Source organism: Malania oleifera, chromosome 10 (assembly GCF_029873635.1).
Source record: "Malania oleifera isolate guangnan ecotype guangnan chromosome 10, ASM2987363v1, whole genome shotgun sequence".
NCBI lineage: Eukaryota > Viridiplantae > Streptophyta > Magnoliopsida > Santalales > Ximeniaceae > Malania > Malania oleifera.
Window position 1 is genome coordinate 35164679 of NC_080426.1, and position 144179 is coordinate 35308857.

The 144179-nt window shown below is 37.0% G+C and overlaps 7 protein-coding genes and 1 pseudogene across 19 annotated transcripts in view; 5 read left to right on the forward strand and 3 right to left on the reverse strand.

The window, feature by feature from the left end:
- Positions 1-13586: 13586 nt before the first annotated feature.
- On the forward strand, positions 13587-72976 carry LOC131165246 (transcription termination factor MTEF18, mitochondrial). 7 transcript variants are annotated; one of them, XM_058122861.1, is made up of 3 exons: positions 13603-15844; positions 22373-22465; positions 72893-72976. In XM_058122861.1, exon 1 carries the CDS (start codon positions 13710-13712, stop codon positions 15426-15428), a length of 1719 nt encoding a protein of 572 aa, XP_057978844.1. In that variant the 5' UTR covers positions 13603-13709; the 3' UTR covers positions 15429-15844; positions 22373-22465; positions 72893-72976. The 7 variants fall into 7 exon arrangements, with proteins under 7 accessions (XP_057978842.1, XP_057978846.1, XP_057978844.1 ...); XM_058122860.1 differs by lacking the exon at positions 72893-72976 and adding an exon at positions 43850-44410; XM_058122856.1 differs by lacking the exon at positions 72893-72976 and adding an exon at positions 43896-44404.
- On the forward strand, positions 48001-49236 carry LOC131165247 (transcription factor DUO1-like). The gene is made up of 3 exons (XM_058122864.1): positions 48001-48212; positions 48344-48581; positions 48664-49236. Exons 1-3 carry the CDS (start codon positions 48001-48003, stop codon positions 49183-49185), a joined length of 972 nt encoding a protein of 323 aa, XP_057978847.1. The 3' UTR covers positions 49186-49236.
- LOC131166609 (uncharacterized) lies at positions 50323-56450 on the reverse strand (annotated as a pseudogene).
- Positions 56646-57519, forward strand: LOC131166610 (transcription factor DUO1-like). The gene is made up of 3 exons (XM_058125195.1): positions 56646-56857; positions 57002-57239; positions 57385-57519. Exons 1-3 carry the CDS (start codon positions 56646-56648, stop codon positions 57517-57519), a joined length of 585 nt encoding a protein of 194 aa, XP_057981178.1.
- Positions 72977-79470: 6494 nt separating the features above from the next.
- LOC131165248 (probable mitochondrial import inner membrane translocase subunit TIM21) lies at positions 79471-105075 on the reverse strand. Of its 5 annotated transcripts, none has more exons than XM_058122867.1 (9): positions 104775-105075; positions 100789-100848; positions 100683-100701; positions 98005-98168; positions 89159-89337; positions 88991-89039; positions 86542-86661; positions 85677-85847; positions 79471-79883 (listed from the first exon to the last, which is right to left on the reverse strand). In XM_058122867.1, the coding sequence occupies exons 1-8, from the start codon at positions 104820-104822 to the stop codon at positions 85689-85691; spliced, it is 798 nt and encodes a 265-aa protein (XP_057978850.1). In that variant the 5' UTR covers positions 104823-105075; the 3' UTR covers positions 79471-79883; positions 85677-85688. The 5 variants fall into 5 exon arrangements, 4 of the variants coding, with proteins under 4 accessions (XP_057978850.1, XP_057978849.1, XP_057978848.1 ...); XR_009139523.1 differs by lacking the exon at positions 79471-79883 and adding an exon at positions 85318-85495 and having other exon boundaries at positions 85586-85847; XM_058122866.1 differs by lacking the exon at positions 79471-79883 and adding an exon at positions 85318-85495.
- Positions 79480-83316, forward strand: LOC131165252 (uncharacterized). Its single transcript, XM_058122874.1, has 2 exons — positions 79480-79829; positions 82854-83316. Exons 1-2 carry the CDS (start codon positions 79623-79625, stop codon positions 82926-82928), a joined length of 282 nt encoding a protein of 93 aa, XP_057978857.1. The 5' UTR covers positions 79480-79622; the 3' UTR covers positions 82929-83316.
- Positions 105076-138698: 33623 nt separating the features above from the next.
- LOC131165251 (transcription factor DUO1-like) lies at positions 138699-140517 on the forward strand. Of its 3 annotated transcripts, none has more exons than XM_058122872.1 (4): positions 138699-139032; positions 139279-139369; positions 139520-139747; positions 140097-140517. In XM_058122872.1, the coding sequence occupies exons 3-4, from the start codon at positions 139526-139528 to the stop codon at positions 140349-140351; spliced, it is 477 nt and encodes a 158-aa protein (XP_057978855.1). In that variant the 5' UTR covers positions 138699-139032; positions 139279-139369; positions 139520-139525; the 3' UTR covers positions 140352-140517. The 3 variants fall into 3 exon arrangements, with proteins under 3 accessions (XP_057978855.1, XP_057978853.1, XP_057978856.1); XM_058122870.1 differs by having other exon boundaries at positions 138705-139032; positions 139251-139369; XM_058122873.1 differs by having other exon boundaries at positions 138705-139369; positions 139830-140517.
- Positions 140518-141193: 676 nt separating this feature from the next.
- Positions 141194-144179, reverse strand: part of LOC131165250 (uncharacterized) — a 4104-nt gene continuing 1118 nt past the window's right edge. The window contains exons 2-4 of the mRNA XM_058122869.1: positions 142539-142691; positions 142306-142414; positions 141194-141696 (exon numbers count right to left, since the gene is read on the reverse strand). Of these exons, the coding sequence (XP_057978852.1) occupies positions 141491-141696; positions 142306-142414; positions 142539-142691 (468 nt within the window). The 3' untranslated portion in view covers positions 141194-141490. The remainder of the gene's footprint in view (positions 141697-142305; positions 142415-142538; positions 142692-144179) is intronic.

Genomic DNA, 144179 nt, shown 5'->3' on the forward strand with positions numbered 1-144179 from the left:
GACGTGAGAGCTCTCTTACTGATGCAGGGTGTACCATCGAGAGGTTCGAATGCATGCACCCTCCAACATTTATTGGAGGACCTGATCCGATAGTGGCGGAGGACTGGATTGAGAAGATCGAGAGGATTTTGGGAGTCCTCCACTACACTAAGAAGCATAAGGTCTTGTACACTACCTTCCAGTTGACTAGGGAGGCAGGACGATGGTGGATGGCAGTAGGGGTGAGCAAACGGTCGGTTCGGCCAAATTCGGTTAATTAACCGAATTAACCGAAATTTTTGGTTAATGAATGCTGTTAACCGAACCGACTAAACTGCTGGGCCTCACTGAACCAAACCCGACCGAATTATCTTTTCGGGTAATTCGATTAACCGAATTTAACCGAATTAATTAATTAATTGAAGTTTGGAATAGCAAATAAGTTATATTTTGTCATGTAATTGGAATAGAAAAGAATTCTTAAAATTCATTATCATATGAATCATTGTAAGGAAATAGTTCAAGGCAAGAATACAAAGATGGCATTCATGGCCCTATCCTCTGTCAGAGTTTGATAACAAATTTTGCCCCAGGTGAAACGTCAACAAGAAAAGTACTACAGCAACAGAGCTTGAAGTGGGCAAATGAAGTATCAGTAGAAGAGTTTCAAGTTGGAAGAGTAATTTTGTCGAACAATTGCCAGTCAATGTATCGCTATTATGCGAAAAAGAAAAGAGCTAACAACAAGAAATAGAAGGAAACCAACAGCACAAAAACAAGTGCATGAAGATTACGAATTAGGAGGTGGTGGGTAAATGGGTACTTAACAGATTCTGGTTTACCAATAATCTTGGCAACAACTTTGGAGGCATCTTTGAGAATGTCGGAGGCAACCACAGCGTTTACTGGGATGTTGGTGTAAAGATTCAAAGTGGGCATTATCTTCTTTCCGTTATTTTCAACCGCTCCCCTTCAGTACGCCATTAATGCGATCTCCAGTTTTGAATTTCAATCCGATCCTCTCCTGGCCACCCATATCCCTTACTTTTCGTTACCCAGTTCAGTTTCAGACTTCAAGTTTGTTTCCTTGTCGCACTTCACCAGCAACCACGGAAGGCACAGATCCAAGGAGGAAGGAGCCGCCGCCTATTGCCTTTAACAAATTAATAGATACTAATTTATATTTAAAATTTAATTAATTATTAAATCGGTTAATCGGTTAACCGAATTAACATTTCCTATTCACCGAACCGAAACTCGATTCACCGAACTTTAATGAAACAAAACTGAACCAATCGAATCCATTTTTTTAACCGAACCGAACCAACCAATTTCGGTCGGTTAATTCGGGTTTCCCCGAATTATGCTCACCCCTAGATGGCAGTGAGCCTGCTAGAGAGGCAGAGAGCTGGTCCATCTGATATGATGTGGGGTCGCTTCAAGGAGGTATTTTTTGAGAGACACTTTTCAATCTCCACTCGGGATGCGAAGGCCGATGAGTTTTCGGGCCTGACGCAGGGAACTATGATGGTGTAGAGGTATGCTACCAAAGTTATCGAGTTGTCTCGATTTGAGCCGTACTTGGTTCTGAATGAGCACGAGAAGGCTCGGAGGTTCAAGAGGGGTCTGAGGAAAGGCATCCGCCGTCTTGTGGGGATGTTGCAGATCCTTGAGTTCTCTGTCCTAATGGATAAAGCCACCATAGTTGCGACTGACCTTCAGGGAGATGAGATAGTACAAGTTCAGGGGAAGAGGCCAGCATCTTCTGGTCCTCAAAGTGGTCCTCAGCAGAGTAAGTGGAAGAAGAAGAAGAATTACAACTCTGGTTATCAACAGAACACCGAGCGGTTGAGTTATCAGAGGGATCCATCCTCCGCACCATGCGCCAAATGCCGTAAATGGCACGATGGCGAATGTCAGCCATTCTGGGGTGTCTGCTACAACTGTGGCAAGTCGGGCCATATGGTGAAGAGCTGTCAGGAACAGAGGAGGATTATGCCTGCACAGAGTCAGGATCGTGGGAGTAATCAGATACCTTGGGGGAACCATCAGGCAACCACGGTTCCAGCGAGAGTGTATTCACTTACTCCAGCAGATGCAGAACACGCTGGGAATGTGGTGATAGGTACCATGTTATTGCTTTCGAATAGAGCTGTTGTTTTATTTGATTCGGGGGCAACCCATTCGTTCATATCTGCTAGTTTTGTGAAATTGTGTGGGGCGGAATTTGTTGTGATGAATGAAATATTGTTTGTGACTACGCCTACTGGGAGTGTAACAATTTGTAGTAAAATGTTAGGAAACTGCCTAGTTGTGATTCATGAGAGACTACTACCGGCAAATCTTATGGTATACGACATGTCGAGTTTCGACGTCTTACTAGGAATGGATTGGTTGTTCTCTAGCTATGCGGTGATTGATTGTCGTAAGAAGATAGTAGTATTCAGACCTCCTAGGGAGCAAGAGTATGAATTTGTGGGATCATGTGTGCATTTGATGCCACAGATTCTATCGGCACTACAGGCGAGGAGGTTACTTTTGGATGGTTGTCAGGGGTACCTAGCTTGTGTGAAGGAACCGCCACGGGATGTGTTGAGACTAGAGAACATTCAGGTGGTCAACGAGTTTTTGGATGTATTTCCTAAAGAACTACCCGGTTTACCTCCAGATCAGGAGGTGGAGTTTGCAATAGAGTTGTTGCCTGGTAAGGCACCGATCTTTAAAGCTCCGTACCGGATGACTCCAGCAGAATTTCGAGAGTTGAAGGAGCAATTGCAAGAACTACTGGACCAGGGCTTTATTTGACCAAGTGTTTTGCCCTAGGGAGCTCCAGTATTATTTGTGAAAAAGAATGACAGGTCGATGCAGATGTGCATTGATTACCATGAGATTAACAAGGTAACTATGAAGAATCGTTACCCTTTACCTTGTATAGATGATCTCTTTGACCAATTGGAGGGAACGCATGTATTTTCGAAGATCGACCTACGGTCAGGGTATCATCAGGTGAGGGTTAGGTCTGAGGATATAGCGAAGACTGCTTTCCAAACCAGATATGGTCACTATGAGTTTTTGGTCATGCCTTTTGGATTGACAAATGCTCCAGCGATGTTTATGGATCTGATGAACAGGGTTTTCCATGAGTACCTAGATCGATTTGTAATGGTATTCATCGACGACATTCTGGTATACTCGAGGAGTACGGAAGAGCATGTAGAACATTTGAGATTAGTGTTACAGATTCTGTGGGAGAAGAAGTTGTATGCTAAGCTGAAGAAGTGTGAATTCTAGTTGAATTAGGTCGCGTTCTTAGGCCATATGGTGTCTAGGGGCGGTATCTCAGTTGATCCTAGTAAGATCGAAGCTATGATCGACTGGGCTAGACCAAAGAGTGTGCAAAAGGTTCAAAGTTTTCTAGGACTAACAGGTTACTATCGTCGGTTTGTAGAGGGATTTTCTAAATTATTTGGACCTCTGACACGATTGACGAAGAAGGGGCAAAGTTTTACTGGACTAGTGATTGCGAGCAGTGCTTTCTTGAGTTGAAGCACCAGCTAGTTACTGCTCCAGTATTGACCATTCCTTCGGGGGATGGAAGTTTTGTGATTTATAGCGACGCGTCCCTAAAGGGTTTGGGATGTGTGCTTATGCAACAGGGTAAGGTGGTAGCTTATGCTTCTCGGCAACTTAAGGAGTACGAGAAGAATTACCCTACGCATGACCTAGAGTTAGCTGCTATTGTTCATGCCCTAAAGATCTGGCGACACTACTTATACGGTGTTCAGTGTGAGATTTTCACTAACCACAAAAGCCTCAGGTTTTCACGCAGAAGGAGCTGAATATGAGGCAAAGGCGGTGGCTAGAGTCGATTAAGGACTACGATTACACGATCAGTTATCACCCGAGGTAGGCTAATGTGGTAGCAGATGCGTTGAGTCGGAAGTCAGAACATGCAGCAGTAACTGCAGTTGTAGCTCAGCATCATGTCAGGTAAGATCTGGAAAGCCTTGGCGTAGAGTTGGTGTCTAGTGATCATCAGGCTTTCATTGCTAGCTTAGTAATCCAACCGACCTTGTTTGAGTGTATTAAAGCCGCACAGGCTAGTGATGTAGAGCTAGCTGAGATTGTGGAGAAAGTGCAGCAGAGTTTGGCTGCCGATTTTAACATCTCTGACAGAGGCGTGTTGAGATTTGGGACCAGACTGTGTGTACCAAATGACGATGAGATCAAAAGGACGATTCTAGAGGAAGCATATCATTCTTTGTATACTGTACATCCGGGTAGTACGAAAATGTATCGGGATTTGCGCGAGTCCTTTTGGTGGTGTGGTATGAAGAGGGATATTGCCTGATTTGTGGAGCAGTGTCTGATGTGTCAGCAAGTGAAAGCTAAACATCAGAGACCGACAGAGCCATTGCAGCCTTTGCCTATTCTGGTATGGAAATGGGAGCACATTTCCATGGACTTTGTTACTGGATTGCCATCAGTGCTTCATGGGTAGAATGCTATTTGGGTAATTATGGACAGGTTGACAAAATCTGCTCGCTTTGTACCGACGAAGGTCAGCTACCCTTTGAGTATACTAGCGAACCTATATGTGCATGAGATAGTGAGAATGCACAAAGTTCCGGTGTCCATTGTTTCAGATTGGGATCCGAGGTTTACGTCTCGATTTTGGAAGAGCTAGCAGTAAGCATTGGGGACGAAGCTTACTTTCAGTACAGCGTTTCACCCCCAGACTGATGGATAGTCGGAGAGGACGATACAGATTTTGGAGGACATGTTACAGGCTTGTGTATTGGACTTTGGTGGTAGTTGGATTCAGTTTTTGCCACTAGTGGAGTTTGCCTATAACAATAGCTTCCAAGCTAGTATAGGGATGGCACCGTTCGAGGCTTTGTATGGTCGGAGGTGTCGATCTCCTTTGTATTGGGATAAAGTTGGTGAACGTCAGGTTTTAGGACCTGAACTCGTGCAACAGGAGTCTGAGAAGGTAGGTTTGATCCGAGAGAGGATTAGATCGGCTCAGAGTTGGTAGAAGAGTTATGTGGATGTTCACCGCCGTGAGTTGGAGTTCGAGGTAGGGGGTAAAGTATTCCTTAGAATCGCTCCGATGAAGGGAGTGATGAGATTCGGAAGGAAGGGCAAGTTGAGCCTGAGGTATATCGGACCATGTGAGGTTATTGAGTGAGTGGGTTCTGTAGCCTACAGAGTTGCACTACCCCTATCACTCTCAAGGGTCCACGATGTGTTTCACGTATCCATGCTGCGAAGGTACATGTTGGATCCATCTCATGTTATTAGTTATGATGAGTTGGAAGTTGAGGATACTTTAGCGTATGAGGAGATACCTGTTCAAGTTATGGACCGTAAAGTTCAGAAGCTTCGTACCAAAGAAATACCATTGGTGAAGGTATTGTGGCGAAACCACGAGGTTAAGGAAGCTTCTTGGGAACTAGAAACGGAAATACACCGGAAGTATCCACAGTTGTTCTGAGTAGTACTTGGATAGCAGGGGGGTTTGAGTATGTATGTATGTATGTAAACCTCTGTTACCGTATTGTATTTAGTGGTTAGTCTCTGGGAGAGTCCTGTTATATTGTAAACTCCCGAGACTGTGTATGTATGTAACCATGGTATTCCTCCACCATAAGTAAGGGAATGTATGTATTGTAATGGGGCTGCGTATAAATGGTCGTCGTATTCTTTAGAGTATGTATGTGTGTATCGTGACGGGGCTGCGTATAAATGGCCACCGTTTCACCTCAGAGTATGAATGTATGGATTGTATGGGGCTATGCTGTAATAGCCGCCAGTTTCGCTCTATAGTGGTACATATATGTGATGGTATGTATGAGTATGTGAATGAGAGATGACAAATTTCGAGGACGAAATTTTTGTAAGGAGGGGAGGTTGTAAGAACCCAAACCGTGAGATGTGGTTTTATTATGTAAAAGAGGGGTAAAAATAGAATTCTGTAGACTTCGTCGACGAGGCCATAATTCGTCGACGAAGGTAGAAGGCTTCTCGTCGACGAAATTCAGAGGTTCGTCGACGAGGAAAAGCCGAGAGGCGAAATTTGGAAATATCAGGATTCGTCGACGAAATTTCTGTCTTGTCGATGAAATCCTTGAAGACCTTGTCGACAAGAAACACCAATTCGTCGACGAAATCCTCCCGGGTCAAAGGTCTTTATAAGGATATTTGTAGTTTCTTCTTGGCTAAGTTATGGTTTTCCTCTCTCTCTCTCTCTCTCTCTAGGATTTGAAGCTCTCTCTCTCTTTCCTCGATTGCTTCGCCCTTTGTCACCTGAATTGCAAATTCAAAGTTACTGTTAGGATCAGTGAAGGATTCTCTAAGTTTCTAGCGGATCTGAATCTTGTTTTGGAGGATTTTGGGTTTCGGGCTAAAATTGAGGTAAGGCTCGGTTTTCATTTCTGATTCAGTATATGTGTAGTAGTACGGATTGTAAGTAAGTATTGTATTGTGGTTTGTAGGTTTTGGAGTCTCGATTCGTAGTTTTGGGGACCGTAAAGTTCGTAGTTGGAATTCGGGTTAAGGTAAGGGGATTCTGTTTATATCAGTTCATTTTCGAAATCAGGATCAGTAAGCTTGTAGGCTACGATTGTATGTATGTTTTGGCTATTTATTTAGGAAAATCTATTAGGTAAAAATGCGGGATTTTCGGGTTACAATTTTCGGGAAAAATTGGGGATTTCGGGTAGCATCTCTACTTCGTTTTGGAAACTGTTGGTTATGTTAAAATTGTACTATTGAGGTGACCGTAATCCATATTTGCATAAATTGTATACTTGAAAGTGTAATTGATATGATTTTTCGTAAACTAAATAAGTGTGGTATATATGGGTGTATGTATTTATTCCAAGTATTTGTAAAACAGTTATGTGGCGGCTAATTACCGTACGCTAAAATGTATAGGAACATGAGTTCCAAATTGATTCCAGGGATTTGTAAAACAACCATGTATCGGTTAACTACTGTGGGCGAGAGTGGCCGGCTCTATATCTAGGGTGTGAAATATCACCAGTATGTTCCGGCTGGTCACCGAAGGGTGTGTTCTACACCGTATGTGTAATCACTGTGGGCCTAGGTCATCGCAGCGTAGTTGTGCATGTGGCAATGTAATCGTGGTGAGACTGGGTGACCTTGTGTAGTTGCGTATGTAGCAATGTAATCACTGTGGGCCTGAGTCGTCGCTTCGTAGTTGCATGTGTAGCAATGTAATCACTGTGAGACTAGGTGACCTTGTGTAGTTGCGTATGTAGCAATGCAATCCCTATTGGACCTGAGTCGTCGCATTGTAGTTACGTATGTAGCAATGTAATCGATGTGAGACTAGGTGACCTTGTGTAGTTGTGTATGGAGCAATGTAATTACTATTGGGCCTTGATCGTTGCAGCGTAGTTGCGTATGTGGCAATGTAATCGTTGTGAGACGAGGTGACCTTGTGTAGTTGCGTACTAGTGTGACCACACTAATTGTATGTATGTATGTATGTATCTATGTTTTGGGTATCGTATGTACTGGAATGGTTTTTGTGATAATACTAGAATTGTATGGAACTATATGTATATGTATGAAACTGTACAAATTGTTTCAAATTGTATCGTATTTTATAGTGTTATGAAGTATGTAAAATAACACTGGTATGCCACACACTGATATAACCTATTTTCTTCCTTACTGAAAGGTGTCTCACCCCGAATGTACGTACAATGTTTTTCAAGTCCCTCAAGTAGCCGTAAGTAGCATCCTAGCATCTGGGAGCAAGGGTGTCGTAGCTACTGCTAGTACTTACTAGGTACGAGTTTTGGAATCCAGGTTATCGGGATAGTTTTGTGGACACCTGGGGTATGTGTTGTAATTATGGGAATACACATCCTAGTTTGTATAGAATCTGGTATGATACTAGTTATGTATAAAAGACCGTATTTCGCTGCGTATTTTGGATGAGTATGGATGTTTGTGTGTATGTATGTGGGCATCCGTTCACCCCACGGGGATGGACCCTTTATTTTTATTGTATCATGTACGTTTAAATTGATACAGGGATAGGTTAGGTTACTCAAATTCACCCCCAGGTCCCATTTCCGGGTTCAGGGCGTGACAGATTTGATCAAATCGGGTTTTTGATAATATGTTGGGAATTGAATTTAAATATGGGGAATGGATCACACCCGCGTTTTGTTTAAAATTTAGTGAGTATATATTTAAAGGAATTTCTTAGGTAATTTATGAATTTTTAATTATTATAAATTGTGTGAAATGTGTTTAATTTAGTTAAAGCATAAATAAGCATGTTGGGATTTTTATGATTATTATATAAATCGTGTGGCATGAGAATGACTATTATTGCATAACTAAATCCATTGGTTTCTAAGGTATTATACGATAAAAGATATAGTTTTATAGTGATCTCGAGAATTGTTAAGAGTATTGTGGATTTATGGAATGGTGGGTTTTTATACCTGAGATACGATATGATAGTTTATACTGAGTTCTTGAAATATTGAGAATAATTCATCTTTTATATAGTTACGATGGTGGGAAATCTTTTAGTGGAGTGATATTGAAATGTTACGATATTATATTATTTTATGGAATTGTTAAAAATGAATGCATAATATTGTATATGGTGCTCTGTTGAGTCGCGATCCTGATTATGAGTATGTTTATGGTGCCTAGTTAAGCTACGATCCTGGTTATGTTTACGGTGCTCTGTTGAGTTGCGATCCTGGTTATGATTATGTTTATGGTGCTCTATTGAGCCGCGATCCTGATTATGTTTATGGTGCTCTGTTAAGCCGCGATCCTGATTATATTTATGGTGCTCTGTTGAGCCGCGATCCTAATTATGTTTATGGTGCCCTGTTAAGCTGCAATCCTAATTATATTTATGGTGCTCTGTTGAGCCGCGATCTTGGTTATGATTATGTTTATGGTGCTCTGTTGAACCGCGATCTTGATTATGTTTACGGTGCTTTGTTGAGCCGCAATCTCGGTTATGATTATGTTTATGGTGTTCTATTGAGCCGCGATCCTGGTTATGATTATGTTTATGGTGCTCTGTTGAACCGCGATCCTACTTATGTTTGTGGTGTTCTGTTGAGCCGCAATCCTGGTTATGATTATGTTTATGGTGCTCTGTTGAGCCTCGGTCTTTATTATGTTTATGGTGCTCTGTTAAGTCGTGATCTTGATTATGATTATGCTTATGGTGCTCTGTTGAGTCACGATCCTGAATTAAAGGAAAATATGTATTTTTAAGTATGTAGGCGTGAGTACAATTACAAATGGTTGTTTGTTATACATATGATGAAATTATGTAGTTATGAACGTATGTCAGGCTAAAAAATATGGTTTGTAGGAAATGAATATATATGACAACTAGAGTATGGTTTGTAGAAAATTTCATATTAATACTTATCTTTGGTTCATTGTTATATAGATGTGAGTTTAAAGAATAAGTTATTAAGCTGTTTCATAATAAAACTTACGTTGCTACATGCTAATAATAATTTATTCCGTCTTATTAAGAGGTGTCTCACTTCAATAACTTTAAATATTTCAAGAAATCCAAGAAGTCGTGCTTAGCGAGTTTCGAGGTTGAGGAGACTTAAATATTGTAGTCAGGGTAAGTAGTTGCGAGACAGGGTTATGTTTTGTGTAATTTGGGATATATTATGGATTTTTGGAGGGAATACGTGTTTATTTTGATGGTATTAGAACTATGGTATTGTATTAGGGATTTTTATGTTTCTGCTGCTATGTTTTAAAACATATATGGTATCAGAGATGTATGTATGATATACAATACTCTAGGCCTTCCGAGTTCGGTATGTTACAGTTATGATTTTCGAGCCCTCACGTGATGATGTCATTATTATGTGTATATTGGAATATTATTTTGCGGGCGTGACAACAATATACTTGTACTTCTCAATACTAGTGCTAGTTATTTTTAATTTAAAATATAGAACATAACTAAAAATTATTATTATTGACAATTTTTAATTGGCCACTAAAATGAGTATATGTTGAAATTTTAGTGGTGATTATGATTTGTCATGGACAAATTATTATTATAGAACTTTTCTAGCCACCATTAATAGTGTTTTTCAACATGGAACATATCATTGATCACTAAAAATATATTATTGGTGACAGTTCTAATTGTTACCAGTACTCTTTAGTGATGATTTTGAAAATCCATAACCAATAGTTATTGGTCATAGGTTTATTAATAACAAAATTTTTAACGTCTCTAAAATTGTCAATAATGAGTATTAATGATGATTTTTTATTATTAGAAATGGTTTTATTTGGTTGCTCAAGTTCCTTTAAGCCAACTTAAAATTTTACATGCTCATAGTCATAAAATTGTGAATTGGACATTAACAACATGAATAGAAAAAAAAAAAAAATGACAACTTAGTTTAGTATCTTTTATAAGGATGACTAGTTTGGAGTCATTTATACAAAAATAGAATTGTTTCTTAGAGAATAAGTATGCCAAGCATGGCACTAGATCTATCACACTTTAGAGAAAGTATCATCTATCAAAGATTGTTGCCACTTAAAAATAAATTATTAATCAAGGTGAATGAGGACTAGATAATTTTTTTTTAAAAAATTATCCCACTGGTTTCTAATCTCATGTAGCGAGTCATGGACAACATTGCAATTGGATATATGAATGTCACAAAGCTTTGACAATAATTTCACACCCTCTATTAGTTTTTTGTCATTTGTTAGTTGTGCCCTATATTAGTTTAATTTAGAGGCATTAGTAAATAGAAGGATTTATCACGTGACAACTTGGGTGAAAGAAGTTATATTATAGTTTAGTCTAATTTGGATCATGTTGGATGTCGCTCATGGATAGTGAAAGTCTTATGTATCTAGATAAATAAAGTGAGTTATAATTTAATTGGAAAGATATTTATTTAATATTTTAAGGGACCAATTACATTTGCCTGAAGGGTTACACATGAAAGAAGACAAAGTGCAACTAAGGAAAAAATGAAGAAGAAAAAGATGTTAAACCTAAGAGATTAAAATAAGGAGAATATGTAAAACCCTAATAACAATGATGATTGATATGGGCTACAAGTCATCGCTTGTTGGCCACCCATCTCATGAGAGATTAAAATAAGGAAAAGACGTGAAACCCCTAATAACAGTGATGATTAATAGGAACTACGAGTCATCACTTGTTGGCCACACATCTCTCTCTCTCTCTCTCTCGCGCGCGCGCGCACACACACACACTTGTATCCAAGAAGTGTGTTTGGGAGAATTTCTTGGTCATCATTACTTTATGTTGTAACACTAAGAGATATTGATTTTTGAAATTGAACATGATAAAATATTGATTTTTGTGGAGTATTTATCTCTATTGTGCATATGTTTATATACATGATTTTCTTACAAATATTGGCATTCGTTTATATCTATTATGGATGTTTTTGTATGCATAATTTTCTTACAATTGTTAGTATTATTCACTATTTTTGAAACTAAATGTGTAGAAGTTGCAGGGATGACACGTAGAATAAATGAAAATTGTACCAAAATTTAGGAAAAATTTAGAGGATATAGTTAATTTATTGTGAAATGCATGCTCACAATCACTATTAAGTAATATGCTTAGAGATTGGCATTGTACCTTTTTAAGGGGAAGTCTCATTGCCATACCTACTTAAGGAGAGGTTTCATTGTCGTATTGTTTAAAATTTCACGAAACACAATAATAATAAATTATTAATTGACTATCCAAATATTTAGATATTGATTTATCTCGATATCTTATCCTAGAAAATGTTATTTACTAATTTTTTAAAATTTATACAAAAAATAATAATTTGCTGGGATTTTTTTTACATAAAATCAAAATCTTTGAAAAAATTTGTTGAAGTTTCTCACAATTGTATGTCTAGTTGATTTTATATCTTCTCTTTTTTATTTTGCACAAAAAATATTGCGTTAATCTTTAAAGTCAATCTCTTAAAATCCTTAGCCCACATTTGGTTCACGAAATAACTATTACTTATACTCCCAAAATTTTCATTATATTCTTATTCAAAAAAATAGTTATTTCACAAACCAAACAAGCTATTATACCTTGGACAATGTTTTGGTACATGGACAATCTTATATGCATAGACTTGTAATTGAGCTCCTAACCTTCTCCTGGTGCCTAACCACATGATGTGTTGTTAGGTGAATAATCCCTTCTTCACATGGTTTAATTGACTAGTTTTTTCACTTTGCATTTGTTGGCGAGTGCATGTGATGATATGCAACAATCACCCTTACCCACTAACTACCCATTTTATTATGGACCTTGGATTATTTTTTTGCTCTTCTAGCATGTTGGGTGACCAAACATATAGCCTATGCCTTATTTTTTTTAGGGTGCTTTAAGAAGTCAAAAAAAATCACAAGCTTGTGACTGAGCCCCCTAACTTTCTCCTAATGCCTAATTACATGATGTTGTTGGGAGAACAATTCACTAATTATATAGTTAAAATATTGCCACCATTGGCGAATGTGTGATGATATGCAAACATCTCTCGTGCTTGTTGTCTACGTGATGCATTATGGTCCTTGGTTGTTTTCGCTCGTACTTACTCTCTACTCAATGCATTATGATCCTTGGTTGTTTTCGCTTTGGTAGTGTGTTGGGTAGCCAAACAAATAGCCTACACGTTACCTTTTTGGGGTGCACAAAGACATTAAAAATAGTCATAGGCTTGTGACAGAGCCCTTAACCATCTCATGGTGCCTAATTGGGTAATGTGGATGGGGGAAAAAATCCCTTCTTCGTATGGCTAATTATGTAGTCTTCATTTTGCCTTTGTTGGTGAGTGCATGATGACATGCAACCATCACCCATGCCTACTGTATGCCCATCACATTAAGGTCCTTTGGTTCTTTGTGCTTGCTAGTGTGTTCAACGGCCAAACCTACACATTACTATTTAGAGGGTGCACCAAGATGTCAAAAACAATCATTAGATATTTGTGGAGAACTAATATCAATATCTATGTGTTTGAATTAATAATGTATTGTTACTCTTACATGCATGTAAATTTTCTACAACCACATTATATACATTAAACAATTTAATAATTTCAAAACATTATATTAGTTCATGCATGTACTAATCCAATAGGTTAATCTCATAGTATATACCTACAAGTTTCATATGCTTATTACTAGTGCAACCCCAATTAACATTGTTAATTGCTTAGGTGTAAAAGCCATGTGTCAGTGCACTTAAGTGACATTTTCCAATTTAAAATATTTGAAGTTTAAATTTTCATAAGATGCAAATAGAATAAAGAAATTTGAATATTTGAAAACATTGTGCTTAAATTATTGTTTCCACATGAAGCTTGAAGTAATTTTTGAAAATTATTTTTGTTCAAAAAATTAAAAAATTAAAAAATTAAAAACAGAGTTCAAAATTTTAAATGTGAACGATGCATTGGTTTTTAAAGAATTATTATTATTATTATTATTATTTTCAAATCGAACCTCAAATATAAAAGGTAAAATAAAGGCTTTTAGTTTTAAAACCTGAAAATTCGTGCATTTTGCAATTGCTGGATTCGTCACTACCATTCCGCAATCTCTTATCAGAGAATCCATGGAGGCCGGAAAATCTTCCAGGCCGTTAAAACCCTAAACCCTTTACCGACATAATGCGCTTCCTCTCCTCAACCACTCCCAGCGCCACCTCTCTCTACTCCTCAATTTCTTGCCATTTCAGCTCTGTGCCCAAGCTCCCAAGGCTCCCAAGCCTCCCCTATATCCCCTCCAACTACAGACCCCGAGTCGTGCAGGAGGCTCAGAAAGTCCTCACCGATTACCTCCACACAACCAGGGCCCTGCCGTACGCCTACGCCGAGCACATAGGCACGAACTCCATCTTTTCTCTTCGCAGCACCATCTCCAAGCTCCGATCTTCGGCTTCCACCTTCTCCAAAAACTTTCAGAAGTTTCTCAGGTACCACCCCATTAACGAATTTGAGTTCTTCTTTGAGAGTATAGGCATCCACCCTTTGGAAATTTGTAAATTTTTGCCTGCTAAGAAGTTCTTCTTTTCGGAGGATTCGCGAGCCTTAAATGCAGCCTGCGCGCTTTCGGATTTTGGGTTTCCGTGGAAAATGTTGGGCAAGCTGTATGAGGAGGAGGTCTCCATTTTTTGTACGAGTCCTCAGGATTTAACTGCTAGGCTTTGTGGGTTCAAGGCTTTGGGGTTCAACAGTGTTTCGGTGATTGGTATTTGTTTGGCTTTCCCTTGCGTGTTGAGTGGAGAGCGTGAATTGGGTGGTGAGGTTGATACGTTGTTTGATGATTTTAAAAGGCTTTTTATCGATTTTGATTTGACGAGTTTTGTGCAGGAAAATGTGGATGCTTGGTACGAGGTTTGTCGGAAAATTCGGGTGTTTTACAATTTAGGTTGTGAGAAGGGGAAGACTGGGGAGTTGATGGGTCGGAGTAAACACATTTTTCTCAATTATTCGGAGGAGGTTTTGGTGAAAAAGGCAGAGTTCTTTTCTAGATTAAGTGTTAGGAAGGGGAATGTGGGTTTATTGCTACTTGAGAAGCCAGAGATTTTTATTTTTGATTTGGAGAGTCGCGAGATCTCAGTATTGTGTTTCCTCAAGCATTTTGGATTGAGTGTGGAAAATTTGAAATCTGTTGCTCAAAATCGCCCATATGTTTGGGGCCGAAATAAGATGGCTAATGTGCCTCACGTGATGAGAGCATTGGGTCTTCATGAATGGTTCTTTGATAAGATAAAAAATGGAGATCATAATCTCCTAGCTGATTATAGTATTAGCAGTCTCGATGAGGATACAGATAAAAAGTTTATAGATACCTTGGACAGAATCCGTTCTTCAAGAACTCCACTTCACACCATTGGTAAGTTGAATTTCTTGCATGGAATTGGGTTTGGAGAGAATTATTTGACCATAAAAGTCTTGGAGAACTTGCATGGGACTAGTTGTGAGTTGCAGGAACGGTTTGATTGTCTTCTTCGTACAGGGATTGAATTCCCTAAGCTATGCAGGATGATCTTCTTGTTACCAAAGATCCTAAGCCAAAAGCCAGAAACTCTTGAGCGGAAGGTCGATTTCCTTTGCCAGGAAATTGGAGTCTCTTTGAAGTACCTTGACATTTTTCCAGCGTATTTGATTTTTGACTTAGAGAACCGGATTAAGCCCAGATACAGAATCCATGCATGGCTTACAGAAAAGGGTTTATGTAGGAAACAGTACTCGCCTGCAAGCCTGATAGCAACTAGCGAAAAGCAGTTCATAGCTCGCCTTTACAAAATTCATCCTGCTGCTCCAAAGCACTGGCTGGAGCTATTCTTATGCAAAAACACAGTAGCAGCCAAAAAAAAAAAGTGATGGTTTGAAAGAGATGACAACGGTGTACTCATTGATTGGCTATTTACAAAATGATGAATAACAGAACTGTAATTACTCAGTGCAGTACAAGTCCTGGTGAATTACTTTCTCAATTTGGGAATCTAGATCGACACATTAAGGAGATCGTCAATTTGAAAAGAAAAAAACAGAAGATATGTGTTTTCCACTTGACCACTTTTGAGATTGTTTGCATGCCTATTGGATGACCCATCATTAATAGAATGGCAAACCCATTTGTGATCTCTTGGAGAAAATAGTGATCTTAGATATGAGCAATGGTGCCATGTGCCAGCACTGAGTTCTAGCATTATCATAGTGGTGTGCCTTGGTGCAATCATGGAAACTGGTCACAACCTTAGTGCAGTGTCAAGGATTGATCAGAACATGTGTTAATGGTAAGTTTTTTCTACTTGCTCCAAGCATTTTTGTGCACAACCTGTGCTACTGTTTGTGAGTAATTCTTCTTTCTTGCCGAATGCAAGCACTTCTTGTAAATGAATTATTTTCATGTTCTTGTAGAAGAAAATTTGAAAAACATAGATTCCTTCTCTCAAAAGTTCATCTGCCTCACTGGAGACATGCTGGTCTTTTATGGTTTCTGTTTCAAAGATGGTGAAGAAATAGGGGAAGTGTAGACACCCTGTTCAGAGCTGTTTGATTTCATAGAAGCCACAGATCCGTCAGTTTGAATGGACAAGCTATCCGAGCAAGAAAAATTTGGATGGCTGGAAGTTCTGCATCATCACTTGCAATAACTAGAAGTGCTTTTTTTTTTTTGGATTGGTGATGAAGTGAAAATTCTGGATTGACCCCTAGAAAATTTAAAATTAATTAATTTATTTGGTGGACAAGCTGATCAAGCTTCAAAGGTGCTCAATAATGCTGCTTGGTGCATCACTGTTTTATCTTCATATTCTTTTTCCTTTTTCTATTTCTCAAAAGGAGTTTATTTACTGAAATTTACAATGGGAAGAATTGAAAGATAATTGCACTGTGCTGTTTGAGTATTAATGTTCTGGTTTTTGATTTAAGATTTATATTTCTAATTCATTGCGATGTATTGTCCTCTTAAAAAAAAAAAATTAGAGATTTGTTTGAGGCATATTGTGTTGATTTTTTGATCTTCTTTTCTTCTTTGATTTCCATGTAATGTGAAAACCTTATCGAAATCTTGGATTCTTATTTTTATTCAACTCCTATTTATTTATAAATGATAAATTTTGGGCCTAGTTGGTATCATTTTTGTTTTCTATTTTTGTTTTTGTACAATGAAGAAACAAATTATGGAAACAGGTTGGTTTATGTTGCCAGTTTTCTGTTTTTGTTGTCGATTTTCAGCTATTTGCGAACAAACTGAAAATTAGATTTAATGGTTTTTGTGGATTGACAGCCAGCAGTGCGAACGATGGCCACAGTTGGTGAAGGACGGCCACCTACCATGGTAAGTGAGCCACCGCCACCTACCATGGTGGGTGAGCCACCGCCACCTACCATGAGATCTTGCCACAAGCCAGAGGCTATAAATTGAGACCCCCCACCGAATCTAGACTACACATCTCAACTGCAAGTTGTGTCCTCTTCTGTTTTTCCATATTTTATTCTCTCTGTACATGTTAAATAGGGACCCGAGTATGTAAAGAATACATAATTGAATATACAATTGATTCATTCTCATTCTCTACATGGTATCAGAGCTCAGGTTACTCTAAAACCCTAAGCAATCCATGGCTGCCCAAAAAGGAGACAGCCATGAGTCCAGCTAGTCGGCAACCCCGGAAGAAGAGTTAGAGATAGCCTCCTCCATGGGCTCGGCCGGCGTATTTGAGAATTCCCCACTCCATCTTACTATTGAAAAATTCAATGGTAGAGAATGGACACAGTCAATTAAGCTCATTATCGATGGTAAAGGAAAGCTCAGCTTTCTTACTGACAAGACTCGGTGACCACCTCCTACCGATGCAGTGGCATCCCAGAAATGGCGGTCCGAGAACTCCTTGATAACATCATGCTTGATAAACTCTATGGAGCCAACCATTGGCAAAACGCACATGTTTCTCCCGATGACAAAGGACGTGTGGGATGCGGTGCGTGAGACATACTCCGATGCTGAAAATGCTTCCCAGATTTTCGAGTTGAAGACGCGGCTATGGCAGACAAAGCAAGGAGATCGGGAAGTCACTGATTACTACATCGAGATGCTCGGACTTTGGCAAGAACTCGATCTCAGCTACGAAGAGGAATGGGAATGCACGGTTGACAGTGTACGTTTCAAGAAGAAGATGGAGAACGAGAGAGTATTCGAGTTTCTGGCAGGGCTGAATCGAGAGCTTGATGACGTGAGGAGCAGGATTCTAGGTTGCCGGCCACTGCCCTCCATCCGAGAAGTCTTCTCTGAGGTTCGGCGTGAGGAAAGTAGGAGGAACATGATGTTGAAGGAGCAAACAAGTCTGGGCCTGAGGCATTAGCTGTTATAACCCATGGGCCTTATACTGGATCCAACCCAAAATAGTCTAGAAGGCCCTATTGTGAGCATTGCAAAAAAATGGGCCATACTAAAGGCACCTACTGGACCTTACATGGCAAGCCCGCAAATTGGAAGCCCCAATAGCCCAATAAAGCCCATGGTCATTAGTCCTCCATCGAAACCCAGACAAAAAAAGTACCCACAGAAGCCCATGGCTCGACAGCTTCTAGTGGGAGATTTAATTCCGACCAACTTGCGAAAATATATGAGCTATTTTCCAATTTCCAAGCCTCGGGTCAGTCCGCTAATACTATGTCATCTGGCTTTTTAGCCCACAGAGGTCCTTTTTTGGCAGCCCTTAGTACCACTCCTCATTTTATCCCTTGGATTATTGACTCTGGTGGATCTGACCATATGACCGATGCCTCATCATTTATTTTCAACATACTCACCTTGTGCCGGTAATTTAAAAGTCAAAATTGCAGATGGGACTATCCCCTGTCACTGGAAAATGGAGTATTTGTATTTCTGAATCTATTACTCTTGAATCTGTTCTCAATGTTCCTAATTTATCGTCAAATTTGCTGTCTATTAGTCAATTAACCAAGCAGTCTAATTGCTCAGCTAAATTCCTACCCTCTCATTGTGTCTTTCAGGACCTATCATCGACGAAGACGATTGGCAGTGCTACGGAATGTGACAGACTCTACTACTTTGACAAAGCTAATGTGGATGGACCGCGTCCTCCTGCTGTTTGTAATTCTCGTACTCCTAATAGGACCCATACAAAATGGTTTATTACTTTTATTGTTGATCACACTCGTCTGTGTTGGGTATATTTATTGACTGATAATACTGAGGTTCAATAAGTCTTCATGAAGTTTCACTCTATGATACAAACCCAGTTTCACACAAAAATCCAAATCCTTTGTATTGACAATGGTATTGAGTATTTCAATCACTCCTTGGGCACGTATCTTCAAGAGAATGGTATCATCCATCAAAGCTCTTGTGTTGACACCCCTCAACAAAATGGGGTTGCTGAATGGAAAAATTGACATATCCTTGAAGTTGCTCGTGCCCTGTTGTTTACCTCTCACATGCCAACAAAATTTTGGGGTGACTCAATTTTGACAGCCACATACCTCATTAACTGAATGCCTAGTAGAGTCCTATCCCTTGCAACTCCGCTCCAAAAACTCCAAGAGACTTTTCTCAATTCTAGGCTCGACTCACATCTTCCGCTTCGTGTCTTTGGGTCCACTGTATTTGTCCACATTCATGCTCTCAAGCGAAACAAATTGGATCCCATATCTTTCTTGGTTACTCTCCCACACAAAGGGCTACAAATGCTATGACCCGATCTCCTAGAAACTCTATGTTAGCATGGATGTCACCTTCTTCGAACATACCCCTTCAAGGGGAGTCCTTGAGTAAAGCTCGACCCTCAAACTTAGACTACTTTGATATTGCTGTTTTCGAGACCACTCCATACCCTATATCCGCTCCTTCGCCTAGTACAGAAGGAAACTTGAGCTCAGGGGGAGATGCAGAAATACAAACAAATAGGGAAACACTTGTCTACTCAAGGAGGCAAAAATCGAAGTCCAATGAGACACTCACTTCTGAAGCACCAAAAGAGTTAGAACTGGTGATAGTTCCAACTCCTCATGAGTTTGACTCCAATCTCGACTAGGTAAAACATGACTTACCCATTGCTCTTAGAAAAGAACGTCGTTCATGTACTCTCCACCCTAACTCAAAATTTGTATCTTACAATGCTCTTCCTGCCAAGTGTCGTGCTTTTACTTCTAACCTTGACAAAATCCTGATTCCTAAAAACATTCAAGAAGCCTTGGAGATTCCAGAGTGGAGAGAGGCAATGATGGAAGAGATAAGGGCACTAGAAAAGAATGGAACTTGGGAGGTGATGTCTTTGCCAAGGGGGAAGAAACTAGTAGGCTGTAAGTGGGTGTTCACAGTAAAGTACAAGGTTGATGGCACAGTAGAACGATACAAAGCTCGCGTTGTGGCAAAGGGGTTCACTTAGATATATGGTATTGACTACATTGAGATGTTTGCACCAGTAGCAAAGCTGAACACTATATGGTTCTCTTGTCCTTGGCAGCAAACCTGGACTGGCCACTCCATCAGTTTGACATCAAGATTGCTTTTTTGAATGGTGAGCTAGAAGAAGAAGTGTTCATGAAGCTTCCACTAGGATTTTGCAAGGAGGGAGAAGAAACCAGAGTGTGTAAATTGAAGAAATCCCTGTATGGACTCAAGCAATCACCGTGGGCGTGGTTTGATAGATTTGCGAAGGTGATAAAGAATCAAGGATACCGACATGAGCAGTCAGATAACGCTATGTTCTTCAAACAGTCCAATGAGGGAAGAAGGACCATCCTGATTGTGTACATTGATGACATCATTCTTACTGGAGATAACACAAGAGAGGTGGAGAGATTGAAGAAGATCTTAGCCACAGAGTTTGAGGTAAAAGACCTAGGTCAAATGCGACATTTCTTGGGGATGGAGGTCACCAGATCAAGGAAGGGAATTAGTGTCTCCCAGAGAAAGTATGTACTTGACCTTTTGACCGAGACTGGCATGATTGGTTGTAAACCAAGCGATACTACTATCGAGGCAGGAAAAAGGATGGAAGACGTAGGAAAGCCTGTGGATATAGAGAGATATCAGAGACTAGTAGGTAGATTGATCTACCTCTCTCACACTAGACCTGACATTGCTTTCGCTGTATGCGTGGTCAGTCAACACATGCACTCACCAAAGGAGAGTCACCTAGAAGCAGTATATAAGATTCTCAGATATTTGAAAGGCTCTCCAAGGCGAGGACTATTCTTCAAGAAAGGTGACAGTAAGAAGGTAGAGATCTACACAGATGCGGATTAGGCAAGATCAGTAGAAGACAGAAGGTCTACTACCGGCTACTGTTCCTATGTTTGGGGAAATCTAGTAACATGGAGGAGTAAGAAGCAGAGTGTGGTAGCCAGAAGCAGTGCTAGGGCTGAATTCAGAGCTGTTGCACAAGGGATGTATGAAGGGCTATGGTTACAAAAACTTTTGGAAGAACTACACGTCATAGTAGAGCTCCCCATCAAACTCTATTGCGACAACAAAGCTGCCATTAGTATTTCTTATAATCTTGTTCAGCACGACAAGACTAAACATATAGAAGTGGACAGACATTTTGTAAAGGAGAAAATTGAGAAGGGGACAATATGCATGACCTATATCCCTACAAGAGAACAATTAGCAGATATTTTCACTAAGGGATTACAGAGATCTAGCTTTGAAGAGTTTATTTGCAAGTTGGACATGATCAACATCTATGATCCAACTTGAGGGGGAGTGTGGAATGACGACCAGTAGTGTGAACGAAGGCCACGATTGGTGAATGACGGCCACCTACCATGGTAGGTGAGCCACCGCCACCTACCATGGTGGGTGAGCCACCGCCACCACCACCACCTACCGTGAGATCTTGCCACAAGCTAGAGGCTATAAATTGAGACCCCCCATCGAAGCTAAACTACACATCTCAACTGCAAGTTGTGTCCTCTTCTGTTTTTCCATATTTTATTATCTGTGTACATGTTAAATAGGGACCCAAGTATGTAAAGAATACACAATTGAGCATACAATTGATTCATTCTCATTCTCTACAGTTTTCATTTGTTTTGGCAACTTGCCAGAATATTTCAATATTCAAAATTATTATTTTTAATTAAATTACTCATTTTATACATATTTTTTTAATTAAAATTGAAGTGAAATGATCATATGAGTTTAAAATATAATCAAAATAACAATGTCCCATAAAATTTCAAAAAAATTGAAAAAAAACAATAAAATCCATTTACAAAATATTTTTACCATCTCTCAATTGTCATGTACAATAAGATTGTTATTGCAAAGTGAATTTTGAAATATGATAATTAAGCAAAATAATTATAACAATTTTTTTTTATTATATTATTTTTAATTTGTGTTATTTTAATCATACTTTTTATTTTTATTTGATTCAAGGACAAAATGAGCATTTGTTTAATCAAAATTTTAATTTGTTTTAGTTTTAGAAATATTAATCAAATGGATTACTAGTTTTTGGTTTTCAGTTTTTTCTTTTTATTTATTTTTTCATAATTTTTGACAGTGATACCAAACAGCCCATTACGTTATCATTACTTGTTGTCTTGAACTGGTAGAAGTCTAGACTACCCAAACTAGTTGCCTACTCATTCTATGGGTTCAATTATCCACTTTAATACATTAAGAAAAAATATATCCTCACAAGTTGGTTCTTTCCATAAAATCTTCTGCTTCCTGAGCTAATGATGGTGGGCAAGCATGCTACTACTTGTCCAGGCCTTACCATAATTAACCTCTCAGATTTTTCACAATCTTTGACACTGACATAGAAAATTTTCTCAAGCAGGTTATCAAAACAAAGTACTGTGAAATGTTTGAAAAGTGAGAGGAAGAGGGGTGCAAAATTTCAAGCATTTGAAGGCCCTAAAGTCTCATGGTGGTGAGTTCATTGAACAACCTTTTCCAAGAAATTATTTACTTTCCAAAATTAGAATAATGGATAAGATAGAGCTGACCCTTGGTAGACATCTATTCACTTCTTGACCAGGAAAGTTTTACTACAGTCATTCCTTTGGTCATTCATATTATTTATAATTTGGTGGTATCATGAATTCTTGGAATTATGTTCTGTTTGGATTAGAGGAGGAGGAGGAGAAATAAATGGTTTTGTTAATGTTACACAATGCATGAGGATCACATCCAACATTCTGTCCATCATAGCTGAATATTGGGAAAATGTTAGATTTTACAAACTCTGATCCATTTAGGGCCTGTTTGGAGGAACACTTGAAAATAAGTACTTAATAGTAATTTTGACTTAAATAAGTAGTTTTGATAAATGTAAATACTGTTTGGAATGTTTCAAATAAGTACTTATATTAGAATTGTAAAATGATATTCATTTTACTACTAAATACTTAATTGAGACAATAAGTAGAAGTCAAAAATCTTGACTTCTACTTACATTTTTAAGTGATCAGATGCATTTTTACTTTTATTTACACTAATCTCATATTTTTCTTAAGACTCTCCTGAACAATCCACAATGACCTTCAAGCTCCTTCCCTAGCGCCCCTATACTTCAGATCAATTCTTGAGAAGAACGAAATTTGGAGTTTCATTCAAAGATTGATTTTTGTAGGCTCTTCTCAAATTGATTTTTGAAAGCTTGCATGAGCTTCAGCTACGATTTGACCTTGAGAATGAATAGGACTTCAATATTTCCATCAATTTTTGGTGGCTCTCTTCAATGTCTGATCGTTAATGGCAGCTATGATTTGATTTGCAAATCATCTTTTGTATAGTTCATTGTAAGATCTGATTTCAACTTCAAATTGGTGATTTTTGATTCAGATCTTCACCCTCACATCTGATTTTTGTAGTATTCTCCAATTTTTCTTTCGATGGATGTCTCTTGAAAATCTGATTGCTTATGTTAGATGCTATTTAACTCCTTATAAACGTGAAACAAATCTCCACCTTTATATTAAAATACTTAATGTTTTCTGAAATCATACTTCTATCAGGCCTAAAATTTTGTTTCCCTTAAAACAAATTTTGCATTGCTGCCATTTCTCTGAAATCTAAATTCTTCTTTATGCATCTTCAATTTCTTCTCTGAAATTTGATACTAACTAGCAGATTCATCTCATTGTTGTATTGATTTTGATAAGAACATGAATGACTGTGAATCTTCCATTAGATCCGTGTTGCGTCTCTCTCTCTCTCTCTTCTTCCGTTACTAAATCTCACTTCTCTGCATGCCCTTCTAACATCTGCTGCTGTAACATCGAATGGAAGCTGTAGCTCAAAGGAGCAAAGACTCATGCCTTTGTTCAAGAAATTTCCTAGCATGAAAGTAGTTGAAGCAAACCTATGCCCACATCATCCAAAATGCCTTTATCAAAACCTTCTTTTTGTTGGCTGGAGCATTCTGTTCTGTGTGCTATTTTTGAGTGTGATTCCATGGATTATACCTTTTTGGTGTTTGAAAGAATTCAAAGCCCAAATGAGATTCTCTGGAAAACCAAAGACAAATCAATCTGAGAAAGCTTTTGAGTACTAGAGACTGTTGGGGAAAGGAGGGGTAGCTGATAATTTTACACTCTCTTTCTTGCTCAAGGTTTGTGGGCTCTTGGTGTGAGTTATATTGAGAAAAAAAAAATATACTTTAATTCCCAAGAAACATTTTGTTGTAAAGTTAGAGGTGGAGGCGAGAAGAAGAAAAGAAGAGAAAAAGAGAAGAAAAGAAAAAGAAAGAAAGTGAAAGGAGGAGGTGGCTGTTTCCTGGAGTTATGTTCAGCTCCAGGTAAAGTGCCCTTTTATATATTCATAATAAAAAATCTTGAAAGAAAAAATACCCTGCTTGTATCACATAATTACTAAAATGGCCTCCCTCTTATAACACTCCCCCCAAGCTGGAGGTGTATGAATATCACCTAACCCCAACTTGTTACAACCCCTAGACAAGGCATGCTTAAATAAGGCCTTTGTGAAACATCATCTAACTGATCCATGGATCTACAAATGGAGTGTCCTTACAACTTTCTTCAACGCAGGCAACTTCAATTTGCTTTGCGCTCTCATGGAACACTGATTTTGTAGCAATATAAATGGTAGCTTGATTGTCACAAAACATATCTATGGGCTTCTTAACCAAGAATCCCATCTCAGATATAAGAGACTTCAACCACATAAGCTCACTCACGGTTTGAGCCGTAGCTTGGTATTTTGCTTCAACACTAGATTTAGCTATAGTAGTTTGTTTTTTGCTATGCTGGGAAACAAGATTACCTCCCACAAATGTACAGTTTCCAGTAGTAGACCTTTGATCATCAACTGAGCCAGCCCAATCTGCATTAGAGTACCCCATGATCTCATTGTTTCTATTACATTTATATTTCAAACTTCTACTAGGAGAGCCTTTGAGATACCTTAGAATCTTACAACAGCATCCCAGTGTGGTTGTTTTGGATCTTCCATAAACTGACAACCCCCACAACAAAGGATATGTTAGGTCTAGTGACAGTTAGGTAGATCAACCTGCCAACCAACTACCTATATCGACGTTTATCTCCATGGTCTGGCCCAACATCCCTAGATAGCTTCACTTTGGGATCCAGAGGGGTATGAACTGCTTTAGCTCCCAACATACCATTCTCACTTAGCAAGTCCAAGGTATATTTTTGCGGAGATAGATTATCGTTCAATTTCAATACCAAGAAAGTAACGTTGCTAACACAAATTTCCCAAGTCCTTGATTTGAAAATTTTCTTGAAGCCACTATTTGACATCTGCAATGCCACTTTGGTCATTGTCAATGAGGATGATATCATCAACATAAACTACTAGAAGCACCACACCCATCTTGTTTTGGTGAAAAAAAGACTAAATGATTAGAGCAACATTGAATGGAACCAAATATAAAGGCCACTTCACTAAATTTGTCAAAACAAACTTAAGGAGACTGCTTAAGAGCATAAATGGCCTTATGCAACCTACATATCTTACCACCCTCCCCCTAAGCAACATATACAAGAGGTTGCTCCATGTATACCTCTTCTTGTAGGTCTCCATATAAGAAGGCATTCTTCACATCCAATTGGTATAAGGGCCAAGAAAAATTAACTGTGAACGAGATCAATACATGAACAAAATTGAGTCTAGCAATAGGAGAGAAGATCTCAAAATAATTATTACCATATGTTTGAGTGTACTCCTTGGCAACCAATCAAGCCTTAATCCATTTAATAGGGTTGTTAGGAAGGTTTTGATGTTGTCGACCCAATGACTCCTAACCAACTCCTTACTAGGAGGAAGGTTCACCAAATCCCATGTCCTCGGAATGGTCAAGGCATCCATTCCTACATCCATTGCGTGCTTACACCCAAGGTTAGCAAGTGCTTCAACATTTGAAAGGGATAGAGGCAGAGGTCATTGACATGGCGAAAGAATGCATAGGACTAGGAAGGTGTTGAATTGAAACAAAATGAGTAATAGGATAAGCTATTAATGATTGTTGAGTACATGTTTGAGTACCTTTCCTATATGCAATTGGCAAGTACAAATCACATTGGGATGGATTTCCAAAACTAGAAGTTGAAACAACGAGGATAGAAGAGGCGGCTGCATAGTAGCAATGTGTGTGCTTATTTTATGTCATTCATAAACCCTCAATTGTTTCTCTAGGTCAATAATTGATGGATCTAGAGGAGGATCAAGATTTTTCTTTAGAGGGATAAGGGTATAGATTTGAGGATCAATGCATGAGGGGAAGCCAAAAATCCTTGATGACTCAAAATATATTTCATAATGAGAACCCAACACTAGAGAAATAAGGTGCCCCCTAAAAAAAGTTTGCACTAACATATTTCCAATGAGTATAGGGATTATAACATCGATATCCTTTTTGAGTTCTCTAGTAGCCAACAAAGACACATTTAATAGCGCATGGAGAGAATTTGTCCTAACTCGTATGTGGAACATGAAGAAAACATGTGAACCCAAAGACATGCGGCATAATAGAGAATATGGATTTTTTTGGATCCATGATAGAGAAGGGAATTTGTCCCCCAAGAAAACTAGAAGGCATCCTGTTAAGCAAAAAACAAGCTGTAAAAAGAGCATGGGTCCAAAGGATTTTAGGAACATGCATATGAAAGAGTAAAGATTATGCTATTTCAAGTAAATGTCTATTTTTCTGTTTAGCTACTCCATTTTGTTGAGGGCTATACATGATGTTTGATGAATAATTCCTTTGGCCAAGAAAAAAAATGTTAAACTCATTTTGAACACATTCAAGTACATTATCAGATCGAAAAATTTGAATACTAATGCAGGTCATAGTGATAAATCATCCACAAAAGACACAAAATATTGATGACCAACTCAAATTCTTGACTTTACATGGAACCCAAATATTTGAATTATTAAGAGAAAACAATGATTTACTACGAGACTCAACTATCGATGGGAAAGTTGTATTATGTTTTCCTAATTGACACGTAAAACACTCAAAACGAGAAATAAACTTGAGCATAGGAAAAACTTGTTGCAATTTTTGAACTGATGGATGACCCAAACGAGCATGCCATTGATCTAGAGAAACGCCATGAGTTGAAATTGAAGAAGTTGCATGCAAGAACTGGATCTACCACCACCATCATCAAAATAGTACAAACCGTCCTCTTCAAGCCCTCCACCAATCCTCTTTTTTGTCTGGAGATCCTAAATTACTCAATGAGAAGGAAAGAAGGTCACGTAACAATTTTGTGAACTAGTTAATCGACTAACTGATGACACGTTCAAGGGAAATTTTGGCACATATAACATAGAAGAAAGAGGAATAGAAAGAAATGAAAGAATATTGCCACAACTAGAGACAGATGTAACTGAAATTGGCGAAAGTAACCTTGGAGTGTAAAGTAGTGGGGTTTATGGACTAAATTAGAACTACTTGTCATATTGGGGGTGGCACCAGAGTCAATAACCCATGGTGAGGAGGATGAAGAGGCAAGAAGCCCAGTTGTACCTGAATGGGCCACAGTAGCACTAGATGTAGAATGTTGGATTTGAATTTGTTCAACCATGTGGAGACGATTGTTATACTCTTCTCGGGACACAATAAATGATGTACTCAACTCCCTCGTGGAGTGGCTATGTGCGATAGAAGTTTCATTTGTAGAATCAATCTCGACAAGACACTTATTGGCCCAAGTAGGTTTCCCATGTAGATGTAGACATCAATCAATAGTATGATTTTCCTTGTCACAATATGTGCAAATTCGAGAATTGCCGTGACAAACTTCTTGTCCTGATACACTACTTTTCCCACAATTGCCATCCAAACCACGTCCTTGTCCTCTAACACTTCCCTAACCACGGTTATATGTACTGCTAACCATGGCTGAATTGTCATGTTAAGAAACCTTATAAGAAAATTGAGAGCCATCTTGGGCAATTCTTTGGTTTCTAGCTTATGCTTCATTTATAGATGGAATAGATTCATCAGCAAGAATCTGATTGTGGATGGGTTGAAGCTCTGGGCTCAACCCAGCTAAAAACTTGGCAGCCAAGACCTCTGCCCATTGCCTCTTAATCATCGTAATGTCAGAACTAATTGGTTGATAAATGTTGAGTTCCTCCCACATACCCTTTAGAGTGCTATAATGCTCCGTAACAGGTTTACCTTCTTAATCATATTTGAAAACTTCTCATATAGGTCAAAAACATGAATTGATTTTTATCTTGTAAGAAGCTTTCACAGGGATCATCCCTTACGGCTTTTGCTGTTCTATGAAACATCACGTTCGCAACCAATTTGTGGCTCCATGCTATTCTACAACCATACAAGCAATATGTCATTCTCTTTCTTCCAATGCTCATAATCCTTGAGTCTGGAGGCAGAGGAGAATGCATCAAATATTTTTGGACTTTCCTTTTGCGTAAATATACACATGTACCGCCTGAGGCTGTAACAGGTGGTTGGAGGTTCCAACCAACTTGATGGCTGTGATCTGTAGGTTAACGGTATCAGTCGAAAGCAGTATCTGTGGAGGCCATCAAAACCACCCCCAATATGCTACAATAAGTGCACATCTACTGGGAATAAACAACACAGTGACAATGCAAAATCAGGCAGCACCCAAGCACAGAGCACAACTTCAGAACTTCAAAAGTGCTGCTGTACTTTATGATGCGGAAGTGGGCAGCCATAACAATCACCGTAGGCACTTTATAAACAACCTGACAGCACAGATGGCTGGCAGCAACTAGAACAGAGTGCTAGCGAGAGCAGGAAATAAAATCTTTTAACACCAATAAAGAACAACAGAAACTGATACAAAATTGCAGCAATCAATCCTGAACGCAGCATCATCATGCAACAACTAACTGGAAAACAGTAACGCAGCAACAACAGATACCAGAAACATAGCTAACTTCACATAAGCATATCACCATGAACACACACAGCATCCTGCCAGGGATGCTGCACTATGGAACCAAGATGAAAAGTGACCTTAAATGGCTCTCAAGCCAATGAAAAAAATCAGATTTGAGAGTTGATTAGGGTCAGATAAGAAAGAAAGAGTAAAAACAGAGTGTCAAGGGGAAAAACTCAGAAAAATCAGAAGATTAACGCTCTGATACCATGTTGTAAGGTTAGAGACGGAGGCGTGAGAAGAAGAAAAGAAGAGAAGAAAAAAGAAAAGAAGAAGAAAGAAAGAGAAAGGAGGCGGTGGCAGTTTCCTGGAGTTATGTTCAGCTCCAGGTCTGCCCTTTTATGTATTCATAATAAAAAGGCTTGAGAGATAAAAATACCCCTGCTTACACTACATAATTATTAAAATAGCCTATCTCTTCTAACACATTTATTGTCATATCACCTATTTTCATTTTGTGTTTTGGTTTACTTATTTTTCTGATTGCTTTGTTGGATGGGTTACAAAATTGAAAGAGAGGATATAGTTGGAGGAAGAAAAATAATAGTGATCAGTACTGCACCGGGGTAGTTTATAAAAGAACTTTCCTGCTATTGAGTAAATTACTTGTGCCGAGTATAGTGCCCTGCTGATGCCGCTTAGTTTCCTTGAATCTTTTTTACCTTGATGAACAAATTTGATTCCTTGTGTTTTAACATGGTAGTATGGGTATGTTGGCCTTTGAATTTTGCTATCTTAGCTTTAATAAGGTGAATTCATCTTTAATATATATAAGCTTAGCTAGCTAGCCAGAAAAATATATTGTTGGATGAAGAAAAGATACAGTGATCAGTGCTGCACCTGGGCTGTCTATTAAAAAAACTTTCCTTCTATTGGTATATTCCTTTGGTGCTGAGTATAGTGTCCCTGGTGATGCTACTTGGTTTTCCTGAATCTTTTTCACCTTATGAACAAATTTGATTCCATGTTTTTTAACAAAGTCGTATAGTTATATTAGCCTTTGAGTTTTGTTACTGAGCTCTAATAAGGGGAATTCATCTTTAAAATATATAAGCTTAGCTAGCTAGCCAGAAGCCCATTAATAATATGTGGTTGTTTCATACTTGCCAATGAAGCAAAGGAATTGGCACATCATTTGTGAATTTTATAATATTTCTTCATTCTATCTGTATGTATATAGCTGACTAGCTGTTGAGGGAATGGGAAGGTGAACAGCGAATAGTCATTGTCTGATTCTCGGATCAGCACCTCGAATGGGGTTTGTCATGCCTTCTTTTCCCATTCTTTAATCTCAGCCAAGTTTCCTTCCCAATCCTTGAATTTTCCCAACAGACATCTCTGAGAAAATTCTCCATGGGGCAGTTGTTTGTGCATCCATGGTAATGAAAATTCCAGATTTGTGCAGGCGTATTTTGCTTTCCCCATTGAGATTTTTTTTTTGTTGCTCCCATTACAGCTTGAAGATAAAATTTTGAAACTTGAACTAGGTTGGAGTGTTGGATTTTGTATTGTCCATCTTTCTAGTTGGTCTATCAGATACCATTCGAGTATTGGATGATATAGAGCAGTTTCTTACATCCTTGCATGAGATGGCCACTTGAGAAGTCTAGATAGAAGGGCCATTTTTTTTTCTTTTTTTCCTTTGGGCATCTCCCCAAGTCTAATATGTGCTTCATCATCTTTTGAAAATTTACCGTTGTAAATTTTCTTTTGTTTCTATTATACTTATGGTCCAAAACGTCAATTGAAAGGATTCAAGTTCTGACAAGGGTGCCCACATTACATACAAAAAGAACTTTTGGATAGGGCTGTCCGTCTTTACCTAATATTGATGTTAGAAGATTGTCATTACATTTATGTGCCTCATAAGCTGATAGAACATTTGATGATTCATCTTGTATTTCCTTGACATGTGGATATATTGACCTTTTTTGCTTTTTTTTTTTTTTTGAAAAGATGCATTTCCCTTTTTGTTTTGCGCCTCCTTTGAGAGAACAAGTTTATATCATAAAGTTTTAATGCATTATTAGATGAACCTGCCCCGCCCCAAACACACACACACACACACACACACACACACATATATGCATACACACATACATACATGGGTGGATCAACACCACTAAAAAAATGTGGGTCCAGTTCCTGTTATGTGCTTGTGCATAATGAGAAATTATTAGGTTGGGTTTTCTTATCATGTCGTATTTGAATAACCAATCAAAGTATTGAATTTTGAGTAAATCGTAGGATAGTTTTACTTTGATAACCATAAGTTTTACTGCAGTAGGATGTATTGACAGAGAAGTGCTGGGCATTAACCATAAGTATGCAGTTTTAGGGACCATCTGACCATGGGCTCTCGTTTAAATTGTTTTCTTGCTTGCAAGCATGTAGTTTGGACTTCTCTGTGGGGTTGATGGAGCCAGGTTGTTGTTTAAGATGAATTTTAATTGGTATGCAACACACTGGAACTACTCAGCTTGCATGCAAGTGGACGTCAGAATTTGCTCCTATTGTATGAGTTGATAGTTACTAGGTCAACCTAGATTGGCTTACCAACATGTAGATTCTCCTCAGACACAGCTGAGATTGGAACTAGACTCTCTATTTACAAGTTTGGAGCCAAATCTTGAATGATTATGATCCTTTTTATGATTATTCATATAGAATTTTAGTTCGATGCTTGGGAATATATCTAGTTGCAACTATTACATGTTCGTCTTATAGGAACATCTCGAGTGCAATAATTGGCTGCAGTGCATGAGATAATTCCAAGCCTATTTGTTTCTAGGAAATAGCATTATATCATAATAATTTTCGTATAAGAGTTAATCGTAAAGAGAGCATGCCATTTTCTACTAAACTTTTTGGTTAATGGGTTTTTATTTATTTATTTTTTGTAAAGCGCGTTCCTCTATTTTTATTAAAATTATTTGCAATTTCGAGGTTTATTATTTTTGCACTTGGCTTTAATATGATCTACTCTTTTTGCTAATACTTTGTGAAGTTTGTTTTCTTTGGATATGACCAAATAGTGTAGCAGGAAATCATATGAGCAGTTGCATTATTTGGGCCACCAAACATATACTATTGCAATATAAACGCTTCTAATATAAAAAGTAATTATTTGATTAATAGTAATCGAACATGTATTCTATCATAAAGGTACTTGCATATACGAGTGTTTATATTATCCTCACTTATGATGTAAGTGATTTTTTGATGATTAAGGGGTCGTTTGGTATCTCGGTCAAAATTTAGAGAAATGAAAATTAGAAATGAAAATAAAAAATCAGAAACAAGAACTGAAAATTTGAAACTAGCAACTTGTTGGGTTAACATTTATAAAATTAATATATAGTAAAAAAATAATTTAAAAAATGCTCATTTTCTTCTTTAAATCAAAATACTATAAAAATATGATTAAAATAATGAAATTATAAATAATGTTACATTAAAAAAATTGTTATAATAAAAATAAAATGTATCATACTTATTTTACTTAATTGTTCTACTTTCAAAATTTACTTTACAATAAAAATTTTATTGAACATGACAATTGAAAAATTGTGAAAGTATTTTGTAATTGGATTTATTATTATTTTTTGAAATTTATGTATGTTTTTATTTGAATTATATTTAAATTCATATGATCATTTAATTTTAATTTTAATTTTAATTTAAGATGTATAAAGTAAATAATTTAATCTAAGAAAACTATTTCTGGATGTTAAAACTTTTGGCAACTGGTTGTCAAAATAACTTAGATTTTTCACAAACAGTTAAAAATCAACAACAAAAATAGAAAACTAACAATAAAAACAAACGTGTTTTTATAATCTGTTTTTTTACTTTGAAGAAGTAGAAATAGAAAAAAACAATAACACCAAACATTCCTTTAGTGTTTTCAATTGCAGCCTTAGCATCAATAAATCTGTCTCTTACTTATTGTGCTTGAATCTTGATATTGTGTTACCAGATAAGTTAAAGAGCGTTAATAGTTATATTTACTAAAATTGTGTGGATTAATTTAATTTACATAGGTAAAATTTTATTTTTTCACTTCAAAGTTTTTGTGCCTTTTTAACCCCCTTAGCTCGGTACACACGAACACAAGCTAAGAATTGTAGGAATAAGATAGGAGAAATGCTGCAGAACAGAAAATGCTTCAAGGCATGTTATATTATCGTTTTCCTTAAAATGTTATTTGCCTCCATCAGATTGGTGTGTATTGAGTTAGCAAATATGTTTTCAGGATATAATGAAGCCCAGAATATATTCTGATATCAGTTTGCGTTATATACAAACAAAAACTGATCACAAACACCCTTAGAATAATTTGAACAAACTTTCTGTAATTCTATCTCTGTAGAAAATAGAATCCAAATTTGAAAAACATATAACTTGTGGATAAGGAAGAGAATGAGAGAATGATGAATTTGTGTATTTTGTGGAGTTAATTCTGTCTATTTATAGACGGAATTATGTCTTTTCCGAAAGGTTGCATCTATTTAAATCGCGAAACAGATTCGACCTGGTTGCACTTGGTGTCAACCTGGTTGAGCTTGGTCGAGTCCCTTGTTGAAACTCTCGGGATTTCATGTTCAGTCGATAGTACCGTGGACCATTTTTGCACCTGGTCTCCCGGTCGCACCACTTGGTCGCGCCATTTAATCGTAAAAAATATAAGATTAATTTTTAACCATTTGATCATGATCAACGGTCACGATCTCACAACGATGCAAACGTGCAAAGTGCTTGTGCGCCAACTAAATGCACCACTAGCGTCCTATAGCCCACGCCGCGCATGTGTGTGTTTGCGTGTGCATGTGTGGACCATCCTAGGGTGCACTAGAGTACACACTAATAATATCTCTTAACCAATTTTAAGAGATTATTCCACCTTGTCATTTATTAGCGACCTTTCCTTTCCCACTTTTTCCAATGTGGGATAAACCCACATAACATTAAATACTTTAGAAAATTCACCAAAAGAAAAACTTTGAAAAACCCATGAAACCATACATTTTAGAAAATATTTCAACATTTTCCCACCATTTTCAAAATATAGATGAAAAACAATTTATTCAGATAAGAGATAATTTATGCATAAATGAAGGTGTTCTTAGAATTTGAACCTTCACTTAGTGAATACATATAAAAGTTAGTCACACTTTGAACTAACAATCTTCTTTTGATTAACCAGATACATATCATACACAAATTATCAGATCTTTGGGTGTTACCAAAAGCCGACACGTGGATTGGCCTTGCGTCTATATCCTAGTTTGATGAGTGCTCTAGAGATAAATCCATCTCTCATAGGAAGCGACACCACTTTCGACACTCATATAGATAGGATTATCAATGATACCCCTGTAATTAAAGTACCTTACAGAACTTGTTATAATCCTATTAAGAGCTTAAGCTCAACCTTCACTTTTTTCTCATTACAGGTATAAAACACTATTTTCCTTAGGATGGATTATGTGACACATATACATTTTAGTGCTTCTAGTCACTACATATGATGTACTTTGCTCATTGAACTCAAGAGCTTGAAAATTTCAAGTGTTGAGTCGAGTTTCCATCATTGGTGACTCTGAGTTATGGATTTAAGTCCCATCCCCTTTGATGTTTTCTAGACCATGTCTCTTGCAAGTCCTTTTGTTAATGGATCAGCCAAATTTTGACTTGATCTCACAAAATCTATGATAATTACACCATCTGTAATTAACTGCCTCACATAGCTATGCCTTAGGCCAATATGTCTGGATTTACCATTATATATATTACTATATACCCGTGACAAAGTTGCCCCACTGTCACAATGTAAAGATATAGGTGGCATAGGCTTTGGCCAAACTAGAATTTCTAATAGCAAATTCCTAAGCCATTCTGCCTCTTTGCTACAAGAAGCTAAAACCACAAATTTTGATGCCATAATGGAATCTGTTATAAGGCTTTGCTTCTTTGAACCCCAGGAGATAGCTCCTCCACCAAGGGTGAATATCCACCCATTGGTTGATGTATGATCATTACGATCAGTGATCCAACTGGCATATGTGATCCTTATAAAACAAGAGGATATCCATCATAATGTATGCCATAATCCATAATATTTTTCAAATACTATAACACTCTATATATAGCATGCCAATGAATATCACTAGGATTACTAGTATATCTATTAAGTTTACCAACAGCAAATGCAATATCAGGTCTAGTAGAAGCCATAGCATACACTGCACTTATCATCCATGTCATTTACATATCTAAGAATTAATTCCATATTAGCCATATCATGCAATTTTGTTGTATTAATATGTCCTAAACAATTATGCCATAAAGAAAGTGAATCAACAAAAAAACAAAAACATTCACTTTATTGATATTAAGGTTAAACAAACCCTCATACATATACCCTTTTTCCCACAAAGACTCCACCCTTAGAGAGTACAAATTTGTCAGATTTAAACACTAACTTAAAATCAAACTCATTAAGTAGGCTTCTAGAAACTAGATTCTTTCTAATTTATGTTACATGGTATACATCGGTGAGAGTCAAACTTTTTTCAAAAGTAAATTCAAAAGTGACATCTCCTTTGCCTTTGATTATAGCAATGGAAGAATTTCCCATGTAGAGAACATTGTCATTTTCCACTGGTTCATACTTTGAGAATGAACTATTGTCTTTGCAAACATGCTTTGTTGCACCTGAGTCAATCCACCATGCACAGTCATCTTCAACAATATTGATTTCAGAATTCATTGCCACAAACTTTTTAGAGTTTGTTTCATCTTGCTTTTTCTTGAGAAGATGACATTCACTTTTGTAGTGTCTAGGTTTTTCACAATAAAAGCATGAACCTTTCTTGTTCTTATTTTGATTCTTGTCATAATTGTACTTCCTCTTCAAATTCCCTTTCTTGGGATGTTGGGGTTGTTTAGAATTGTCTCCTTTTTCCATCATAAGCACTTTGGAAGTATGCTCTTTTGCACCTTTTTGGTTCTGTCTGAATACTTCCTTAACCTGGAAATGTTGACCCAATTGTTCAAGAGACACGTCATCCTTCTTGTGCTTCAAAGATTTTCTAACATCTTTCCAGGATGGAGGCAACTTATCAATGATAGATGAAACATAAATGCATTCATCCATTTTCATATTATGTTGATTAAATTGGTTAAGGATATGCATAATTTCATGAAATTGCTCTACAACAGACCTATTGTCAACCATGGTATAATTGAAAAATTTACCAGTTAGAAATTTCTTACTCGTCGCTTCATTTGTGAAATACTTGGCCTCAAGTGTATCCCACAACTCTTTTGCAGTAGCCATATTCTAATAGAGATCGAACAAATTGTTTGACATTTAATTGCAAATATGACCTTTGCATATATAATCATCTTGTTCCCATTTTAATATTGCATGTCCTTCAACCAAGGTTTCATTCTCGTTCACAGCAGGTTTGGGAGTGGTCAGTACATACACCACTTTGAGACCTGCAAGAAGAAAGTGCATCTTTTTCTGCCAGCGCCTGAAATTGCTTTCATCAAATCGTTTGAGTTTAACAAAATCCGCAGCAAATTCCCTCAAGGTTGAAGAACGTGTTAAGATTGTAAGAATAAGATAGGAGAAATACTACAGAACAGAAAATGCTTCAAGACACGTTACAATGTCGTTTTCCTTAAAACTTTATTTGTTCCCACCAGATCGGTGTGTATTGAGTCAGCAAATACATTTTCAGGATACAATGAAGTCCAGAATATAATATGATATCAGTCTGGGTTATACAAAAACGAAAACTGATCACAAACACCCTTAGAATAATCTGAACAAACTTTCTGTAATTCTATCTTTACGGAAAATAGAATCCATATTTGAAAAACATGTAACTTGTGGAAGCTTTATGTAAGGAAGAGAATGAGAGAATGATGAATTTTCTGTGTATTTTGTGGAGTTAATTCTATCTATTTAGACAGAATTATGCCTTTTCTGAAAGGTTACATCTATTCAAATTGCGAAGCAGATTTGACCTGGTTGCACCCGACGTTGACTTGGTCGAGCCTGGTTGCGCCTTGGTTGAGCCCCTAGTTGAGACTCTTGGGATTTCATGTTTAATTGATGGTACCGTCGACCAGGTCGCGCCTGGTCTCCTGGTTGCACCACTTGGTCATGCCACTTAATTCTAAAAATATAAAATTAATTTTTAACCATCCGATCATGATCAATGGTCAAGATCTCGCAACGATACAAGCGTGCAAAGTGCTTGTGCGCCACTAGCGCACTACAACCCATGCCGTGCGCGCTTGTGTGCGTGTGTGGACGATGCGAAGTGTTCCCTTGAACTATCTCTTAACCAATTTTAAGAGATTATTCCACATTGTCATTTATTAATGACCTTTCCTTTTCCACTTTTTCCAATGTGGGACAAACCCACATAACATTAAATACTTTAGAAAATTCATCAAAAAAAAAAAAACTTTGAAAAACCCATAAAACCATATATTTTAGAAAATATTTCAACAAGAATGCTTAGGGGAGTCTTGTCCACGAAAGGAGCACGTCCTAGAAGCCCAAGAGTTAATTCTCATAGCAAAATTTTTAGTGGCTTCACAAATTTATTTGAACTCATTTCTTCAATTAAATTATTTTTTTAGCAACATATTTCAAATGCATTACCATAATATCGTCTTTTGTAAAATTTCTTAACCAAAAACTCTTAATAGTTTTATTTTATTTTCGTGCAATAAATCATGCAAACTTCATAATTTAATTATCTTTGACACATATTTAACAATGCCCATAGAAACTATTACTAAATAAATTTGGAAATGAAATTAGATTGCGTGGACCTTTTGCCATTCTTGTTGCATAGAGCATCTTGGTAGGCTGTGGATTATGTTATATGAATTTTAATCTTCAGTTGCAGTCATGTACCTTCAATTAAAGATATTTGAAAAGTTCCATGAGATGGAGACTTGGAGGGATATAATTTGAGTGCTAGAATTTGTGAAATGGAAATAAGTGAGTAGAGCTAGAATGGGAAAGAGGAAGCTTTGTTTTATAGCTTGGAGTTTAAGGGAACATGGAGGGGAAGGAGAAAGGGGAATCAATGAATCTTGTGGATTGTGGAAGTAGGGAATGTGTAGAAATCCCGAGTATCTTGAAATATTTTAGGGAAGTATATATGTAGAAGATTGTATATTATTAAGAGAGATTCTTTTAGGAGATTGTTTCCCTATTTAGTTTTTTTTCGATTGTATTATAAATACTATATATTGGTTTGTACGAAATTATTCAAGAAATACAAAAATTCTATTATGTTTTCATGGTATCAGAATTAGGGTTTCTAAACCTTAGTTAGCAATGGTAGACGACGCCGTCAATAGAAGAGGGTGGTCGAGCACCTCTGAAGCTCTCGACGGCGAGATTGAAGCCACCTCCATCATGGGTTCGAATGGGCTAGACTGTAGCGCCCCAAACCTGGTGGGGCACGGAGTGCTATTTCCCATACATTTATCTTTGATACCACAATTATAACAACCCGAACCCAAATAGGGGGTCCTGGGGGTCTCGGTCGTTAAAACTCAATTTAAACATGCAGCGGAAGATATTTAAACGTCAAACACATTACTAGAGTTCTAAACCACCCCAGTTACACATATTTATCTCCATGTTCTATATATTACATGTAACGGCCCGAACCCTTAAATCCGGTCCGGTGCGTTGTATCTAATTAAATCTTGATAATCCATAATATATACCATATACACAGCGAAAAACATAAACATAGTCTCCGTAAATATAATACCAGAGTTTACTATTTCTACCTATAATCCATATTAACCATTCATCCACCTGTATTCACAAAACTACATAACTCAAAAAACTCAATCCACAAAACCAGTATTCACAATCATTCCTTTCTCAACAGACTTAAAACATAAAAACATAAATTTAAACTTTATACAACCCAACATTACTATCAAAATATACCTTTTCTCTTTATAATCCTCAAAAATGCTATAAACCCTTGAGCTCTCTAAGTCCGACTTCGAGGATGTCCTGAAAAAGAAATATTCATATTCGGGTGACACACATCTCAGTAAGGGAATAAACATTATATTAAAACAGCTTGTGGCTAACATGAGGTTTTTAAATATCATTTTAATAACATTTGCAAAACATTACCATAAACACTGAAATCCTTTGAGCCTAACCAAACACATGCAAAATATTTAATCCACGAGATACCCAAGGATAGGGGTGATTATCTGCCCATACAAGTAGTACCCTTATGCTCTGATACTTAGGCGACCATAGGGTCGCTGCTGAAGCATACCAGTGCACTCACCTTATTCAGTAAACCCTCAAGTATTAGATTGATCTCATATTCACACAGTTCATACAAAAGTTTACTAGCGAAGGTCCCAAAGATAGGGAAATCTACCTGCCCATACAAGTAGGCTCCCTCTGCCCTAATGCGTTATGCAGCCTATTGTTACACCTAATACTACTAGCGCACTTGCCTTTCTCAGCAAACCCTCTGGCAAAGAGTATGCCCCACCCCAGTTGTAACATATTCTATTAGCATAAATACTTCTAATATCATAGTACATCATTCTTTCTGTCATTATTCAACCATTCAAATCTGTTCATGTTCGTAACTTTAACATTGCATTGCATTTTACTTTAAGTGACTCTTTCTCATTTACATCGTTAATATTTCACATTTCATTCCATTGTCATTTCATTTCATTTTCATTTCATTCATTGGTATTACAACTACTCTTTAGTCGTCATTAGTTAGTCCACATAGAAATGCGCTAGAATCTGCTAACACAGCTCCTTTTAGCTGTCACCAGTTAGTCCACATAGAAATGTGTTAAAATCTGCTAACACGACTTTCAGCTGTCATACATTTACATGGTTGCATTAACATACACAAGCAGCATGATTCATATTATATTTCATTCTTATTGCTTTACTTATTTAGCCTGCATCTCATACATTTAACATATATTTGCACATAATTTATATTTACTCATGCCACACAATTTAGCAATAAAATTCGTACATATTCCTTGTAAAATAAATCAACCCACATTTAGCATTTAAATACTGAAAATATAATTTTCGTTTCTCACATAATTTCTCAGAAAATACATTTCACTTTCATCAGTTCATTTTCACATATACATAGCTAAATAAGTGATCCTAGGCTCAAAAAATATAATTTACATGGTTGGCATTTTAAACTCATACCGAACATATACACGTATATATAATACAATTCATTTTCCATTAAATTCATAAAAATTTTGGTTTAATATATATTTTTCCACTTACCTGACTTCTGAACTACGCCGGCAAGATCCCCGAACCAATACCCGCGACGTTCACTTGGACCTTGAATCAAAACCCTAGTTTAGTCAGATATACCCCAAATAACCCATTATTTCAGCAGTTTATCAACTTATAAACCTCAAATAAGCATTTAAAAACCCAAAAACTAGGAAACCTAATCCTTACCTCAACTTGGGACTTCCCAAATAGCCCAGTTTAGAAATCTACTCCACTAGATGTGTAGAAAATCCTCCTTAGAACACCGTAGCGGCTTCCGTTCAGCGATTTGGACTGATTCAGGCCGGATTTGAAGAGAGAAGGCAAAGGAGGCGATTTTTAGAGAGAGAAAACGAAGATTTTGGAAGAAGCAGATACAATGAAAGGAATTGCTCAAGTTTTATTACATGAATGAAGCCCGAAAACTATAATCAGCCAACTCCAAATTGAAGGGAATTGCTCAAATTTGGACTATTAAACAACAGATGTTTGGAAGAAGCAGATACAATGAAATCTGAACATGGGATAAGACAAAGTGAGCCATGCAGGAACAGTTCGAACTTCCCAACTACCAATAACATGTTTATTCGCACCATTTTGATTTGAAGCAAGAAGACAAGATACTACCCGATTACACTAGTAAATTCTATCATTTGGCTATCCAAGCAAATAAGAAGATGTCAAGATTGCTTTGTAAGGAAAAATATTGATACCAGTCATTGCATCCAAGCTTGCTGTATTTCACACCACTATAGTTGGAGATGCAGTACAAGTTGCTAATCGAATAGAGAAGGATATACAATGTTATCCTCCTAGAGCTACCTTGGCCCTTTAGTTTGAGAAGTCTACCAGTAGAATTGTGCATGTAAAGTCAGTTGAGCAGCTGAGTAAAGGATTTTAGACTAACAGCATATGGACGACTATGGGGCCCTACGGATCGACTTCTAAGGTCCTGATGGCAATTAAATGTTTCTAGTGCTAGGGTTTTCAGCATAGACCCATACAATTTCCTAATAAAATAATGGCAAGTAACATAAAAAGAAGATGATAATGCCAGCAAATTGGAGCTAGGGCACAACTCCAAAGTGACCTGGATGAAGATGGTAACGTGAGATATTGTTTAGTGCTTCAACCTATTCTTTTGGGGCCATGGTTATTTGAGAGGAGGGCTAAGCATGATGCTTACGAAAATTCATATGCTTTTTCCATCAACAAGAACAGGTATAAATTGATGCCATCTTGAGCTCTTCCACTAATCAAATAGGTGCACTTCTGGTTCCTTTCTTAAGAAGCAAGATGATTCATTTCAGAGTAGTGGACTCAGTTCCAACCCCAAGTAAATAAAGTTAAATTCCTTTTCAGTAGAAGGGAATTGATGCAGAAAGTTAATAAGCCGGCTATTGGATGGGTCATTTTGACCCAATTTGGAGGCCAATTTTACAGAATAGGGTCAAAAGATTGCTGAATCCTAAACCCTAATGTGTTTATTTTAATTATTAGTTCAGCCTCTTAAGGCATGATCTCATGTCCCTGCACAAGGGGATAAAAATCCTAATGCTCCAAATTCAATCCATAATCATCGAATCTAAATAAAGCCTCTTTCAATCACCTACTTATAGGCCTAACATGCTTGAGAATCAAGCAACTAAAATTAGGAAACTTAAGACATTACTAGGTAACCTCTTTCTTAATAATAAAACCCTAGATTCTATTGGATCATTACCTAATAAAAACCAACTATAAAATGTCAGAAAAATAGGAAAAATCTTGAAAAATAATAATAAACTACAAGATTGTCCAAAAATCTCTAAAATCCTAAATGCAATGAATTTTGATCCTTGAAGCTCACATTTTATCGCTCTCCCTCAATTGCTAAAAAATTGACCTTAAATTCAAAACTTGTGCAGAATAGAACAGAAGAATCAAGAAATTAGGAGATGAATACTATAATCAGCCAGCTTAAAAAACAAATACGAATGCAACTGGGCACTCACTGAAAACAAGTCTATCAGGAATGGTAAATTCCACATATGCAACCTAACTTGTGTCTTTAGCCTTAAACTGAACAAATGTACCATCCAGAAGATGTCTTAATCCTTATTGTTTCCACCTCCTCAAGTTCCCTCATGGATTCTTCAGGCTCCCTAACTCCCTCTTGCCCTCAAATCCTGATGTAAATAAAACATTACAACTAGTCGCAGCCCAAGTTTCAACCGCAGGCTCACTAGACATATCCATAGACCTGGCCTCTTCTCCACAAATAAACTCTTCAATCAACCTTAGCGTGGACTTTAACAATATCAGATTGATTGATTAGCTCAGTAACTGTCAAAACAAATGGCGCGGTAGTTGTTATGGTTGAGCTAATGGTACCATTTGCATTCTTAATTCCCTCCTTTCCTAGCAATGTCTTTAAAGAGGTTATTAACTCTATCAATATATTATTGAGGCTGATGACTTCCTCATCAAACTGTTGCCTAATCCGCTTAGACTCCTCATCAAGGACATTGAGACAAACAAGAATGAAAAAATATGAAAAAAGCAGTGAAAATCCAATCGAACTAGGCTGAATAAAATCAGTTCAACAGGATTGGATTTGGTGGGTTTGAGCAGTTCTGAATTGGATCAGGTTGAAGGGATGGCTCGAGCTGAACCTTGAGAAGGCATGCATGGCTGCTTCTTTGAAAAAAAAGGAGAGTACTGAAACATTAGCGTCTCAACCCTACTTTCACTGGGTGGCAACATCAATTGAAGGTGAATGATGACAAGACTAGGATGAGATTAGTGGCTAGCAATGGCAAGTGAGTGATGATCCTACACTAGTGCAGCATTGAAGCTGAGGGTATTGGCAGCATAGTGGTGACTATAGTGTTGGGGCTTCATGGTGGTGGAACAATGGGGTGGCGCAGCACAGGGTTGGGTTGTCTGCAACAATGTTGGGGTCTACAGCAAAAGGTTGCAACAAGGTTGGCACCGGAACATCGATGACAGCATGGGGAGGAACTCAAGGATCCTGTCAGTGGTGGTGGATTGAAGGACAATGGGATTGTTGAATGAGGGCTATGGTGTTGTGTACTGATTGCTTGTGGTGGCGTGGTCGTGTAGTGGCACTTCAAACACTAACAATGATGGAGGGTTGGTGGAATGACAGCTGGTAGAGCAATGCAGCAGTGGAGTGGCTTTGATGCCAAGTTAATGCAAGACCTCATGTCCTTGACAAAGGGATAGACCCTAATACTCCAAATTCAATTCACAACTAGAAAAACCAGCCCGCACTTCCCGGTAGGCATGCTTATGAAATTTGATAATTAGTTTCAACAATAAAATCAAAATTTAGCACATTATTTTGCAACATTTGTTCAACATCACTGTCAAATATTGATAAATTTAGATGGAAATGGTGGTGTTTACATAAATTGTATGTAGTACATAGAATTTGAAAGATGTTAGGAACATGTTACTGTAGATGATGTAAATTTATTTGTGATGGAGTAATTTAAATTTAAAACTAATTTAGGAAAACAAAATACAGATTTTGGAAGACAGCTGCCCCTAATAAGGTTGCCATTTTTACCTAGGAAGTAGCTCATAGTAAGATCTTGACCCTGGACAACTTGCAAGAAGGGGGTTCTCCATTGCCAACAGATGCGCCCTTTGCATGGCAGATGCAAAATCAGTAGATCATATCCTTCTTGCCCCTGGACTAGAAATCTTTGGAATGCGGCTTTGTCTCTTATTGGACGACTGTGGGTAACCGCTAGATCTGTTGGAGGGGAGTTCTGGGCCTGGAGAAGGACTCGGACAACAAAGGAAAAGAGGAAGGATTTGTCTTCCATTCCTCTTGCTGTCTTCTGGTGTGTTGGAAAGAGAGGAACAGAAGAGTTTTCAAAAATTCAACCTCAAAACTTCAGTTCAGCAAAGAACAGTGGTTTACTGTGGTTACAAGTTGGCATAGCGGACTTCTAACAAATGAGTTTAATGTAATTTTTCATTTTTGTAAACACCCTTCAGGGTGGTTGATTTCTTGTGCTTTGGATTGGCATCCTCTTGATGCCCTGTTAATATATACTTTCTTTATTGATAAAAAAAAAAATACAGATATACACCATACTAATATCGAATGAGGATTTCAAATGTAAAATTTGACGTAAAAATTAATTTTGCACATTTGATTGAAATATTATGAACGAAATAATATATCAATAATGAGTATTATAACCAAATGTATGTATCTGTAATTAAAGACTACCTATATTAGGCAGAAATTTTTTTTTTTGCAATAAAGTAAATTTTTAGGTTAAAATCAAGTCACAATGGGTTAAAACATTTTGGAAATGATGCCCATAGTAATTTTGCAGTCTTGAAATTTATATTTATTAAATATAGCTATTTTTATTCATATATGGTTAATATATACTATTTTAATAACAATATCAATCTTTAAGATTCAATAAGTTTGATAATAAAATATAATCCATTCTAATAAATTAGGTAGATAATTCGAACCCTCCGTATTTAAAAAAGCGTTATTTTAATAGCTACAAGATATAAATTATAATAATTTAAATATTGTATTAGTATGCTTAATAATAATACTAGCAACAACTGCACTAGTATATTAAAATTATAATACCTGCATGCACGTATGAGAAATGTTCCTAAATTCTATTTATTTACTCATTGCATCACCATATTGTTTTAATAAATCAATGCATGCCTGGACATTGGTTAACAAATACTTTTGTTGGCCTTATAAGGTTTAACATCTTGTTTTGATACTAACAAACAAGTAGAACTTAACATGTTTTGTTTAGTGATGTATTTGCAGACTTCAATGCACATATCAAGGGAATGATCATTAATTTATTTTTTTTAAAATTTTTTTCTTTACTTTTTGTGATTCGCTTAAGAATTTTTAGCATATGATTTTACAAACATCTCCATTTACAGGTAACTATACTTTAGCTTGATGAAAACTTTAGTTAATAATAGATAGTAATGATGGTGACAGTGATTAACTTCAAGGCTTATAGGCCGGTAATGATCCTTGAGAATTAAGTAAGTGTAGATTATAGTTGTTAATTGTAAATTAATCAGTTAAATACTTAATTTTGGATCAAGTGTGCCCACTAAATAGCATCAACACAATAATCTTGTGTGCTGAACCAGAGTTAGCTACCAACCAACAAATGTAAATAAATAATCAATAAATAAATATATTCAGAAGCTTCAATTAAAACTCAAACCTCTGATTGGTTTTCTCTTGGAGGCTCAGAGGTTGTTGATGTGAAGGATCTCACAAAGCAAGGAGTCACAGTATTTGCTCTATAGTTATTTGTCAGTTGGTATGCTGATTGACTGCCAACGATAAATTCCCCACTCCTGAAGCCCCTAAATAGAAGAGAAAATCCTGCAGAACACCATCATCACTTTTAACAAATTAGGAAAGAGAAATCAACCTTGAATGTGCTAAATTTTATTCATTCCATCCTCATTTCCTTCACTGGCATATCTGCAGTCCTCCCACCAACTGTCAGTTTAGCTATTTCCTTTTCCTAGAATTTATTTGTTGCCTTCTCCGTTGCCATTGTAAGTTAACAGATTTCACTCTTTTTAATTGCATCTACAAACTAATTTCGAAGTTAAATTTGTCTTACAAATATTTCATCCTTTTAGAACTATTCATTTAGCCTATTACATAAAAATTTAAACAACAAAACAAAGTAAAATCAAATGTTCAATCAACTCTATAACCTTCCAAAGGTTTTTCATACATACATAAGATATGGTACGATCTCTTTAGTCAGCAACCATACAAATGTCAAGTTGCAATTTATGGGACAAAACTAGAAAGAAATCCGAAGGAAAACTCATGTTCCAGAGACATGACATATAAGCAAACTGAAAGGTGATTGAGAAAATCAAGGGCAACAATAAAGTGCAACCAGTAACAACTATTATTCAGTTGTCAACATTGCATCCAACATTACAGAAAATAAGCATGACTGCTCCTTGCTGTGCGATGAATACACGCTGTACAACTATGCTGTAAGATGAGTTAGGCTGTACAACTATGTGACTCTAGGCAATGAGATCCTTTAAATAAATAACATAGTATGTGACAATAATGTGCATGATTTTGTCAGAAAGAACTAAATACACGAACTACATTCATGTCCTTGCTCTATTGGCAGCTATTGAAGACTCATGTGTTGCATAATCTGAACTGCTTGAGTTACATTAATAAATAACTAATATAAATATGAAATCATACCTGCAATTTGCAAATAGGGTCAATAATATATAGATGAGGACAGAGCGCTGTGTAAACTTGGACATCATCATGAATATAAAGGAGACAGAATTATACTCGAGGAAGATAGATTTACTGCAATAAGTTACACTCCAGAATTGGAATATACTGATCTGGAAGAAATCTTGAGACTATGAAGTTGAGATAGCCTTCCCAAATAGCCCAAACATCAAGAAATAGTTAAAGAAGCCTTCAGCTAAAATGTTTCACTACCCTAACAGCCAATATGCTAACTAGCTGGCATAATGGCTAGTTTTTGTTTGACGCCCATACAATGCGAGACTTTTTTCACACCCTGCAGTGTGGGTGATTTCCCCTTCGAATGTGTAGCACGCCCCTGGTGCCCTTTAAAGCTTTCTAATTTTACTGATCCAAAAAAAAAAAAAATTCAAAACTCTCTGGTTCCAATTGTTTGATATGCTGGAGATAAAGAAACCTATAACTTTGAAGACTTTTCTCGCATCAGATGCACTCTACCTATCCAGCCGTACATCTGTATATTTCTAAAATATAAATGAAATCTATACAACATTGACTTGTGAAATTTAAGGTTTAAACCTCCAATATTTTTTTATCAAGGACAAGGGCATAGATATCAACTTCACAGAATCAATAGCTCAGTCCATCTCGAATGGTTAGAACAACCAAGTTACACATAAAAATGCATCATAAACTACTCATTCCAATCCACCTCATGTAACCATAGTTTTGTTTGTCATTAAAGTTCACAACTACAATGTTCACCAAATAAAGCTTTTCCAGAGAGCTCACTAAAAAATGATAAACAATGCATGCTGAAACAAGAAAGCATATAAACATGCATAACCCTATAACTAGTGTACACGTATAATGGAAAAGAATTTCAAAAGAACCAATACTCACAGAGGGTAATAAAATATTCCAATTTTTTAAGAAATTCAAACTTCACATGACCTTTTATTGAGCATTCATAGTGAAAGTCTACCATATATGATTCAACAACACACAAATATTTATGTTTACCCACATACTTTGCTTGCCTAAAATTTTTTGCTATTAATAAGGGCGCCTTTTGAATTAAGAAAATAAAATGAAACAATAATAACTGCATGTGAAATTTTTACTAACCATCAGGACATCTATGTCCGGGGAATTCCACCGCCGAACGAGGGGCATGGACGTAACTTCATTACCCATTTCGAAAATGAGAAAAAGTGGGAAATACGGGGGTGTGTAGTGGAGAGTGGAGTAACCGCCTTAACTGTCACTACACCCCACGAACGAACAAATTTCATAGCCCAAAAAAAAGACAAAACGAAGTTGCAAATCCAAACCTAGGATAGTCCACTGATTTCGGTGATCGGAATTCTTTCTCGTGGAATGTGGGGGCAATGGCCGGAGACAGAGACAGAGACGGAGGAACGGCGGCGGGAGAGATAAGGAAAGGGCCGTGGAAGGCGGAGGAAGATGAAGTCCTCGTAAACCACGTGAAGAAGTATGGCCCCCGAGATTGGAGCTCCATTCGATCCAAAGGCCTCTTGCACCGCACCGGCAAGTCCTGCCGCCTCCGGTGGGTCAACAAGCTCCGACCCAACTTGAAACAGTAAGCAATTTGTACTTGATTTCCTCCATTTCCATCTCCACCTGTGAAAAAAAGAAAAATATTTTGGGTTCGCCCTGTTTGGTCGATTTCGTACTACATGAACTTGACGTGGGTGTCTCTGTTTTCTGAAGTGGGGTGAAGTTTTCTATGGAGGAGGAGAGGGTGGTGATAGAACTGCAGGCGCAATTCGGGAACAAATGGGCGAGAATCGCGACTTACTTGCCGGGAAGGACCGACAACGATGTCAAGAATTTCTGGAGCAGCCGGCAGAAGAGGCTGGCCAGGATTCTGCAGACTGCTCCTCCCAGACCCCAACCCACGCCCATCATCACTAGGGAAGCTCCTGTCTTCCATGCTGTTCCAATTGAGGTAAATTTAACATTTTTTTATGCCACTACTACGCAAAAATTAGTGGGAAGTGAAATGATTTTTTTTTTTACTTGGGCATTAGGCGCCAAAGTTTACTTCTTCGGCTGAGGAAGAACCATCCTGCACAAAACTTCAGCCCTGTTCATCATCCTCATCATCCTATGAAATGATGAAGATGGTGCCACTGCCGGAATTGGTGAATATGAACCCCAACTTGCTTAATTATGACACGACCACCGTTGCTCAACTGGAGTTCAATCCAAGCATGGATCAGTCCCTGGCCCAATCCCAAATCCTTTTTCCGGATCAGTTCCCAGAACCACCGCAGCAAGACCTTGCATTTTCGCAGGAGAGCCAAGAGCTGATGGCGAGGCTGGAGGACCCCTGCTTCTTGGATGTGTTTGGAGGGAGGGATTCCGAGGAACTCGGAAACGAAGGGAGGCTCAGTTTCTTTACAGTGCCGTCGGAAGAAATGGGGTGCTGTGAGAATGGGGGGAAGAAGGTGAAAGAGGAGAAGCTGATGACTCCGGACAGCTTCTTTGATGATTTTCCCACGGACGTGTTTGACCACATTGAGCCGCTTCTCAGCCCTTCAGAGTGGTAAATGCTGATGCTTTTGTTTTGTCCGTGTAGGTGTAGGGAAAAAATGAACTCTATTTTCCTACATGGTTTCTTTTAGGTTGAAATTAATTTGACAAGGTTGATCTATGTGACAAATGCAAGCCCTCTGTGCCAACTCTCTTTCTATGATCCCTATTTGCTTCTTCTTTCTTTTTTTAAATGAAGTGATACAGTAAAGTTACAAAAAAAATTTTGCCACTAAAGTAAAAAGCTCAAGGAAAGTTTGGTTTGGGAAAATTTACTTTCACAAAATATTCCATTTGCGCTGGATGACACAACACTTGAAATGTATGTGAGTTAGATTCGGATACTCAAATTTGATTCAACTTGAGAAGTTTTAATATTCAAATTCTCGAGATGAAAGAAAGCAAACTTACAATAATTATTTTGTTAAACTCAAGCATGACTTAGCTCCCAAAGTCAACCAAACTTGATTTGGTTGAAAAATATATAATACATAATTATATGAACATTATTGTGTTAAAGGTGGTTGAACTCCAACTCCAAGTCAAACAAAATTGAACTGGGTCAAGTCATAGTGCAAGTTGAGCCAAAATAGGTAGCAAGTTGACTTGACTAAATTTATATTTCAGTGCACACAATCATCTTGGGTTCGAGGAAATATTGAACTTATTCAAGATCATTTTCCAATCAAATGGTTAAGATTAAGTTAAGATGTTTGGGTTTGCTAGTTTAATCTGCAATATGTCCAATGTTCCAAGGTTTAGCTCTATTAGGCTTGCAAGTATGTGAGCATACAAATAGATAAACGGGGCACCTGAACTTGTTGTAGCCTCAAAATCCTCATATTGCTGAGATTTTTTTTTTCAGATAGTGAAATCCATTTTATTTAAGACCAACCACACAAATCTTTTTCATTGAAGACCTTATTTAAGAACAACTACACAAATATTTTTTGCAACTCTGCTGGAGATTTATGTTCACTCCAATTCATCAAATGGTGAAGTCCGTTGTTGCCCACTTGCATCTCTGCTTTTTTCAAGACCGAGGATTGAAAATGAAAACTCACGAGCAGAAAACACACACACAAATTGCTTCTAATAGGGCTCATTAGGTTGCACTTCAAGAGAGATCTAGAATAAGCGGCTGGTGCAAAAAGTCACACTTCAAATGGTATATCACTCAAAATACAATAACTGATACCAGTTTCGCTGTTCTTTGTTAGCACATCAAAGTTTTCAGCTGTAAAAGATTGGCATTCACCAAACAAGACAGTCCTTCTTAAATGCAAGCATGCATAATAATCTACCCCACAAACTGTAGTGTCCTTCATGAATGCAAAAGCTGCAACGGCAACTCCTTCCCCTGCATGATATAAATCACAACTCAACAAATTAGGTTGGTGATCTTATTGATGAGCTAGGCTTGTAGAAAAACAAGATTACAGCATTTTGGACACCACATCAAGGAAAGGAAATGATTGCAAACTATACTTGAATAATGTAGAAGGCACAAACCAACAATCCATAGAAACAAATTTTAAAAATAGATCATCATTAAGGAAAAAGAGAGAGGCAAGTCGGCATATAACATTTAAAAAATGCTGCTTTGAAAGTAGTCGATAGAAGGAGAAAGGGAACAAAATGGAGTCATCACAAAAGGATAGGAAGTTCGAATATAGTGTCTTGGAAACCTGAAAGTAATCTCATATATATGAAAGGATATGGTCACTTCAAATGCTACTAAAGGCAGTTTGCTTTTGTCTAGAGCAATGTTTGGTGAAAGGAAAAAAGAAAGTGAAGAACCATTAAAAGATTTCATTATTGATTCAGGTCCGATATCTAGGTACAAAAGCATGGTTTTCGCTACATATTCATATCCTTGAAACAATCTCAAGCATTAGAATGCCATCTTGATAAAAATAAAATAAAATTTAAAGCTCAATGAATGGAACAACCCAGAGTGAAGCTTACCGTGTGTGACAAGCAACAAGTTTTCTAAAGGGAATTTATCAGCAAGAGCTTGAATAACCTCTTTATATTTGGTCCTCGCACTCAAAATTGTCTCTTCCTATTGGGGCAACTAAAGTTCCTCGAGCAATGAAACTATGTCAGTGTGCATAACACTTCTTGTGGATAGGTGTAATCATGCTGATATATGAAGAATTAATTAAAAGGACAAATTAAAAAAGTAACATTGTTTAAACCTGTTTATATATACGTTTCACAGTATGATCCATCGTTCCAGCAGGGAACATAGCTTCAAGCTCTGAGACATTGAAACCCCAGTTCTCATCTTTGGGAGGTACTCTTATGGCTATCTCGTTCAAAATCTCACGCAATCCATACTCAATTGAAACCTATAGTGTGGATAAAATAGAGTCAAGCAGTTAACCGATAGACCTGGCAGGCCGGAAGTGGAATTTGACAACATCCAAACAATCTGAACACATGAATTTGGAAGCAGATTACCGTATCATATCCATCCATATGTATACATACATATAATATATATATATATATATATATATATATATATATATATAAAATACACACGCACAATAGATATCGTTTTAATACTTTTGAATTTTCAATTAATTAATATCAGACATGAACATGCATATTTGTACATAGTACGTACAATAGCCAGTTAGCCGCTTCAACAAACATATATTGTGGTAGTTGTTCAGCACAGAGCATCTTTACCAGTGCATTAGGTGGTCAAAATTGCTTGATTGAATTGAATATGCAAGCCTAGTAACTAATTGCAAGAAGATTCATATACTGTATCTAAATGCACATGATGACAGATCAGATGGGATCTAGACAATCTCTCCTTATATTGCATTTGGATATGCTTTGATCTGATACGACTTTCCAAATCAGGTCCAGCACAAAAACAATTCATTTACTGTATCTAAATGCACATGTTGAGAGATCAGATGGGATCCAGACAATCTCTCCTCATTTAGCATTTGGATATGCTTTGATCTGATACAAATTTCCAAATCAAGTCCTGTACACAAACAATCTTACTATAATATAACAGAGGATTGTCAAATAGAAATTAAAAGAGTAGTTAAAGGGAGTCCTTTATTTTTCCTACTAGGGATGAGATTTAAAAAGGATTCATATAGATATGAAACTTCAAACAATTATTAGAGCATGTTGTCATAGGGCTTACAATTCTATGTGTTTATTCTATCAACTGGAAAATTATCATGAATTTAGCCAACCTTAACCAATTTTCCAACTAAATATACCAGTTAATAATCTTTTTTTAGTATTTCTCAAACCCCTTCCTTCTTTAATTCAAGCTTGATTCACCTAAGGTGCTAGTTATAGAGCAAGACCTGAAATAATTTCACGCAGTTAAACTCTAGTCAACCACAAAGCACCACAAAATAGCAAACAATATTTCCCTTGAACCATCGAGACAACTAATGTTCCCCCAATGAGAAAATTTTGGGATGGTAATTATCGCATATAGCTAGGTCACATATTGAGGGTCCGCCTTCGATCAACGGTAAGGTTGCTCATTTCCCTTGAACCATCGAGAGAACTAATGTTCCCCCATGAGAAAATTTTGGGAAGGTAATTATCGCATATAGCTAGGTCACATATTGACAACGAGCCTGAATAACGGTAAGGTTGCTCCTTTGTGACCAGTTGGTCACAGGTTCGAGTCTAAGGAAATAGTTTCTCCACAGGAGTAAGGCTGCGTATACTTTGAGAACCCTCTCTTTGTTCAGTGAAGAGTGGGGTCAGTGATGTGGAACTCAGATGTTGATCGCATAAAAGAAATGCTCTGGTTTCTAAGTTCATGTCACTACTTGCCTACCGCAACTAATGAAGCTATGATGGAGCAGTGGCGTCTCAATTTGCAGACCAACAAGAGATTTTTCCCTCTTAGTTAGAATTCAAGTTATTATTTTCTGCTAGTCCATTTGTTTATCCATCAAAATTTCACCAATTTTTTTTTCTCAAAATTATTCGATTCAGTCTTCACCCAAATTTCCAGTTACCAAGATTCTGAAGAAAAATAAAATCACAATGTGTAATGACCCGAAGAATAATGGTATTTAAATAATAAAAAGAAAGGGAAATGGAAATCGGAAACAGAAGGAGGCAGTCGACTTCGCGTTCGTCGATGACGTTGCATTTTGGAATGGATAATCCCAAGGAATTTTTCAGCTCATCGTCGATGAATACATGGGACTCGTCGAAGAGGGTATAATAGGAGCTCGTTAACGAGGATAGGATTCGTCGACGAGAAGATACCAAGAGAGGATTTTTGGAAGCCTGAAATTTGTCGACGAGGGTTGAAGTTTGTCGACTAACTTTCTACAGGACTCGTTGACGAGGTGATGTGGTTCGTTGACGAATCTCGCAGTATAAATAGGGTTAAACGTGATTTTCACTTCATTTTCTTTTGTCAAATCTTTTTCTCTCTCCTCACACAATTTCTCCTACTTATCACTAAGATTTTGGGCTGAATTTCCACTGGTTCGACGATCTGAAGCCACCACGACGCTCCTGGGAAAGTTCTCTACAAGTCTGCCGGAGCGGATCGTCCATGGGGCTGAGTTGGAAACCATCCCAAATCCAAAGTAAGGCTTTCTACTCAGTATTTGGTTAATTGAGAGTTGTAGGAAGTGATATACGCGTAAAAATACTGAACTTTAGTTCTAGGGAATGTTGTTTCCAGGGTGTTGAGCGGGGAACCCTGCGAGTGCAGGACAGATTTTCTTAGGGGTTTTTTAAGAATCAGGTAAGGGGATAAACTAAACTAGTTCTTTTAAGAAAATGTATGTATATATAGCATTTGATTTCAGGAAAGTAAATATGTCTATATATATGATTTATATTTGAGAAAACACTGTTAAAAATGATGGTATGTTGAATATATGAAAAACATGTTCAGTGTGGCACGAGTAGAAATTGTTATGAAATATTGTTTTCTGGAAATGTGATTATGATACGGATTTTTATAATGAAAAAACGGCATACGGGCCGAGATTTTTATATATGTTTGCCAGCGTACGGGCCTAGCTATGTGTATGATTTGCCAGCGTATGGGATGTGTCATGGATATGATTTGCCAGCGTACGGGCTATGCTATGTGTATGATTTTCTAGAGTACGGGCCGAGTTATGGAAATGATTTGCTAGCGTACGGGCTCTGCTAGGTTATGATTTGCAGGCGTATGGGCCAAGCTATGATAAAATGTGAAATATCAGCATACGGGCCAATGATTTTTCATGATATACATAAATATGCAAAATGATATGATTAATCTAATAATTAATGATATGAGATATCCATGTATCACAATTTCAATATATGTTATATGATATCAGAACCTGGTTGGTCTGGTTTAGGCTAGTACTTGCACGGTATCGTTGCTATGTGTCCATGGTCATCATAATCATGATATTTGTGTTAATGCCGCTGTACGAAGTGGTGTGAGATTAGATGGTCGATGTGGTTTTTAAGAAGTGTGTGAGCGCCCCTGGTGTACGGACTAGGTCAGGCAGACCCATCAGACTTACAGACGGTACTTTTGACTTGACAGTGGTCGGTCAACCATTGTCAAGTCTCGCCTTCAGGCCACACAACCTAGTCATGTGGGGGTAATACATGACAACAGCCAACTAACCCACCAAGGATGTTTTTGTATTATATTTTATAAGATGAAATATGATTATGAAAATGCAGTATATTCTGCCATGTTATGATGTTTTCCTAGATATGACATAACAGTTGTTAAATATGTTTCTATACGATATATGTATAACATGGAATACTCATGTTACCACAAACTGGTATTAGTTTATTTCCCTTACTAAGAGGTGTCTCATCCCAAAATTTTATAAACTTTTCAGAAGCCACAGATAGGAGAGCAGGAAAAACCCCGCTGATCTAGTGCTGTTTGTTAGCCCTCTTTGAAGGGTAAGTTTTAGTAGGGATAGTTGGATTTTGTGGGAAATGTCCCTAAATTTTGTTTTTGGGATGTATATACTGAAATACAGTGGATATTGTGACTCTGATATTTATGGTAATGTGATGGATGTTTTTGTATTTATAATATTGTGATTGTATGTTTCCTGCTGCTTAAGCTTCCGTTACGTGTTCTGATGTATCCCTAGTACCCACGGGTCCAGGCGAATTATGATCTGCTGAGTTGGAATTTGTGATATTGATTTTATAAAAAAAAAATGTGAAAATTAAGTAGGTCGTTACACAACGAATGTAGAACAAAGCAGTAAATGACATGGCAATCTGACCTTGATCCCGGAGGGATCATCCACGGAGACGGCGGAGACGCGGTCTGGACGCAGCGGAGGAATGGGGAGACGAAGACGAGCGAATGGGGGAGGGGATACGGTCGTGTAGCCGACGAGCGGTGCGGAAGGCGCAGACAAGGCCGGCATCGATGAGCGAGGGGTCCTAGGGGCGTGCCGCCGTGGACGCCCACAAGGGTTTGAAGTTGTCCATGCGGTCGTCGTGCCTCATGACAATAATGTGTTGAAGAACTTCATATCCTAAAAACAGTGTAGCTTCACAGATACCAGTGCAGCCACCAGCATGAATTCTATGGACTATTCAAAGAAAAATTGTCTGTAAGATGGCTTGGTCGACTACAATTTATTACTTTAGGAATTCTTTCTTCTTTGAAGGTGTTGAAGTTCTTCTTATTCTGTTAACTAATAAAGTTGTGGAGAAGATAATGTTGGCTTCTTAAGATTATAAAGGTTTTGAATTTCTCAAGTTTGGTTATATTAGATAGTTTGTTATTTTGTACTTTCTACAGTACTTTGCCTGTTTGACATTTTGATATAGAAGCTTGATTTTTTTAGTTAAACAAATTTAGGACAGGTGGATTTACGTGTATATTTGGATCAATAACGAATTTTTTTTTTATTTATTTGGTCAAATTTTATATATTTTTTAAGTTAAGTTTGGAACCAATAAATAAATTTACATTAGCCTCAATTTTTTTTAAAAATTTTGTATGAGTATATATATTACTTAAATTGATAGAGATTTTCGATTTAAATTTTGATTAAATTTAGATAAAATATAATATAACATTATATTAAAATTTGTTCAAACTTTAAATTCGAATTTTTAATTACTAAACGCACCATAATTGTCTTTGTTACTTGTTTTGGTCACACAGATTGGACACGTGCGGGTTGTGGATTATGAATTACCCAGTCAGGACATCTATGTCCGGGGAATTCCACCGCCGAACGAGGGGTATGGACGTAACTTCATTACCCATTTCGAAAATGAGAAAAAGTGGGAAATGTGGGGGTGTGTAGTGGAGGAGAGTGGAGTAACCATCTTAACTGTCACTACCCCCCACGAACGAACAAATTTCATAGCCCAAAAAAAAGACAACGAAATTGCAAATCGAAACCTAGGATAGTCCACTGATTTCGGTGATCGGAATTCTTTCTCGTGGAATGTGGGGGCAATGGCCGAAGACAGAGACAGAGACGGAGGAATGGCGGCGGGGGAGATAATGAAAGGGCCGTGGAAGGCAGAGGAAGATGAAGTCCTAGTAAACCACGTGAAGAAGTATGGCCCCCGAGATTGGAGCTCCATTCGATCCAAAGGCCTCTTGCACTGCACCGGCAAGTCCTGCCGCCTCCGGTGGGTCAACAAGCTCCGACCCAACTTGAAATAGTAAGCAATTTGTAATTGAATTCCTCCATTTCCATCTCCACCTGTGAAAAAAAGAAAAATCATTTTGGGTTCGCCCTGTTTGGTCGATTTCGTACCTCATGAACTTGATGTGGGTGTCTCTGTTTCTGTCTCTGTTTTCTGAAGTAGGGTGAAGTTTTCTACGGAGGAGGAGAGGGTGGTGATAGAACTACAGGCGCAATTCGGGAACAAATGGGCGAGAATCGCGACTTACTTGCCGGGAAGAACCGACAACGATGTCAAGAATTTCTGGAGCAGCCGGCAGAAGAGGCTGGCCAGGATTCTGCAGACTGCTCCTCCCAGACCCCGACCCACGCCCATCATCACTAGGGAAGCTCCTGTCTTCCATGCTGTTCCAATTGAGGTAAATTTAACATTTTTTTATGCCACTACTACGCAGAAATTAGTGGGAAGTGAAATGATTTTTTAGTTCTTCGGCTGAGGAAGAACCATCCTGCACAAAACTTCAGCTCTGTTCATCATCCTCATCATCCTATGAAATGATGAAGATGGTGCCACTGCCGGAATTGGTGGATATGAACCCCAACTTGCTTAATTATGACACCACCACCGTTGTTCAACTGGAGTTCAATCCAAGCATGGATCAGTCCCAGGCCCAATCCCAAATCCTTTTTCCGGATTAGTTCCCAGAACCACCGCAGCAAGACCTTGCATTTTCGCAAGAGAGCCAAGAGCTGATAGCGAGGTTGGAGGACACTTGCTTCTTGGATGTGTTTGGAGCGAGGGATTCCGAGGAACTCAGAAACGAAGGGAGGCTCTGTTGTGAAACTTGAGATTGTTCCACCTAACTTTACCACAGTTTACTATTGTATAGGTAAATAGAGAGTGAATAATTGTGCAAATTACACCAGGTAAATTCTCAGGGAAGTAGGGGGTCACAACGGACCGCTTAAATCCCTCTTTCCTAGACAAAATTTTCCTTAGACATGTAATTCACACAATATATTACTACAATTATACCCGACAAAAGCGAACTACTGAATAGATGAAATGAAAAACACCAGAATTTAACGAGGTTCGGCTAATTGTGCCTACGTCCTCGGACACTATCAATCAATATTTCTCTATTCTAGAAATATTACAAAATGAGAAAGAGAAGAGAGAATGTGCCTAAGAGAGAAGTAGGCAAATTTGCGGATAGGATTACAAATGGAGGTGATGAGTTTATATAAGTTAGGAAATACCACTATTACAACCACTAATCACCTACCTTTGAAAAAATAGCCCACCATTGAAGACTTCAATGGCAATGGTAGGCTTCTAGAATGAGCCATAATTCAACAAATCTCCACCTTGGTGAAATTCCATCTCTTAACATCTCTCATGGATTCCATAATGTCTTCAAATGCGCTTGTAGCGCAAATCTTTCAATTTTTAACAATGTTGATCAAGTTCAAGTAATGTTGAAATCTGACCACAATTACTTTTGTCATCATATCAGCAGGATTCTTAGTGGTTCGAATCTTCTGGATTACTACTCCACCTTCTTCCAAAATTTCTCGAACAAAGTGATATCGAACATCGATGTGTTTTGTCCTTGAATGGTAGAATTGGTTTTTTGCTAGATGGATAGCACTTTGGCTATCACAATGCACTTTGATGTGCTTCTGCTCAATTCCCAAAACTTTCATCAATCTTTGAAGCCAAATTGCCTCCTTTACAGCCTCTGTGACGACCATATACTCTGCCTCTGTAGTGGACAAAGCAACTGTTGACTGTAAAGTAGACCTCCAACTAACTGGCAATTTTGCAAGAGTAAAAACATAGCCAGTAGTTGACTGACGCTTATCCAAATCACCAGCGTAGTCGAAATCACAGTATCCAACAACACTATGATCATCTTGCTTATCCTGCTCAAATATCAGTCTGACATCTACCATATACAAAATGTATCGTAGAATCCATTTCACAGCTTGCCAATGTTCCTTTTCAGGATCATGCATATACCTGCTCACAACTCCAATGGCTTGTGAAATATCGAGCCTTGTACACACCATGACATACATCAAGCTACCAACAGCACTTGAATACGGTACTTTTGACATGTATTCTCGTTTTGCTTCAGCTTTTGGAGACATAGATGCATTTAGCTTGAAATGAGGAGCAAGCGGAGTACTAATAGGTTTTGACTTCTCATCCATACCAAAATGCTTCAGTACTTTCCTCAAATATTGTTTTTGAGTCAAGCAAAGCCTCCCCAATTTCTTATCTCTACTTATCTTCATACCGAGAATTTTTTTTGCTTCGCCTAGATCCTTCATCTTAAACTCTCTATTCAACTGAGTCTTCAGTTTGTCAATTTCTTTCTGACTTTTGGAGGCTATCAATATATCATCAACATAAAGAAGAAGATATATGAAAGATCTATCTTGTAACTTGCAAAAATACACACAGTGATCATATTTGCTTCTTTTGTACTTTTGCCCCATCATAAACTTGTCAAATCGTTTGTACCACTGCCTTGGGGATTGCTTTAATCCATACAACGATTTTTCAAGTTTGCACACCATATTTTCTTTTCCAGCAACTATGAAACCTCTTGGCTGAGTCATGTAGATTTCCTTTTCCAAGTCTCCATGTAAAAATGCAGTTTTTACATCTAATTGAACTAGTTCCATATCCAATTTTGCTACCAAAGCTAATAAGATTCTAATGGAGGAATGTTTTACTACTGGAGAAAATACCTCATTGTAATCAATTCCCTCCGTTTGTGCATAGCCTTTAGCCACCAACCTTGCTTTGTAGCGAACACTATTCTTGTCAGGAAATCCATCTTTCTTTGTATATACCCATTTACACCCAATTGCCTTCTTTCCCTTCGGAAGACTAACAAGCTTCCATGTTCGATTCTTATGAAGGGACTGCATTTCTTCATTCATGGCTTCCCTCCACTTTTTTTCTTCCAAACTTTGGATTGCTTCATTGTAAGTAACAGGAGTATCATCGTTTGCAATTGGAGATGCGTAAGCCACCATGTCAACAAAGCGAGTAGGCTTTCTAATTTTTCTCTTTGGCTTACTCAATGCAATAGATTCATGTTGCTGTGGAGGTTCTTGGGTTGAAACCTCTTCTACAGGCGACTCTTCTTCTACCATAGGAGAGTCTTCATTTTCTGGGTAAACAATTCTTCTATCAAACTCTACCATCTTTTTGCTCAACACTTTCTATTGTCACCTTTCTTAAAAAAGTAGATTCATTAAAGGTAACATCCCTGCTGAAGATTATTTTCTTTGTCTCTGGACACCAAAGACGATATCCCTTTACTCCAGAGGTGATTCCCATAAAGATTGCTTTCTTAGCCCTCGGATCCAGCTTTGATTCCTTGACATGATAGTAGGCAGTGGAGCCGAATACATGTAAGGAATCATAATTTGTAGCAGACTTTCCAAACCATTTCTCCAACGGTGTTTTACCACAAATAGCAGTACATGGTAGGCTGTTGATGAGGTGGTAGGCATATGTTACAGCCTTAGCCCAAAATTCTCTACCCAACCCAGCATTGGACAACATACACCGAACCTTCTCCAACAGTGTTCGATTCATACGTTCTGCCACTCCATTCTGTTGTGGTGTACTTCTCACTGTGAAGTGTCGAATAATACCTTCATCTTTGCAGATTTTAATAAATGGATCACTTCTATATTCTCCACCATTATCTGTACGGAGGTACTTGATCCTTCTGCTTGTTTGAGTTTCCACCATATTTTTCCATTTGAGGAAGACTCCTAACACTTCATCCTTAATTTTCATAGTATACACCCATACTCTTCAAGAAAAATTGTCAACAAAGGTCACATAGTAGTGTTTTCCTCCCAGTGAAGTTGTCTTGGAAGGTCCCCACACATCAGAGTGAACATAATCCAAAATACCCTTGGTATTATGGATTGCAGTACCAAATTTTACTCTTGTTTGCTTCCCTTTGATGCAATGTTCACAGAAATCTAGTTTGCAGGTCTTTGCTCCCTTTAATAATCCTTGATTTGTAAGAAGTCCCAAGGATTTTTCACCTGTATGCCCCAAGCGTATATGCCATAACCTAGTTGCTTCTATTTCTTTATCATCAGAAGAAACTGTTGCTGCCGTCCCAATAACTGTACGACCTTGATAGTGATACAAGTTATTGTTCTTCTGAATTCCCTTGATTACCATGAGTGCACCAGAGATGATCTTCATGACTCCGTTTTCTGCTGTTACTTTGAATCCCTTCGATTCTAGGGTTCCCACAGAAATAAGATTCTTCATCAAACTTGGCACATATCTAACGTCCGTTAATATTTTGATTGATCCATCTTGATTCCTTAAGTGGATTGAACCAATCCCATGTGTGGTAAGAGGGACATCATTTGTTGTGTAGACGACTCCACCTTCTAGTTCTTTAAAATCAAAGAACCAATTGGGACATATATAATGGCTACACCAAGAATCTAGTAGCCATATACTCGAAGAACTAGTTGATGGTGTAGCAGCAAGCGAAAGATCTGAGCTTCCATCTTCGTACTCAACCACATTTGAGATGGTCTTTCCTTTATCAGGTTTGCCTTTATTCTTTAGCTTCGGACAGTCTTTCTTCCAATGCCCCTTTTCCCGACAAAAGGCACATTCATCTTTGTTTGGTCTGGACCTTGACTTGGATCTCTCTTTCTTTCTACTATTCTAGCTTTGTGAACGGCCTCGAACTACGAGAGCCTCGTTGGCTCCACTTGTGCTTTCAAGCTTGTCCTTCTGCCTCAATTCATAGCTGTACAAAGCAGCACAAACCTCGCCAAGAGACACTTTATCCTTTCCATGGAGCAAAGTAGTTTCAAGAAACTCAAACTCCTCAGGAAGGGATCCCAACAACATTAAAGCCAGGTCTTCATCTTTAAAAGTCTCATCCAGATTAACTAGATCAGTAACCAACCTATTAAAGTTGGTGATATGATCATTCATAGTGGTACTCGAGACAGAAGTGAAGCGAAATAGTCTCTTCTTCATATGGAGTTTGTTCTGAGAGCTTTTCTTCAAAAACTTTTCCTCTAGTGCCTTCCACAACTTGTTTGCAGAAGTTTTCTTACAGAATGCATACTTCTGCTCTCTTGAAAGACACGATCGAATTGTACCACATGCTAACCGATTGATGGTCCCCCATTCTTTCTTCTCAATATCTTCTGGTTTCTCTTCTTCAATGGCAATGTCTAGACCTTGTTGAAAGAGAGCGTTTAGAACCTCACTTTGCCACATACCAAAATGACCGGTGCCGTAAAAAATCTCCATTGCAAATCTGGCATTTGTCACAGTAGTTCTTGCCAAAATAGACGAGTTTGATGTGGATGCTTTTGCACTATCTGCCATCTCTGCCATAAATGCTATTCAATAGCTGCCGATGCGGAATGCCAATAACCCAAGGAAAACTTTTCTGATGTGGAATATCAGACTAAGCTGCAACCACAGAGCATACTAAGAATAACCTTGACTCTGATACCAATTGTTGTGAAACTTGAGATTGTTCCACCTAACTTTACCACAGTTTACTATTGTACAGGTAAATGGAGAGTGAATAATTGTGCAAAATTACACCAGGTAGATTCCCATGGAAGTGGGGGGTCACAACGGACCGCTTAAATCCCTCTTTCCTAGACAAAATTTTCCTTAGACATGTAATTCACACAATATATTACTACAACTATACTCGACAAAAGCTAACTATTGAATAGATAAAATGAAGAACACCAGAATTTAACGAGGTTCGGCTAATTGTGCCTACGTCCTCGGACACTATCAATCAATATTTCTCTATTATAGAAATATTACAAAATGAGAGAGAGAAGAGAGAATGTGCCTAAGAGAGAAGTAAGCAAATTTGGGGATGAGATTACAAATGGAGGTGATGAGTTTATATAGGTTAGAAAATACCACTATTACAAACACTAATCACCTAACTTTGAAAAAATAGCCCACCATTGAAGACTTTAATGGCAATGGTAGGCTTCTAGAATGAGCCATAATTCAACAAGCTCGGTTTCTTTACAGTACTAGCAAGTGCATCTAGGATTCCCTAGTTAGGGCAGGTTGCATTTATATTTATGTTTGTGGTATGAGAAAGTATTTATGATTATAGCAGGTTATAAATTTTCAGGTCATCACAGGAAAGTTGTCACAATGTTATGCTGAAGGCACTGACTAGAAATAATGGGCCTGGGATATCTGCCCTAATCTCAAGAACCCATGCGGATACAAGCCCAAACACACATAAAGGGAGACCCTAGTGTGAGCACTGCCGCAAGCTGGACCATTCAAAAGATACTTACTGGGAAATACATGGGAAACCTGCATATTGGAAGCCGAGACAAAATAAAAAAAAATCGTGACTATCAAGCTGCTATTGATTTTCCAGCTGAGAAATCACAAGGCGAGAAAAATAACAATGCCACTTCAAGTGGCGCATTCAGTCCAGAGCAGTTGGAGCACCTCTATAAAATGTTCTCTACCATTTTAGCATCAGGTCAGTCATCTACAAGTATTCCCTCTCGTTCTTTAGCCCACCAAGGTAATTTTTTGACGACCTTAAATACTATATCACATTACAAATTACCATGGATAATTGATTCTGGTGCCTCTGATAACATGACTGATGCTTATCATCCGTTCTCATCCTATTCACCATGTGCTAGAAATTTGAAAGTTAAAATTGTAGATGGATCACTCTCATTTGTTGCCGGCAAAAGAAGTATTTGAATCTCTGATTCTATAATTCTAAAATCTGTCCTATATGTCCCTAAATTGTCTTGCAATTTGTTATTCATTAACCAGTTGACAAAGGATTCCAATTCCTCTACTAAATTTGTTTCCTCTCTTGTGTTTCCTAGGACTTATCATTGGGAAAGACGATTGGCAGTGCTAAGGCATGTGAGGGACTCTACTACTTTGAGGAGGCAAATAGGAGTGAACAATGTAAAATTGCTATTTGTGATTCTGCATCTATTTCTAAGGATAGTGAAATTTTGTTATGGCATTCTATGAAGGGTCATTCAAATTATCAATATTTAAGATGTAACGACCTAGAAAATACGGATATTTAAATATTAAAGAGAAAGGAAAAATGAAAACAGGAATAGAAGGAGGCAGTAGACTTCGTCGACGAACGCTCCGCGTTTGTCGACGACATCGCATTTTGGAGATAATAATAGTTGGGGATAATAATAATAATAATTTCAAGGAATTTCCAGAACTCGTCAACGAATACAGGGCTTCGTCAACGAGTACATAAGGAAACTCATCGACGAATACAGGATTTCGTCGACGATTACATAAGGAAACTCATTGACGAATATAGGGCCTCGTCGATGAGAAAATATCGAGAGGGGTTATGGGATAGCCTGAATTTCATCGACGAATATAGGGACTCGTCAACGAATTTATTGAAAGATTCGTCGACGAGATGACATGTCTCGTCGACGAAAGCCACAATATATAAGGGGAAAACTCAGATTTTTATCACTTATCTGCGCCCCTCTGTCTCTCTACAACTCTCTCTCACTTCTCTCTTCGTTTTCGGGCCTGTTTCTCACTAGATCGAAGATTTGAGGCTACCACTACGCTCCTGGCGAGATTCTCTGCAAGTCTGCCGGAGCTGATCGCTGGAAAAGTTGGGTTGGATTTCGTCCCAATCTCAGGGTAAGACATTTTATTCAATATTTTTCTTTCCTTCAGTTATGAGAAATGTTGTAGGTAAGAAAATACTGATGTTTTGTTCTGGGGGATTGTATTTTCAGGATGTTGAGTTAGGAACCCTGCGGGTATAGATTCATAATTTTATAGGGGCTTTTCAAAGTTAAGGTAAGGGAAATGCTATGTTAGGAATTTTCATAATGTTATTAGAGAAATCATATATACATATTTATACCAGTTTATTATACAGTATTTATAGAATATAAGTTTAAATACTTGTGTGGCCTGAGTAGATTTTTATGTAATGAAGAAATGTATACAACTTTCATAATGAATCATACTATACTAGATATACAGATATATACATATATATATATATATATATATATATTCACAGAGATTATACAGAAAAATGTACCTGCATATATAGCTTTTATATCAGTAGTTTCATGAAACAGATATATATATATATATATATATATATATATATACGTATACATGTGTACAGTTTTGTTCAGATCATTATTTATATCACAGCTTTATACAGAATAGTATATATAGAGTTATAGTATGTCATGTTTCTTATAACCATAACATACAGAGTGTATAGACAGACATACAAGGGTAGCATCAAGATGCTACCGATATAGTATACAGAGATTACAGTATTTATAGTACAGAAAGTTAGCATTATGGTAACTTTGGAAAAATGACAAAAATAGTAAAGGAGTATATATATATATATATATGTATATAGTATCAGATTCTTATGGAAAGATTACAGACAGATACAGTTTACAGAGCACGGTACCGTTATTATATACAGATAGAGTGCAACCACATATCTCAGATAGTGTGTGGGTACCGTCTAATTGTGTTCGGAGAGGATGCAGCTCCCCAGTACACTGGGTAGAGGGGGCTGGTTGGACGAGGTAGCAGCTAGTCGCGCGCCTAGGAGAGGATGCAGTTTGGCTGGGCTGAGGTAGTGTAGAGTATTTTGACTTATCTAAAGGGCCGACCAGATGAAGTCCTGCCTACGGGCCGCACAACCCTGTCATGAGGGGTCAAATCATGACGTATAGAGTCCCAGGGATAAGGTATAGATATGTAAATGTATATAGTTTTACAATATATGATGAGTATAGTATGATATTATCAGTATGAAAAGTAGAAATACAGACAATATAGTATATCTTAAATTATGAAAGGAAAATATGTTTTACATATGTTTTATTGCATTACAGTTCAGTACTATTTTTAAGTATTCTTAACTTAGTTGCCACACACTAGTAATAGCATATTTCCACTTATTGAGTGTCGACTCACCCCATTGCTTTACCATTTTTCATGTGAGCCAGTTAGGCGAGCATATCAGGCTCGCGGATAGAAAGTAGTTTGATCACCCTGGTTATAGGGTGAGTTTTTGTCAAAGCTGAGTATTTTTGAGTAGATGATGCTGGAGGGGTATTTTCGTATGACTGTGGTCTGTATATACAGAATTTTGGTATTGCATAATAAATATGTAAATGTTTGCATGATGTGTTTCCGCTGCTTAGGTATGGATATGGATATATATATATATATATATATATATATATATATATAAATGGTATGAATTTTGAGGGCATTACAATTTGGTATCAGAGCGTAGGTTGCTAGGTTTTGTAGACTCTAAAGTGCAGCGGAAAACAATACTAGAATATAGGGAAAGATTTTAGATTTTATTCTGTGATCTAGATATAGGATTTTGTAATTGTTTCTGTGTTTTTCCTGGGGTGACGATTTTAGAAAGACCATAGTAAATTGTCGACGAGTTATGTGTTTGGGTTGCAGGAGTGGATTTTGGGGCTAGAATCAAGAGGGATAGTTAACAGAGGATTTGGAGTTTTAGTTAAATAAGTTGGGTTTGTAGGGTTGCACCAACGAGCAGAGAGTTTTATATGCTACATATAGGCTGGCGGGGGAGGCCGAGAGATGGTGGGCAGCCACCAGGTTGTTGGAGGAACAGAGAGCTATACCAGTGCAGATGACCTGGGCTCGATTCAGGGATATGTTCTTTGATAGGTATTATCCGACTTCAATCAGAGAGGCTCGAGTACAGGAGTTTCTGAGTCTGTCTCAGGGATCGTTGACTATCCCACAGTATACTGTAAGATTTATTGAGCTCTCTCGCTTCTGCCCCTCTATTGTCCTAGATGAAACAAAGAAGGCTAGAATGTTTGAGAGAAATTTGAGGCATGATATTTACAGGCAGGTGGCGGTACTGAGGATCCAGGATTCAGAACTGGTTGACGGGCCACTAAAGTGGAGGAGAGTCTATCTGGAGAGACGGAGACACAGAGTCAGAAGAAGAGGGTTGTGCCTTTGATTTATCAGGCAGGTCCCAGCCGAGGCCCTTGGAGAGAAGGTAGATCTGGTGGAGGCCAGAGATAGATGGTAGAGCACAGGGGATTCCAGAGCAGTCAGCCTCCCGCCACTTGTGCCAGATGTGGACGGAGACACCCAAGTGAATGTCGATTTGGGGAGAATGTTTGCTATTGTTGCGAGAGACCCGATCATATGGCTCGATCATGTCATATGTCGTCGAATTATGCACAGGTTCCCAGATCATTTCGAGGTGGATATCAGGCGCCCCGCAGTGGTCAACAGAGGAACACTGCGCCAGCGAGGGTCTATGTGTTGACACCAGGAGACGCTGAGACGGCTGGAGACGTTGTCACAAGTACTCTTACTGCTTTACTATATAAAATGATTGTCTTGTTTGATACAGGTGCCACCCACTCTTTCATATCGGCGGGGTATGTGAGAATAGCTGGAATAGAGACACAACCATTAGATATAAAATTGTCAGTGGGCATGCCGATGGGATCTGTGATTAGATGCAAGAGGGTACTTCAAAATTTTCAAGTAAGTATTCAGGAGAGAGTGCTGCTAGCCGATCTTGTGGTCCTAGATATGCAAGGATTTGATGTGATACTAGGCATGGATTGGTTAGCAACTTATCACACAAATATTGATTGTCATCTAAAGGAAGTGATTTTTAGACCCTCGGGCGAGTCAGAGTTTAGATTTGCGGGTTCACGTGTACGTGCCTCACCACGGCTAGTGTCGGCTATTTAGGTGAGGAGATTGTTATAGGGTGGTTGTCAGGGGTATGTCGCATACATAAAGGAATTTTCCAAAAGAAGAATTGGGACAAGCTGACATACCAGTAGTGAGGGAATTCCCAGATGTATTTCCTGAATAATTGTCTGGTTTGCCACCAGATCATGAGATTGAGTTCACTATAGACTTGTTGTCGGGATCTGTACCAGTATCTAAAGCACCGTACTGTATGGCCCCAGTTGAGTTAAAAGAATTGAAAGATCAGTTACAGGAGTTACTGGATAAAGGTTTCATCAGGCCTAGTGTGTCGTCCTGGGGAGCACCAGTTTTGTTCATGAAAAAGAAAGATGGAACCATGAGATTGTGCATCGATTATAGGGAGATAAATAAATTGACAGTCAAGAATAAATATCCTCTCCCTAGGATCGATGATTTATTTGATCAGCTCCAGGGGACCTAGGTTTACTCTAAGATTGATCTGCAGTCAGGTTATAATTAGGTGAAAGTTAAAGCCAAAGACATCTCGAAGATCGCATTTTGTACCAGGTATGGGCATTACGAGTTCTTAGTAATGTCATTTGGGTTGACTAATGCACCAGCGATTTTCATGGATTTGATGAATCAGGTATTCCACTAGTATTTGGATCAGTTTGTGGTTGTGTTTATTGATGATATACTGGTCTACTCGAGGAGTATTGAGGAGCACGAGCATCATTTAAGGCTGGTATTGCAGATATTGAGAGAAAGGAAATTATATGCAAAATTAAAGAAATGTGAGTTCTGGTTAAGGCAGATTACTTTTCTTGACCATGTGATCTCAGAAGCAGGAGTATCAGTTGATCCGAGCAAAATAAAGGCAGTGGTGAATTGGGAGAGGCTGGGAAATGTTCAGAAAGTTAGGAGTTTTCTGGGGTTAGCAGGTTATTACCGACGCTTTGTGGAGGATTTTTCCAAGCTATTAGGTCCATTAACACGATTTACGAAGAAAAATGTAAAATTTGAATAGACTGGTGACTATGAGCAGAGCTTTCAAGAGTTAAAGCAGCGGTTAGTTTCAGCCCCAGTATTGGCTATTCCATCAGGGGAGGATGGTTTTATGATATACAGTGATGCCTCTTTGAAGGTTCTTGGATGCGTGTTGATGCAGCATGACAGGGTCATTGTTTATGTGTCCAGACAGTTTAAAGAATATGAAAAGAATTATCCTATACATGATTTAGAGCTTGCTGCAGTGGTGTGTGCTCTCAAGATCTGGAAGCATTATTTATATGGTGGGAAGTGCGATATTTTCACGGATCACAAGAGCCTAAAATATTTCTTTACCCAGAAAGAGTTAAATATGCGGCAAAGAAGGTGGCTAAAACTTATAAAAGATTATGATTGCACGATTAATTACCACTTAGGAAAAGCAAACGTAGTGGCAGATGCTTTGAGCAGAAAATCAGGGGGATCCGTACTGGCAACCATGGAGATTCAACACTCAATTCTGGTGGATTTGGGCTCAGTATAGAATTGGTGGAGGAGAGTCCTCAGGCAGTTATTTCCAGCTTAGTAGTGCAACCCACGCTTTATGAGAGGATTAAAGCAGCTCAACGTGACGATGCAGATTTGGCAGCGATGATGGCTAGAGTGTGTGATGGTCAGGGTGAGGAGTTCAGCATATCAGATGACGAAATTCTGCGATTCCGTACTAGGCTATGTGTTCCTGCAGATGTTGAGATCAGGAGGACTATACTGGAGGAGGCTCATAGATCCCTATACACGGTCCATTCCGGCAGTACTAAAATGTACAGGGACCTGCGAGAGTATTTCTAGTGGAGTGGAATGAAGAGAGAGATAGTCGAATTTGTTTAACAGTACTTGACGTGTCAATAGGTTAAAGCTGAGCACCTGAGACCAGCAGGACAATTGCAGCCATTGTTTATTTCGAAGTGGAAGTGGGACCACGTTTCAATGGATTTTGTTATGGGGTTACCACCGGTGCGATAGGGATTGAATGCAATTTGGGTAGTTATTGATCGTTTGACGAAGACTGCTCATTTCATCCCTATTAAAATAGGTTATTCTATGGACAGACTGGCAGAGATATATGTTCAGGAGATAGTTCTTGTTCATGGAGTGCCAGTATCCATAGTCTCGGACCAAGACCCTCGGTTTACTTCACGATTCTGAAAAAGCTTTCAAGAGGCTATGGGTACGTAGTTAGCTTTTAGCATTACTTTTCATCCTCAGACAGATGGTCAGACTGAGAGGACAATTCAAATATTGGAAGATATGCTTCGTGCTTGTGTACTTGATTTTGGAGGCAATTGGATCCAGTTTATGCCGTTAGTTGAATTTGCTTACAATAGTAGCTATCAGGCTAGTATCGGCATGGCTCCATACGAGGCATTATATGGCAAGAGATGTCGTTCTCCTCTTTTCTGGGATGAAGTAGGTAAAAGGCGAATGCTGGGTCCCGAGATAAAACAACAGGCGTCCGACAAAGTCCGATTAATTAGAGAAAGAATTAATTCAGCATAGAGTCGGCAAAAAAGTTATGCAGACACTCGCCGCCAAAAGTTGGAATTTGATGTGGGAGATCGAGTATTTTTTAAGATAGCTCCTCTGAAAGGAGTTATGATGTTTGGGAAGAAGGGCAAGTTGAGCCCTAGGTATATTGGCCCTTTTGAGATACTTGAGAGAATATGATCAGTTGCCTACAGGCTAGTTTTGCCGCCAACTTTGGCTCGTATTCATGACGTGTTTCATGTTGCCATGTTACGAAAATACGTCCCAGACCCATCCCACATCATTAGCTATGTAGAGATAGAGCTTAAGAATTTATTGGTATATGAAGAAGTACTAGTACATATTTTGGATAAAAAGGTTTAGACTTTACGTACTAAAGAAATACAGTTAGTTAAAGTTTTGTGGAAGAATCATGCTATAGAGGAAGCTTCTTGGGAGCTTGAGGAGCAGATTAGACAAAGATACCCGCAGTTGTTCCAAGAGGTATAGACTCAGGTAAAGTATAATTGTTAGATAGGTTTCTTTTGCAGGTACATGTACTGATTTTATTTAGTAGATAGTTTTTAGTTTATATATATGTAATCTCCTAGGACATAAATGTAACCACGGTATTCCTCCGCCACAAGTGAGGGTAGGAAATAAAATAAGTAGACCATTTTTCCTCTATAGAATGATGGAATATATTGAAGGGATACAGCTAGTAAATTTTGAGGACGAAATTTTATAAGGAAGGGAAAATGTAACGTCCTAGAAAATACTGATATTTAAATATTAAAAAGAAAGGAAAAATGGAAACAAGAACAGAAGGAGGCAGTAGACTTCGTCGACGAACGCGGAATCGCATTTTAGAGATAATAATAGTTGGGGATAATAATAATAATTTCAAGGAATTTCCAGAACTCGTCGACGAATACAAGACTTCGTCGATGAGTACATAAGGAAACTCGTCGACGAAGCCCAGTCGACGAATACAGGGCTTCGTCGACAAGTACATAAGGAAACTCATCGACGAATATAGGATTTCGTCAACGAGTACATAAGGAAACTCGTCGACGAATACAGGGCCTCGTCGACGAGAAAATTTATGGGACCGCCTGAATTTCATTGATGAATACAGGGACTCGTCGACGAATTTATTGAAAGATTCGTCGACGAGATGACGTGTCTCGTCGATGAAGGCAACAGTATATAAGGGGAAAACTCAGATTTTATCACTTATCCGTGCCCCTCTCTCTCTCCTCTCTCTCTCTCTACGACTTTCTCTCACTTCTCTCTTCATTTTCGGGCCTGTTTCTCGTCGGATCGAAGATCTGAGGCTACCACGACGATCCTGGCGAGATTCTCTGCAAGTCTGCCGGAGCTGATCGTTGGAAAAGTTGGGTTGCATTTTGTCCCAATCTCAAGGTAAGGCATTTTATTCAATATTTGTTTTTCCTTAAATTATGAGAAATGTTGTAGGTAAGAAAATACTGATGTTTTGTTCTGGAGGATTGTGTTTTCAGGATGTTGAGTTAGGAATCCTGCGGGTATAGAGCCATAATTTTATAGGGGCTTTTCAAAGCTAAGGTAAGGGAAATATGCTATGCTAGGAATTTTCATAATGCTATTAGAGACATCATAGATACATATTTATACTAGTTTATTATACAGTATTTATAGAATATGAGTTTAAATACTTGTGTGGTCTGAGTAGATTTTTATGTAATGAAGAAATGTATACAGATTTCATAATGAATCATACTATACTGAATATATAGATATATATATATATATATATTCACAGAGATTATATAGAAAAATGTACCTACATATACAGCTTTTATATGAGTAGTTTCATGAAACAGATATATATATACGTATACATGTGTACAGTTTTGTTCAGATCAGTATTTATATCATAGCTTTATACAGAACAGTATATACAGAGTTATAGTATGTCATGTTTTCTATAACCATAACATACAGAGTATATAGATAGAGTGTATAGACAGACATACAAGGGTAGCATCAAGATGCTACTGATATAGTATATAGAGATTACAGTATTTACAATACAGAAAGATAGCATTATGGTAACTTTGGAAACATGGCGAAAACAATAAAGGAGTATATATGTATATATGTATATAGTATTAGATCCCTGTGGAAAGATTATAGACAAATACAGTACATATACAATTTACAGAGCACGGTACCGTTGTTATATACAGATAGAGTGCAACCACATATCTTAGATAGTGTGTGGGTACTGTCTAACCGTGCTTAAAGAGGATGCAACTCCATAGTACATTGGGTAGAGGGGGCCGGTTAGACGAGGTAGCAGCCAGTCCTGCGCCTAGGAGAGGATGCAGTTTGGCCGGACTGAGGCAGTGTAGAGTATATTGACTTATCTGGAGGGCCGACCAGATGAAGCCCTGCCTACGGGCCACACAACCCTGTCATGAGGGATCAAATCATGATGTACAAAGTCCCAGGGATAAAGTATAGATATGTAAATGTATACAGTTTTATAGTATATGATGAGTATAGTATGATATTATCAGTATGAAAAGTAGAAATAGAGACAATACAGTATATCTTAAATTGTGAAAGGAAAATATGCTTTACAGATGTTTTATTGCATTATAGTTCAGTACTATTTTTAAGTATTCTTAACTTAGTTGCCACACACTAGTAATAGCATATTTCCATTTACTGAGCGTCGACTCACCCCATTACTTTACCATTTTTCAGGTGAGCTAACTAGGAGAGCAGATCAGGCTCACGGATAGAAAGTAGTTTGATCACCCTGGTTATAGGGTGAGTTTTTGTCAGAGCTGAGTATTTTTGAGTAGATGATGCTGGAGGGGTATTTTTGCATGACTATGGTCTGTATATACAGAATTCTAGTATTGCATAATAAATATGTAAATGGTTGCATGATATATGTTTCCGCTGCTTAAGTATGGATATGGACATATATATATATATATATATATATATATATATATATATATATATAAATGGTATGAATTTTGAGGGCGTTACATAAGATGTTTATTTCCTTCCATTTGTTTAAATAAAACGTCTTTTGATTTTCTGTGTGAGGTTTATGAACTTGCAAAAAACCAATGTAATTCCTTTCCAAAGTCCACATACAAACCATCCAGCCCGTTTACTATGATTCACATTGATTTATGGGGGCCCTCGCGCTCTTTTAATCGCACTCATATGAAATGATTTATTACTTTTATTGATGATCATACTCGTATTTGCTGGGTTTACTTGTTGAAAGATAAAATTGAAGTTTGCTCTATTTTTGTCAGTTTCCATTCCATGATTCAAACACAATTCCAAACTCACATTCAAATTTTACGTATTGATAGTGGTACGAAATATTTCAATAATATCTTGGGACATTATCTTCAAGAAAATGGAATTGTTCATCAAAGTTGTTGTGTGGATACCCCTGAACAAAATGGGGCTGCTGAACGTAAAAATATGCATATTCTTGAAGTAGCTCTGGCCTTGATGTTCACTACAAATATGAAAAAATATTTTTGGGGTGATATCATTTTAACAGCTCTATTAATCGAATGTCAAGTCGGGTTCTTTCTTTTGCCACTCCTCTTCAAAAGTTCCACGAATGTTTTCCCAACTCTCAGCTCGATTCCAATCTCTCTCTAAAAATATTTAGATGTACTACATTTGTTCGTATTCATGCTCACAATCGGGATAAATTGGAACCTCGTACCATTAACTGTGTTTTTATTGATTACTCTTCTACTCAGAAAGGCTACAAATGTTATGATCCCGTCACAAAAAATAAAATAAAATTATTTGTTAACCTTGATGTCACGTTCTTTGAAACCACTCATATCCATTGCATCATTGCCTGACCTATCATGTACAAAAGATCACTTAAACTTAGGGGGAGATGCAGAAAAACAAAATAATAAGGAAATACTTGTTTACTTAAGAAGGACAAAAACAAAGAACAGAGAGAATCTCATACATGAGGCACCCAGAGAGTTGGAACTGACGATAGCTCTGAGCAACCATGAGTCCACGCCCAATCCCGATCGGGTAATAGATGGCCATGAGCTTCCTTATGATAAGATTGCAATCGATCACATCAATTTATCCGTTGCAGTCAGAAAACAAACTAGGTCATATGTAGTATCCGGAAAAAAAAAATAATAATAAAATTTAATTTAAAAAATATATATATGTATATATAATAATAATAAAATTAATTAATTAAATTAAATAGTAAAATGAATAGTATGATAAGGAAAATATATATATATATATATATATATATTGAAGCATGTATATATATATATATATATAAGTAAGTTATTATGATATGTATTTAACATAAAGGTTAAAGGTGTATATATATATAAAGTGGGAAGCTTCTTCAAGAAGCTAAATTGGATATTTGTGGAAGTGCTCTCTCTCTCTCTCTCTCTCTCTCTCTCTCTCTCTCTCTCTCTCTCTCTCCTACGACTCTCTCTCTTCGATTCCGGGCTAGTTTTACGCCTGATCGACAAACCGAAACCACCACGACGCTCCTGGCGAAGTTCTCTACAAGTCTGCCGGAACGGATCGTCAGGAAAACGAAGTTGGATTTCATCCCAAATCCAAGGTAAGGCTTTATATTCAATATTTAGATTTTTGACAGTTGAAGAAAGTAATATACACGTAAAAATACTGAACTTTAATACTGGAAATTTTCAGTTCCAGGGTATTGATTGGGAACGTTGGAAATCATCCCTAAGTTGAGGTAAGATTTTTTAAGTCGAATTTGACTTAGTGGTAGTTATAGAAAATATTGTACGTACGAAAATACTAAACTTTAATTCTGCGAGTTTTCATTTTCAGGGTATTGAGTTGAGAACCTTGTGGGTACGGGAAAGATTTTCTTAGGGGCTTTTCAGGAATCAGGTAAGGGGATAAACTAAGCTAGTTTTGTTTTGAGAAAATGTATGTATATATATATATAGCATCTGGTTTCAGGAAAAATAAATATATTTATATATATGATTTATATTTGGAAAATACTGTTTAAATGATTATATGTTGAATACGTAGAAAAATTTGTTTAGTGTGGCATGAGTATAAAAATGTTGTGAAATACTGTTTTTTTTTTTTGGAATGGGGACGATATGGATTTCTATGATGAAAAACCGGCGTACGGGTCGAGATATTTTTATATGTATATGCGATTTGCCGGCGTATGGGCCGTGCTATGTGGATGAGATTTGCCGGCGTATGGGCCGTGCTATGTGATTTGCCAGCGTACTGGCTGTGCTATGTGATTTGCCGGCGTATGGGCCGTGCTATGTGGTTTGCCAGCGTACGGGCTGTGCTATGTGATTGGCCGGCGTACGGGCCGTGCTATGTTAAAATGTGTAATACTGGCGTACGGGCCGATGATTTTCATGATACACGTATATATGTGAAATGATATGATTGATGTGAAAATAAATGATATGAGATATTTATGTATCACGGTTTTAGTATATGTATATGATATCAGAACCTGGTTGGCTTGGTCTAGGCTAGCACTTGCACGGTACCGTTGTTATGTGTCCATGGTCCTCGTGATCATGATATCTGTGTTAACGCCGCTGTACGAAGTGGTGTGAGATTGGATGGTCGATGTGGTTATTTTCAAGAAGTGTGCTGTTATCGCCCCTGGTGTACGGACCAGTCTGGGTAGACCCATCGGACCTACAGACTACTATTTGACTTGGCAGTGGTCGGCCAACCATTGTCAGGTCCCGCCTTCGGGCCACACAACCCAGTCATGTGGGGGTAATACATGACAACAGCCAGCTAACCTACCAGGATTGTTTTATGTTATTATTAGTGTATGAGATGAGACATGTATGTTTTCCCAGATTTAATAAATAGTATTGAATATGTTATGTATGGTATATGTAGAACACATAATACTTATGTTGCCACACACTGGTATTAGTTTATTTCCCTTACTGAGAGGTGTCTCACCCCTAAATCTTATACATTTTTCAGGAGCCCCTGATAGGAGAGCGGGAAAAGCCCCGCTGATCTAGATCAGTTGTTTGCCCTCTTTGGAAGGGTAAGTTTTTGGTAGGGACAGTTAGGTTTTGTGGGGATTGTCCCTAGATTTCATTTTTGAGATGTATATACTGTGAGATAGTAATTGTAGTGACTCTGGTATGTGTTATGCACTTTATGATGAGATGTATATGATTTTATACTTTCTGCTGCGTAGGCTTCTGCTGTATGTTTTGTTATATCCCTGGTGCCCACGGGCCCAGGTGGATTGTAACCTGCTGAGCTGGGATGTATGACGTGATAATAATTTATATATATATATATATATATAATATATATGTGTGAAAAAGGAGTAGGTCGTTACATCATATACTTTATATCCCTAGTCAAAATACATGTTTTATAAAACTCTATCTACAGGGTGTCGTGTTTTTTGCCTCTAACCTTGTCAGGATAAAAATTCCAAAGAAAATGGAACTTGGGATGTTATGAATTTGCCGAGAGGAAAGAAGCTAGTAGGCTGCAAATGGGTCTTCATAGTGAAATATAGAGCTGATGGGACAGTTGAACGGTATAAAGCCCGACTTGTTGCGAAAGGGTTTACACAAACCCATGACATTGACTACATGGAGACATTTGATCGAGTGGCAAAATTGAATACAGTTCGGATCCTCTGTCCTTGGTAACTAACTTAGATTGGCCACTACATCAACTCGACATTAAGAATGCATCTCTAAATGATGAGTTAAAAGAAGAAGTCTACTTGACAATACCACTAGGTTTCAGTAAAAAAGGTGAAGAAAACAGAGTATGTAAACTCAAGAAGTCCTTGTATGGACTTAAGCAAACTCCCAGAGCATGGTTCAACAGATTTGCGAAGGTAATAAAAAACCAAAGATACCAACAAGGGCAATCAGATCACACTATGTACTTCCAACAATCTGAAAATGGTAAGAAAATAATTCTAATTGTGTATGTTGATGATATAATCCTAACTGGAGATGATATAGTGGAGATGGAAAGATTGAAGAATGTCTTAACTGCTAAGTTTGAAGTTAAAGACTTGGGACAAATGCAGTACTTCTTGGGAATGGAAGTTGTTAAATCAAAAAAGGGTATCAGTGTCTCTTAGTGAAAGTATATCCTTGATCTCCTAACCGAAATTGGCATGCTTGGATGCAAATATAGTGAAACCCTGATTGAAGCAGTAAGAGGGTCGAAGACTGCGGAATACCAGTTGAAAAGGAGAGGTATCAAAGATTGGTTGGTAAACTAAACTACCCATCACATACTAGACCCAACATTGCATTTGCGATAAGTGTGGTAAGTCAACACATGCCTTCACCGAAAAAGACTCACCTAGATGTTGTGTACAAGATCCTCAGGTACCTCAAGGGCTCTCCGGGCAAAGGACTCTTCTTCCAGAAATGTGAAAACAAAGAAGTAGAAATTTTCACAGATGTGGATTGGGCAGGATCAGCGGAAGATAGAAGGTTTACCACTAAATATTGTACCTTTGTATGGGGAAATTTGGTAACTTGGAAGAGCAAAAAACTGAATGTAGTGGCTCGAATTAGTGTTGAAGCTGAATTCATGGCAATTGCACAAGGGATGTGTGAAGAATTGTGATTACACAAACTCTTGGAAGAATTACAGATCTCGGTAAAAATTCCCTATCAAACTTTGTTTTGACAACAAAGCACTATCAGTATCTTTGTCAATCTAATTTAACATGATAAGACTAAGCATGTAGAAGTTGACCGACATTTTATCAAATAGAAGGTTGAAGAAGGAACCATCTGTATGACTTATGTACCTACCAAGGAACAAATTGCAGACATTTTTACCAAAGGGTTAGCCCGACAGGGCTTTGATGATTTCATTTGCAAATTGGATATGATCAATATCTATGATCCAACTTGAGGGAGAGTGTAGAAATCCAAAATATCTTGATGTATTTTAGGGAAGTATATATGTAGAGGGTTGTATATTGTTGAGAGAGATTCTTTTAGGAGATTGTTTCCATATTTAGTTTTTTCCAATTGTATTATAAATACTGTATATTGGTTTGTACAAAATTATTCAAGAAATACAAAAATTTCATTCTATCTTTAGAATGCAAGTTGTGGTTGTTGGGTCTAAGAGCCTCTAAGAGAGAGTTTATATATTTGGTCTTGATGGGGAACAACAATGCACTTGAAACTTGGAAACCACCATTGCTTGGACTCAACCCGAGAAAATATTAGGTATACCAGATATATATATATATATATATATATTAGAGTCAACATGATTTCACCATGTGCACATGTTTTTATTGAATTAGGTATTTATAATTATTATTTTTGTATACATGCTAAATTTGTGTTGGTTCTCGTACACCCAATGCTCTTAATAATTTCTCTATTCTAATCCCACTAGATGTACTTCCTTCAAAATTGCAATCCTGGTGGGTGCAAGGGTGAAAATCTCTATCGGATAAACCAACTAGATAGAGATCAAATTTGTAGTTTTGCTACTGTAGATTTGTCTTTTGGAATCTTGGATTTGAATATATTTTAATACAATTTTATATTACATTTTATCCATATCCAATACAACTCCAAATCTTAGGTCTCTCCAAATATAGGATTTTGCACAGAGAAAGGAAAGGAAGAAATTCATTTTCCCTTATATTTCTTTTTGTATTAAATACTATAAAAAATTAAATTTTATTTTAACATTACTAAAAAATTAGGAGAAATTAAATATTAATAATGTATAAAATCAAAATTTTGTTCATAGCTTTAACATATTTTTTTTATTTTTGTTCTCACTAACCAAACATGAAAATATGAATTCCTCAATATTTTTATTTTCTTCCTAGTATTTTTATTTTCGAGTTCCAAATAGGGTTTAAATATTCCAACAATGCCAAACTAAAAAAATCATTACCTCCTATCGAACACTCCTATGCATGAAGGCCGCCAAATAAGTGGTCATGTAGCAGGTAAATGGTCAAAATTAAAAGTTACATTCAGTTGAGAACAGATAGAAATTGAATATAACTACCAGAGAAAAGAAAGAGAGAGAAAATCATGCTTCTCAATTGTCGAAAGAATTTTGTGTTTCTGTATTTTTGCTGAGACTACAAGCTCACCGAAGTCTAACTATCTTAAACAAAAAATAAAAATTTAAAATGTTTGTGTGCGCACGGGTGAGAGAGAGAGAGAGAGAGAGTGTATTGTGACTTAAGAATATATATATATATATATATATATATATATAAATAAAATTTTACAAGTAGTTTAATAATTTAATTTTATTTGGTTGGGCCCAGTGTTCACTATGGAAAATATTGACTCATGAAGCCCAACAAGAAGTAGGCCCATATCAAAAGAAACCAACGAAGAAGGGGCGTGGGTGGCAAATCCGAAAACCAAGGAGAAATCATCATATGGAGAACCGAGCCGGCGGTGGAAGCCACTGGTGGTGGGCACTGGCGAGCACGGCCCAGTTGGCGTGGGGAATCAACTCTTACAGAAAAGGTTACGCCGGCGATTCTCGGCTGATGCCTTTCAAGGCGTTCGCCGTCGCCTCTCTCTTCGTTGGCGCCGCCGCCTCTGCCTCCGTCAGCATCCTCAGTTTCTCCGGCATTCACAGAGTACCTTCTCTCTCTATGAAGATTTTTTTTTCTTCCACCTCCTTGCCTCCCCTCCTACCATACGAAGTGTTAGGTTGTGCATGGGAGCATCAAATCTTGGATGAATTTAGATAGATATCGGTAAAATTGTTTAGTACATTTTGTTCGCATTGATCTAAATTCAAACTTTGAAGTCTGAAATTTAAGCTTGGGTTAGGGTTTCTAAGTTGCTCATGTTAGTCCTTTCTGAGTGTGTTGAAGGGGGATTACTGCTAAACTGCACATGGGGTGCGAGATCAAGAATCACGATCACCTTGCAAAGACTACTAGAGGCCCTTACTAGGATCTGATATTCACTTTATTCTGTGCTGTAGACAGATGGGGTGATTCTGGCTCTTGGTGAATTGTGAGGGTCATTTTGTTCCTAAAATTTTCTCCCTAGGTAGGGTGCTAATTTTACCATTTTGCGACCAGTTTTTTTTTTTTTTTTTTAAATAATTATTTAGCTACCTGTGAAAAAGGGAAAAAGGAATACTTGAATACGAATGTTTGTTCTTATTCAATATTTTTATACTTGAATATGAATAAAAAAAACAAACAACTAGCATTAAGTTCCACTCCGTGAGGTTAGTTACATGAATCGTTTTTTGTCAATTCACAAAATCAAGGGCATTCTAGAAGTTCTTTGGTGGCTTTGGCAAAGAAGGGTGTATGCAATAGATATATTGACATTGTTAAGGATATGTGTGACAGAGTAATGACCAATATTACGATTGAAGGAGACTTTAAAGAATTTTCAATCACAATAGGAGTACATCAACGTTCTATGTTGAGCATGAATCTTTTCAATTTATTGATTGATGAATTCAGTAGGAATATTCAAAATGAGATCCCATTGTGTATGTTTTTTTGTAGATGATATTGTTCTAATTGATGAAAGTAGGAGTTGAGTAGCATATAAGTTAGAACTATGAAAAAAACCTTCCAGAGCCTAGATGCTTTAGAATGAGTAGAAATAAGACAGAATATAATAAATGTAACTTCATACATGTAAGGGGGAATATTTGATAAAAGATTAAAATTGATAATTAAGAAAGAAATAGCAGTAGAAGATTTTGACACATACAAGTGGAAGGAGAGATAAAAGAGCATGTAATACATAGAGTTAAAACAGGTTAGGGTAAAATGGAAGAGTGTTTTAGGCGTGTTATGTGATCAAAGAGTACTCCTAAAATTAAAAAGGGGTCTTATTAGATGGTTATAAGACCAGTTATGTTATATGGATTAGAATGTTGGGCAACTAAGAACTAATATATCCAAAAAGTAAAAGTTTAAGAAATGCAAATTCTAAGGTGTACGAGTGCTATAACTTTAAAAGATAAATTAAGGAACAAACATATTTTCAATAGTGTAAGCATAGCATCAGTAAAAGATAAGATAAGACAAGGGCTACTTAGATGGATTGGCCATTTGAAATGTAGGCCACGTAGTGCTCCATTTAGAAGGAGTGAATTTATTATTGTTAATGGTATTAGAGGGGGTAGAGGTAGACCTAAAATAACTTGGAATGAGGTGATGTGGAAGCATCTAATAGTATCCTTTCTTGAATATCAAAATTTGTTCTTATTAGAAGTTTTATATGCAATTCCCTTTTGATTTCTATATTGCAGTTTGAATTAGAGTTTATGAGTTTATGGACTAATGGATTCTAATATATAATGATAAATTTGATGTTGCTAGTGAGATATCTAGTCGTGAGTAATGCTATATTACCCTGTTAAACTTTCTAGTTAGATTATTGAAACATTGACTCATTATCTGCTCAATAAAAATGCTTTGTTACAGAACGCATAGCGAAGTTTAAAAAGAGAAGTGGGATATGTGTGGAAGCATTTGTAATTTGAATGTAAAGTGTGGTTACAAAACTACAAAGGTGAAGTTTTATGTATATTTTTTAGTCATAGATTTAAATAGAAAAGTAGTTTTACCTTTGGGTTGAGGTTGAAGGCTTAAAAAAAAAAAAATTTTGTTTAGTATCTCTTGCATTTTCAGACAATATTATCTTCCCTTGATTTAAGAAAATTTATTTACATAAGATTCAATGTGTACATCATGCCCTTTTCAGAACCCGATGGCATGGGTGCTTTGTGCATTGGGTGTTACACATTTGTGTGTATGTATTTTGGTAATGTAATGTTTTATTCCATACAGCAATGTGTCTAATTATAGTGCTTTAAAACCCACATGTTTTGCTTGTTTCAATTTATTTTTTAGAAAAAAGTTGACCCCATGCCTGAATGATGAAAATTATTTATGTAGCCCAACCCCCTAGTGTATATGTGTGTGTGTGTGTGTGTGTGTATTTCTTTGTTGAGTAAGACTTGCACATTCTATTTAGTACTTGAAGGTGCTTGTTTCTGGGAGGTGTAGATGCTTCCATATTTAAATTTTTTATACAGCTAAAAACTAAATATAAACTTCAATTTTGAAGCTGGAGTGTTGTTGCTGTGTCTTGATACAAATGTTTGGAAATTCTCAGCATTATAATGAGGGTTTGGGTTGATTTTTCTCTTTCTCTGTATGGACCCAGATTTTGGTTGAGAATTATTCTTATTATTTTTATGCAGCCTACACATGAGCAAGAATTCTTAGATTGTTTTGGAGTAAGCATCAGGTATAGCAGCACCATTTGAAGGGCTTAATCTTGCAATTAAAAATGTGAAAGTTGACAATAAAAAGTAACGCATATGATAGTAAGACACTAGGTTGCCTTTGTAAAGATGTTTTGACTTAAAATATTCCCAATTGCAGACATGAAACCTATGAAAGATCAAATTTCAACAAAAACAAGACTCAAAATGAAGGCTACACATGCATGTATATGTTTTTGTGCATTTGCATGTTACAAGGATCAACCCGTTGTTTAATCTTTTCAGTACCTTACATAATGTTATATTGTGAGGCAGCATGATTGCCCCATTGGAACTGCATTTACTGTTTGGTAATGGACTCACCAGCTTCATGTTTTTGGTTTTCCTCCTGTAGGTGGAAGACGTTATGGTAGTGGGTGCTAACATAAGGACTAGACTTGGGATTCCTCGAAGGGCGGGTGATGAATAAGCAAAACTCGTATTTGAGAGATCATTCTTCTGATTCAGTAGTGTTCTTGTCAGTATATATTTGGGAGGATCCATTTACCATCTTCACTGATGGGTTCTGCCACAGAGGATGTTCCAATCTGCTCAAGATTATAGATAGCACATCCTGAAAGCTTCCAGTGGATCTGTGTCCAAAATCATGTGGGGTGCTGTTTCCAGTTATATATAACTCTGTTTTGTCTGCATATTGTTTGAATGTGGTCATATATTTTTTAGGCTTTGGAGTTTTGGAGGTTGAGTTTGAACATTTAGAGCGCAGAATTTCATTTCTGGGAGCTCATGGCTTTACATCATGCTTCTTTGTTCACATGTTGCAATTGAAATGGCAAGCAAATGCTACTATTTTTATAGACTGTTTCTAAGAATTCCCAATGGGAAGCTTTGTGAAATTTTTTGACACGAGGAAAAACTGTTGAAGCTCATTATCCAAGTTTTTTGGGTTGATGGGTTGGTTCATTGAGGGTTTTGTTTCCTTGGTTCCCAAATTGGGAAAGTTTTAGAGCTCGAGTTTTCCAATTAAATCGGGGCAGGGATGCTAGAAAAATTGCCAATTTTTTTCTCCAAAACACACGCACACATGGGACAATAATGGTGATGACGCTAATTGCCCTATTCTTCTCACAAATTTTTTTAAAGAACTTGCCTAGGTATTTTATTAATTTTTTGCTAGATATATTAGCTAGTTGAGGCAATGATATTAAACAATTTGGTGATCTTAGGGCTTGTTGGTTTCAATATTAAAGTAGTATCATTTTTTAATCTTTTAGGTTAAAAATATTACTTCACAATATAATTTCATTTGAAAAATGCAAATTAATGGTTCTATTTTCAATTTGTAATGTTGCATTTGTGGGGGCCGTGGACCTCAATCAGTCCTCTAAGTTGAGGAAATGGGAGCAAAGATGGGGATAGATTGTTTTCGAGTCACCTAATTTATTTTTGGAGATCAGAGTTGTAAACGTTTAGCCATTTTTTACGTTGTTATGATGAAATATAGACATTTAAAAAAAAAAAATTGATGACCTTTTGGTCCCTCGTCTCTCCTTATCAAACTTAGCATCGGTTTAGGACACAAATATATACATAAGGTGGCCTATCTATGCATTAAAGGTCTCCCAGATGTGTTGGAGAGCATAAATTTAAGGATTGAATAAGGATTTATGTGAGTTTGAATAAAATTTAATATAAAAATCTGTACAAGTTCAAGTTGAATATTTGAAATTTAAGCTCTTAAACATAAGGTTAAGAGATGGTGGAGAACGTTGTGGACAATGAATTCAGAAAAGAAGAGACAATATTATTTTCTTGGTATTGTTATCTACCAATTAAAATGTTTAATAGACAACAAGAAGTTAGTGCTTTGCACTAGAATTATTTTACTTTTTAGGAACATTACAAGAATAACCACTACTAACATTTGTACAACTAGGAGTGACTAAACTTAATACTATTTGGTTGGTATGTGAAAAAATTTCACCCATTTGAATATAAAGTCAAGCAACTTCTAACAAGGTTTTGGGATTGATTTTCTTAAATGTTGATAGAAATAGAAGGTAGCATAATGCCAAGATAGTATTAAAATTCTGTTAGTTTTGGTTGAGGCATGATAATTCACATAAGCGGTCTGAGAATTGCCCTATGCAGACTGCAGAGGATTTGGATTTAAATTTGTATTGAATTTGAATAAGATATAATATAAATTTGTATTAAAATTTATCAAAATACATTCAAATTCAAATTTAAGACTCAAAATTCATGCTTCTAAAAGTAGTAATTGTATTTGCAAGTTCGTTCCTCAAGAAAAGTTTTGAAAGCCTTAAAACTACAAGTTAAATTCAAACCTGAGGACAAAATATAGAACAGTTAATATTAAATTTTCAAATTTTCGTTAGACGAGGGACAAGAAAATTCAAATAATGCGACTGCTAATGACAACTATCAAAATACTAATTCTAAATTTATAGCTTAACCAAACAATCATGTTGATTTGAAAAAATATGATTACTAACCTGTTCAGATAAATCAAGATCTTGCAGAATGTTTGGTATGCTAGGTAAGGGTGGAATAAAATGCAAAATCAATATGCAGAAATATAATAATAAATTATTTTCTATTCTCACGTACCAAACATTGCACTAATAACAAGTTCATGCAATCAATTCACTTTTCCTCTTTAATTTCCTTAGTCAAATACATTGCGTACATTTTTTTTTGGGGATGTTTCATAGGGCATTTGTTATAAATCATGTAACCAAAATATGAGAATGAACTTGTGAACAAGTGAGAGCTAAGATCTTAGGCACCAAAATCAGACTATACCCCAATCCACAAACCAAACCAAACTATGAGAATTTGTAAACAAGAAATAATCATATTAATTATTATCATCATTCAACATCAATTTCCAAAAACTATTATAAAAAAAAAATCTGGCTGCTAAAATCAAAACTGTATTTGCTCAAGTAACTGCTAAGCAGTGAGGGCCAACTTTTATCTTCCAGGGGTGAACCAGTCTGGGGTCTGTCAGATCTAGACAAGTTATGAATTTGCAAATTCAATTCAGTCTTTTTCTGTACATTGGCAGAATAATCAACATTGCTGTAATTCTAACAGACTCACCAATAACATAATTCCAATTGCTTGACAGTCAAAACTTGGGACTCAAATATTTTGGCAAAGAAGGCATGCACCTGAACTCTGATGACCTTACCCTTTATGTAATTCAGGCAGGAACGTAAGATTCTAGCATCAGTTGTGTTGGGGAAGGAGATTTGATCTCAACAATCAAATATGTAAATTTCCACTGTCTCTCCACCTTGTCTTTAAACATCTCAGCATAAACTTTGCCAGCTCCGTGCGGTCCACGGATATAAAAATTAACCTATATTCAGTTGGTCAGGCATCAAAATGAAATGGAATCTTCGTGCAAATATCAAAACATCTGCATGTCTTTATTTTTAACTCAGAAAGTTTGCAACTTCTAGCAAACAAATCAACATCAAGATTCTGCAATAATCAGATGCTGTAAATAATTCAGGCTGGGCCTGTTTAGAGATGTGGAAAACAGATTTCATTTTTCAGTTTCAAATTTCCAAAGAATTATAAAAATGCAGCTTTGTTATCTTTTATAGTTTTCTAATATTTGCATTATAAACTTCTCCATATAAACGTTAAAAACTATGAAAGGTATTTTTGTAATTCTTTTAAAAACACTGAAAATAGAAAATGAAAACTGTTTTCCATGGCTAAACAGGCCCCCTTTTGTGTTGGAACATTTCAGTCATTCATTTATTTACTGTTGGGAAGGAAGAGGGGCACTATTCAGCAATTGCAATAATAATTTGGGAACTATCTTCTGCATCATAAGATTTTACACATCAATTAAAAAAGGAGTGAAACTGTATAGTGTCAGGGAATAGTTACCTTAGCAGTAGAACCTTCTTAAAGAACACAGAAAATTTTGATTATTTGCAATAAAAATTGTGTTGCCCATGGTGAAAGACCAGGTACATTTTATGATTAGAGCCTTCTCAAAAAATGCAGCAAAAATTGTAAGAATCCTAATAGATGGCTACCTCAACATGCTCAATGCCATCTTCATCTGTCCATATCCTATTGGGAATCCGTTGTCGGGCAGCACGATTTCGACTTTCCTGGCCATATCCAGTAACAGGAGAACCAATTCTCACCCTAACCTGAAGCAGAGCAAATGTAAACCATGTGAACTGCCAAATTACAAGCATTTAGGAGCCAGGGCCTTCTCTTACTGGGGGCAACGATTTGTACTTTAAAATTTCAATAATAATTTAAAGATTTTACATTCATTTGTTGTCACACACTATTATAACATCAAGTTAAATACACAAGTAATGAAATAACATAAAAATACTTTTTGTAAATCAATATATATACTGGGAGCTTAGAAAAGGGCTTGGACCATTATGGTTTAATTAATTATATAATGGGCCCATCAAATTTGCAGTAGAATTGATTCTAGTGGATCAATTAAGGGAAACCTGCAAATACGTTGACTCTTATATCTTGAAACCAAGCTTGTAAAGAGAATCCCCATATAGTGAAACCAAAACTTACTTCATAGGTCTTTAAATCACACAAAATCTAACACTGATTCAAACCGATTCTCATGTCCGCAAGGATTTGATGCTCCTCCCCAATTCAAAATTGCCCTTACTCCCCTCAAGTTCCTTAATCCTACTCCTTTTGTTATCTCTAATCCCAACACCTATGGACATGACTGAAGGTAGCAATTAACCACAAGATCACTAATGTCTTTATTATTATTATTATTATTATTATTATTATCAATCTATGAGAAGCTTGCATTTTGATGCACCATGTTTCTTTGCTAAAAAAAAACACTGTAACAGGATTTATCTACATAATATTTTAGTTTTTTATTATTTTAATATTTTATTATTTTTATTTAATATATACATTAAAATAATATCATGACACAAAAAGCTATCGCATTAATGCAATACCAAAATGCTGTAATGTTTTAGAAGTTCTTAATTTAGTCATTAGCATTGTACTATATTGTAAGAGAAGTATTATTTTAAAATGATATGAGAACAGAGAGAAGAGTGTTTTTTTTTATAAAATTATTCAAAATTTCCCATTCCTCAGTATCATTCCTGCCACCATCCACCCATGTTTGGCTGTCCATAAGCTCAACTTGTGTTGGCCCCAAATACTATATTTTGGACCCTATGCATTTTACTTTTCTAGTTTCAATTTTTTTTTTGTGAAAGTTCTATCCTGTTTAGAAGTATTGTGTTCTAGCCCATATACAAACAAAAGTGAAAACAGGCTAGGCTTGCAATCAGGCAAAGTAGGTGAGTGTGGTGAGGCACAGAAACTTGCAGGATGATTGCCATCTGCCTATTTGGACCGCACAGTAGGGCAGCCTGAGTGACTGGTAAAATGGCAAGAGCATGGGGTTTGGGGTGGACTATTGATATTTTATTGTGGACAAATTTCCCACCCTACGTGAAACTTCAAAGATTCTTTTGAGATTCAGTGGGGGCATTTGCCCACACTGAAGGCTATGCGGCTCCGCCCATGGCATTTATGAACATATCTGGCAGGGAAGGTACTATACGGACAGCCATCAACAACACAAAGATTAAAGTGATCAATGAAATTGCATGGACTCCAATTACTTGGAGATTGAAAGCAACAATGGTGCTTTGAAGGCATAGAATGGGAGGCTTAAACCCTTAGGCTAGCTGCTAAGCAACCTCAAAGAACTGCCTGGAGTTCAACACTTCAACCAGAGCTCATTCTCAAAAATATGTATGTGTTCCCTGTTAATGGCAGTTGTGTTCAATCACGTACCATATATATTAACCAGAAATAAGATCTACCCATAAAACAAGAAATGAAAATTTGGTTTTTTCTTTTTCTTTTCACAAGCATTAAATTCACTGATTCCCTATAATTTGCAAAATTTGGAGTTTTGCATCAAGCATTCATTTCAAATTAACTGCTTACCTTGAGTCCATGGCAACTACTTATAGGGATTGAAGGAAGTTGGAGAATTTTCCACCCTTTTTATATTTTTGTTTCCTTTCCCACTTTTTATATGATGGTTGAACAATCACATGAATTATAAGAAACAGATATATACATTTATATGATTTGAGCTTCTGACTTGATTCAGACAGGGGATTGTGTCTTAAGGTTCACACTTAGAGGCACATGCCGATTTGCATAAAGCAGCTTTTATGCCATTTTTTTTCAATTAAATGGTTCCTGCAGCAGTGTATCCTAAAACTAGTGCATCCTGTAATACATTTTTTTGTGGGCTGGGGAGGTGGGGTGTGGGGGGAAGACATTAATGTAACTTTCTTAAAGAGGCCTTAGAAGGAAGAACGTTAAAGAATTAAAGAAAAAGAAACACTTAACCGACTCCATGCATCATATACACACTTAGCAGAATGATTAGTGACGAAGTTATCTGAAAAGAAATAATAGCTCCAAGATAGAATTGTTTGGACAAACCTGACTGTCATTTTGAACCCTATCCAGAGCCTTCCCAAAAATCTTGTACCTGTATAAGACCATAGATTTCAAAACTTGTGAATTTGGAAAAACAATGGAAGACCTTTGATCCCAATGCTCTCTGTAAAATATAATTAACAATTTTAGCCAGAGAACTGAAATTCTTACTCTTTTGGTTCAAAGATAAGCTCTTTGAAAACAGCATATCCTGCGGCCGCAGCTATGCCAAGCCCAGCAAGAATGATAACACTGTATGAAGCCCCCTCTGCAAAGGTCACAGGCTTCTCTGGTATATTGTAAGTGGGAGCATCAAAGGGATCCTCAACAGTTGATATGTCTTTCCTAGGCTGTCAAACAAAGAAGAAACTTAAGGCACATGATTGACATACAAAACTTTAAATTAAAATATTATTTAAAATGTAGTTATTCTAGGTCCAGAAACATTGTAGTCATTACATAGGATCAGAAACCTAGACTTCTTTTAGACTGAATGTTTTCCAAGCAGCAACAGTGGATGAGTTGTTTCATATTTAGTTATTCATCTTTTAACGTCAGTTAAAATAGCAGATATTGGAAGCACAGACCCTTTTATTGCAAGTTTCGAAGTAACGGTAGCATTTGTTCAAAAAATAAATAAATAAATAAAAGCAACAGTTGCTTCATCAGAAAAATCTAGCTCACTGTTGGATTGACTGTCAGGGACTTACAGTAGCTAAGATGAGGCAGCATTTTTTTCTGCTTACACTCTTAAAAGCATCAGGGAACCATCCATTGGATGGAAAATTTTAACCCAATTAGGGCTGATTTAAAAGAATAGGGTCAAAGGATGTAAACCAAAATGTGTTTAGTTTAATTGTTAGCTAAGCTTATGCGCATGTTGTATTGGTTTGTAAATAAATGTGTCTGTAGGGGCTCATTTGTAATTTTTTTGTATTTTTCTTTGCAATAAGTCAGAGACGTGAGAGTTTGAAAACCCATGTAAAACAATATTGGTGAATTTGAAATTGAAAAGTTGCATGTGCCAGCCCCCCTTTTTATCTGTCCTCTCCCCCATTGCCACATCATTTGGTATCAAAACCCAATCATGATTTCCGTTCTTCCATTTCTAATTACCCATTTCCCTACGTCACTCATTTTTGTGTCCCCTATTCACATTCAATTCCCAGTCCTTACCCCTACAGCAACGAAACTTAAAAAGAAAACATCAAACCAACTTCTCTCCTCCATCTCTGATCCTCCCCTCTCTCTCTCTCCCTCTCTCTCTCTCTGAAGGTCAAAGATATTACAATTTGCAGATTTCAAGAAAAAAAAATTTATCTGCAACTGTTCACTGCTGCTGCCAATTTTTGTCACATCACTTCTAGTAACCCGCTACACACACCACCACCACCACAATCAGAAGCAACCAAATAAGGTTCTATCCCCAAAAAACAACCCAAGCAGCATCACGCTCTAACACCTTAATCAAAGTCAAACATCCACTATCACAAATATTTATTCCCCCACTGTGGTACTCTGACGATACTAAGACCACCATCACACTGCCTAACCTTTGGTCTAACATTTCACCAAAAATTGTTGCTCAAGTTTGTTGGAAATCGCTGCAAGCACCCGTGACTTTGGCAATTGAAGTTGGAGCCCTCCCAGGTTCCTTGTTTATTCTGTTTCTTCCCTTCATTGTAAACTAAACATCCAGCCTTTATATACTTTATATACTAATTATAATTCTGCCAAAAAGAAAATCCACCTTTAGCCAAGCTCATTATTCCTTTAACTCCAAGGTTACGTTTGGTTTGCAGAATGCCTATTCCTAATTTTAGTAGGTTAGTTACAATTAGTTATACAAGAAATTATGTTGTTACTATTAAGTAAATAACAATATTAAACATTTTATGAGTCCATAATAAGTAATAGATAAGGAATAACTACCCTCAAATTTCTTCATGAAGAATAGAATTAAATAACTAGGAACATACGAGGAATAACAATTCCCTTAATTCTAAAAATTTAAACTATATTTCATCTTACTCCCACGGAATAACTATTCCGCCAAGCCAAACGAGCTGTAAATTTCTTTCTCCTTTCCCTCTCCTAAAAAAATTCAGCAACTTGGGAAGGAACATTGAGTTGTCTACAAAAGGTGGAATTTTTGTTCAATAACGTACAAACCATGAAAAAGGCTTCAGAGCCATTACTAATACTTTGAATAGGCTAATAATTGAAGTTGTAGCCTTGTGTGAGAGGGCAATTGATTCTCCCACTACACAGGAAAGCTGTTGTTCCCACATTTTTTAGTTACATAAAGACCAAAATGATCATTTGAAAATAGGGGATCAAATTGGAAGTTTCAGAATTTGAGGTGATGGTCCTCCAAATGAATTTGATGATTGCGCATGTTCTTCGGAGAACAATTTTTAATTTTATTACATGAATGAAGCCCGAAAACTATAATCAGCTGACTCCAAATTGAAGGGAATTGCTCAAATTTGGACTATTAAACAACAGATGTTTGGAAGAAGCAGATACAATGAAATCTGAACATGGGATAAGACAAAGTGAGCCATGCAGGAACAGTTCGAACCTCCCAACTACCAATAACATGTTTATTCACACCATTTTGATTTGAAGCAAGAAGACAAGATACTACCCGATTACACTAGTAAATTCTATCATTTGGCCATCCAAGCAAATAAGAAGATGTCAAGATTGCTTTGTAAGGAAAAATATTGATACCAGTCAATGCATCCAAGCTTGCTGTATTTCACACCACTATAGTTGGAGATGCAGTACAAGTTGCTAATCGAATAGAGAAGGATATACAATGTTATCCTCCTAGAGCTACATTGGCCCATTAGTTTGAGAAGTCTACCAGTAGAATTGTGCATGTAAAGTCAGTTGAGCAGCTGAGTAAAGGATTTTAGACTAACAGCATGTGGACGACTATGGGGCACTACGGATTGACTTCTAAGGTCCTGATGGCAATTAAATGTTTCTAGTGCTAGGGTTTTCAGCATAGACCCATACAATTTCCTAATAAAATAATGGCAAGTAACATAAAAAGAAGATGATAATGCCAGCAAATTGGAGCTAGGGCACAACTCCAAAGTGACCTGGATGAAGATGGTAACGTGAGATATTGTTTAGTGCTTCAACCTATTCTTTTGGGGCCATGGTTATTTGAGAGGAGGGCTAAGCATGATGCTTACGAAAATTCATATGCTTTTTCCATCAACAAGAACAGGTATAAATTGATGCCATCTTGAGCTCTTCCACTAATCAAATAGGTGCACTTCTGGTTCCTTTCTTAAGAAGCAAGATGATTCATTTCAGAGTAATGGGCTCAGTTCCAACCCCAAATAAATAAAGTTAAATTCCTTTTCAGTAGAAGGGAATTGATGCAGAAAGTTAATAAGCCGGCTATTGGATGGATCATTTTGACCCAATTTGGAGGCCAATTTTACAGAATAGGGTCAAAAGATTGCTGAATCCTAAACCCCAATGTGTTTATTTTAATTATTAGTTCAGCCTTTTAAGGCATGACCTCATGTCCCTGCACAAGGGGATAAAAATCCTAATGCTCCAAATTCAATCCATAATCATCAAATCTAAATAAAGCCTCTTTCAATCACCTACTTATAGGCCTAACATGCTTGAGAATCAAGCAACTAAAATTAGGAAACTTAAGACATTACTAGGTAACCTCTTTCTTAATAATAAAACCCTAGATTCTATTGGATCATTACCTAATAAAAACCAACTATAAAATGTCAGAAAAATAGGAAAAATCTTGAAAAATAATAATAAACTACAAGATTGTCCAAAAATCTCTAAAATCCTAAATGCAATGAATTTTAATCCTTGAAGCTCACATTTTATCACTCTCCCTCAATTGCTAAAAAATTGACCTTAAATTCAAAACTTATGCAGAATAGAACAGAAGAATCAAGAAATTAGGAGATGAATACTATAATCAGCCAGCTTAAAAAACAAATACGAATGCAACTGGGCACTCACTGAAAACAAGTCTATCAGGAATGGAAAATTCCACATTTGCAACCTCACTTGTGTCTTTAGCCTTAAACTGAACAAATGTACCATCCAGAAGATGTCTTAATCCTTATTGTTTCCACCTCCTCAAGTTCCTTCATGGATTCTTCAGGCTTCCTTACTCCCTCATGCCCTCAAATCGTGATGTAAATAAAACATTACAACTAGTCGCAGTCCAAGTTTCAACCGCAGGCTCACTAGACATATCCATAGACCTGGCCTCTTCTCCACAAATAAACTCTTCAATCAACCCTAGCGTTGACTTTAACAATATCAGATTGATTGATTAGCTCAGTAACTGTCAAAACAAATTGCGCGGTAGTAGTTATGGTTGAGCTAATGGTACCATTTGCATTCTTAATTCCCTCCTTTCCTAGCAATGTCTTTTAAGAGGTTATTAACTCTATCAATATATTATTGAGGCTGATGACTTCCTCATCAAACTGTTGCCTAATCCGCTTAGACTCCTCATCAAGGACATAGAGACAAACAAGAATGAAAAAATATGAAAAAAGCAGAAAAAATCCAATCGAACTAGGCTGAATCAAATCAGTTCAACAGGATTGGATTTGGTGGTTTTGAGCAATTCTGAATTGGATCAGGTTGTAGGGATGGCTCGAGCTGAACCTTAAGAAGGCATGCATGGCTACTTCTTTGAACCAAAAGGAGAGTACTGAAACATTAGCATCTCAACCCTACCTTCACAGGGTGGCAACATCAATTGAAGGTGAATGATGATGAGACTAGGATGAAATTAGTGGCTAGCAATGGCAAGTGAGTGATGATCCTACACTAGTGCAGCATTGGAGCTGAGGGTATTGGCAGCATAGTGGTGGCAGAGTTATGCTTGGGAATGGTGACTACAGTGCTGGGGCTTCATGGTGGTGGAACAATGGGGTGGCGCAGCACAGGGTTGGGTTGACTGCAACAATGTTGGGGTCTACAGCAAAAGATGGCAACAAGGTTGGCACTGGCTCATCGATGACAGCATGGGGAGGAACTCAAGGATCCTGTCAGTGGTGGTGGATTGAAGGACAATGGGATTGTTGAATGAGGGTTATGGTGTTGTGTACTGATTGCTTGTGGTGGCTGGTCGTGTAGTGGCACTACAAAAACTAACAATGATGGAGGGTTGGTGGAATGACAGCTGGTAGAGCAATGCAGCAGTGGAGTGGCTTTGATGCCAAGTTAATGCAAGACCTCATGTCCTTGACAAAGGGATAGACCCTAATACTCCAAATTCAATTCACAACTGGAAAAACCAGCCCGCACTTCCCGGTAGGCATGCTTATGAAATTTGATAATTAGTTTCAACAATAAAATCAAAATTTAGCACATTATTTTGCAACATTTGTTCAACATCATTGTCAAATATTGATAAATTTAGATGGAAATGGTGGTATTTACATAAATTGTATGTAGTACATAGAATTTGAAAGATGTTAGGAACATGTTACTGTAGATGATGTAAATTTATTTGTGGGGTAATTTAAATTTAAAATTAATTTAGGAAAACAAAATACAGATTTTGGAAGACAGCTGCCCCTAATAAGGTTGCCTTTTTTACCTAGGAAGTAGCTCATAGTAAGATTTTGACCCTGGACAACTTGCAAGAAGGGGGTTCTCCATTGCCAACAGGTGCGCCCTTTGCATGGCAGATGCAAAATCAGTAGATCATATCCTTCTCCATTGCCCCTGGACTAGAAATCTTTGGAATGCGGCTTTGACTCTTATTGGACAACTGTGGGTAACCGCTAGATCTGTTGGAGGGGAGTTCTGGGCCTGGAGAAGGATTCGGACAACAAAGGAAAAGAGGAAGGATTTGTCTTACATTCCTCTTTCTGTCTTCTGGTGTGTTGGAAAGAGAGGAACAGAAGAGTTTTCAAAAATTCAACCTCAAAACTTCAGTTCAGCAAAGAACAGTGGTTTACTGTGGTTACAAGTTGGCATAGCGGACTTCTAACAAATGAGTTTAATGTAATTTTTTATCTTTGTAAACACCCTTCAGGGTGGTTGATTTCTTGTGCTTTGGATTGGCATCCTCTTGATGCCCTGTTAATATATACTTTCTTTACTGATAAAAAAAAAAATACAGATATACACCATACTAATATCGAATGAGGATTTCAAATGTAAAATTTGGCGTAAAAATTAATTTTGCACATTTGATTGAAATATTTATGAACAAAATAATATATCAATAATAAGTATTATGACCAAATGCATGCATCTGTAATTAAAGACTACCTATATTAGGTAGAAATTTTTTTTTTGTAATAAAGTAAATTTTTAGGTTAAATAAGTCACCATGGGTTAAAACATTTTGGAAATGATGCCTATAGTAATTTCATAGTCTTGAAATTTGTATTTATTAAATATAGCTATTTTTTTTCATATATGGTTAATATATACTATTTTAATAACAATATCAATCTCTAAGATTCAATAAGTTTGATAATAAAATATAATCCATTCTAATAAATTAGGTAGATAATTTGAACCCTCCATATTTAAAAAAGCGTTATTTTAATAGCTACAACATATAAATTATAATAATTTAAATATTGTATTAGTATGCTTAATAATAATACTAACAACGACTGCACTAGTATATTAAAATTATAATACCTGCATGCACGTATGAGAAATGTTCCTAAATTCTATTTATTTACTTATTGCATCACCATATCGTTTTAATAAATCAATGCATGCCTGGACATTGGTTAACAAATACTTTACTTATTGGAAACATTTAAACTAATACATTTTGTATTAGCCCTGATTAAGTAGAAAGAAAAATAATAGATAATAATTAATAAAATAAGATTTTAAATTGAGAACAAATTTTTTAAGATATGGAAGGTTCAACACTTCTTAAATTTACATGCATTTATGTATTTATAGATATAAATATATATTTATATATAATTGTATTATATATTTGTTAGTGGAAATTTTTGGAGAAAAAGTAGGTAAAAAAATTGTATTGTATTGTATTGTATATATTGTCTTGTATATTTTTTAAAAATTTCAATCACTTTCATAATCTTAATGTATATAAATGTAAATGTAAGATGGTATACATAACTCAATTTTTTTTAATAATTTGACTTTGAATTAATTTATAATTTTAAAAATAATTTAAATTAATTTTATAATTTTTAATATATGTAAACATAAACATAACATGGTATATATATTTTTTCCAATAATTTGGATTTGAATTAATTCTACAGTTTTAATGTATGTAAATATAAACAAAGAATAAATAACGTGAGAGCTAATAATTTAGATTAACTTTATAAAATAAAGGAGTTGAGAAGAAGAGTGGTTGAGGTAAACCAATCACATAAATAGAGCAAAAAAAAGGTTAAAAAAATATTCAATCTAGAGAGACCCATTCATATTGAGGGTTTTTTTAAATTTTTTTTCACGAGAACGAGAGAAGAAAGAGGAGCTCAAAAATAAATAAACAAAATTTAGTGGGGCTCACAGTGGCCCCTTACAGCCTCCTGCGGCCTGACATACAGAGAGAAGTAAGAAAAGGCAGGGAGAGAAAGAGGACAGAAGCAAAAATAAAAAAAAGGATGCAAACCATAATAATAATAATTATAATTATAATAATAATAAATAAATAAAAAAAGAAAGTTGGTGCCATGTGTCAGCACAGATTCACCTCTTGCTTCAGGATTGATATATAGATAGATATTATAGTCCTAATATGCTTGGGAACCAAGCAAATAAAATTAGGAAACCTAAATACTACCTAGGATATCTCTTTCCAAATTCTTTTAAAAAATTTGAAAAAACTTAGAAACTACCATATCATACTGAACAAAATACTACTATGAAATGCTGCAAAAAAATAAGGGAAAATCATGAAAAAAATAAATAAATTACAAGATTGCTCAAAATCTTAAAAATCCCAAACATGATGAATTTGCATCCTCAAAGCCCACACTCGATCGCTTGTGTTAGTTAGCCTTATTTGTACATAGATATGTCTTCAGGGGTTTATATGTATTTTGTAATTTTCTAGTAATTTATTATTTTCTTATGTTAGGGTGTTGAAGCCATGTAAAATAGTTAGTTGAATTTGAAATTGAGAAGTCAAATGCCCCAACAACACCCATGGGCATGTGTCTTTCTTCTTTCTTCTCCCTCTTCTCTCCCTCCTCCATGCTACATCAACGCAGATAAAAAAAATGGAAATCTGCTCTCCTGCAATCTGATAGCAGAGCAGCAGCTGGCCCAGCAGCCGCTGCAGCTGTTCTTCTCTTCTTCTTTCTACTCTCTCCCATGCTCCCAAACTCTGTCTGATTTCTGATTTCAGTTGCTGTTCTACATCAGACTGTTCTTGTTTACTGAAGGAATCATAACTAATCTTTAAGAATAGTTGTAGTTTTCTTACTAATGGCAGCAAAAAATGACCAACATGTTAACACCCCAACCAATATCTCTCCTTATCAAGCACGTTCAGGGAATAGACACATCATTAACACCATCTTTTGTGAATCAATCACATGGTATATTGCATACATCATAAATCAGAAACTTCAATGCACATATCAAGGGAATGATCATTAATTTATTTTATTTTATTTTTATTTACTTTTTGTGATTCATTTAAGAATTTTTAGCATATGATATTACAAACATCTCCATTTACAGGTAACTATACTTTAGCTTGATGAAAACTTCAGTTAATAATAGATAGTGATGATGGTGACAGTGATTAACTTCAAGGCTTATAGGCCGGTAATGATCCTTGAGAAGTAAATAAGTGTAGATTATAGTTGTTAATTGTAAATTAATCAGTTAAATACTTAATTTTGGATCAAGTGTGCCCACTAAATAGCATCAACACAATAATCTTGTGTGCTGAACCAGAGTTAGCTACCAACCAACAAATGTAAATAAATAATCAATAAATAAATATATTCAGAAGCTTCAATTAAAACTCAAACCTCGGATTGGTTTTCTCTTGGAGGCTCAGAGGTTGTTGATGCGAAGGATCTCACAAAGCAAGGAGTAACAGTATTTGCTCTATAGTTATTTGTCAGTTGGTATGCTGATTGACTGCCAACGATAAATTCCCCACTCCTGAAGCCTCTAAATAGAAGAGAAAATCCTGCAGAACACCATCTCATCACTTTTAACAAATTAGGAAAGAGAAACAAACCTTGAATGTGCTAAATTTTATTCATTCCATCCTCATTTCCTTCACTGACATATCTGCAGTCCTGCCACCAACTGTCAGTTTAGCTATTTCCTTTTCCTAGAATTTATTTGTTGCCTTCTCCGTTGCCATTGAAAGATAACAGATTTCACTCTTTTTAATTGCATCTACAAACTAATTTCGAAGTTATATTTGTCTTACAAATATTTCATCCTTCTAGAACTATTCATTTAGCCTATTACATAAAAATTTAAACAACAAAACAAAGTAAAATCAAATGTTCAATCAACTCTATAACCTTCCAAAGGTTTTTCATACATACATAAGATATGGTACGATCTCTTTAGTCAGCAACCATACAAATGTCAAGTTGCAATCTATGGGACAAAACTAAAAAGAAATCCGAAGGAAAACAAATGTTTCAGAGACATGACATATAAGCAAACTCAAAGGTGATTGAGAAAATCGAGGGCAACAATAAAGTGCAACCAGTAACAACTATTATTCTGTTGTCAACATTGCATCCAACATTACAGAAAATAAGCATAACTGCTCCTTGCTGTGCGATGAATACAGGCTGTACAACTATGCTGTAAGATGAGTTAGGCTGTTCAACTATGTGATTCTAGGCAATGAGATCCTTTAAATAAATAACATAGTATGTGACAATAATGCGCATGATTTTGTCAGAAAGAACTAAATACATGAACTACATCCATGTCCTTGCTCTATTGGCAGCTATTGAAGACTCATGTGTTGCATAATCTGAACTGCTTGAGTTACATTAATAAATAACTAATATAAATATGAAATCATACCTGCAATTTGCAAATAGGGTCAATAATATATAGATGAGGACAGAGCCTTGTGTAAACTTGGACATCATCATGAATATAAAGAAGACAGAATTATAGTTGAGGAAGATACATTTACAGCCAAGCATGAAGAAATCCTTTAAGCAATAAGTTACGCTCCAGAATTGGAATATACTGATCTGGAAGAAATCTTGAGACTATGAAGTTGAGATAGCCTTCCCAAATAGCCCAAACATCAAGAAACAGTTAAAGAAGCCTTCAGCTAAAATGTTTCACTACCCTAACAGCCAATATGCTAAGAAGGGGATTAAAACATTCAGAACTCTCTGGAATGTGGCCATAATTCTGACCAGGCAGCAGAGGGCTACATCCAGAACTGTGAAGGGAGAGTTATGGGCTTGGAAAGGCATCCATTCATGCAAGTGAAGAAGGACAGCCTTGACACTTATTCCCCTTGCCATCTTTGGTGTGCATGAAAGCAAAGAAACAGACTTTTCTCAAAGGATGGACCTATTACATGTAATCAAAGATCAATGTATTACTACTGTAACTAGCTGGCATAATGGCTAGTTTTTGTTTGACACCCATACAATTCGAGACTTTTTTCACACCCTGCAGTGTGGGTGATTTCCCCTTCGAATGTGTAGCACCCCCTTGGTGCCCTTTAAAGCTATTTAATTTTACTGATCCAAAAAAAAAATTCAAAACTCTCTGGTTCCAATTGTTTGATATTCTGGCGATAAAGAAACCTATAACTTTGAAGACTTTTCTTGCATCAGATGCACTCTACCTATCTAGCCATACATCTGTACATTTCTAACATATAAATGAAATCTATGCAACATTGAATTGTGAAATTTAAGGTTTAAACCTCCAATATTTTTTATCAAGGACAAGGGCATAGATATCAACTTCACAGAATCAATAGCTCAGTCCATCTCGAATGGTTAGAACAACCACGTTACACATAAAAATGCATCATAAACTACTCATTCCAATCCACCTCATGTAACCATAGTTTAGTTTGTCATTAAAGTTCACAACTACAATGTTCACCAAATAAAGCTTTTCCAGAGAGCTCACTAAAAAATGATAAACAATGCATGCTGAAATAAGAAAGCATATAAACATACATAACCCTATAACTATTGATACGCATATAATGGAAAAGAATTTCAAAAGAATCAATACTCACAGAGGGTAATAAAATATTCCAATTTTTTAAGAAATTCAAACTTCACATGACCTTTTATTGAGCATTCATGGTTAAAGTCTACCACATATAATTCAACAACACACAAATATTTATGTTTACCCACATACTTTGCTTGCCTAAAATTATTTGAGAAATTTCCTAATAACCCTACAATGAGAAGAATTGTTTTTCCCCATAACAATTTGCCATTTACTCAACATTTCATGAAATATAACCTTTTTAACTGTCGCTGATTTATTATTATCTCTGGTATAGCTTCACATTTTTCTCTTGTAAATACAGAATCCTAAATTTTTGTATAAAAAATTGTATTTCAAATGGGAAGTGTGAAGTCATAATGATCCACTGAATGTATGCATGCTATTAATAAGGGTGCCTTTTGAATTAAGAAAATAAAATGAAACAATAATAACTGCATGTGAAATTTTTACTAACCATCAGCTCCCACTATAACCTGCAGAAATATTAAAGAAAAATAAATAATTAGTCTGCAGTTGCTCAGTCAGAAAATACATTAACTGAATAGAACTTATTTGTTGACCTTGGTCATACGGTTGGCAACAGCAGTAGATTGTTTCACACAACCAGACTTCAATACCACCTGCAATTTCATAACCATCAGAAAGTATCCTTCCGTATAGGATTGATTACACACAAAAAAATATACACTCACCACCAGATTGCAATACTGCTTGCAAGTGAATAATAACTAGAAATTATATTTGCAATGTAAATGTTTTCATATTGAAAATTTACTCTCAGAAAAACTATATGAGAAGGAGACATGAGTCTAGAAGCTAACAGCTGCTAACTCCTGTACAAATGGAAACATATCTGGGAAAAGAGTTCAAGATAAGAACTGGCGCAGTGTGACAGAAGGGGGCCTGATCTCAATAGTGATTTTTGAAGTGAAGAGAGATTATTGGTGGGTGATTTTAGAGCTCAATATGAGTGTGATCCACTTTTAGAAGAGATATCTAATGTGTAAGAAACTCCCATAGTAGCGCTGGTAAGGAAATAGGTGAAGGGATTAATCTAGAAAGAGTAAATTATAAATTTGAATGCAAACGTTGCCATTTCTTCAAAATAAACCTTCAACATTTTCCAGAGCACTTGATGCTTAAATAATTCAATATTTTATATATATATATATATATATATATATATATATATAAAAGCAAAATTGGCATATGATTAACACCCATTATTGTCCATAGCTGATGTGTCCTGGCATATCAGATGTTTCCACTTCCCTTTCACTTTTTTTCTCTGACCATATGTAAGGACACCTACACAGACAACTGAAGGAGATTTTCAGGAAAGGAGAGTAGAGTGAGAAAGCCACATAATGAGAAGGAATATCAGAGCATGCTGTTGCTGACATTCAACTTGGACACTGGCGGGCCATTCTTCTTCTTCTTCTCCTTCCACTTCTTTTTGTCTCTTTGTTCACCACCATGGATGCTGATGGATCATTCTTCTACAATGGTGGTCTCTCTCTTTCCCTCCCTCTCTCTATCTCTCTCTATGGATTAAAGGATATGTTACACACTTACACATGAATGCAAAGGACTGAATTTAATTTGTTCTCTTTTATTAAGGTTATCCTTAATTCATTTCAAAGGGCACCGAATGTTGGTCTCAGCCGCAATTCAAAGATATGTGGTCTAAATTGAAGTCCAATTCAAAACATCCAAAACAAAAGAAAACAAAACTGTTACATATAGTCATGTTGTATTACCATGTGTTACTGAGTGTGTGTTAGCAAGGAAATGGCTGTCATTCTAATGTGCATGAGATTTATTATAAATAATACTCAGACCTATTGTCGATTTAGGTTCTCCACTGACTACAATTCTTTAACATGGTACAGAGCATGATACCAAGACCAAAAACCTCACACAGCCCCTGCCCCTGCCCCTCCCCAACTAAAAACCATAAACCCTTCAGCCTTATGCCTATTTCTTTCTATTTTTTTAAAAAAAACAAATAATTATATTAAAGGAAGAAAGAAGGAGTACAACAAAGAAAAAAAATAAAAATAGAGAGAATAGGATCCCTCCCCTTTCAAAAAGGAAAACAACTAAACAAAATAATTACAAGATAAGTCTAATAAAATAACACCAATAAATACCATTGCAAGTTTTCCAAAGAAACATGATGAAAGATGCAATTTTCTGAGCACCAAAGAGACATAAGGAACACCACTCTGCTCCAAAGCATGCTAATGGAAGTAGCTACAGACACCTTTAAAGATTCTAGCATTTCTTTCCAATCATATACCTCAAATGATAGCCAGCACAGTACAATGACACAAAGCTTTTATCCTCTTTACTCTTGCCAAAACACCTAAAAATACAGGCCCAAATACTCGCCAAAGAGGAGGGGCACACCCAAATTTTACCAAAAACCCCAAACAAGTTATTCCAAAGAACCCACATGAAGGGACAGCCAATAAACAAGTGTGAGCAATTTGCCCCACTCATAAAGCAAATGACACAAATTCCAAGCAACATGGCCTTGTTGGGTCTTTGCTTCGAAGCAAGTCATTAGTATTGATTTCCTCAAGGATCACAAAACAAGAAATGGCCTTGATCTTTGAAGGATCTTTAGATTTCTAGATTAAAGAATAAAGGGCAAAAGGATTAACATTAGGACCATGGATCAAATGAGAAAGAAATATTCACACAAGAATTCCCCGGAAGGATCTAAACTCCAAACACATTTATTCATTCCCCAGGCACTCAAAAAAAAATTAAACGCAATAGTCAAAGAAGCAAGGTCATCAATTTCTCTCTCATTAGTGTCACCAAGCCACAAGGCTTCCCACTTTGCAATGGTAAGGAGAGGGTTGTCACATTATACATAGTTATACTCCTACTTTTATGTAGAGAGATTGTTTCCTTGGACTTGAACTTGTGATCAACCAGTCACTAAGAAGCAATCTTACTATTGATCCAAGGTCAACTCTCTTTCTCTCTTATTGAGACTCCTCCCAAAATGAAAATCACCAAATGCCCATCCTCTAGCAAAATGAAGAAGGCTAAAATAGAGATTCATTAAGAGTATATAACCAAAATATGCAAGGAAACCCAAGAAGCTCATTCCCAATCCAATGATTCTCCTAAAAACGGGTCCTCTCCCCATTACCCACTTTATCAACTGATTTGAGGCATCAATTTCCAAGGACTTGAGTAAGTAATATTAACTCTTTCATTAGCTCCCACACACTTTTATAAAGTCCAAATTTACTTCGAATTAACTTATGCCAAAGAGAGTAGGGCTCTACAAGAAACATCATTAGAAACCAAATTACCTAGACCCATACCTCCCTCCCTATTTAGGTTCTAAAAAATGGAGTAGCTATGATTGGGAAAATCCCTGAATTTTCCTCTTGTTTGGGACATTTTTCAAAGGGGACGAAAAAAAACAAGATGCCTTCATCTACCACAAGAATATTATAGGATTAATAAGGGCAGGAATGACAAGGAGGCACATTTAGGACATGGTGATCCTAATGTGAGGCTAGCCCTAGCCAGGTTAGAATGCATGGGATGTAATCCATTACATCTTGAGCAATGTTATTCAGCATAGTCATCACACCATCACGGGTTAACATAATGTGCAGAGATTGGAGGAGAGCTGCACGGCACAGGCCATGCCTACTCTCTCTGCTCACCATGTGGCCTGTTATGGTCACAAGCCCATGATGCAGAGCATCTCCCTAACATTTTTCATATGAGGGGAATACAAAAAATCTAAGTTGTTGTTTTCTTCCTATTTAACACAAATTGTGATAAATAATCTTCAAGATTAACTCTATGTTTGGAGAGAAGTTGAATTTGGATTTGTATTGGATTTGGACAAAATGTAATATGAAATTCTATTAAAATTTGTCCATATCCACCCAAATCCAAATCCAAAGTACAAAATCCATGCTCCCAAATGCGGTTTAAAAGTTTCCCTTAAAAATGGTTGGAAAATCACAAATTTCTGCAAAATAATTTTTTTCTACAGAATTTTATAGCAAGCAAAAAGAGCTCTCCATTTTTTTGCTGGAACATTCTGGAGAAGTTAACTCATATTGACAGTTGGCACCTCATACAAGAATTAACAAAATGCACCGACTCCATGAAATCAAACAGAAGTGCATTGTACTAAAACCCATCCCTTGAATCATTAAAAAGGAAGAAGCAACATGTTTTAACCTCTGAAAGAAGTCAATAAAATTCCAGGGAAAATGGAGACAAGCATCTATAAAGCAAAAGATTGATTAACTATATACCCATGTCGCGAAATTGATAATTCTCTGAAGGAATGCCTACTGGGGCGGATTCGGGAGAGACTTGACCTACCCAGACCCCGCCAAAGAACAAGGAGAAGACTTGCCAACCCACCGCAGAACACCATGTCAGGGAGGGGCCAGAATTAGAATTAAAATGATGATCTTCCTAACCAGCTGAAGTAATCTGGCCTCAACGAAATGAGGAGAGAAAAAATAGGCTTTGCAGAACTGATGTAGATTACCTGATTTACTGTTTCTCTCAGCAGATTCCGAGTGAGACGATTAATCATCTTCTTCTGCTTTTGATGTTGTTTCAACCACTCTCGAAGCAACTGAAACAGAAGGTTAAATTAGAGAGACCTAAAATCCACGGGATGGAGGAAGTGTTTAGCCAAAACTACACAAGAATCAAAGAGTTGGCGCTTGGAGCCTGGAGGGGACGAGGGAGAGAGAGGCCTTCGGCGACCCAAAACCCCAAAAATGGGTTTTACTGCAGACGCGGGCGAACGGAGGCTGCAGGGCTGCGGGCCTGCGGCTACGCATACTAGAGTAAAGCAGCTAGCTGATCGAGGTAATTCCCCAGAAGAAGTAAAATGACGTCGTTTTGAGGAGTTTAGTGAACTTTATTTTAGAATTGGTTCGTATTATTTTTATTTTTTTATTTTTCAATTTTATTCATGTACAGTCAAATTTTCATTTACCTGTCTAAACCAAAGAAAAGTAAGCCCTTTTTACATTTTTTTTACCCTTCACTTTTCTTCTTTTGTGGTTTAGGGACTGCTTAGCATGGAGAATTGTAATAAAACAAATTGTTTGTGAGTTGTAATGACCAAAAAATAATAATTATTGATTAATTAATTAATTATTATTAAGAAAATTAATTAAATTCAGAAATTTGAGGATTATGTGTGTATATATATATATATATATAAACTAATGTTTCCTATAAGTTTTTTTTCTTTCCTGCAAATAGACCCTAGTTGCGTCCACTCTCTCTCTCTCTCACTCCTCTGTCCACTACACTCTCTCTTCTCAATTTTTCGACAAATATTTGGTCGATTGAAAATTGAAAAATACCACTAGACTCCATTCTCCGCTACCAACATTTCTATCGGAGTGAATTTGTTGTAAGAACGATGTAGGTATATCTCCTAGAGTAAGGTAAATTATCACTCTTACCTCAATTTTTCTTAAATCTTAAGTCAAATTAACGATCGAGAACCATTACAAGATTCCTAGAACAATTCTCTACAAATCTAGTAGAGCGAAATTTTGGTTTAAGGTTCCGGGGGCATAGCTCCAAAAGAAGGGTAAGGTTGTATTTTTTGGTTTTAATGATTATCTAAAGGAAATAGGTTAAAGAATATTATTAGGAAGTGTTATGGGATTGAGATGATTGGTTTGGAATTTATGGATATAGGAGCTTTTGCACGGACACTGTAGGAACGGTGTAGGGTCCATGCAGGTTTATTTTTAAGGGTCAATTAAGGGTGAATAAAATTATATCAGTATTTTATTAAGGTAAACCGGTTATTTACGAGCATATGAAACCTAGTATTTATCTATATGATTTTCAGAACAGCCTAAGTACTGGAAAATGATGATTTTGTTTAAGGTTTATATTTAGGATAATTGCATATGATATTAAATATGTGTGGCACGAGATCAATTTTTCTTAACAAGTTGAATATGAATTACTGTGATATTTGGGCTTACATATGGAGATGTTTGTAATAATTATGGCATGATGAATAAATTGTTATGTTTGATTCCTGTGTGGAAATGTATTGATATGTTGAATTCCTATGTGGAAATGCATTGATGCGTCTGTGTGAATTACCTAGCGTGGTTATTTGTATGCATCACGATATAATGTTGGCATGTGGAGGTTGTTATATTACCTAGATATAAATCATGATATGACGTTGGCAAGCCGAGGAGTTCGTCATATTGTCATTTATATGGGGTAGGACATTAGCAAGTCTGAGAAGCTTATTCTACTGATGTACTACGGGTAAGTCATGGGGGGATTGGATACTGATGAATAGTAGTGCCTGTGTGGGTCATGTGTCGCAGAAGCCGGAGTGGTGCCTGTGTGGGCCACATTATATCCTATGTGGATGATGGCGCCTATGTGAGTCATATTATGTATCCTTTGTGGATAGTGGTGCTTGTGTGAGCCACGTGTGGATAAGAAGTACGTAGGTGCCTGTGTGGGTCACGTACTAATTTGTACGCAATTGCTTTATATAGGCTCGGTATTGAGGACATTGGAAGACAAAATATGAGATGCATGATTCTTGTGTGGATGTGTTGTGCGCATGTGAATTTAATTACGGCATAATAATAATGGTATAACATGTTGTGAATGCATGTGGCAAGGTAAACATACCGCCGGAGGCTTACTGAGAAAGGCAAGTGCTCTAATAAGTAGTTTCTTGATATCAATGTAAAGGAATGCTACTTTTATGGGCGAGTAATCATCCCGATCCTCGGAAACCTTCGCCTTTAATAAAAATAATAATGTGTATCCTGACAGCGAGGTAATTCTTCGCTTGAGGGCTAACTGAGTTAGGTGAGTGTTTTGGTAGGTATCTTTTAGGTATTAGAGCAGAGGGAAGCTACTTGTATGAGCGGGTAATCTTCCCTATCCTCAGGGATTTCTGTCTATATAAAAATTATGTACTTATGCATATTAGATGTGTGTATGATATCAGATGTCAGTGATGTTATTAATGATGCGTTTTCTTAGCTATTATTGAAATTATATGAGAAACAATTTATTTTGCTATATATATTAAAACTTATCTGCCATACACTGTTATAATTTATTCCATCCTTACTGAGAAGTGTCTCACCCTAATGGATTATCAACTTTTCAGGCTTTTCTGGAGATTGGACTTGAAGGCCTGGGCTAGGACTGTTTTTGGTAGTTTTCTTTTTAGGGTATTGTAAGATACTAGTAAATATACAGATATATTTGTACGGGGTTATGTTTTAAATACTGGTTGTAAATACGGATATCTGGATGTTGCAGTGTTTATTTTTGGAATGCTATATAGAACTCTGATATTTATTTGAGGTTATTTATTTATATTCTGTTATGTGTATGTTAATTATGGTATCAGAGATGGAGGATTGAACAATGCGGCACACGGGTCCCACCTGACGGGTTCGGGGTGTCAGACCAGTAGTTCGAAAAATCAACTTAAAAGGAAATTCATGTTAGTTCATTGTTTAAATAAGTAATTTTTAAACTCATTTTAAAAATTCGTTTCATAAATAAGTTGAACTTGAGTATGAGTAGACTCGACTTGTGAGTGACTCAATTGCAAACCTAGTTTTAATCATTCAATAATGTGAAACTAAACTAATAAATATAAGGTTTTCAAAATAAGATGAGCTTATTTAATTCAAACTACATAACTTGAATTTAGTAGTGGAACCAATATTTAAGGCCAATAAGCATTATAAGCTAGCTTGGTAGGGAAATAAAACCTTAAAAGAACTTCTTTTCACTTTTTTGTCTAAGAAAACTATAAGAGTCCTTGTGAAAAATATTTTCTATTTTCAAAATTTTAATTATTTAAAAAAATTATAAAAATCTTAGCTTATTTTTAAATATTTCAAAATTTGTATTAAAAAGGTATAAAATAAAGAGTTTGTTTAAACGTGCAGAATTTTTTTTTTTCCCATTTTTCATTTCTAGAATTCACGATAATCACAAAAAAAAATTTTTTTTTAAAAACACAAACAACAACAACATTTAGTTTTTCAATTTTTTAAAATTTTTGTAAGGTAGTATTTGAAATCATGAATTTTTGGACTTGAATTTATGTTTGTGTGGATTTAGAAGAAAGTCTATGCTTAGTCCACATAAATTAAGGTCCAATATCAATTCTATGCTCCTATACACAAAGTAAGAATTAGAAATCTAGGGAAATACTGAAAAAAAATATTTCCCATTTTCTATATAAATTTAAAAAATTAGAAAATGGGGTGGTATTTTTGTAATTATTTGAAAAATTAGAAAATGAAAAATAAGACTATTTCCATAAGCAAATAATGTTAAAACTATTAATTGTTGTTTATTTATTTCATTCAATATTGTAAAAAAGAAAAATTAGCAAATTTTTTTTTGTAATTTTTAGAAAAAATAAATGGAAAATATTATTTTCCATGATTGAATGGACGTTAAGAACCTTTCACTCACTCATAGTATAAAGTTAAACGAAGCAAATTGTTTGTGAGCATTTCAGTAACTTGATTTTGTAAGGACTCATCAATTTGTTCATTTGCATAAACAAACAAGCTTGAGCAACTATAGAAGTTCGATTTGAGCTCGACTTAAACTCAATATTGATTAAAAATATAATCAACAAGAATTAGTTTATTTTAATATTATATTATTAAAATTGATTAATCATCTTTGAAATGATGTGGACCATGCAATTAGACTTTATTCAATTGAGTCTTTGGAAGATTTTATAAGGACCCATCAATTCATTCATTTGCATAAACAAACAAGCTTGGACAACTATATAAATTCGGTTTGAACTCAACTTAAACGCAATATTGATTAAAAATCTAATCAATAAGTGTTAGTTTATTTTAATATTATATTATTAAAATTGATTAATCATCTTGGAAATGGCATGTACCTTGCAATTAGACTTTATTCAATTGGGTCTTTGGAAAGGGCATGTACCTTGGAGTTAGAATTTTATTTAATTGAATTTTTGAAAAGGATATGTATCTTGAAGTTAGACTTTTATTCAATTGAGTATTTGGAAAGAGCATATACATTAGAGTTAGATATTTATTTATTAAATCTTTAGTTGTTGTGTTCCTATAAATAAACCCCAAACTATTGGCTCTGAGCATAATTTCGACACACAATTCTTTTTACATCGCTCTTATCATACTATTATATCATCCAAGTATAAAGAATTTTACAACTTAAGAAAGGTGTATTTGTGAAGTTTTGGATTATTTCATTTATACAAAATTGGAGTGAGTTGTACAATTTAAATTGAAATATTGTATCCTAGGGGAGACAAGTTAAATTGAAGTTCTATTACACCGGTTCACGAGTTAAGCCGAAAAAATCGCAAAGGTCTTGAATCTTCTAAAAGGGAGTGAGATATCCATCTCTTAATCTAATTTTGAACTGTGTTTGTGTATGATTTGTGATTAAGTTTTTTTTTTTTGGTTATATTTGTACTATACTAATAACAATTTTAAGAAGATTCAAAAGTATGGAACTTATAGTTGAAAAGCCCAAAGAAAATGTTGGAGATTTCTACAAATCCTTTTGGTTTAAAGGAGTCTACTTCAAGAGATGGAAAGGTAAGATGCTCTTCTACCTTAGTCTTCTCAAGGTTGCCTATGTTCTTACCAAGAAGCATCCAAACAAAATCAATGCTGACAACATGAATGGAAACGAGTTGGTTGACCACCATGAAAAGTTAGAACACTACAAAAAGGATAAGTACAAATATTGGTTTTATATTTTAAATTGTCTTACTAATCATTTTTATGATTATTATGATACTAATTATTCCACCACAAAGAAAATTTAAAAGGTTTTGCAGAATAAGTATGACACTGAGGAGGCAGGGTGGGGCAAAGAAATTTGCAGCTAGCCAATTTTTTCGCTATCAAGTGGTGGATGAAAAATTGGTTGTAAAGCAAGCACAAGATTTCCAAATGATAGCGGCTGAAGTTATATCCAAATGCATCAAGATTATAGACAATTTTACTGTGGTTGCATGGTGATTACGCGTCAAAGTTGCGTGATTAGGCACCTAAAATCATGCATTAAAGATAATATTTTTAATTAAAGGCCTAATTATGTTCCATATATTAGCATTGAGCTCAATTTATAATCTTTGAGTTTTTATTCGATAATTTACGAACTTTGTACTTTATTATTGTAGGAAAGACTCTGGAAATTAAATCTGAAATTAAATGTACACGGTCGTGTGAACGAACACGTGTTGGCGTCAAAGTGTGTGTGTTTGAGGATAATTTTTGAAAGTCGAGCCGTGTTCGTGAAGATGTAGATTGGTCGTGACGTGTGGACAATTGAGACACCATGCACGCTAAGTTGAAGACCAAGAAGGCTGGCCTTGGGAGTTCTTGGGAGCCCGCATGCAACATGCATGCATTGGGCTTCAAACATGGGTTGGCAATACAAAGAGTGCAGCTAGGCTTGCATGCGTGTGTTTTGAGTGGGCTGAGAAAGCCAGCTGGGCTTCAATTGGAGGGCCATCGCCATGTGTGCGTGAGTGGGCTAAAGTTGTGTATATGCTATGCTGAGCAGGAACCGAATTGAAAAAAGAAGGGTGAAGGTCGAGTTTTGATGTGACCAGGCCATGCAAAGTTTTTGGGTATGGGCTGGCCGTGTATAGGCATTGGGGCATGAAAAGGTAAAAAGTAAAAGAAAAGTAAAGGAGAGGGGCAGGCCGGTCAAAAGAGGGAAAAGCTAGGGTTTAGATAAAAAAGGCTAGGGGTTGCGTGGGGAGTCTTCTGGCTGGGAAGCTTGGAAGCTGAAGGCCTCTGCGCCGCAGCAAAGGGGGAAACATAGCAGTAGTTGTTGTGTTGGAGCATCGGCGGCCTCCACTCTCTTCTCTCTCTCCCTCTCTCATTCTCTCTTTTGTCCTTGTTATTATTTATTTGTATTATGTTATTTTGATGTTATTTTAAATTTCCTGTTGTCATCTAGTTGTAGTATTTTAGTTTAATGTCATTTTAAATTACCTTGTTTGAACTTGTTGTTTATTAATTTACTTTAATTTCATCTTGAATTTATTCATTATTAAATTTAGTTTAAAAATTCAGTTTGAGTTTATTTTTATTGTCAAATTCTGAATTTTTTTTTTTTTTTTTAATCTTTGTTTCATTGTTAAGTTGAGTTATTTTATTGTTGAAGAACTTTTTTATTAGCTTAATTTTTGTTTTAGTTCTCACACTCTCTCTCTTGTTCTCTTTTTACCTTAATTAATTAGTTTGTTTAAACTTCAATGTCATTTAGTATTTAATGGAACCTAATATTGTCGGATCATTTTCATGTACGCTCATTTTAGTATGGGGTTAATTTGTTTAAATATTTGGTTGAGTTTACGACTCTATGTATGTAGTGACCCGAAGAATAATAATATTTTAATAATAAGAAGGAGGAAAATGGAAACGGGAACAGAAGGAGGTAGTAGACTTCGTCGATGAATGCAGGATTTCGTCGATGAGAAAATACCGAGCGAAGGTTTTGGGCTGCTCTGAATTTTGTCGACGAAGGGTAAGTTTCGTTGACGAATTTACTGAAGGACTCGTCGACGAGGTGACGTGTCTCGTCGATGAATATGGCCCTATAAATAGTGAAAACTCATATTTTTATTACAATTTCAATGCTTTTCTCTCTCTCTCTCTCTCCTACAAACTCTATCCCTTCTCTCTTCGATTTTGGCCCGCCAGTCGCCGAATCAATGATCCAAAGCCACCACAATGCTCCTGGCGAAATTCTCTGCAAGTTCGCCAAAGCAGATTGTTGGTGAAACGAAGTTGAATTTTATCCCAAATTCAGGGTAAGACATTTTAGTCCAATTTTGGCCTTCTGACAGTTATAAGAAATGATGTAGGGGAAAAAATACTGATATTTTGTTCTGACAAACGTTATTTTTAGGGTGTTGTGTAGGAGGCCCTGCGGGTGTTTGACTAGTAAACCATATGGGTTTTTCAGTAGTCAAGTAAGGGAAATATGTTATGCTAGGAAATTTTGAAATATTATATAGTTTATTAAATTATGAAAATTATGTATTAAAATATGGTGTGGCTTGAGAATATGATTATAGTACAGAGATATATTTTATGAATTTAAGTACCATGATTTTATGAATTTCAGTACCATGATTATATGAATTCTAGTACCATGATTATACGAATCTCAGTACCATGATTATACGAATCTCAGTACCATGATTATACAAATTTCAGTACTATGATTATGCAGTTATAAGTGTTATGATTATATAGTTCTCAGTATTATGACGTATGAATTACAATTACAGTTTATGCAGCATCATGGTTATTACAGTTATTTTAGAATCATGGTAAATCAGATAGTGGTATATAGAGTTATATTATATAATATCAGATCCTGTTGGACTATGTAGTTACAGAGCATGGTACCGTTGCTACAGATATTATGTTATGTTATAAGTGCAACCACCTATTTAGATAATACGTGGTAGTAGGTCGATCACCTAGGCCCTTGACGTGGACAGGCTCCCCATCAGATATGGGTTGAGGTGGGCAGATCAGACCGATGAAGTATAGTGATTTACCTTAGTTGGCCAGCCAGTGTAGATCCCACCTATGGGCCGCACAACCCTATCATGAGGGGTTAAATCATTACACATAATTATCCACAGGGAAAGTTTTCAGTTACTATTACGTATGTACAGATTTACAGAAACAGGGAACATACTTACTTATACTAGAAGTATTTTGAATAGTAATCTTCAATACTATTATATTAAGCAACATGGAAAGGGGTGGTGGATTTTATCACTTGTACTGTATTTACATATTCAGTTATACATGATTATATGAAAACAAAATTTCATAATATTGTAGCTCACTTGCCACACACTAGTAATAGCATGTTTCGTTTTACTGAGCGTTGGCTCATCCCAGTGTTGAATTATTTTTCAGGTGATCCAGATAACGAGCAGACTAGGCTCATAGATAGAGGGGCCACGGTACTACCCTGTCAGTAGAGAGTGAGTGTATTTTGGGAGTGTTTTTGTATATCCCAGCATAGTTGAGGGTATTTTGAAAAACTGATATATGTGTATATTTTGGGGAAACATCTTAGTACTCTGGTATTGTATATATATATTTACATATGGTTATGTTTATGTGATTTCTACTTCTCGCTGCTTAGGTTAATGATTGGATTTACCTCAATATGGTATCAGAGCATGTTAAATGTCATAGTATATATATATAAACCCCTAGTTAATTAAGCAGGTCGTTACAGTTTGGTATTAGAGCCTACGTTGCTAGGTTTTGTAGACTTTAGAGTGTAGCAGAAGCAATACCAGAGTATAGGAAAAAGGATTTGAGATTTGTTCGGTTGTCTGGATACAGGATTTTCGTGGTGGTTTCTGTGTTTTTCCTGGGGTGACGATTTAAAGAAAACCATAGTAAACTATTGTCGGGTCGTGTGTCTAGGTGACAGAACTGGATATTGAGTTAATTAATTTTAGAGTTGGTATAGGATAGGTCCATATAGGAGATAAAGTGTTTAAGTGTGTTTCTTGTTTTTAGGATGGACCCAGGAAGCAGTGACACAAATGCTGGGGAGGATAGGCCAAGACCTTCCAGCATAGGTGGAGGAGATACTGATGTTGTGCTGCGCAGCGTTACTCAGCAGGTGATGGCTGAGATGGCTAGGAGCTCTAGGGAGCGTGGCTGTTCGATTGAGCAGTTTACACAAATGAAGCCCTCATCCTTTGCTGGAGGTGATGACCCGATTGTAGCTGAAAATTGGGTCCAAGATATCGAAGAGATGTTGGTTATGCTCCTTGCACAGATGAGTAGAAGTTAGCATTTGCAACATTCAAGTTGATAGGGGATGCGAAGCGCTGGTGGAGAGTAGCGCGTCTGATAGATGAGTAGAGGCCAGTTCCAGTTCCAGTGACGTGGGACCGATTTAAGGATCTGTTCTTCAAGCGGTATTTCCCTGCTATCGTTCAGAGTGCGAAGGCAGCAAAGTTTTTGCATTTGGTACAGGGGCAGATGACTGTATCCTAATACGCGGCTCAATTTTTTGAGTTGTCGCGTTTTGCTCCACATATAGCACCTAATGAAGAGAAAAAGGCAAGAAAATTTGAAGAGGGACTGCGGCTGAACTTGTTTGAGCAGGTGATTGGTTTTAGGGCTCAGACATTCACAGAGGTTGTAGACAGAACTGCGATTATTGAGAGTGGCATCCATAGGGGTGTAGCAGCTCAGAGTTAGAGGAAGAGGCCTGCGCCTCAAAGTTTTCAGGCTGACTCCAGTAGGGGTCCATGGAGAGGAGGTCGTGATAGGGGAGATCAGAGGTAGATGGCAGGACCTCGTGGGAACCAGAGTGCGCCGACTTACCCGGTGTGTCAGACTTACGGGAGACATTATTTAGGGGAGTGCCAGGTAGGCAGAGGTGTATGTTATCGTTGTGGGAGACCCGGCCACGTGGTACACAAATGCCCAGTTCAGCTAGACCAGGTCCCAGCTCCTAAGCCCTATCAGGGAGGATATCAGGAAACTCGAGGAGGATACCAGGCTCCTCGTGGTGGCCAGTAGAGGAATGTGGCCCCAGCGCAAGTATATGCTTTAACACCGGGTGATGCAGAGGCTACTACTGATGTGGTGACAGGTACATATATTGTTTCATCATATCCAATTATTGTTCTTTTTTACTCGGGTGCTACTCATTCTTTCATTTCTGCATCTTATGTTAAATTGTCTGAGAGTGAGACCCAGTCATTAGATATAACACTATCGGTAGCTACACCATCAAGATTAGTGATCAGATGTCAGAGAGTACTTAGGGGCTATTCGATAGAAATTCAGGCGAAAGTACTACCAACAGATCTTATTGTGTTTGACATGTGTGGGTTCGATATAATACTGGGTATGGACTGGTTGGCTGCCAATCACGCTAGCTTTGATTGTTTATAGAAAGAAGTAATTTTCAGACCTCGTGGAGAGCAAGAATTCAGATTCGTTGGTTCACAGGTGTGTGCTTCAACGCAGTTGGTATCTGCCATGCAGGCGAGCAAATTACTCCTGGATGGAGGTCAGGGGTTTATAGCATTTGTGAAAGAAGCATCTAAAAATAAATTGAAGATTGACAGCACTCTAGTAGTATGAGAATTTCTAGATATTTTTCCAGAGGAGCTACCAGGGTTACCTCCTGTGCGCGAGGTAAATTTTCCTATAGATTTACCTCCACGGACTGCGCCGATCTCTAAGGTCCCGTATCGTATGGCTCCAGCCGAGTTGGGAGAATTGAAAAATCAGTTGCAAGATTTGCTTAACAAAGGATTTATACGACCCAGTGTATCACCATGGGGAGCTTCAGTGTTGTTCGTAAAGAAAAAAGACAGGTCTATGAGGATGTACATTGATTACAAGGAGATAAATAAAGTTACTATTAAGAATAAATATCCTCTACCCCGTATAGACGATTTATTTGATCAGCTCCAGGGTACACAGGTATATTCCAAGATTGACCTCAGATCCGGGTATCATCAAGTGAGTAAAAGCGGAGGACGTCACGAAGACAACCTTCAAGACTAGGTACGGGCACTATGAATTTCTCGTTATGCCGTTTGGTTTGACGAATGCCCCAGCCGTGTTCATGGACTTGATGAACAGAGTTTTTCACCAGTATCTAGATCAGTTTGTAGTAGTTTTTATTGATGATATACTGGTGTATTCGAGGAGTTTTGAGGAGCATGAGGTGCATTTGAAGCAGGTGTTGCCGACTCTTTGGGAGGAAAAGCTTTATGCTAAGTTTAGCAAGTGTGAGTTCTGGCTTGAGAAGGTTGCATTTTTAGGCCATGTGATCTCAGGAGACGGTATTTCAGTGGATCCAAGCAAGATTGACGCAGTGGTGAATTGGGCCAGGTCGAGGAATGTGCAGGAAGTTAGGAGTTTCTTAGGACTGGCAGGTTATTACCATCGTTTTGTTGAGGAGTTTTCGACTTTGTTAGGACCACTTACATGATTGACTAGGAAAAATGCCAAGTTTGTGTGGGATAAAGAGTGCGAGCAGAGCTTCCAGGAATTAAAGCAGCGGCTCGTCATTGAACTAGTTCTGACGATTCCACCGGGAGGTGATGGTTATGTTATTTACAGTGACGCATCTTTGAAAGGTCTTGGTTGTGTGCTGATGCAGCATGGTAGAGTGATAGCATATGCGTCCAAGCAGTTGAAAGAATATGAAAAGAACTACCCTACTCATAATATAGAATTGGCTGTGGTTGTACATGCACTGAAGATCTGGAGGCATTACCTTTATGGTGAGAGGTGTGAGATATTCTCTGATAATAAGAGCCTCAAGTATTTCTTTACACAGAAAGAGTTGAATATGCGGCAGAGGAGGTGGTTGGAACTCATTAAGGATTACGACTGTACCATCAGTTACCACCTAGGTAAAGCAAATGTGGTGGCTGATGCTCTGACCCATAAATCAGGAGACACAGCACAGTTAGTAGCGATAGTTCAGCATCCGATTCAGATGGACTTAGAAGGACTCAGTGTGGAATTAGTGGAGGATGATCCTCATGCGCTTATTGCCAGTTTAGTTGTACAACCCACATTGTATGAAAAGATTAAAGCTGCTCAGAGAGATGATCCAGAGTTAGTGGAGGTGTTTTCCAGAATACAGGATGATCAAGGAGAGGAATTCAGTATTTCTAATGATGGGGCTCTGAGATTTCACACCGAATTGCGTGTGCCTACAAATGACAGCATCAGGAGGACGATTTTAGAAGAGGCACACAGATCTCTATACATTGTTCATCCTGACAGTACGAAAATGTATAGAGATATGCGAGATTATTTTTGGTGAAATGGCATGAAGAGGGAGATAACAGAGTTTGTGTGGCAGTGTTTGATGTGCTCGCAGGTTAAGACTGAGCACCAGAGGTCGGCTGGTCAGTTGCAGTCATTTTTCATTCCTAAGTGGAAGTGGGACCACGTGTCCATGGATTTTGTTACTGGGCTGCCGCCGGCGTCGCATGGTCAGAATGTCATCTGGGTAATAGTTGATAGGTTGACAAAGACAAAGCATTTTCTGCCTATTAAATTCAGCTACCCTATGAACCGATTAGCAGAGATATATATACAGGAGATAGTTCGATCCCATGGAGTGCCGGTATCCATAGTCTCGGACCGTGATCCACATTTTATATCACGGTTCAAGAGGAGCTTACAGGAGGCATTGGAGACTCAGTTAGCATTCAGCACTGCCTTCCACCCTTAGACCGATGGTTAGACTGAGAGAACAATCTAGGTATTGGAAGATATGCTTCATGCCTCCGTGCTAGACTTTGGAGGTAGCTGGATTCAGTTTTGCCGCTAATTGAATTTGCTTATAATAATAGTTATCGGACTAGCATCGGCATGGCACCCTATGAGGCATCATATGGTAGGAGATGCTGATCTCCTCTTTTCTGGGATGAAGTAGGTGAAAGACGAGTTTTGGGTCCAGATTTAATTCAGCAAGCGTGCGATAAAGTTCGACTTATTCGAGATAGGATCAGTGCAGCGCAGAGTCGGCAGAAAAGTTACGCGGATACTCGCCGCTGAGAACTGGAATTTGAAGTGGGTAATCATGTATTTTTGAGAATAACTCCACTGAAGGGGATCTTAAGATTTGAGAAAAAGGATAAGTTGAACCCTAGGTTTATTGTCCCATTTGAGATACTTGAGAAGATTAGGTCAATAGTCTATTGGCTAGCTTTACCGCCATCTCTATTTCGAGTTCATGACGTATTTTATGTTTCTATGTTAAGGAAATACGTCCCAGATCCTTTCCATATCATCAGCTATACAGAATTGGAAGTCAATGAGGCTTTAGCATATGAAAAAGCTCGAGTACAGATTTTTGATAGAAAAGAATAGGAATTGCGCAGTAAGAAGATACCACTAGTAAAAGTTCTATGAAGAAACCACGCGATTGAAGAAGCCTCATGGGAGCTTGAAGATGAAATTAGATGGAAATATCCCCATTTATTTGATGAATTATAGTATTGATGTATATGCTAAGATGGTAAATTTTATTTTGTTGAGTTCAATGTAATTTTAATGTAGAGTGTAGGTTAGGTAGTATTTGGGTTTTGGGAGAATTTTCTTTTATGGTTGTAATCTCCCAGAACTACCCATGTAACCACGGTATTCCTCCGCCATAAGTGAGGGCAAGTAATAAATAAGTAGACCCTTTTCTTCCACTGGATGATGGAGAATATAGATAGATACAAATAGTAAATTTCGAGGACGAAATTTTATAAGGAGGGGAGAATGTAATGACTCGAAGAATAATAGTATTTTAATAATAAGAGGGAGGAAAATGGAGGATTATCCTTCATCTGAATCCATACATGGAGAGTTGTTCTCTGTTCTGACTTGAATTGGAAGAACCTAGGCATTTTTTTTTAGTAGAAAAGGTTTGCCATGGACTGTATACAGTCCCTTTTGTAGCACCTCAGACAGGTGTTCTTTCCTCTGAAAATGGAGGATTATCCACCCTTTACCACGCTACATGTAATCAACTTCAAATTTCCATGATCTAAGCAAGGAATTAAATGTTGTTTTACCCGAAAATTTGCTCGTAAAGTATCCAAGCAAGTACTTGTTAGACACACTCTTATAGCTAAACAAATCCTCAGGCAGGATTTGAGCACAAGTTCCATCATTTGCAAATTTTGGGATTGATCCGCAACATTGAGGGTTTCTATTATTTGCAAATAAATCAGCCCACGCCACCCGTTTGTTGTTCCTCATTATAGTTCTGCCCTCAGGCCCTTCCTTCTGCTTCCGAGATTCAATTCCAAGATTAGTTGTCTCACTAGTTTGCTTCTGGCTATTATCACCATCATATTCCTCCTCACCCAAAGGAACACCATCCTCTACTGTGTCATTCGAGTCAAGTGTCTCAGAAACTGAGTCCTCCATATCTACCCACAATCTAGTTTTTGAAGCTGAGCATCCATCATTCTCCTCTTTAGTTCTAATTCCCAGAGCTACAAGCACCTCTTTTTTCCACTCTACAGACTTATATAGGCCATCAAAGCCCGACAGAGCCTTTCTAATGCACTGTACCATTTCTTGTTTCATTTCATCCTCTAGGTTTGATTTTCCACCCACATTATTTTCACCATGTTTACCCATAACTTCCGGATTTTACAATATCACACTTCACAAATTGATATTTTAAATCACAAAGTCAGGCCATGAGACGTACCTGCATGGAGGGGTGGACTGCATGTATTGAGAGTACGTGAGAGTCAAAGATCTGACCCAGTGATTGCCAATGACCCGAATGTGATTAGGAGCCCGTAGAAGAAACAAGCCTGAGCAACATACAAGAGACCCGACTGGAGACGTGGATACTTGAGGCACTTGACCATAACATGTGACGGCCAAAAGGCCACGTGTCAACCACCACCGCACCACGAACCAAAAGTAGTACGTTGGAGAGGGAATAGCCAACACCTAGCAGGAGCAAAGCACACGCGGCGACATGTGTAGATGTAGGGACACTATTCTGAGAGTTTTTTCCCAAATTATCCTTTTTTTAAAAAATATATTAACTAATACCTTTCTCGGGAAAATAATTTCTGGAATAACCCTGACGTAATCTCGCTACTTGGAGTAGCGAGATTTGCCACGTGTCATTTCGGGAATTATTTTTCTAAAGAAGATATTATTTGATATATATTTTTTAAAAAAGGATAATTTGGGAAAAAACTCAGAGGATGAGTGCTTGAGAGTAAAGAGAGGGGGTACTGTATCTATACACGAGTACAGACTGGAAATGCAAATGCTTCATGCACCAAGTTCCGAAGCCCCATTGAGTCTGTACACGTTCTGGGCTGTAGGGGTTGGGGGTGACATATCTTTGCAGATTTGTAGGAGATAGCTTACCTTAGCTTTGGTGGCAGCTGCAGCCTGTAGGTAGCTGGCTATGCTCGATTACCTGATGCCACACACACTGCACCTATTATTATTACTATTATGTTTTGAGGGTTGCAGACTGCAGAGGTGTGGAACAACCCCCAGCTAGTCTTCATGAAGACTTTATATATAATAATTTATATAGCATGTATATTACATATATTTTAAAAATAATATTAATATTATGATATCATTATTAATATTTTTATTATATATAATAATATTATAGTGTATAAAATTAATACTTGTTCAACATATTCACCTATTATATATAATAAAAATATTAATAATGATATCATAATATTAATATTATTTTTAAAATATATGTAATATATATGCTATATAAATTATCATATATAAAGTCTTCATGAAGACTAGCTGGGGGTTGTTCCGCACCTCTGCAGTCTGCAACGCTCAAAACATTATAGTAATAATAATAGGTGCAATGTGTGTGGCTTCAGGCAATAGGGCATAGCCAGCTACCTGCAGGCTGCAGCTACCACCAAAGCTAAGGTAAGCTATCTCCTGCAAATCTGCAAAGATATGTCACCCCCCAACCCTTGCAGCCAGAACGTGTACAGACTCAATGGTGCTTCGGAACTTGGTGCATGAATGCATTTGCATTTCTAGTCTGTACTCGTGTATAAATACAGTACCCACTCTCTTTACTCTCAAGCACTCATCCTCTGAGTTTTTTTTCCAAATTATCCTTTTTTAAAAAATATATATCAAATAATATCTTTTTTGGAAAAATAATTCCCGAAATGATACGTGGCAATTCTCGCTACTCCAAGTAGCAAGATTACGTCAAGGTTATTCCGGGAATTATTTTCCCGAGAAAGGTATTATTTAATATATTTTTTTAAAAAAAGGATAATCTGGGAAAAAATTCCTATTCTAGAGAGAACGTGGCAGTCACAACAGCGCAGGCCCGCACAGGTGTACCGGAGTCCAACACATGGCACAACAATCAAATCTCACGCAGAAACCACAAAGAAACTGACAGAGGCACAGCGAATGGGAGTCACGCCAGCAAAAGACCTACACAGGAACCACAATAAATTCGCATAGAGAGGCCAACACGTGGCAACCTCCTGTGCAAGGAGCCCAAACGCAAGTAATCTTGTAGTAATCCTAAAAAAATAATAATAATAATAATAAATTAAAAATTAAAAATTAAAATTAAAATTAATTAAAAATATATATATTTAAATTAAAATTAAAATTTAAGATTTAAAAAAATAATAAAAAATATTAATTAATTAATTATTATTAATTAAATAATATAATAATATAATAATAATAATATAATATATATATATATATATATATAGGATCAGGAAATAGAAACTTTTTTTTTTATTATTATTTCTTCTTCTTCTTTTTCTTTCTCAGTCAGTGTCAACGTGTTCCTCGTCTCCTCTCTTCCACTCTCCTCCATCTCGTCTCCGTTATTCAGCCGATTAAAAATCCAAAAATACCGTTGGGCTCTACTCTCCGCCACCGACATTTCTACTGGAGCGGATATGTCGTAGGAGCGGCATAGGCATATCTCCTAGGGTAAGGCCAAATATCCAACTTACCTCAATTTCTCTTAAATTATAAGCCCCATTAACAAACGGAAATTGTTAGGAGACTCTTGGGGAGATTCTCTACAATCTAGTCAGAGCGAGTTTTTGAATTGGAGCTCTGGGTACCAATCCTAAATCGAGGATAAGTTTGATAATTTAGGATTTTATTAGACTATTTAAGGTATTCAGAACCTAGGGGAATTTTAGGGAAAGTTGCTCTAAAAATTGTGACGAATAATATAGTGAAATTTGAATTTCAGGATTTCAGGGGTTTTTGAACACCTGGGACATAGGCCGAGGTGTTATCGGGTTTTTTCAAAAATCAGGTAAGGGGATTAAGTTAAGTTAGGATTTTTATTTAATTTGAACCGATTAAATTAATATATTTATTTATTTATTTATTCATTTGGGAATTTAAATGTTATTTTGGAAACCAACCATTTGAAATGGGTTTTACAAACGTAGGATATATGGTATGATAGTTTTGAATAAAATGAACGGTGAAAAGCTTGTTTATTTATATGGATATGTTAAAATGTGAAAAATTGTGTGGAAAATGATTTAATTTGTATGGATTATTGTATATCTGTATTTGGGATTTTAAAATACTGGAATTGTTGTGAAAAATACTCGAAATACTTGTGAAAATATTGGAACTGTTTATGAAATGCTGGGGTTTGAACTAACAGCCAGTGGTTGAGTATTGTTTGATTGGTCAAGGGCCAAGATTATTATTTGACGGCCGAGGGCCAAGTTTTAAATGATGGCTATATACCGGATTGTATTTTTGGCCAGGGCCGGGTTTTTGGAATAACAAGAAATATAAGTGAAATGATGTTTTAAATGATATTTTTTTTATTATCTAAATTGCATGATATGCTTTAGGATCCCTGGGGACCAGTGTAGTGTGAGCACGGTACCATTGCTAGAGATTTGTTATGTGGTCATGTACGCCCACATCTGTGTTGAGAGGTGTAGGGTGGCCTTGTCCGATTTGCCTACGTGAGGTGAATGCACCCTTGGGTGAGGGCAATCCGACCAACAGTTGGAGTTGCGTGTACCCGTGGAATATGTTAGTGGAGAGTATGGATGACTACTGTTTGGGTGGATCCCCTAGGATATTAGTCCAGCCTTTGGGCCGCACAACCCGTTCCATGGGAATGTAAATGGTGTGTTTGTCATAGGGAGTGTCTTATATGCATATCTGTTAATTTATGTGAATATGGTTAATTAATAAGATAACTTCAAGGGCTTACTAAGAAAGGTGAGTGCCTTGGTAGCAGTAATGGTACTAGAGCAAAGGGAAGCTACTTGTATGGGCAGGTAATCTTCTCTATCCTCGACTAATTATGTGTGTGAGTGTGAAATAAGAATGTTTTCATAAATGTGTTAAACTTCTTGGTGAATAGGTTATTTCTATACACTAAATGCATACTGGCCACACATTGACATTAAGTTAGTCTTTCCCTTACTGAACTGTGCCTCACCCCTACTTTACAAATTGTCTTTTCAAGAAATCCTAGAGATCGAATCTAGCGGGCTAGAGGAGCCGGGCTAATGGTGTAAATTTATGTAGGTAGTGTGTAGATAGAGATTTTATTTTTTTTTAGTTTTATAGGATATAGTTATGTGAAAATGGATACCTTTGTGTAAAAAGATAGTTAGAACTCTAGTAATGTAATTTGAGGATTTTATATTTTATTTCCGCTACGTATGTGTGTTTTATATTTGATGAATAAGGTATCGGGTACACTAACATCACTAAAGTAGCACTCCGGGCCCACGTGGCGGGTTGGGATCGTTACAGGTGGTATCAGAGCCTAGGTTTGTTAGGTTCTGCAGACTTCGAGGATTGATAATTACCAGAGTATAGGTTGAGATAAGATAGGGATAGGAGTGGGTAGATTAAGATGAGTTTTAGTCTGAAAGCTTGGAGGTAGAAATCTATTGACGGACTTCTGTGATTTTCTGAATCAGTCACGAGTTTCAGAAAACCATGGTAAATCCATCGATGGTTTCATTTCAAGGTTGAGGGACTTGAACTCAGGAACTTTAGGTTGGAATGTTAGGATGAGTGGGTATATGTGTGAAGTTAATGCTAGGATGGAGGTTTTTACCTTAATGGTTTTGTGATAGAATTGGGATATGAATTATTAAATTAGAACCTATATATTATATCAATTCCATTATTCCATATTTGCAATGATTATATTGAAGGTAAAATTTCTAAGTCGGGTATATCCTATTTACATGCTGCCAGATAGTGTCATTGTATTATTTGATTTAGGTGCAACCCACTCGTTTGTGTCTCATGGATTTGTTAAACTATGTGGGTTAGAAGCTCAACTATTAGAAACTGAGTTAGTAGTGGGCACACCGACAAGGTCAGTGTAGTAAGGTGATTAGGGATCATCCAATAGAGATTCAGGGGAGAGTGCTACTTTCCAATTTGATATACATGGTTTTGATATCATTCTGGGTATGGACTGGCTAGCATCCAGCTACGCAAGCATTGACTGTCGTAGGAAGGAGGTGGTATTTAGACCTCCTAGGGAGTAAGAGTTTGTATTTGTTGAGTCATGTGTGCATTCGACACCATGGATCCTTTCGGCCATCTAGGAAAAGAGGTTACTTTTGGGAGGATGCTAGGGTTACCTTGCAATGGTGAAGGAAGTGTCGAAGGAGGAACTTAAGTTGGAAGATATCCCAGTGATAAAGGAGCTCTTTGATGTTTTTCTAGAGGATTTACCGGGATTGCCTCATGATCGTGAGGTGGAATTTGCAATTGATCTGATATCAGGGACAACACCAATATCCAAAGCCCCATATAGAATGGCTCCAGCTGAATTAAATGAGTTAAAATAACAACTACAGGAACTTTTCAACAGGAGTTTATTAGACCTAGTGTATCACCCTGGGGGGCACCGGTGTTGTTTGTGAAGAAGAAGGACGGGTCGATGAGGATATGCATCGACTACCGAGAGATTAATAAAGTAACAGTGAAGAACAAGTATCCATTACCCTAAATTGACGACCTATTTGATCAGCTTCAGGGTACGCAGATTTTCTCTAAAATCGATCTGCGATCTGAATATCATCAGGTGAAGGTTATATCAAATGATGTATCGAAGACTACTTTTTGAACTCGATACGGCCATTACGAGTTCTTGGTTATGCCATTCGGGTTAACGAATGCTCCAGCGTATTTATGGATTTGATGAATAGGGTATTCCACGAGTACTTAGACCAGTTTATTATTGTGTTTATAGATGATATTTTGGTTTACTCGAGGAGCCTTGTGGAGCATGAAGCTCATTTGCGACTAGTACTTCAAGTGCTCAGGGAAAAGAAGTTATTTGCTAAACTTAAGAAATGTAAATTCTGGCTAGAGCAGGTTGCATTTATGGGTCATGTGGTATCCAAGGAAGGGATTTTAGTGGATTCGAGCAAAGTGGAGGTTGTAGTTGACTAGGCAAGACCGAAGAACGTGCAGGAAGTTAGAAGTTTTCTAGGTCTTGCCGGATACTACCGCCGGTTCGTCGAGGGGTTCTCCAAATTATCAAGGTCTTTGACATGACTCACGAGGAAGAATGTGAAGTTTGACTAGACCGACGAATGTGAGCAGAGCTTCCAAGAATTGAAGTAGCGTCTAGTCACTGCCTTAGTGTTGACCCTTCCATCAGGTGAGGGTGGATTTGTAATTTACAGTGACGCATCACAAAAGGGACTTCATTGTGTTCTAATGCAGTAGGGGAAAGTCATTGCAAATGCGTCTCGTCAGTTGAAAGAATACGAAAAGAACTATCATATGCACGACTTGGAGCTGACAGTAGTTGTGTTTGCATTGAAGATCTGGCAACAATACCTTTATGGTGTAAGGTGCGAGATCTTTATTGACAAGAAGAGTCTCAAGTACTTCTTCACCTAGAAAGAGTTGAATATGAGGCAGCATAGATGGCTTGAGTTGATAAAGGATTACGACTACACCATTAGCTATCAACTAGGAAAGGAGAACGTGGTAGCCGATGCATTGAGTCGGAAATCTGGGGGTACGTTAGCCTCAGCAGTTATGGCTTCTCATCATATTGTGATGGACCTAGAGAGGTTGGGTGTAGAATTGGTAAAAGGGAATCATCAGGCGCTCATTTCTAGTATGGTGGTTCAACCGACTTTACGGGAAAGAATCAGAACAGTTCAGTTGAAAGATGCAGAGTTGGTGGAGATTGTAGAGAAGATATAGGATGGGCAACACACAGACTTTAATGTTGCTAAGGATGGAGTTCTCATATTTCACACTCGATTGTGTGTGCCAGATGATGCAGAGATAAAGAGGACAATTCTAGGGGAAGCTCACCGCTCTCTCTATACTGTTCACCCAGGTAGCACAAAGATGTATAGAGACTTGCAAGAATCGTTCTGGTGGAGTAACATGAAGAGAGAAATTGCTAAATTTGTGGGTCAGTGCTTGACATGTCAACAAGTGAAGGCAGAACATCAGAGGCCATTGGGACCACTTCAACCACTGGACACCCCTACGTGGAAGTGAGAGCATATCTCGATGGATTTTGTATCGGGATTGCCTTCAGCGTTACATGGGCAGAATTCCATATGGTTAGTGGTTGATCGATTGACGAAGACTGCCCATTTCATTCCGGTTAGAACCAGTTATTCCATGCAGAAACTGACAGAACTCTATGTTCAGGAGATAGTTAGAATACATGGCGTGCCCGTGTCCATCGTTTCAGATCGGGATTCGTGGTTCACTTCCTGTTTCTAGAAGAGTTTGCAGGGAGCATTGGGTTCTCAACTCACTTTCAGTATTGCATTTCACCCTCAGACAGATGGACGGTCCGAACGAACCATTCAAATTCTCGAGGATATGTTGTGGGCATGTGTGTTAGATTTTGGGGGCAGTTGGATCCGATATTTGCCATTGATTGAGTTTGCATACAATAACAGTCACCAAGCCAGCATTAGAATGACACTATATGACGCTTTGTATGATCGCCGGTGCAAATCTCCATTGTATTGAGATGAAGTAGGCGAGCGGCAGATTTTGGGACCAGAACTTGTTCAGCAGGCCTCTACAAAGGTTGAACTTATTAGAGAAAGGATTAAAATAGCATAGAGTCGGCAGAAGAGTTATGTGGATACTCACCGACAGGAGCTAGAATTCGAAATAGGGGATATGATATTCTTGAGGATTGCTCCGATGAAGGGAGTGATGAGGTATGGGAAGAAGGGCAAGCTGAGCCTTGTATACATTGGACCGTTCGAGATTCTGGAGAGGATTGGTTCGGCGGTGTACAGGATAGCACTACCCCCAGTGCTGTCCACGATACACGACGTGTTTCACGTGTCCATGTTGAAGAGGTACGTTCTAGACCCCTCGTATGTGATTAGTTACAAATTGTTGGAGATCGGGGATACTCTGGCATAGGAGGAGGTACCAGTTCAGATTTTGGATCAGAAAATATTGAAACTGCATACTAAGGATATACCATTAGTAAAGGTGCTGTGGCAAAATCATATAGTTGAGGAGGCTTCTTGGGACTTAGAAACGAAAATACGCCAGAAGTACCCACAGCTATTCAGCGAAAGCTAGTGCTAGACGGGTAAGGGTATGATGGTATATGGAGGAATTATAATAGGTTGTGTAATTAGTTGTGTATAGTTTTAATTATGGATAGTCTTTGGGAAACTTTGTTATGATTATTATAATTTCCCAAAGGTAGTAGTGTAACCACGATATTCCTCCACCATAAGTGAGGGTAGTTAATAAATGTGGGACGGGGCTGCCATGTGGGTGGCTACCGACTCTTCTGTAGACATGGATCGTGGGTTAAGGATGTGATCGATAATAGTTAACAAATTTCGAGGACGAAATTTTTGTAAGGAGGAGAGAATGTAGTAATCTTAAAAAAAATAAAAAAATAAAATAAAAAAATAATTAAAAATATATATTTAAATTAAAATTTAAAAAATAATTAAAAAATTATTAATTAATTAATATTATTAATTAAATAATATAATATAATATAATAATAATATAATATATATATATATATAAGTTAAGGTTTCTTGAAGGATCAAGAAATAGAAACTTTTTTTTATTATTATTTCTTCTTCTTCTTCTTCTTTCTCAGTCAGCGTCAACGTGTTCCTCGTCTCCTCTCTCCCACTCTCTTTCATCTCGTCTCCATTATTCAGCCGATTAAAAATCCAAAAATACCGTTGGGCTCTGCTCGCTGCCACCGACATTTCTACTGGAACGGATATGTCGTAGGAGCGGCGTAGGCATAACTCTTGGGGTAAGGCCAAATATCCAACTTACGTCAATTTCTCTTAAATTATAAGCCCCATTAACAAACGAAAATTGTCAGGAGACTCATGGAGAGATTCTCTACAATCTAGCCGGAGTGAGTTTTCAAATTGGAGCTCTGGAGTACAAATCCTAAATCGGGGGTAAGTTCGATAATTTAGGATTTTATTAGGCTATTTAGGGTATTCCTAACTTAGGGAATTTTAGGGAAAGTTGCTCTAAAAATTGTGACGAATAATATAGTGAAATATGAATTTCAGGATTTCAGGAGTTTTTGAATGCCTGGGATGTAGGCCGAGGTGTTATTGGGTTTTTTCAAAAATCAGGTAAGGGGATTAAGTTAAGTTAGGAATTTTATTTAATTTGAACCGATTAAATTAATATATTTATTTATTTATTTATTCATTTGGGAATTTAAATACTATTTTGGAAACCAACCGTTTGAAATGAGTTTTACAAACGTATGATATATGGTATGATATTTTTGAATAAAATGAATGGTGAAAAGCTTGTTTATGTATATGGATATGTTAAAATATGAAAAATTGTGTGGCAAATGATTTAATTTGTATGGATTATTGTATATCTGTATTTGGGATTTTGAAATACTGGAATTGTTGTAAAAAGTACTAGAAATGCTTGTGAAAATACTAAAACTGTTTATGAAATGCAAGGGTTTGAATGGCCAGTGGTCGGGTATTGTTTTATTGGCCAAGGGCAAAGATTATTATTTGACGGCCGAGGGCCGAGTTTTAATTGATGGATATATACCGGATTGTATTTTTGGCCGAGGGTTGGGTTTTTGGAATAACAAGAAATATATGTGAAATGATGTTTTAAATGGTATTTTTTTTATTATCTAAATTGCATGATATGCTTTAGGAACCCTAGGGACCAGTGTAGTGTGAGCACGGTACCGTTACTAGAGATTTGTTATGTGGCCGTGTGCGCCCACACCTGTGTTGAGAGGTGTAGGGTGGCCTTGTCCGATTTGTCTAAGTGAGGTGAATACACCCTTGGGTGAGGGCAATTGAACTAGCAGTTGGAGCTGCGTGTACCCGCGGAGTATGTTAGCGGAGAGTATGGATGACTACTATCTGGGTGGATCCCTAAGGACATTAGTCCAGCCTTCGGGCCGCACAACTTGTTCCATGGGGATGTAAATGGCGTGTTTGTCACAGGGAGTGTCTTATATGCATATCTGTTAATTTATGTGAATATGGTTAATTAATAAGATAACTTTGAGGGCTTACTGAGAAAGGTGAGTACCCTGGTAGCAGTAATGGTACTAGAGCAGAGGGAAGCTACTTGTATAGGAGTGTAATCTTCCCTATCCTTGACTAATTATGTGTGTGAGTGTGAAATAAGAATGTTTTTGTAAATGTGTTTAACTGCTTGGTGAATTGGTTATTTTTTGTACACTAAATGTATATTGGCCACATACTGACATTAACTTAGTCTTTCCCTTACTGAGTTGTGCCTGACCCCTACTTTACAAACTGTCTTTTCAGGAAATCCTAGAGATCGGATCTAGCGGGCTAGAGGAGCCGGGCTAATGGTGTAAATTTATGTAGGTAGTGTGTAGATAGAGATTTTATTTTTGTTTAGTTTTATGGGATATAGTTATGTGAAAATGGATACTTTTTTGTAAAAAGATAGTTAGAACTCTGGTAATGTAATTTGAGGCTTTTATATTTTATTTCCGCCGCATATGTGTGTTTTATATTTGATGAATAAGGTATCAGGTATACTAACGTCACTAAAATAGCACTTCGGGCCCACGTGGCGGGTCGGGGTCATTACAAATTTGGCAGAGCACGTGAATGCTAACAGGGAACAGACGCGTGGAAAGAACCACCAGCTTTTGAATTCAAAAATCCTACCCAGAAACAACAATAGACCAACTCGAGAGATCAGGAACGGATCAAACGGGTACCCGAGCCACCACGGAAGCAAGAACAGACGAACAAGAACCCAAACAAAGGAGTTTCAAGCAGAGTGAAACCAACTGCATAAAACTTCCAAAAGCCAGGCGGACTGAACTATTAAACCACCTCTAAAGCAAGAACAATCGAACAGACACCCATACGAAGAACACTCTCAATCGAACACTCAAATGAACTGAATTCAAATAAAGCCAAACTAGACTTAACCGAACACACAAAGATTAAGATGAGCCAATATCAACAAGGAAACTAGCCTCTGATCTGGACCAAACTGTAAAGACCCAAAAATTAAAATGATTAAAATAATTAGGAAAAATAATAAATGAACTGATAAAAGGAATAGTATGAAAATAATAATAATAATAAAATAAAATAAAATAAATTATTAATATAATTATTTATTTATTTATTTGAATTAATAAATTAACTAAACATTATTTAATTGAATTAATTAAATTAAATATTTGATATTTATATGTTTATATATATGAATATATATATATTTATAAAAAGGTTATAATATTATAATGTTATAATATAGTAAATTATATTATATATATATATATATATATATATATATATATAAAAAGATAATTGAAGAAAGAAGAAGAAGAAGAAGAAGAATTACAGAGGCACGCAAACCCCCCTGAATATTTTTATTCTTCTGCGCGTCTGTCTCTCTCTCTCTCTCTCTCTCTCTCTCTCTCTCAATTTCTCGACAGATTTTCAGCGGATCGGGAAACGGAAGGTGCCGTTGGATTCCTGGTTTCATTGCCGACATTTCTATTGGAGCAGATTTGTCGTGGGAACGACTTAGGCACTGTTCCTGGGGAAAGGTAACTTTTCCCCATTTTCTCAGTTTTGCTTTAAATCTGCTGTTAAATCGACGATCGGGTACCATCATGTGGTCCTAGTCGTGATTGTTGTCATTTAGGCAAATTAGTTAAATTTACCGGTATAATTGTTAATTTGAAAATTATGACCCTAGAAAATATTTAAATAGTATTTTATTCAGAAATAATTTATTGGAAATAGGAATTTAATTTCAAGGTCTAGGTGAGCGCCACAGGCATCTTTTCGGGGTCCCTGTTAGCGTAGTGCAAGAATTCAGGTAAGGGGGAAATTTATATATTAAATCAGGTTTTTCGTGAATTAAAAATGACTATGTGTTATTTATGTATATATGTTTTTATGTGGATTTAAAATGTCAACCATGAAATTTATGTTTTCTGAGCCTAGGATTGTCAATACAATTATGTATATGTGAAAGTGAATGAATGAAAGTGAAAAGAATTTTCTGATGAATTAAATAAGAAATGAAATGTATTTTGAGCATATAAATGTTAAATGTGGGATGACTTATTTTATGAGAAATATGTATGAATTTTACTACTAAATTGTGTGGCATGAGAATTTGTGCAAATTATATGTTAAATGTATGAGATGCAGACTAAGTAAGTAAAGCAATGAGAATAAAATATGATGTGGACAATGTTGCTTGTGTGTGTTAAATGCAACCATGTAAAGGTACGATGGCTGAAAGCCGAGTTAGCAGATTCTAGCGTATTTATATGTGGACTAACTGTAGCAGATTCTAGTGCATTTCTATGTGGACTAACTGTAACAGATTTTAGCACATTTCTATGTGGACTAACTGATGACGGCTAAAGAGCGGCTGTAGTACAAAGGAATGAAATGAAAATGTTATGAAATGAAATGACAAGGAATGACAATGCAATGAAATGAAATGTGAAATGTGAATGATTCAAATGGAAAAAAGTCACTTAAAGTGAAACTCAAGGAAATGTTAAGTTATGAACATGAAAGAATGTGAATGATTGAATAACGATGGAAAGAATGATGTATTATGATATTAAAAGTATATATGTATGTAAAACATGTTATGATTGGGCAAGGCATACTCTTTGCCTGAGGGCTTGCTGAGTAAGGCGAGTGCACTAGTAGTGTAACGACTCGAATTTAAAATGGTATTTAAACAATAATAGAAAAGGGAATGGAAACCGAAACAGAAGGAGCAGTCATTCACGTTCGTCGACGACGTTGCATTTTGGAAGGATAAACCGAGGGAAAGTTATCAGGGCCTCGTCGACGAACACAGGGGATTTGTCAACGAAGGCATAAGAAGATTCGTCAACGAACATAGGGGATTCGTCAACGAAGGCATGAGAGGATTCGTCGAAGAAAGCATACACAGGGGATTCGTCAACAAACACAGGGAATTCGTCGACAAAGAAATACCGAGAGGCGTTCTGAGCCAACTGAATTTCGTCGACAAAATTATTTATGGATTCGTCAACGAATGACATGGTTCGTCGATGAAATCCCCTGTTCTATAAATAGAAAAATCTGGATTTTACTTCGTTATTAAGCAGACATTTCTCTCCTCTCTCTCCCCTTCGGCTCTCTCTCTCTCTCTCTCTTTCGTCGATTTCAGGCCAAATCTTCACCGGATCGACAATCCGAAGTCACCACGACGCTCTTGGGGAAGTTCTCTCCAAATCAGACGGAGTGGATCGTTGGTGAAAGCAAGGTGGAAACTATCCCAAATTCAGGGTAAGGTTTTCTACTCAATATTTGGATTTTTGACAGTTGATAAAAGTGTTATACGCTTAGAAATACTGAACTTTAGTTTTGGAAAATATTGTTTCCAAGGTGTTGAGTTAAGAACCCTGTGGAAGTGGGGTAGATTTTCTTAGGGGCTTTTCAGGAATCTAGTAAGGGGATAAACTAAGCTAGTTCTTTTTCAGAAAATGTATGTATATATAACATTTGATTTCAGGAAAAGTATATATGTTCATATATATGGTTTATATTTGGGAAAATACTGTTGAGATAATGATACGTTGAATATGTGAAAAACCTGTTAGTGTGGCATGAGTATAAAATGTTGTGAAATACTGTTTTCTGGAATGGGATTATGATACATATTTTTATAATGGGAAACCGGTGTATGGGCCAGGATTTTTATATATATGATTTGCCGGCGTACGAGTCATGCTATGATGTGATTTGCCAGCGTACGGGCTGCGTTATGATATGTTTGCCGGCGTACGGGCAGTGCTATGATGTGATTTGCCAGCGTACAGGCTGTGCTATGATATTTTTGCCGGCGTACGGGTCGTGCTATAATGTGATTTGCCAGTGTACGGGCCATGCTATGATTTGCCGGCATATGGGCCGATGATTTTCATATATACGTATATATGCAAAATGATATGATTGATGTGAAAATTAATGATATGAAATATCCATGTATCACAGTTTCAATATAAATTATATGGTATCAGAACTTGGTTAGCTTGGTTTAGGCTAACACTTGCACGGTATCGTTGCTATGTGTCCATAGTCTTCGTGATTATGATATCCGTGTTAACGCCGCTGTACGGAGTGGTGTGAGATTGGATGGTCGATGTGGTTTTTAAAAAGTGTGTGTGATCACCCCTGGTGTACGGACTAGGTCAAGCAGACCCATCGGACTTATAAACTGTACTGTTGACTTGGCTGTGGTCGGCCAACCATTGTCATGTCCCGCCTTCGGGCAACACAACCCAGTCATGTGGGGGTAATACATGACAACAGTCAGCTAACCTACCATGAATGTTTTGTGTTATTATTATTATTATATGAGATGAAATATGCTTATGAAAATCCAATATGTTCTACCATGATTTGTTAATATGTATGTTTTCCCAGATACAAAACAGTTACTGAATACGTTGTGTATGGTATTTGTATGACACAAATACTCATGTTGCCACACACTAGTATTAGTCTATTTCCCTTACTAAGAGGTGTCTCACCCCTAAATTTTATAAAATTTTGAGGAGCCATTGATAGGAGAGCGGGAAAAGCCCTGCTGATATAAAGTTGTTTATCTGCCCTTTATGAAGGGTAAGTTTTTGTAGGGACAGTTAGATTTTATGGGAAATGTCCCTAGATATGAATTTTGGGATGTATATACTGAGATACAGTGATTATAGTAACTCTGGTACATTGTGATGTATGATATGATGAGATGTATATGATTGTATGATTCCTACTGCTTAGGCTTCCGTTTTGTGTTCTGATGTATCCCTGGTATCCACGCTATAATCTACTGAGCTGGAATATGTGATATGGATTTTGATATTGTATTTTTTTTTAAAAAAATGTAAAAATTAAGCAGGCCGTCACAAGTAGCTTCAGATGTGGCATTAGTTGCATAACGCTCTAGGGCAGAGGGAACCTACTTATATGGGTGGGTAGAATTCCCTATGCTTAGGGCCTTTACCGGTAAACTGTTGTTGAATGCGTGAGTACGAGATCAAGTTAACACTTGAAGGCTTATTGAGTAAGGTGAGTGTTCTGGTATGCTTCAGTAGTAACCTTCGGGTTACCTAAGTATCATAGCAGAGGGGTGCTACTTGTATGAGCGAGTAATCATCCCTATCCTTAGGTAATCTCATGGGTAAACATTTGCATGTGATTGTTAGGTTCATAAAATGACTTTCAGTATTATGTTAATGATTTGCAAATATTATAAAATGATATGTATAATCTCATGATGACCATATGCTGAGTTTAATATATTATTTCTTTCCTTACTGAGATGTGTCTCACCCAAATATAAATGTATTTGCTTTTCAGGACATCCTCGAGGTCGAGCTTTGAGAACTCGAGGTTTTATAGCATTATTGGGAAATAGAAAAAGAAAAGGGTATATTTCTATGTTAATTTTAGGGAATGTAAATGTTTATGTTTTAAGTCTTTATGTTTTAAGGCTATTAAGTAAGGAATGATTGTGAAAATACTGAATTGTTTTGGGAGTTATGTATTTGTGGAAATGCAGGTGTTGAAGGATATTATGGTCTATAGGTAGAATTAGTAAACTCTGGTATTATGTTATATGGAGATTTTGTTTATGTTTTCTGTTGCGTATGTTATGGATCATGATTTATCAAAATATTATTAGGTATAACACGCTGAACCCGGGTTTAAGGGTTCGGGGCGTTACAAATGGTATCAGAGCAATGTTTAGCTGGAAGTGTGATTAATTTCACATCGCCTAGATATGGAAATGTTAGAGTATTAGGTTAGAGATGATTTATACCAAAGTATAGGAAACAGTAGGATAGGGATGCTAGATGGATAGGTTAGGTTAGGTGTTGAGAAGTAGGTATGAAGTAGGGAAGTATAGGATTTTGTCTTATAGCTTGGAGGTAGAAATTCCTTGGCGGACTTCTCTGATTTTCTGATTTAGTAGACGGTTTTAGAAAACCACGGCAAATCCATCGACGATGATGTTTCCTAGTCGTGAGATTGGTCCTTATATGGAGAACTTGGATGTGTATTGGATTTAAAGTATATAATTGTGTTGTTAAGATTATGGTGTGAGATATAGTAAATTGTAAAATTATGGAAATGAAAGGTTAGGAACGAATTTCGAGGACAAAATTTCTTAAGGAGGGGAGAATGTAAAGACCTGAAAATTAAAATGATTAAAATAATTAGAAAAATAATAAATGAATTGATAAAAGGAATAGTATGAAAATAATAATAATAATAAAATAAAATAGAATAAAATTTATGTTATAATGTTATAATATAGTATATTATATTATATATATATATATATATATATATATATATATATATATAAAGATAACTGAAGAAAGAAGAAGAAGAAGAAGAATTACAGAGGCACGCAACCCCCCCTGAATATTTTTGTTCTCCTACGCGTCTGTCTCTGTCTCTGTCTCTCTCTCTCTCTCTCTTAATTTCTCGGCAAATTTGCAGCGGATCGGGAAACGGAAGGTGCTGTTGGATTCTTGGTTTCGCTACCGACATTTCTACTGGAGCAGATTTGTCGTGGGAATGACTTAGGCACTGCTCCTCGGGAAAAGTAATTATTCCTCATTTTCTCAGTTTTACTTTAAATATATTGTTAAATCGACGATCAGGTACCATCATGTGGTCCTAGTTGTGATTGTCGTCATTTTGACGTGGATAAATTTTCAATTGGGGTTTTTTAAGCCCCACTCTAAAGCGAGAGTGGAATTTGAAAATATTGGAAAATTAGTTAAATTTGCGGGTATAACTGTTAATTTGAAAATTATGACCTTAGAAAATATTCAAATAATATTTTATTCAGAAATAATTTATTGGAACTAGGAATTTAATTTCAGGGTCCGAGTGAGCGCCGCAGGCATCTTTTCGGGGTCCCTATTGGCCTAGTGCAAGAAATCAGATAAGGGGGAAATTTATATATTAAATCAGGTTTTTCATGAATTAAAAATGATTATGTGTTATTTATGTATATATGTTTTTATGTGGGTTTAAAATGTCAGCCATGAAATTTATGTTTTCTGAGCCTAAGATTGTCGATATAGTTATGTATATGTGAAAGTGAACGAATGAAAGTAAAAAGAATTTTCCGATGAATTAAATAAGAAATGAAATGTATTTTGAGCATTTAAATGTTAAATGTGGGTTGACTTATTTTATGAGAAATATGTATGAATTTTACTACTAAATTGTGTGGCATGAGAATCTGTGCAAATTATATGTTAAATGTATGAGATGCAGACTAAGTAAGTAAAGCAATGAAAATAAAATATGATGTGGACAATGTTGCCTGTGTGTGTTAAATGCAACCATCTAAAGGTACGACAGCTGAAAGCCGGGTTAGTAGATTATAGCGCATTTCTATGTAGACTAACTGTAACAGATTCTAGCGCATTTTTATGTGAACTTACTGATAACAGCTAAAGAGCGGCTATAGTACAAAAGAATGAAATGAAAATGTTATGAAATGAAATGACGAGGAATGATAATGCAATGAAATGAAATGTGAAATATGAATGATACAAATGGAAAAAAGTCACTTAAAGTGAAACTCAAGGAAATGTTAAGTTATGAACATGAAAGAATGTGAATGATTGAATAATGATGGAAAGGATGATGTATTATGATATTAGAAGTATCTATGTATGTAAAGCATGTTATGATTGGGCGAGGCATACTCTTCGCCTGAGGGCTTGCTGAGTAAGGCGAGTGCACTAGTAGTTTCAGATGTGGCAGTGACTGCATAACGCACGAGGGCAGAGGGAACCTACTTGTATGAGCGGGTAGAATTCCCTATCCTTAGGGCCTTTGCCGGTAAACTGTTGTTGAATGCGTGAGTACAAGATCAAGTTAACACTTGAGGGCTTACTGAGTAAGGTGAGTGTTCTGGTATGCTTCAGTAGTGACCTTCGAGTTACCTAAGTATCAGAGCAGAGGGGTGCTACTTGTATGAGTGAATAATCACCTCTATCCTTGAGTAATCTCATGGGTAAACATTTGCATGTGATTGTTAGGTTCATAAAATGACTTTCAGTATTATGTTAATGATTTGCAAATATTATAAAATGATATGTATAATCTCACAATGGCTACATGTTGAGTTTAATATATTATTTTTTTCCCGAATATAAATGTATTTATTTTTCAGGACATCCTCGAGGTCGAGCTTTGAGAGCTCGAGGTTTTATAGCATTATTGGGAAATAGAAAAAGAAAAGGGTATATTTCTATGTTAATTTTAGGGAATGTAAATGTTTATATTTTATGTCTTTATGTTTTAAGGCTATTAAGTAAGGAATGATTGTGAAAATACTGAATTGTTTTGGGAGTTATGTATTTGTGGAAATGCAGGTATTGAAGGATATTATGGTCTATAGGTAGAACTAGGAAACTTTGGTATTATTTGTATGATTGAGGTTCATAGTTGTGTTTTTCGCTGCGTATGTATGATTTAATTATGGAATATCAGGAATTTTATCAGGTATAACGTGTCGGCCCCAGGTTTAAGGGTTCGGGGTGTTACAGAAACAATCCCAAGCCCCTCAAGAGTATAAGATGAGAACAAACCACATCCAATCCGGAATGAGATTAAATCATCTCCCAACCAGGACCTCCACCACCCAAGATCCCGTATCAACACAAATCTGAATCACAAATCCAATAACAACACAACCCAGTATTTCCAACACAACCCAGCATGACTAAAGCTCAAAGCTGTAAGATCCATGGAGTCAACTAGGAACAATACCAAACTTCTTAGAGATCACATGATTGTCTTTGTTACTTGTTTTGGTCGCACCCAGTCAGGACATCTATGTCCGGGGAATTCCACCGTCGAACGAGGGGCATGGACGTCACTTCATTACCCACTTCAAAAATGAGAAAAAGTGGGAAATGCAGGGGTGTGTAGTGGAGAGTGGAGTAACCGCCTTAACTGTCACTACACCCCACGAAGGAACAAATTTCATAGCCCAAAAAAAGGACAAAACGAAGTTGCAAATCCAAACCTACGATAGTTCACTGATTTCGGTGATCAAAATTCTTTCTCGTGGAATGTGGGGGCAATGGCTGGAGACCGAGACAGAGACGGACGAACGGCGGTGGTAGAGATAAGGAAAGGGTTGTGGAAGGCGGAGGAAGATGAGGTCCTTGTAAACCACGTGAACAAGTTGTTGGGTGTCCCTCCTTGTGGGGCCCTTGGCTTGAAAGTTGCACCATTATTTATTGTTGTTGTTGGCTTCCCATAAAGGAAAACCGTGCAGCATGCGTTTTTTTGTTTTTGGGCTCCAAGGCCTCACGCACAGTAAGAGTTGCTGCCCCTTCATCTCCTTTTTGTTTCATCTACATTTTCCTACTTGCTGCCATTGGACTCTCGGTTTTTCATCACTAGTTCCCAACGCCTGCAGCAGCCAACACCTGCAGCCAGCACCTGCTTCACGCCCACCCACCAGCGCTGGTCATCTTCTCCAGTGCAGTTACCTGCTGCTGCTTCTTCTTCTTGTGTCTCCGGCTTCATTTTAACAGCATATTGAGTTATTGTGGTTGTGCTCATTTTGGTTGGTTCTTTGGATCTTTGTTCAGAAAATTTGGTGAGACATTTTCATCTTGCTACATTTATTTATACACTCTTATGTATTTGTAAGGCTTGTGCCTTTTGTGTCCACTTTGTACAACATATTTGATGATAGTGGATTTGGACTGTCATGCTCCGTAGACGTACCTCAACATTTGAGGGAACCACGTTAAATTTCTTGTATTTCAATTTTTATTATTTGCATTACTTCATTGATTTACTTATGGGAATTAGTCCATATATAATATTTTCCCAACACAAGTGTGGCCCATTCGATCCAAAGGCCTCTTGTACCGCACCGGCAAGTCGTGCTGCCTCCGGTGGGTCAACAAGCTTCGACCCAACTTGAAACAGTAAGCAATTTGTAATTGAATTCCTCCATTTCCATCTCCACCTGAAAAAAAAAAATCATTTTGGGTTCGCCCTGTTTGGTCGATTTCGTACTACATGAACTTGATGTGGGTGTCTCTGTTTCTATCTCTGTTTTCTGAAATGGGGTGAAGTTTTCTATGGAGGAGGAGAGGGTGGTGATAGAACTGCAGGCGCAATTCAGGAACAAATGGACGAGAATCGCGACTTACTTGTCGGGAAGAACCGACAACGATGTCAAGAATTTCTGGAGCAGCCGGCAGAAGAGGCTGGCCAGGATTTTGCAGACTGCTCCTCCAAGACCCCAACCTACGCCCATCATCACTAGGGAAATTCCTGTCTTCCATGCTGTTCCAATTGAGGTAAATTTAACATTTTTTTTATGCCACTACTACGTAGAAATTAGTGGGAAGTGAAATGATTTTTTTTTTACTTGGGCATTAGGCGCCAAAGTTTAGTTCTTCGACTGAGGAAGAACCATCGTGCACAAAACTTCAGCCCTGTTCATCATCCTCATCATCCTATGAAATGATGAAGATGGTGCCACCGCCGGAATTGGTGAATATGAACCCCAACTTGCTTAATTATGACACCACCACTGTTGCTTAACTGGAGTTCAATCCAAGCATGGATCAGTCCCAGGCCTAATCCCAAATGCTTTTTCCGGATTAGTTCCTGGAACCAACGCAGCAAGACCTTGCATTTTTGCAGGAGAGCCAAGAGCTGATGGCGAGGCTGGAGGACCCCTGCTTCTTGGATGTGTTTGGAGGGAGGGATTCCGAGGAACTCGGAAACGAAAAGAGGCTCGGTTTCTTTGCAGTGCCGTCGGAAGGAATGGGGTGCTATGAGAATGGGGGGAAGAAGGTGAAGGAGGAGAAGCTGATGACTCCGGACAGCTTCTTTGATGATTTTCCCACAGACATGTTTGACCACATTGAGCCGCTTCTCAGCCCTTCAGAGTGGTAAATGCTGATGCTTTTGTTTTGTCCATGTAGGTGTAGGAAAAAAATGAACTCTATTTTCCTACATGGTTTCTTTTAGGTTGAAATTAATTTGACAAGGTTAATCTATGTGACAAATGCAAGCCCTATGTGCCAACTCTCTTTCTATGATATATCCCTATTTGCTTCTTCTTCTTTTTTTTAAATGAAGTGATACAGTAAAGTTAAAAAAAAATTTTGGCCACTAAAGTAAAAAGTTCAAGGGAAGTTTGGATCGGGAAAATTTACTTTCAAAAAATATTCTATTTGCGTAGCTGGATGACACAACACTTGAAGTGTATGTGAGTTGGATTCGAATACTCAAATTTGATTCAACTTGAGAATTTTTAAAATTCAAATTCTCAAAATGAAAGAAAGCAAACTTATAATAATTATTTTGTTAAACTCAAGCATGACTTAGCTCCACGAGTCAACCAAACTTGATTTGGTTGAAAAATATATAATACATAATTATATGAACATTATTGTGTTAAAGGTAGTTGAACTCCAACTCCAAGTCAAATAAAATTGAACTGGGTCAAGTAATAGTGCAAGTTGAGCCAAAATAGGTGGCAAGCTGACTTGACTAAATTTATATTTCAGTGCACACAATCATCCTGGGTTCAAGGAAATATTGAACTTATTCAAGGTCATTTTCCAATCAAATGGTTAAGATTAAGTTAAGATGTTTGGGTTTGTCGGTTTAATCTGCCATACGTCCAATGCTCCAAGGTTTAACTCTATTAGGCTTGCAAGTATGTGAGCATACAAATAGATAAACGAGGCACCTGAACTTGTTGTAGCCTCAAAATCCTCGTATTGCTGAGATTTTTTTTCAGATAGTGAAATCCATTTTATTTAAGACCAACCACACAAATCTTTTTCACTGAAGACCTTATTTAAGAACTACACAAATATTTTTTGCAACTCTGCTGGAGATTTATGTTCACTCCAATTCATCAAATGGTGAAGTCTGTTGTTGCCCACTTGCATCTATGCTTTTTTCAAGACCGAGGACTGAAAATGAAAACTCACGAGCAGAAAACACACACACAAATTGCTTCTAATAGGGCTCATTAGGTTGCACTTGAAGAGACATCTAGAATAAGTGGCTGATGCAAAAAGTCACACTTCAAATGGTGTATCACTCAAAATACAATAACTGATACCAGTTTCGCCGTTCTTTGTTAGCACATCAAAGTTTTCAGCTGTAAAAGATTGGTTTTCACCAAACAAGACAGTCCTTCTTAATTGCAAGCATGCACAATAATCTACCCCACAAACTGTAGTGTCCTCCATGAATGCAGAAGCTGCAACGGCAACTCCTTCCCCTGCATGATATAAATCACAACCCAACAAATTAGGATGGTGATCTTATTGATGAGCTAGGCTTGTAGAAAAACAAGATAACACCATTTTGGACACCACATCAAGGAAAGGAAATGATTGCAGACTATACTTGAATAATGTCAGAAGGCACAAACCAACAATCTATAGAAACAAATCTTAAAAATAGATCATCATTAAGGAAAAAGAGAGAGGCAAGTCGGCATATAACATTTAAAAAATGCTGCTTTGAAAGTAGTCGATAGAAGGAGAAAGGGAACAAAATGGAGCCGTCACAAAAGGATAGGAAGTCAGAATATAGTGTCTTGGAAACTTGAAAGTAATCTCATATATATGAAAGGATATGGTCACTTCAAATGCTACTAAAGGTAGTTTGCTTTTGTCTAGAGCAATGTTTGGTGAAAGGAAAAAAGAAAGTGAAGAACCATTAAAAGATTTCATTATTGATTCAGGTCCGATATCTAGGTACAAAAGCATGGTTTCCGCTACATATTCATATCCTTGAAACAATCTCAAGCATTAGAATGCCATCTTGATAAAAATAAAATAAAATTTAAAACTCAATGAATGGAACAACCCAAAGTGAAGCTTACCGTGTGTGACAAGCAACAAGTTTTCTGAAGGGAATTTATCAGCAAGAGCTTGAATAACCTCTTTATATCTAGTCCTCGCACTCAGAATTGTCTCTTCCCATTGGGGCAACTAAAGTTCCTCGAGCAATGAAACTATGTCAGTGTGCATAACACTTCTTTTGGATAGGTGTAACCATGCTGATATATGAAGAATTAATTAAAAGGACAAATTAAAAAAGTAACATTGTTTAAACCTGTTTATATATACGTTTCACAGTATGATCCACCGTTCCAGCAGGGAACATAGCTTCAAGCTCTGAGACATTGAAACCCCAGTTCTCATCTTTGGGAGGTATTCTTATGGCTATCTCGTTCAAAATCTCACACAATCCATACTCAATTGAAACCTATAATGTGGATAAAATAGAGTCAAGCAGTAAACCGATAGACCTGGCAGGCTGGAAGTGGAATTTGACAACATCCTAACAATCTGAACACATGAATTTGGAAGCAGATTACCATATCATTTCCATCCATATGTATACATACATACGTAATATATATATATATATATATAAATAATACACATGCACAATAGATATCGTCTTAATACTTTTGAATTTTCAATTAATTAATATCAGACATGAACATGCATATTTGTACATAGTACATACAATAGCCAGTTAGCCACTTCAACAAACATATACTTTGGTAGTTGTTCAGCACAGAGCATCTTTACCAGTGCATTAGATTTTCAAAATTGCATGATTGAATTGAATATGCAAGCCTAGTAACTAATTGCAAGAAGATTCATATACTGTATCTAAATGCACATGATGACAGATCAAATGGGGTCTAGACAATCTCTCCTTATATTGCATTTGGATATGCTTTGATCTGATACAACTTTTCAAATCAGGTACAGCACAAAAACAATTCATTTACTGTATCTAAATGCACATGTTGAGAGATCAGATGGGATCCAGACAATCTCTCCTTATTTAGCATTTGGATATGCTTTGATCTGATACAAATTTCCAAATCAGGTCCTGTACACAAACAATCTTACTATAATATAACAGAGGATTGTCAAATAGAAATTAAAAAAGTAGTTAAAGGGAATCCTTTATTTTTCCTACTAGGGATGAGATTTAAAAAGGATTCATTTAGATATGAAACTTCAGACAATTATTAGAGCATGTTGTCATAGGGCTTACAATTCTATGTGTTTGTTCTATCAACTGGAAAATTATCATGAATTTAGCCAACCTTAACCAATTTTCCAACTGAATATACCAGTTAATACTTTTTTTTTAGTATTTCTCAAACCCCTTCCTTCTTTAATTCAAGCTTGATTCACCTAAGGTGCTAGTTGTAGAGCAAGACTTGAAATAATTTCACGCAGTTAAACTCTAGTCAACCACAAAGCACCACAAAATAGCAAACAATATTTCCCTTGAACCATCGAGAAAACTAATGTTCCCCATGAGAAAATTTTAGGATGGTAATTATCGCATATAGCTAGGTCACATATTGAGGGTAGGCCTTGGATCAACAGTAAGGTTGCTCCTTTCCCTTGAACCATCAAGACAACTAATGTTCCCCCAGGAGAAAATTTTGGGATGGTAATTATCACATATAGCTAGGTCACATATTGACGACGGGCCTGATTAACGGTAAGGTCGGTAAGGTTGCTCCTTTGTGACTGGTTGGTCACAGGTTCGAGTCTAAGGAAATAGTTTGTCCACAAGAGTAAGGCTGCGTATACCATGACAGCCTCCCTTTGGTCAGTGAAGAGTTGGGTCAGTGATGTGGAACTCAGATGTTGATCGCATAAAAGAAATGCTCTGGTTTCTGAGCTCATAAACAGAAACGATTGGAAGTCACTGCTTGCC

Bases quoted from the DNA above. Each gene is read 5' to 3' on its own strand.
- LOC131166610 (XM_058125195.1), top strand. From the start codon at position 56,646: ATGGCCGAAGACAGAGACAGAGACGGAGGAATGGCGGCGGGGGAGATA. The intron at 56,858-57,001 runs GTAAGCAATTTG...TGTTTTCTGAAG, and splicing joins CTCCGACCCAACTTGAAATA to TAGGGTGAAGTTTTCTACGG. The intron at 57,240-57,384 runs GTAAATTTAACA...GAAATGATGAAG, and splicing joins TCCATGCTGTTCCAATTGAG to ATGGTGCCACTGCCGGAATT.
- LOC131165246 (XM_058122859.1), top strand. From the start codon at position 13,710: ATGCGCTTCCTCTCCTCAACCACTCCCAGCGCCACCTCTCTCTACTCC.
- LOC131165247 (XM_058122864.1), top strand. From the start codon at position 48,001: ATGGCCGGAGACAGAGACAGAGACGGAGGAACGGCGGCGGGAGAGATA. The intron at 48,213-48,343 runs GTAAGCAATTTG...TGTTTTCTGAAG, and splicing joins CTCCGACCCAACTTGAAACA to TGGGGTGAAGTTTTCTATGG. The intron at 48,582-48,663 runs GTAAATTTAACA...CTTGGGCATTAG, and splicing joins TCCATGCTGTTCCAATTGAG to GCGCCAAAGTTTACTTCTTC.
- LOC131165251 (XM_058122872.1), top strand. From the start codon at position 139,526: ATGGAGGAGGAGAGGGTGGTGATAGAACTGCAGGCGCAATTCAGGAAC. The intron at 139,748-140,096 runs GTAAATTTAACA...GCATTTTTGCAG, and splicing joins TCCATGCTGTTCCAATTGAG to GAGAGCCAAGAGCTGATGGC.
- LOC131165252 (XM_058122874.1), top strand. From the start codon at position 79,623: ATGGAGAACCGAGCCGGCGGTGGAAGCCACTGGTGGTGGGCACTGGCG. The intron at 79,830-82,853 runs GTACCTTCTCTC...TTCCTCCTGTAG, and splicing joins GTTTCTCCGGCATTCACAGA to GTGGAAGACGTTATGGTAGT.
- LOC131165248 (XM_058122867.1), bottom strand. From the start codon at position 104,822: ATGATTAATCGTCTCACTCGGAATCTGCTGAGAGAAACAGTAAATCAG. The intron at 100,849-104,774 runs GTAATCTACATC...ATGAAATTGCAG, and splicing joins TGAGAGAAACAGTAAATCAG to GTGGTATTGAAGTCTGGTTG. The intron at 85,848-86,541 runs GTAGCCATCTAT...AACTGAATATAG, and splicing joins ATGGCATTGAGCATGTTGAG to GTTAATTTTTATATCCGTGG.